Source organism: Maylandia zebra, linkage group LG5 (assembly GCF_041146795.1).
Source record: "Maylandia zebra isolate NMK-2024a linkage group LG5, Mzebra_GT3a, whole genome shotgun sequence".
NCBI lineage: Eukaryota > Metazoa > Chordata > Actinopteri > Cichliformes > Cichlidae > Maylandia > Maylandia zebra.
This window is the reverse complement of record NC_135171.1, coordinates 39,382,263-39,506,845: the sequence shown is the minus strand read 5'-3', so window position 1 is coordinate 39,506,845 and position 124,583 is coordinate 39,382,263. Positions and strand designations below refer to the sequence as shown.

At 40.4% G+C, this 124,583-nt stretch overlaps 3 protein-coding genes and 1 long non-coding RNA gene across 6 annotated transcripts; 3 read left to right on the top strand and 1 right to left on the bottom strand.

Moving 5' to 3' along the window:
* Positions 1-6,669: 6,669 nt before the first annotated feature.
* angpt4 (angiopoietin 4) lies at positions 6,670-75,306 on the bottom strand. Of its 2 annotated transcripts, none has more exons than XM_014411116.4 (10): positions 74,300-75,306; positions 18,987-19,142; positions 18,789-18,910; positions 12,851-12,935; positions 12,323-12,470; positions 12,125-12,234; positions 11,714-11,815; positions 11,455-11,621; positions 10,593-10,726; positions 6,670-7,636 (listed from the first exon to the last, which is right to left on the bottom strand). In XM_014411116.4, the coding sequence occupies exons 1-10, from the start codon at positions 74,672-74,674 to the stop codon at positions 7,476-7,478; spliced, it is 1,560 nt and encodes a 519-aa protein (XP_014266602.1). In that variant the 5' UTR covers positions 74,675-75,306; the 3' UTR covers positions 6,670-7,475. The 2 variants fall into 2 exon arrangements, with proteins under 2 accessions (XP_014266602.1, XP_014266601.1); XM_014411115.4 differs by having other exon boundaries at positions 12,125-12,237; positions 74,300-75,305.
* A 19,334-nt stretch (positions 75,307-94,640) lies between these two features.
* LOC143418767 (polymeric immunoglobulin receptor-like) lies at positions 94,641-100,830 on the top strand. Of its 2 annotated transcripts, none has more exons than XM_076884474.1 (7): positions 94,641-94,743; positions 95,882-96,196; positions 96,615-96,923; positions 97,806-97,889; positions 98,034-98,120; positions 98,339-98,388; positions 100,544-100,830. In XM_076884474.1, the coding sequence occupies exons 1-7, from the start codon at positions 94,707-94,709 to the stop codon at positions 100,676-100,678; spliced, it is 1,017 nt and encodes a 338-aa protein (XP_076740589.1). In that variant the 5' UTR covers positions 94,641-94,706; the 3' UTR covers positions 100,679-100,830. The 2 variants fall into 2 exon arrangements, with proteins under 2 accessions (XP_076740589.1, XP_076740588.1); XM_076884473.1 differs by having other exon boundaries at positions 97,806-97,895.
* Positions 100,831-104,441: 3,611 nt separating this feature from the next.
* LOC101471203 (uncharacterized) lies at positions 104,442-110,728 on the top strand. The gene is made up of 8 exons (XM_076884338.1): positions 104,442-104,538; positions 105,110-105,301; positions 105,640-105,939; positions 107,164-107,454; positions 108,549-108,641; positions 108,785-108,865; positions 109,080-109,135; positions 109,824-110,728. The coding sequence occupies exons 1-8, from the start codon at positions 104,472-104,474 to the stop codon at positions 110,115-110,117; spliced, it is 1,374 nt and encodes a 457-aa protein (XP_076740453.1). The 5' UTR covers positions 104,442-104,471; the 3' UTR covers positions 110,118-110,728.
* Positions 110,729-120,101: 9,373 nt separating this feature from the next.
* Positions 120,102-121,844, top strand: LOC101483305 (uncharacterized). The gene is made up of 3 exons (XR_191383.2): positions 120,102-120,173; positions 120,313-120,344; positions 121,406-121,844. It is a non-coding gene; the product is annotated as an uncharacterized LOC101483305 (long non-coding RNA).
* Positions 121,845-124,583: the final 2,739 nt, after the last annotated feature.

Genomic DNA, 124,583 nt, shown 5'->3' with positions numbered 1-124,583 from the left:
ATACAAAACTAAGTGAGATTTATTAGGTTCAGTTATACCTGTGGATGTATAGAAATTTCTATGAGAGAGGGCAATGGACTTTCCCCACTAGATCTCTTTGGGAATAACTTTGGGGGGTGAGATGCGGCGAAAAAGCTCTACAGATGTGATGTTTGCTTTGAGAGTGTTGATGTAGAAGTTTTAAGATGATCAGAATGTGCTTCACTGAGTCTTTGTGGATCAGAGAAAACAGATGTTAAGAGAGGAGCTGTGGTACTTTATGGGGAAGGTAGGAGTGGCAGAGAAGTGTGTGAGAGGGTGGTGCAGGACATGTATGAGGAGGACAGTGACACAGTGATGATGTGTGCTTTATGAGTGTCAGGTCATGGATTCATGCTGGGGGTTGGGGGTTACACCAGGGATCTGCTCTGAGCCTCTTCTTGTTTGCAGTGACCATCCCATTTCACAGCCTCGCACTTCCAGCCTTCTCGGTCTTCGGAGGAGCCGGCCCACATAGACCGCAAAGCCTGGGTCCTCCGAACGATGCAGCCCCTGAATTGAGACACCGCTAAAGTTAGAGAGGCAGAGATAGTTTGGACATGTGCAAAGGGGGGTTAGTGGATATATTACATAAAGGATGGTGAAAATGGAGCTGCTGGGCAGGAGCAAAAGAGGAGGACCACAGAAAAGATTTAGGGATGTAATGAAGGAGGATATGCAGATCCTTTGACCAAAATTTAGCTGTTGTAGTAACACAGTCTGACCACAAGAGGGAGGCAGAACAACACAGAATGGTTAGAAAACAGAACAGCGACCAAGAAGTGTTCACCTGTGGAGCCTAACAGCTTGTGTAGTATAATACTATATAAATATTAAATGTAATAAATGAATAAAAATAAGAACAGAAAAGCAATTTATAGTATAAGATCAGAATAACATAATACTTACGTTTTATTTAAGAAGGCTGCAAGTTCTTCATTCATTTATTTTATCATTCATTAGTTTATGTAAGTTATTATTATTACTATTATTATTATTATTATTATTATTATTATTATTATTACTAATGAACCATAAGAATGCATTTTAAATTCTCTACTTATTTTCTTTTACTTGTATTTTGTTTGTTCTCACTTGGTGTTTAAACTGTTCACTGAAATTTGAATAATAATATATATTTTTTGATGTGAGATGAGAGATTATTACCCTAACCTGAAAAACACGAATGATGCAAATGATATTTTTCTCAGGCTAATTTTAAATCTATAGAAAAATAGTTGTTATTTAATACAGCGGGGAAAATAAGTATTTGACACATCAGCATTTTTATCAGTAAGGGGATTTCCAAGTGGACCATTGACACAACATTTCCACCAGATGTTGCCATCAAGCCAAATATTGACGTCATACAATCAAATCAGAACATATAAGTATACAAGTTAAACCATAATAAATAAAGTGAAATGACACAGGGAATAAGTATTGAACACACTTTATTCAATACTTTGTAGAAAAGCCTTTGTTGGTGATTACAGCTTCTAGACGCCTCTTGTATGGATAGACCAGTCGTCTGCATTGCTCAGGAGTGATTCTGGCCCATTCTTCCACACAAACGGTCTTTAAATCTTGAAGGTTCCTTGGGCCTCTTTTATGAACTTTAATCTTCAGTTCTCTCCATAGATTTTCTATGGGATTTAGGTCAGGTGATTGACTGGGCCATTCAAGCAACTTGATTTTCTTTCTTTGAAACCACTTCATTGTTTCCTTGGCCTTGTGTTTGGGATCATTGTCTTGCTGAAATGTCCACCCTCTTTTCATTTTTAGCTTCCTGGTAGATGGCAGCAGATTTTTATCCAGAATGTCCCGGTACATCTCTCCATTCATCCTGCCTTCAATAATATGAAGTCTGCCAGTACCCCTTGCTGAAAAGCAGCCCCAAACCATGATGCTTCCACCCCCAAACTTGACTGTTGGTATGGTGTTCTTGGGGTGGTGAGCAGTGCCATTTCTTCTCCAAACATGGTGTGTAGAATGACTGCCAAAAAGTTCAATTTTGCTTTCATCTGACCATACTATAGTCGTCCAATAATCCACAGGCTTCTCCAAATGCTGTTGCGCAAATTTTAACCGAGCCTTGACATGCTTTTTGTTCAGCAATGGAGTCTTGCGTGGTGAGCGTGCATGGATGCCATGGCGGTTCAGTGCATTGCTTATAGTTTTCTTTGAAACAACAGTACCTGCTGATGCAAGGTCTTCCTGAAGTTCTGTCCGAGTGGTTCTTGGCTCTTGGAGAACCCTCCTGATTATTCTTTGGACTCCTCGGACAGGGATCTTGCGTGGAGCACCTGATCGTGGCAGGTTTATGGTGAACTGATGCACTTTCCATTTCCGGATAATGGCCCCCACAGTGCTCACAGGAACATTCAGCATTCTGGAAATGCACCTATAACCATTCCCATCAAAATGCTTTTCAACGATAAGATTACGAAGATCTTGAGAGAGTTCTTTGCTTTTACCCATCATGAAGTCTTTCCTGTGTGCCTTCTGGGTAATGAGGAGCCTTTATAGGCCATCAATTAGGACTAAAGCAGCTGATATCAATTGGTACTGATAGGGGACAGGATTTCTCTATCAATACTGACAGATTTCAGGTGATCTCCTGGCTTTCTATGTCATTTTGCCCCTTGTTATCTCCATGTATTCAATACTTATTCCCTGTGTCATTTCACTTTATTTATTGTGGTTTAACTTGTATACTTATATGTTCTGATTTGTTTGTATGACGTCAATATTTGGCTTGATGGCAACATCTGGTGGAAATGTTGTGTCAATGGTCCACTTGGAAATCCCCTTACTGATAAAAATGCTGATGTGTCAAATACTTATTTTCCCCGCTGTATCTATAAGTTCAGTAAATGCAGGATTGAGATAAAACAACATTATTTCAATTGCAAAGAAAAGTTTCTTAAACTACAGATTCCAATGGTCATAGTACCAAAAGTCTGTACATTCTAAAATGATAAGATGTAAAAGCACATCTTTGTAAGTATTTACTGAAAATATTATTTACTGTCATTGTGCTTTCAGGTCAAAGAGGAACATCACACAGTGAAAGCAGTTTTTAATAACATACTTTATTGTACAGCTGCAGGCTGTTCAGTGTTAAGTGGACAAGCATCACTACATGTGTGCAGTACATAAAAAACAGGTTTAACCCTGGAAAAGTGAAACTTGTTAAACGAGCCTCACTGCAGAACAACATCCTGTACAAAACAGAGACACCAGCCACACACTCCACCCGCCCTCAGCTTCACTCCTGTAAAGTGCATCTTAAGACCATAAAGACCATGACATCAGAAGGATTCATTAAAAGACTTCAAAAAACTGCAAACAAATTAATGGTCTTCACAAATTCCTCAAGAATAATAAGTCGGGATAATTAACTTTTTAATGATAATAATGACAATAAACCTGAAATGCTGTGGTTGCTGGAGACGAGATCAGGTAAGAATTTCATTTGTGATCTTTGGTGTTTGACTGAGAGTGCACTCCTGCCTCAAACCACCACAAATTCGTAGTAACTGAATTTAATGAAGCATTAAACATTCTTGTAGTTTGTGTGATAACATGTTCAAATGTTTTTAAAAAGTAAAATGTGTCATATATGTGTCATAAAAAAGTTAACTGATTAGTTCATATATATATATATATATATATCATAACACCCAGCACGCCCCTGCGGGCGGTTTATCCTTCAAGCTCGGGTCCTCTACCAGAGGCCTGGGAGCTTGAGGGTCCTGCGCAGTATCTTAGCTGTTCCCAGGACTGCGCTCTTCTGGACAGAGATCTCCGATGTTTTTCCCGGGATCTGCTGGAGCCACTCGCCTAGCTTGGGAGTCACCGCACCTAGTGCTCCGATACTGAATACCAAATACCAAAGACACAGGATTGAATTTTCTCACCCACCCACACAACCTAGAACAAATCTAAAACTGATACGAAAGCTGTAATGAAATTCTTGACAGACGCCTCTTTCCAAGCTCTGTTTTAGTTAGTGTCAGTTACTTATGGTTTAATGTAAAACTTGTTACGTGTGTGTGTGTGTGTGTGTGTGTGTGTGTGTGTGTTTGCACGGTCTGACAGATGAGAAGAATGACATCAGTGTTTCTCAGACGTTTTCTGGCGTGCCTCCCCCATCAGAAGCCAAAAATGTTCACGCCCCCACACTCCTACAACATTTTTCCTTTATTTATTAAAAACATGACCCAAGTTGACTTTTAATTACAAAAATGTCAACCTGCTAGCATTAAAACATGTGTTTATTTTCTGAACATAAGTTATATAATTACATTTTAAGCTTGATTTATCATCCTGTGCTGAATCTCTGCTCTCGTGTGTCTGCGTTGCTCTGCTGATGTTGGACTCTGATGAATTTTAAACGGCGTGAAAAGTAGAGAACTTCAGAACTGACTGAGTTTACGCTCGTGTTTAAATGATTATTACACACACGTTTACTTTGGCAGACTGATAGCTGTTGCAATTAGCACATTACCACTGTGAGCCCATTAGATCTCATTCAGCAGAGACATTATCCTTGTGTTAATCAATATGATGTTTTCACTGCATGTTACCACCAAGTGGACCATAGATGCTGCAGTTCACGCAGCTACAATGTATCAACTGCACAATTTTAATGGAGCCTCAGTTTCACTGCATGTTATCTGGTTGCCCGGCTGCAGGGGCCCACAGATTGAAAGCGCCTTCATGAGACAGAAAATGAGAAATTCACAACCAGAAATCATAAAATCATATCTTGTAAATCATTTATTGTTTGTATGAGAGCGATGGGAATTTTGTTTTTTTGTGCAGTAATGAAGAGCAGAGACCAACAAGAGACAAAAAAACAATATTGTTCGTATTAGGAAGATAATTATAGCAACAATACTTTGCTTCAGAATCTGGTAAATCACTGGCGTGTAGTTCACTTTCACTGAATTCTTTTCTTTGCTCATCGTTCAAAACAAAAACAGCTGAAAAAGGTTGATCTGCGTTTTGTTTGCCTCCTTTCTTCCTGTAAAGTTCTTTAAGTGTTGACATATGCAAACATGCGATTACTTATTTATGAAAAAACTCAATCTGCTTGCCATTATTTCTTGACCAATAATGAAAACCAGAGCGTTCAGGGTCTCTCCAGCTGCGTGCCTCTGCATGATTCTCTATTTATGATGCACAAGCTTCAATCAACACTGTGCACGGTAAGTAGAATCTGAGATGTGCTGATTCGGCATCTAAGACGTCCCACAATTACGTCCAGGCTCACACGAGGACCCAGGATGGACTGTCCACCACCGCCCAAAGGAGGTGAGTGGGAAGAAAATCACCTTCTCCTGCTGGACATCATCCGCTGTGGCTCCTGATGTTGTTCCAGCTAATCAGATCAATCCTCAACGTGACTCTCAGGTTTCATCAGTTTGATCTGATTCATGTTCTGGCAGTCACACCAGCTTTAGCGTCCACGTTTATAAAATTGTTGATAAACATGTGGAAACGCTGGCTTCCTTTAAAAACAGTCCAAGTAAAAGTGGGTTGTGAAAGCCAACTCCACTCTTTGCTCAGTCACATATCTCTCAGTATTAAGCTGTCCGTGTAATAAACTCCAATATCCTCACTGCTTGTTTTCTCGCCTTATATTAACGTTTTCTTAAACATAGACGTTTTCTGTAGAAAGACTCGCAGCAACAGAAATCACAGGACAAACTCATAGAGGTCATTCAGTCCTTACAACAAAAACAAGGTTGTAAATATTTTTTGCTAACTCACCTTTTCAGTATTTGGAGGCTTGCAGGCTGCTGTGGCTGCGAGCTGTCATAGAGCTGCTGCTCAGAGTCGCTGCATCATGTTTGCCATCCTGCTCCCTGTTGGAGCAGTTTTGATCTGACAATTATCTGACTAATAGCCTGGCGTGCTGTGTGGTGCAGGCTGTCCAAAAAGTTTGCGCTCCAGTTTTGATGAGTGAAATTCTAGTATTTGAATAGTGTGTTAGCAATTTGCAGGGATCTGTTTGAGAGATGAAGCTCCTCACCAAGATTTCCAGGAATTGGTAACTCAGAACGCCACCCTTTTATCCAAGTATGGCCACTTCTGGCTGCAAGAGCCCAATATGGCAGGGACCAAAACACTAGCGCTGAGGTTTCACAATCACACTACAAAAATGATGGGTTTGTATAATTTGCTGCCCTGTGTACCATCTGGAAAGTACATTTTCAGAAATCTGCAGTCTCTCCAGTCTTTTGATATCTGTTAACAAACAATCACTGTCTGTGAAATATCTGGTTTGTTGATTAACATGTTGCAGTGCTTCCACATGGCACATGTAATGCAATTGCTCACCAAAGACCAAAAACCAGCCAATCACTCAAACCTCTTTTCCATTGTTGTGCTGGTGCAGACTGTCCTCATCTCAACAGATCTGAGAAGCAGACGTTGGGTCCATGGGAAGGTGATATGGCAGCCAGAGGCCGTAGCACCTCCCATAGACACGGACATCAGCTATCTAAATCTTGTCTGTGTTTCGGTGCCGGTCATAGATAGTGGCACTATAAACACACTGATAACATCAAAGAGAATCTCGTATTCCCTCCTAAAAAAGTAGGTGAATACCTTCATGCTAGCCACAGATTTCAATTCAGATTTGTGGATAATATTATTTATTCCTATTTACAGTCTTTATTAGACAGTGACAGTTTAATGGGGGCAGCCCAGGCTACAGTAGCGAACTCATCCTTCAGTAGAAACGATGCCTGTTCTACCAGGTGAGCTATGAGGGTCCACATTCATGCCTTTTACCATTAAACACATTCTCAAATGTCATATAGGAAAGTACCGTGAAGCTGCCAGTATGCTCCAGCTCTGGAAACCCCTCAGTCACCCTTTCTGTACCAGCCGGGGTGGAGTGACTGAGTACCACAGAGTGTACCTTTTCCAACCCAAAAGCAACAATCCAACCCACGTCTCAAGCGACTGGCTGGCTGTGTGGGTGAACACTTTTGGCACTTCTCATGTGTACAAACCAGCACAACCATTTTAATAGCTTCCAGCACAGACTGGCTGAAAATGTGTGTCGTTATCATCATATTTAAAGGACAATCACATTTCAAGCAGACGAGATATGTTCTTACATGATCCATCCCTTATTTTCCTCAATATGATCCTTGGTTATGAAAACAAGTCCAGGAGACATGTAACAAACAAGGTCCTCACGAGTCACATGACTTTAACCATTATTGTTTTAAAGTCACTATTTCCTCAGTTCAGGGCTGTACCATATCATATCCAAGAGGTGTTTTAGGGTTGTACCATGATGGTGGTGAAGGTGGGAGCCATTGTTTTGAAGCTTTGCTATCATTAGGATGGTATTTCGGAGGAGTTGAAGGTCGATACCGCTGTGGTATTTAAGCTCCGTTGGATCAAACCATTGTGGAGGGTGAAAGGTGCCTTTAAAAGTCGTAGGGTCGTACCATCATGGAGGTGGCGCGCAGAGAGTAGCTGGGACCTTTGAAGTGGTGCCACTTGATGCCGTTAAGCTTCCTGATGTTATGGCCGATGGAGTAGTACACACCATTTAGGTTGGAGAAACCGCAGGCATCAAACCACCAACCTGATGGAGGCAAGAGGGAGTGAGAAACAAAAGCCAACTAATAACACGAATGCAGTAATAAAACAAGCAGACTGCAGTGGTACAATTTTACTTTAGGAGCACTTGAAGCATATTTTGAATGGAGGAGTGACAGCTAATGTGAACCTGCCAGATGTTTTTATTTAGGTCCAATTAGAGAAAACAACTCAACATTATTTCAACAATGTTTACTAATATTTTTATAATGAACTGTGGGTCTTTAATCGTTTCAAGTAAAATAAAGTTTGTATTAAAAAAAATAAATTAAATTTTTTTTTTAAAAAGTTGTTTTCAAAAAAGTGCTCAACTTAAAATAATGAAAAAGTGTAGTTTGATTTTCCCTTTTCTTATTTTTCCTTAACTACCTCTCATGTGTGAACCAAGTCACATTTAAATCCCTCGTCTCACGTCTCGTCTCCTCCTTTGAGTTTTCTGAATAAAGCATTTGATTGGCGTAGTGGCATCACGTGGGGTGAGTTTCAAAGCGTCTATCGACTACATGCATTGACTACCATAAAGACAAAGATGAAGGCTGCAAACATTAAAACAACATGAGTATAAAAACAAGAAAAGTTCTGCTTTGAAAAACAGAAATGATCTGTGAAAATCTACTAACAGGTAAAGAACGGCGTCTCATCCACTGTGATTGGGTCCCCGGACCTACGCTCCCAAAGTGCTCATTAATTCTTTATAGCATTACAGAGCACGTTTGTGACGAGTTACCATAAATATGTAAACCATGTTTTCAAATGTCAGTTTCTTTGATTGACAGGTGTGCTGGTTGTCGCAACTCTGCTAGTTTGCTGCTTGTTAGGTTGTGTCTTGTTGTGCAGTTAGCTGCACTAATAGATGGTTAAAGAAGTTTGAGCTTTGTTTGTTTCTTTGTTTTTTAGCACTTATTAATGGAGTGCATTTATACAGCGCTTTTTTAGGCACCCAAAGCGCTTTACACTATTCCACTATTCATTCACTCTCACATTCACACACTGGTGGAGGCAGCTACAGGTGTAGCCACAGCTGCCCTGGGGCAGACTGACAGAAGCGAGGCTGCCATATCGCACCACCGACCCCTCTGGCCAACACCAGTAGGCAGTAGGGTAAAGTGTCTTGCTCAAGGACACAACGACCAGGACAGAGACAGCAGGGGGATCGAACTGGCAACCTTCCGGTTACAGATGAGCTTCCCAATCCCCTGAGCAGATATTAGCAGATATCTGTATTTTTGTGATGCACCCATAAAGTTTTTGAAAGCAGCTTGCTAACTGAGCTTGCCAATAAATATGTTCACACACATAAATGTTCACCACAATACTGAAGTGCCACTTGAGTCAGTGTCACTTGAGTCACGGGCGCCCTCTGCTGCCCTAAAGCCAATTTGCACTTAATTTCTATTGAAAGGGAAGAATAGAAAGTAGAACAGTTCCCTGCATTGATTTTGGTCAAAGTTTTAAAGAGTCTAGAAACCAGTGTGTGATGTCACTGTGGCTGCCGTCTTTGATATACAGCTAGTGCTTTTTGAGTGAGTGGCATGTCCTCTCTGATATTTGTTTAGTACTGAGAATGTCATTCTGAAATAATCACACAAGACTCATATCTGTAGAGTTTCCTCAGTACAGGACACAGAACAGGACACATTTCTGTTTAAGCTCCATTTAGATTTATAATTATGTTTGTTCTAAGCCTGCACACAATTAGAAATGTTTGACAAACATAAAAAGTTTTTAACAGTGACTATAAAAGCAATAAAATGTCAGCAGGGGGACCCACTGGGATCTGTTTCTCAGTTTTGTAAATAAGTGACACGTGTCCGAAAATAATACTTTAATTCCTGATCTCAGGATGTTTTTTTTTCTTTTAGAAAGTTTATATTATTTCCATATTTGGGGGTCATTTTCAAAGTCTGACTGAAATTTCTCCGTGAGAGAAAACTGTAGCTGTACATGTTTCTGTTCTTCGTCTCTCTCCTTACTGTTACTCCCCTCGGTTTCTTATTTCGTCTGTGTCACTGTCTCTCTTTCACTCAGTAAATTGCTGTGATTTTAAATGACTCACTGTCTAATGGTGACCACTGGCGTCTTTTTCTCAAAGGACTTGACGTTTTGCCGAAACGATTAAGTTAATTCACAGCCAATCGAGGGCAGTCTAAAGAGCTGTTTGTCTTGGCGTTGGCATGAGATGAAGGGTGGTGCAGTGAAAGATGATGGGGACAGATGTTTGAAAGAGCAGAACTTTGGGGGGAAACACTGCTAATTTTGATCTGCAAACAGCAAACAATGTATTTGTGAATCATCATGTGTGTTTTATTTGTTATGTCAGTAGTAAACGTTCAATAAATGTATCCAGTTGTTTCATGGTTTTCATGGTTTTAAGTCAAATTGTGTCTTTGCAACACACAGACTACATCCAAGAATGCTGAGGTGATTGTTGCGGTGATTTTGTGCTTTATAAATAAATTTGAACTGGACCTTATTATTTTTTAATTCAGGTGTTTTTAGCCCACGTGCTAAAGGTGTATAAAATCATGTACCTATCTATGCCTTTACAGACATTTGTGAAAGACGGGCTTGTTCTAAAGAGCTCACTGAAACATGCTCCATGGTTTCAAACATGGCTCCACGATCCTCCTAGGTCTTCCATGACCGGCTGTAAGTTGTGTTGTTAAGTGGAAGTGTTTACGAATCACAGGAACTCAGCCATGAAGTGTGAGAGCATGTAAAGTTTCAGAGCGGGGTCACAGAGTGCGTAAAAGGCCCCACGTTTATGGCCAAGCAGCTCCTGTAGGTGGGATGACCCAGAACTTTTGTCCATGTAATGCATGCAGTGTTTCTATTTTCTCAAAAATATCTTAGTATCTCAACTTTATGGAGTATTTCCAATACATAATCTCGTTTATTTCATTTGTTTGCTTTAAACTGCTGACGAACAGAAAAGCTTCTACCTCCAGTGAGCATCATGGCACATTTGCAGTGTTCACAGTTGTCGTTGTCTTTGTCTCGGGTGCTGAAGCCGGACCCGTGGGTGGTCAGGCTGCTCTGCTTCCCTGCTGTGCCACTGTAACCTCTCAGATACAACCTGAGGGAGAGGAGACACACAGGAGGACAAGATCTGATGAAACAAACACTGATTTAATCTTTTCTTGTAGACAGGACGTATTTACAGTACATCTATGAGGCAGTTAATCCAGCGGATCACCATCTGGTGACTCTGTTTTTATGCTGCAGGACCAAGTGTGTTGGTCCTTTATGGAATTCACTGAATTCTGACCACCCATGGGACCGGCTTAATGGAATTCCATAAGGTGTTTTTATAAAGCTGTGTGAAAATCTTTCTGTTGCTCAACACAATCACAGACGAGTGCATCCACTCACTGAAGCATGCCAAAAACAGTTCCCCAAGCTGAGCTGCAGTGTTATCAGTTTTCATCAAATTAACAGCAATTTTCACAACTAATAAATTATAAAGTGTTTTTTTCCCCACAGACACTCTGAATAATGCAGCATCTCATTTCCTCAGCTGACAAGATCAACAATTTCAGGACATCATTTTTGGGGCTTATGAATCTGTGGTCTCACCATGTCATTAACAATTTAATTATAATTAATAGCAGGAAAATAAATCGCAGAGTTACAACACAGCAGTATTTCCAAAACAATCAATATTAGTCTGTTCAAGTTTGAATGTTATACACGCCTTCAGATGTAATCAGCAGCTTTTTATTTTCATTATTATAGTAAAAATAAACTCTAAAAGCATTAAAGTAAAACACTGTCTGTGTGTGTGTGTTTGGACTGCGGTTGTACCTGTACTGCTGTCGCTCACTGGTCAGTGTAAATCGGTCATAGTGGGAGTGGGCGGAGTTTCCCTCCCAGTCCATCATCTCCACCCTCATAGAGTAGACACCTTGATTGGTCAGCAGGTGCAAAACTTCATTACCCATCCAGTACTCGCCCAACACGTCCCCAAAACCCTGCAGGGAGAATCATAAGAGGAGCACTCCTTACACTGATAACTCAAACTTTGGGACTGAGATAAATCCTGGTGACTGTGACACAAACGCACCATTTTGTACTCCCTCCAGCTCCTCTGGAAGTCCACGCTGCCATTAAACCGTCTCTGGAAGACTGTCCAGCCTCCACCACTCGTCTCCATGTCACAGTAAACCTTCAGGGGGAGAAACAGAAATGACTGATCATTAACTACCAATGATGATTTAAATTATATTAACTGTAACTATTAGAATCACATTATTCTAAATACAAAGACACTTGAATATAAAGACAGTTTCTCTTTCTGTTGAACATTTTGAGGTCATTTAAACATAATCGTTGAAGCTGATTATTAAGGGCAGTTGTTAGCTAGCAGGAAACAGATGACAAAAAATGAGTTTGATAAGAAAACTCCTGTTAAAGCCATTTTATAAACATTTTAATGTACAAAAATGTTTGCACATGTTTGCTGTTGAGGCGTTACCTGCACAGGTTCAGTCCTGTTGCCGATGTAGATGTGATACAGGCCGCTCACATAGTGACCGGCCTTGTAAGCATCTGCACAGTCCCTCCACATCTGGCTCCTGGGAGGCGCTGCTACATCAAAACGCCAGAAAATTGTGAGAAATATAAATGTACTGTGTGAAAAATACTACATGTGTACCTGTGTGTGTGTGTGTACCTGTAGTACTAGCCACCATGTTAAGGAGCGTGTGGACAGACTCCATCAGCTGCGTCTGTTGTCTCTGCAGGGCGGTGTTGTTGGTGCTGGCGACTCTCAGCCGCCTCTCTAAAGACTCGATGGCCGCCATCTGAGTCCTGATGACGGACTGAGCCAGAAAAAAGTTTCACTGCTGTTTAAGCATTTTCTGCTTTTTGGTTCTACATCCCCACAGACTTGAAAATGTACTTTTTTGTTCTTTACTTTGACTTTTTACTTTTAATGATTTAACAGTTTTACAGATTTTAACATTTCTTGTAATGTTTGACTTTCCCTCGCCAAGACAGCCCAGATTACAGCAGTGAAATCATCATCTACGTGCTTAAAACTCTATAATTAACATTTATCACTCAAGTTTAGAAGCTTGTGGTTTTTAAACCACTTGGGCTTACAAATATCACGTGAGGCAAAAATCCATGTTGATATTTGATTTCATAAACTTAAAAATGTTTCTGATGGTGATATATAAAATTACAAAGGTTTACTAACTTGAAGTCTATTCTTCTCCTGCCTCATGTCCTCCAGCTCTCCTCGCTGCTTAGACTCCAACATCTGAACTTTGCTCTCCAAATGACTGAAACAAAAGAAAAAAACAACTCAGCTCACAGCAGCACAGTTTTTGTTTCAGAGCTTTTTCCCATAAAGTAAACCAAAGAAACTGCAAAAATGCTTTGATTGCATAATTTACACAAGTCAAAGACAAAGTAGATCTTTGTGTTTTGATGATACAACCAACAAAGTTAATAAAATGCTCTGCTGTGAGTTTTCTGACTCATGTGTGTTATCAGCTCTATGCATGCTGTTTGCTTTTAACCAGGTTAGACGGCCGTGGCCCTAAAGTGCAAAACAAAGCAACAAAAAGAAAAACAGAAGAAAATCTCAGGAAATAAAACGAGACTTCACTTTAGACAAAAGTTTATTTTCTTTATTCTTGAATGAATAACAGTCTCAGTCATCCCGTCAGAGGACGAGAGTAATGGTGACGTTTTAATAGTTTTATCAAGAGTCATGTTGAACTGTGGTGATGGAGGGTTTTGGGTGATGCACAGGCTGAAAATCCTAACTGGGTTTGCATACAGAGTCCATCACTTCATGCTTCTCATTCTGCTCCTCTGCTATATTTTTTCTTATACGTTGCACTTAGATTTAAATTTTTCATATCTGGAAATGTGAATACAAAGGCTTTCTGTTATAAACTCTGCTGTCACACTATTTTTTGTTGTACTAAGGAAAAATGAGACTCAGTAATATCATCACAACAGAAATAAGAAGCTTCGTTAAACATAAGAGATGCTGGTGTCCTTCGCTGCACGCGGTTTCGCAGTTTGCCTCACAGTTCAGATGTGAGTCAGTAATTGTTCTGTGATATTTGCAAGATCGCACAAATTCCACTGTCTGTATGAGTCTTTTAAAACCTGAGGACTAATATTATTTTTTGGGAGATCAAGTTTTTGTGCAGGTTGTTTTTTTCTTTCTTTTTCAGATGCAAAGAGAAAAGCTGCCTTTCTAGTGCTGCAGGCCTGGTGTTACACAAACACGTGTAAAGAAATAATGGAAAGGGCCCAGGAGATTCCACACTTACAAAACCAAAATGTAAACTAGAAGGGTTCTGGAACAGCTCACTTTATCCAGTCACGATTTCTACCCTTGTAATAGCTTTACACGCATGCAAACAAGCAGCATAGGACAGAGGAAGAAATGAAGGCTTTCCTGAGAAATCCAAATTACATCCAAGTGAAGAGCAGGAGCAGCAAAATCTTGATAAAAACATTAAGGTGGTCTGAAAGACTATATTCTATTCTGTTTTTGATGGAGCGGAGTTTTTACCTCCCGAATTACTCCGTCTCATTAGCGAAGCTGCAGCAGCGAAATAAAGATTAATATTGCGACCATCATTTCTGGTGCCAGATCAGACTACAGTTCTCGTTATCTGTGCAGCTGAACCAGCAGTAGAGCTGCTGAAAATAGACTCCAGCCCACAGTTGGGTCAACAAAGTATGAGCCAAATGAATGAAACCCGATGAAGGAGTGGCAGGAGTTTCAGAGGGGAACGTGGGACACTCGAAGTGGCTGAACTTCTAGTTCAAACTCGCTAAGAGTGCGTTGGTCTGCAGGAGTCCAGTGGAAAAATGTTATCTTCTTTTAAATGTTTCTACAAATAAGCTCCATCTAAGTGACTTATGTGGTGAAAATATGCTGAATACACACTAACTGCTGGCAGCCATTATCAGAACACTTCTTTTAAATATAGTATTAAATAGCTGATGAGGAAGACTCAGACTTTGAAGGGTCAAAGTTTCTCCATGTGGATCCAACACCCATGCTCATGGTCTTACACTGTACATTAGTGTTGATCACGGCTGTTGGTTCCACCAAAGCCACCAAACAGCCAGGCAATAAAAATCCAACTGACCACTTCTCACTTCTGTCTTGATAAACACCTTTCTGGTGGCACTATGGGCTCAATCACTGCGTTGCAAGTCTTATTAGATGTAATATGATGTTCATTTTGCAAACGATGGTCCCAGTTAGTGTGGAGAAGGACGGGACACACGTTGTGATTGACAGACTGCATCCATGTGATCATGCAGTGGAGGGGTGGCCAACTCCAGGCCTCGAGTGCTGGTGTCCTCCAGATTTTAGATCTCACCCTGGGTCAACACACCTGAATCAAATGATTAGTTCATTACCAGGCCTCTGGAGAACGTCAAGAGATGTTGAGGTGGTGATTCAGCAATTTGAATTAGCTGTGTTGGATCAAGGATACATCTAAAACCTGCAGGACACCGGCCCTCGAGGCCTGGAGTTGCCCATCCCTGATGTAGTGTCTTTGTCAGATCCACGCCTCACTCATAACATCTGTTTTTTTAACAAAACACTCAGCTAAATGCTCCACAATAAGATTTCGTGTCTTTACCGTCAGAGATTAGCGTGTTAGCATGCTAAGTAGCCAACCATACAGTCTCTTGAGGCTGATTCAAAGGACCATTAATTCTGCAGTTTTTTAGATTTTAAGATTAAAAATTTGACACATAATGTCATTTAACATTGTTAATAATCTCTGTCTCTCTTCCACAGCGTGTCTTTATCCTGTCTTCCTTCTCTCACCCCAACCAATCACAGCAGATGGCCCCGCCCCTCCCTGAGCCTGGTTCTGCCGGAGGTTTCTTCCTGTTAAAAGGGTTTTTCCTTCCCACTGTCGCCAAAGTGGTATTTCATAGGGAGTCATATGATTGTTGGGTTTTTCTCTGTGTATTATTGGAGAGTCGACCTTACAATATAAAGCGCCTTGAGGCGACTGCTGCTGTGATTGGTACTGTATAAATAAAATAGAATAGAATTTAATTTAGTATACAGTAGTATACAGTAAACACTTATTTCTTACACACTTTCTACATAAATAAGTAAACTGATATCAAAAGATTTAGGCTTCAATACTCTGCTGTAGTTCTGTAATACGTGAATATGAATCTTACAACCACACGTCCACTTTCTGAGAGGTGTAGCTGACATAAGTCAGACGTGAACCACCATCATGCTGTATCATGCAGCTCGTTTACAGCGATGACTGATGTTATTCTACATTAGCAGGTGAGACTTTGGTCACATTAGGAGCTGAAACACGCTATCAGCTTCTGCTTCTGATCACTTCAACATGCTGACCCGCACATGAACGGGGAAACGCTAATGTGGTGTGGACTGATGGGGAGCCACTGATCGCTGTGGTTTGTGCAGCATGAGTGAAGTGGTGTTTGTGAATGTGTGTGTTAAAATGTGTGTGCAAAGTTTATGTACTCTTGTAGATTCAGACAGCTGTTTTACTGAGGTCTCAAAAGTATGCGAGCCAAAAATGTATTGTGTGGGTGTTTATGGTTTCAGGATTTCTAGAAGTCTCTACTCCTAGAAATCAGGAGCAATCGGGCACAAAAGACACAAAGACGTCAGTTTTGTTGACACAAACTTAGACACGGTTGCTAATAATGTGTTCAGTGATGCAATCTACTTTGGCTTCAGTTTGAAGATGAAGCTGGATAAAGTCCAACTTGGGACTTTAACAGATTTCAGATCTGTATCATGTCATCTGACATGTTATCAGCTCTTCTTTGATTGCATTGTCAGACTGGTTTGGTTTCCCATTTTCTGTATCTGGACCAAACATGACACCTACATTTGTTTAGAAAGGTCTCATCGCCTTATTTCCTTCATACGTGTCAAAGTAAAATCCACATGAAAGCCAGGACGATGGGCTCCCAGCAGAACATCTCACGATAACGAGATGATCAATGTTACTGATTTGTTATCGACTTCTTTGTGCTTTTGATGTTGTGGCTGATCATCAGCGAATGGTCCCCTTGCACCACAGTCTCACACACCCGCACTCTGTTTGTCTGTTACTGTAAACATGCTCGATAATTGCTCTGCATGTTTTACTGCACAGTGCACGGTCCAAGTTCACCTCACAATGAAAAATGACAAAAATATTGTGTCTCCAAATATTTCTGCGTCTTGCAGTAACAGCTGAGGACATATTTACGTCGCTGCGATGATTTGCTTGTATTTCAGATGTTGTCACTGATAAGCTGCTCGTCTTTTTTCCCTGTCAGACTGCAACAGAATATGTTTTAGATGTTGATCTGTCTCGGGGGAAATCTCAGAAATATGCCACTATTAAAGAGGCTGATCATGGACGCACGCTGTTGAAGAAGCAACATTTTGACATCATGTCTAGAAGCAGATCCAGTATGTAGCAGGAATGCTAAATCTGTCAGCTACCTCGTGTGCACTGCAAAAAATAATGTATATAAGCCTTCTCCAGTCTTTTTTTTTCTCGCTGTCGTGTCCGGCAGTGTAGCAATCAGAACTGTTTTCTGAATGCCAAACAGATTTACTTTCACAAGTGGAGCATTACGGCATTTGTTATAATGGTGCACTTGACAGTCACATTTTATTAGAATTTTATTGGTATTTTTTTTATTTTGGATCATTACAACCATAACGGACAAGACCAGGGGGAGGGAAAAGAAAAAAAGAAAGAAAGACCCAGCAAGCACAGTGCAGGAGCCCACGGGGGGCTGCAGCACCGAGCACACAAAGCCTGATCCAACGACATCATCTGAACATGAAAAAATAAATACTTGACTTCCAAATACATAAAACTGCAAACAGGTGAATATACAGTGCTTATATATACAGTGCTTATTAAATGTATTAGACCACCTGTAATAAATACAAGAACACACAATGTGTTTGACGTCTGTCAAAACCTCTACTAACTATACTAAGAAAATAGCAAAATAAATCCACCTTTTTACCCAAACTTGTCATAAAACAAGTAAAACCTTCAGTCAGAATATTTTTGTTTGTTTGATTTCAGGAACACTTGAAACAAAGATTTACACCCAAAATACTGACTTTTGCTTTTTTTTAAATTTACATTTTTATATGTAATTTATAACAGAAGTAGAATGTAAAATATAAAATTTAATGTAATCTGATAAAATTAAATTTACTTGATTGGTATACATTCAGTTTATAGCAAACCTATTTTTTCTTAATGATCATTTTCATAAATGAACATTTGATTCGATATATTTCAGCTACATTTTCATTAAAAAATGGCTTTATTTTTATGAGGGCAACGAAAAATGTATTAATAGCTACTAGAAAAGCTCATCAGTCATACACATATTATCCAATCAGTTTCATTATGTTTTGATAAAATATAACATTGGGATCCTGATGAGGTCATAGTATATAAAAGATAAACATAGTCTCCAGTTCTGAGAGTAAAGTCAGTGCTGAAGTGCCTCAAACCCAGATTCATTTCTCTGACGCCAAAAGAAGTCTAGTTTTATAAAAGTGCATGGGAAAACTACCCTCAGGCTAACCTGATCTATGACCTCAGTGACTTTATAGGGTCAGCTGCTAGCTGGAGTCTTAATGAATACAATATGATGTTCCTTTTGCAAGCTGTGCTCTTTATTAGTGTTAGAAAGGAGGTTATATGAGGTTCGGCTACTTTGCGACATGTCTCTGTCGTAGAAGCGTATGATGTCAGTCTCACATGATCACTTGGCTGCTTTTAAAGGTTGTGATGTGCTAACTTCACTATTGCCGAGTTGTTCTTCTACAGAAAAAAGAAATCCTGCCTCACTCCAAGAGGCTTCAATCTCTTCCTGTATTATTCTTGTTTCTTAACCAGTTTTGTTAACCGAGGTTTTATTAACTCGATTAACTGACAGCAGATGTTTTTGTTAATCAAATGTCCCCCAAAGGCCAATTCTGAGTCAGAACAAACCGTGTACAAGCATTCGATTGTAGAAAAAGTAGTCCTTTTAGCCGTTGTCTTTACTCAGAGTGATTTTAAATTGGTTTTATGATTAATTTCCACCTACGCAGACGCTGACAGAACAAAACCATTTCCCACCTGTTCTTATCTCGCAGCCGGCTGATCTCTGAAGTTTGCAGTAACAGTTCCTTTTCCAGCTTGTTGGTGGACAGAGAATTCTCCAGAAGCTTTATCTCTATCTGAGATGTGTGGTTTAGGACCTGATGAGACACAAAAACAGAGAATAAACTCACAAAAGTCTGTTTTCAGATGACAGGTTCACTGGCAGCTCCTTACCTTTGCTTCGACCACATGGAGCTTGCGTGTCTGCTCTGCTGTGTGCGTGAGCAGGTTCGTGCCGATTTCCAGCATCGTGGCCGTTTGGTTGTGAACGACATGCGACTGCATGTTGGCAACGTCACGCCTGTTGTTCTTCTGAAGGAAGTTCTCCAACTGCACTCAACGAAAGGGAAACACAAGGTGTCAGAGTCTGTTATATGAGAGGAAGATGAGAAGTAAAACAAGAGACACAAAGAAATCCATCCAGTGCACATCCAGTCATCACAGCGGAGTGATCCACCCAGAATCAAACAGACTGACTTCAAACTAAACGATTTTAATGACAACAGAGATCCCTTCAAGAATGAGGTGTGTTATAGTACAGCTGACCCTAGAGCAGTGGTGTCCAAACCCAGGCCTCGAGAGCCGGTGTCCTGCAGGCTTTAGATGTGTCCTTGATCCATCACAGCTCATTTAAATGGCTAAATGACCTCCTCAACATGTCAAGTTCTCCAGAGGCCTGGGAATGAACTAATCATTTGATTCAGGTGTGTAGGGTGAGATCTAAAACCTGCAGGACACCGGCCCTCGAGGCCTGGAGTTGGCCAAGCCTGCCCTGGAGTAACTTGTAGCATCTAAAATGAGTCTCTCAGAACTAAGACGACACTGAGCATCAAGATGAAAAGCCTCTGCTCTCTAAAAAGATCACTGGTGCCTTTCTGCAGTTTGCTGAAGTCATGTGAACAAGGCTGAACAATGTTTTGTGTTTAAATTAGATTAAAAGTTTCTGATTTGGAATGAGAAGTGTTTGGAGGAAAAACACAGCATTCCAACATAAAACTGCATCCCACCAATAAAACACGGAGCTGTTAGTTGGATGCATTAAAACAAGCTTCTTGGCCAGAAACATGAGATCAGTGAGCCCAAACTCGGGAGCATAAGATAACTCTTTATTGCACAGTCATACTTCGTACAATAGTACAGTGAAATTAGAATATTGTGGATCATACAGCAAGAGAACAACATGTCCTCTATCCTGCACACTCTATAAACCCCTACCCTCCAACCACAAACCCTTCCAGTATTTCAAGTTTGTAGTGGTAATCAGCATGCTAACAGCTTTAAGAAAAACAGCACACAGTATTCAAGCCAGTGACTCAGGACTGAGGCTGAAACCCTGTAGGATGAGCCAACCCAATGAGGAACCAATGTTCAACCCACAGGATCCAGAGCAGCTGAAATATTGCAAATTTCTGCATAAATATGAACGCAGCACCATCAGATTTTAGTCCTAGACGTCCTAGAAAAAGACAAAAGCAACTAATGAAAGGAAATTAAAATATTGGACTTTTTGTTTATTTAAGAAAAGGATCCGATATTATTATTATCTGTGAGGGTAACAGTTTAAGAGCCTTTGTTTTTATTACTTGGCGTGATCCACTTTTAGTCCTTTATAATGCCCAGAAAACATTCACGATGTTGGCGAGTGTCCTCCCATAAACGCTTCACTTTTGTCTTTTCACAACATTTCTGCTGGATTAAAGACTTTAACAGCCTGAACTGGACTAACTTGGACTTAGTCGTGGACGACTTGTTCATTTTTGCTGTTGATTTGCTCTTTGGGGACACTGATGGAGAAACTGCCATTTTTGGTGTTATCCCAGTATAGTATTCAGTATTTGCTGAGTGTCTGTCTCAGCTACAATCACTGGGATTCATCATCTGGAACCCACGAGTGTTCGTACAGGTGCAGGGCAATGCATGGGTAAAAAGACACAGAGCCAATAAAACAGAAAAGACGAGTATGTGATGAAAAGCTAATGAGTAAGTTTGACGTCACAGCTAAAATAAAATGACTTGTGCTGAGTCTTTCCACAGTTCAGCAGTGAGTTGTTTTATTCTGGAAAGCCACCCACTCAGTGTATCAAGTTCACCAAATCAAACATGTTAATAAAACATGTCAGGGGGTCTGGTATATAAAGACGCAGGACTCTCCATCTCTGGGAATATCAACCCGTGCCAGCTCGCACTGCCATGCTGTAATCTTCAACCCCGACAAATAAATAATCTATCCATCCAGCCATCCATTCGTGCCTCAGTCTCCACGTCCTCAGGATGTCAGTGCCACTGAGAAGAAGGAGTTGATAAATATACCGCTGGACCAACAAACAGATTGGTCCCAGTGGGACGGCCAGTAACCAGCGGAGCAAAGTTCAGGCCAGAGTGCCCAGAGCACATTTGGCTCTGGTGTAGATCACTTTTCTTGCAGGGGTCTCGTTGCAAAACCTAATTTGTTATTCCCAATAGTGACATTTTTCAAAGGTTTAACTAGTGTTTAAAGTTAGTTGTGGTTTGGCATCATTGTTTCTTTTGTGTTTCATTATCACATTTTTGCACAGATATTTTTAAAAAACGTGTTTGGAGAGAAAACAGATTTACTTTGCCTAAACTGAAAATCAGCTTGATGCTTCATCTTGAAAAGCACATGAATGTCTGTATTTCCCTAAAAAATCAAGAAATGAATCGCAGGGATAATCTCATGTGCTCAAGTCAATACATCAGCATACATGAGCATCGTGTGCAGGTGATTGGGTCGAGCACATGGACAAAATCTATGAACATGGGTTTAAGCAATGCCAGGATTTCAAGAAATGATTAAAAAAACATGAACCCTGATCAAAATTAGACTTTAGATCAAACTAAATTAACTAGTTTTTGATATAATGATAAACAAATGCCAACAAAAGACAAGTTGGAGACACCAGTTCCATTGGCTAAAGTACTATTAATCTTAAAAAGAGACCAGTATCACCAGGCAGAGCATGGATAGGACTGTAGTGTAAGTGATTACATTTCCTTAAAGACTTTCCTGAAATCAGTTTAATGTAATTTATTTAAGTATTTGTGCTATTTTCTTCATCTGTTCCACAGTATTTCATAAATATTGGGGGCGATCGTGGCTCAAAGAGCCCCGGCTCAGACAGTCTCGGTCGTTGTGTCCTTGGGCAAGACACTTTACCTACCGCCTACTGGTGTTGGCCAGAGGGGCTGATGGCGCGATATGGCAGCCTCGCTTCTGTCAGTCTGCCCCAGGGCAGCTGTGGCTACAACTGTAGCTGCCTCCACCAGTGTGTGAATGTGAGAGTGAATGAATAGTGGAAATGTAAAGCGCTTTGAGGGCCCCGAAAAGTGCTATATAAATGCAATCCATTATTATTATTATTGCACTCCATGCTGTTTATCTTAAAGCTTTAGTTACCTATTATCAGACCTTTCGTATCAACATTTTAATATTTGCATCACCCCTTTTCATTAAAACATGTGTATGCATATATGACAAATCTTATGGTTTCCTATGGATCCCTCCCCACCTTTGATAACCCGGACTATGCCCCTGATTATGTGTCAATAATAAATTTTCTTTCATTTTAAATACTCTCCATAATGGAAAATTGTTCCTTCCTGATGCTGCCAACGAGTTCATGTGTAAAAAGTGCTTCAGACTCTGGCTTTAACTCACTTGTTATGACTGCTAAACACTGACAGGTGATTCATTTTTAATAAGTACCGCCTGATTTTCAGCAATGTTTTCATGCTTTTATTCCCATCAGCTTCCGATGTTATCCTGGTTGATTGACCTTATCGTGTTCATCATTCTTCACGCATGCTGACGCCACTATTACTCATTTTCACTAACCAATTAAAGTGATTCCAGTGCTATTATGTTTAGTCTGCTTCAATTCGGATTCAGATTGAACAAGCATCGCTCTGTTCAATCAGAAAATGATTTTACAAGTGGGGAGATGCCTATCGGAGCGGTCACAAATTCGAATGGCCTTTCTTAGGGACTTTAGTGTGAGAGAGTAAATCGAGCTAACGTGGACTAAAGAGAGAGGGGAAAAATCTGATGCTTTGTCTCAGCGAGAACTTAATCAAATAATCAGCAAAGGAGAAAATAGCTGGAACGAGCCGGTTCATTTCTCCCTCCTGCTCTGCTTCCTGAGATGTCGTGCAGATAAAAGTTTGATGAAAGCCAAAACCTCCACCTGGCTGCTGCGCAGTCCAACCAGCAGAGCCAGAGAGGCCGAAACAGACACAGTATGGACAGAAATATGCGGCTTATGTGTGAGAGCGCGACTAAATACTCTTGAGATTTAAAATTAGTTCTTGGTTTTGTTCAGTCCCCAGAGACAGAGCATGCTGACTTCCTGTGTGAGGATACAACCACACGCAAAATAGTACTTCCTTTTAAGACTCACAAAACCTGGCATATATTTATAAAAAGAGTCACACACACAAACACAATTAGCTCTGCGCTCACAATTGCACACTACACAAGCAGAGCCTGACCAGCGAGCCCTGGGATTACGCACACAACCCCACGTATGGAGGGCTGGTTTCTGAGACGCTAACTCAAACCACATGTTGGCTTTGCTGTGATCTGGCCCTCTGGGTGACTTCACAGGGGACAGAGGGGAGAAGAGTGGGTGGGGGGTGGGGGGGGTGGGGGGGGGTGCTGGGGTGGGGTCGCCAAACAGCCTCGATTACACTGAAGCACAGGCAAGTAGCACCGATAGCGATCTGGGGTAACAAGTGCACCGTGCGTCGCTGGAGTGTGTCGGGGTCTGAGTTGGCAGCTGAGGATGCGAAGGTGCGCTGAGGGACTGAAACATGGCTGCCGCCGCCCCTCTGCTCAAACAGCTAAAATCAGCTCTGTGTTTATCTTTAGTGCCGAGTAAGGAAGCAGTGTGACGTTTGAGTGCAGTGAAATGTGAAGTTTGGAGGTCAGCTCGGCATCAAAAACGAGGGTTTAAGTCCTGTTTCTCAACAGTTCCTTTCCCCATGACCACAATCGTTTTAAGCTTGAGTGATTCACCTAATAACCCCGAAAAAACTTCTGTTAAGCAAATATTTGACATTGAATGATTGCTTGAATGTCCAGTCAAGGCGTTTAGTTGACATCGCCCGCTGGTTTCTGTTTATAAGGAGGAAGATTTTCTTTGCAAAGCAGAATTTTTGTTTGAGGTCACGGATGGAAAGCTGTGCTGACCAGCCTGAAAGCTAAATAAGACTGCAGGTGCCAGTGGGTAGCAAAATGACGATATTACCAAGTGTAAATGTGGAAATATTACCAGCATGTGAGCACAGAAATTCACGAGTACAGGAAAAGATTAAAAGTTTTCTATAGAAGTGACTGTAAACCCTGTGCAAACATAGACACACACACACAAAAAGCAACAGAAGACATTTAGATATTTAACTTTAGTGTTTGTTTGTCATCCACGACTGCAGCGTAGATGGCTCTTCTAATTCAGACCTTCCCAGCTATTAGCCTACATAATGATATATTTTGACTTGGACAAACATGCTGAGTTCGATCCAGCTGAACAGGAGATAAGAAAGGCACACTTGCAGATCGTGTTATATTATTGCAGCGTGCCTGTAAGTATTAGAGCGGCCAGATGTTTTGGCTGAAAATCAGAACTTTATAAACCGGCAGAACGAGCCAACAGCCTCAGGCTTCATTTCTGAGCACTGCTGCACTGTAGGCAAATATATCTGCCTGCGTGGTACCCGACCTTTGCTCTCTCCTCTTTTTGTGCACTCGCCAACTTTTGTTCTTTCCCCTCTGTGCTCTCTGTGCATGCCTCATGCATGAACTTGACTCCAGGGTCTCATGTGCAGAGGATCATAATCAGGATACTTCATCACTTTTTGTTTAGATAACTGCATAACATTTATAAATTTAAATAAACTCTCTTTATTTGTGAAGATCTGTGCAGTGATGAGCTGCTGAGTGAAGTTTTTTCAGTGGTTGTGCCTGAGGTGTGACACCTGCTAATGCTGGTCTTTCTGATACAGACAGGAATCCCTAAAGGTAGTCTGGACAGAATTTCATTTCCTTATGAAGCTCCACAGTGTCGTGACACAACGCAAATAAGCACAAAAAATCAGATTAGGCTTAGTGGGGGCAAAGCAAAGAATTTAAAAATATAGTTACATGACAAAGTTAAAAACCGTAATTGCTGTTAAGAGGAAACCAAGTTTTTCCTGCACGTGCGGCAAAAGTTGACAGTTTAACAGCAATATTCAACCTGAGATTAAAAACACAATTTATGGACCATATTTGCTTTACCTCCAAGCCTTCAGCATGAAAGCCATCAACGCAAAGAGACATTTGGTCAAGATAGCTCTATTCAATGTGTTTCGTTGCCTTTCCAGAACCTCGCACCATCAAACAACTGAATACTATAAAATCTGATAAATATTCTTATTTAGTCACTAAAAGTAAAACAGAACAGCCAGTCAGGATCTTCTGCAGACCTCTGAGGTAGCTGCAATATAAACTATTCAAATACTTCTACTTTGCACTACGACATTGTAGTTTTATTTTTACACAAATGCACATGTGAAAATGATGTGACAGTAATAATAACATACTTTCCAATTTAAGAGGTCACTGTCAGTCCATACTGTGCCTGAGAACATCCGACCCATAAAGACGAACACTTCCAACACGAGCTTCCCAAACAAAGAGCCCGATGCTTCCTTAACAACAGCTGCTTCCCACAAGCTCAACGGAAAATTGCTGCTGTTCAATAATTAATAAATATATAATGTGTATGAGAGGACAGCGAGGAGCACATGAGAGGACACACGCATGTCACTGCTTCCCAAAACAGCCACATTTAAACCAAAAAAACCTTAAAACATCTCATCAAACTCTGCAAGAGGGTTTGTGTGTTTGTGTGAATGTGTGTATGTGTGTGTGTGTGTGTGTGTGTGTGTGTGTGTGTGTGTGTGTGTGTGTGTGTGTGTGTGTGTTTAGACATCGTTGTGAGGACAGAAAATTGGCATGCTACTATACATATACAGTCACTTATTGGGACCATGATCAGGTCCACACGAGTTTGAAGGCATTTTTGAGACTCAAAATGTGGTTTCAGGGTTCAGGCACTCATTTTTGATGGTTGGGGTGTGTGTGTGTGTGTGTGTGTGTGTGTGTGTGTGTGTGTGTGTGTGTGTGTGTGTGTGTGTGTGTGTGTGTGAAGGAAGAGAGTAGCTAAGACGGTCCTTTCATAGAGTGAATGACCAACGGGGAGTCAAAGACACAAACTGAAGTGTACTTTTGACCAATATTGTACAGTAATGAACATGACATAAATAAATCCACACATACCTTCATTTTAAGTTTAAGGTAAAACTCCCTAATATATCACAAAGAAGCTAAAAGTTTCTAAAGTAACTTTCTTCTTGCCCACAGATGTGTGATGTTGTTACTCAGCAGCCTGAACTGGACTAAAATAAGATATGACATAATGTTGAAACAATATAATAATGATTAAATAATTTGATGTTAATTCAATAATATGCATTATCCATATGATATAAAATAATAATATTGATATGAATTTAAATGACAAAAAATGTCAAATATGGATTCCCGTGTCTGCGTGGGATTCGTCCGGGTTCTCCGTTCTGCCTCCCACAGTCCAAAGACACGTGTGTTAGGTTATCTGGAGATTTTACATTGTAAATTGAGTGTAATTGGTCTGTGCTGGTCTTTCTGATGTACTGGTGACCATGATGACCCCACCTCTCACTCTAACAGCCCCTCATAACCCTGAAGTAGATAAGAAAACTGATGAATAGATGGAAATTATTCCAGGAAATAATAAAATAATGCATTCTTTTATTTACTTTATATTTATTCAGTTTGGCATCTTTTAATTTTTTCACATGCACCTCTTTTCCTTTTCTTTCTTGTAGCTCAGTCTGAGGTTGCAGTTATCATGTTTTATTATTCTCTCGCTGTATTTCTCATTTACACCACCCATGTGTCAGTCAGCTCATGTACCCAGACTGGAAACTGCTTTCAGTCAGCTCCTATTACTTTTAAATGTGCGATATAAATAACAGACTTGACTTTACTGTACGTGGACCCGTGGTGATTATTGCTGTCACCCCCTAAAGGCACATTTTGAGTCGTGTTCTTGTAAAAGCGGAGCTGTGAAAGCTACCACACGATGAAACCTTCAGACTCCATACTTGCCTCATTAATGTGTTTTCCATTGAATTCATATGCCCCGTGTGTCCCACTAACCACACGCACTTTAAGGCATTCCCGTCTTCCTGTCAGTTGCTAATCATCTGTAAGTGCTGTCGTGTTTTTTCACCTGTCCGAAGCTGTAAAAACCACAGTGTGCTGTTTTCATTCCCCACGCCTCATATGTTCCATCTTTAGCACATCTCCTGACAGGTGCTTTCAAAAACACCAGAGCAGCAAGAAGATGCTTTGCACATGGTCCTCTAAGGGAATATACAATAACACCCTCACGATTACAGGAGTGGTAGGTTATAAAGTGTTACTTTTACAATTGGACTTAATAATTTGAAGAGCCCCTTAACATGAAGTTGTAACTTCACCACGTCCCTGATACAAATTTAAAAATACATCTGACCCCTGATTTGAATCTTGCAGTTCATCCAGACTTCACAGACCAGTTCATTGCTCCACTTTCATCCCTGCACCTACACTTCCTGATAACAGCTCCTGACCTTTATACGCCAATACTTCACTTCAGGTCTCCACATTCACATTCTACACTGACACGAAAGCAAAATAAAAAAACATAAAAATGTTTTAAAATGTCTGCAAACCTCCACATACTTCATTTAGGACATCTTCTTCATCCCTAAGAGCCTTTTTGGTATTTGTTGTTGGTCCCTGGGAGATAACGGTCCTCTTTTTGAGACTGAAAAGGTCTGTGTTAGGAAGACGGAGGAATGAGGGTGGTTCACAGGTTTTTCAACCAGGCTGCCTTAGTCCTGTTTGCAACAATAACTTTGTATGCTGCAAAAAAAACCACCACCAAAGAACAGCTGAGGATAAAAAGACAACGAGCAAGAACACGCCTCTGATGTGTCACATCTGAGGAACAAATGAGTCTGAGTTTGGAATCATGTAGTTCACCAGCTGAACTCATTTTTAGGTTCAACAGTGTTTTTAGTAGACAAAGGTGAAGGAATTAGACATGAATTGAGCTCCAGTTTGGGAAAAAGCCTCGGATGGGCCTGACACAGCCCCATGTACTAATGAGAAGTGAAGAAGTGAAATGATTGAAAAAGGGGAGGAAGGGTGGGGCATGAAAACAAGAAGCTTGTAGAACTGGGGGAACTGGTGTATGTGAATGTTATGTGTTTGGGGTGCTTATCGTTGTTACTGGGTGCATTCAGGTCTTTATTACTGTATTTCTGACACGTATTGTGCTCACTGGCATTCCAGCTAGAATAATTTAGTTAATGATGATTCCCATGAGTGACGCTCATGCAGGCGCTGGATGGGACAGCTTGGGGGTCCTGTGTGTTTTAGTGCAGAGACAGCCTGCAGAGTGCAGCCACGCTGAACCAAAGTGCTTGTGTTTGTGTATTTGCAGAGCAAATGAACAAGTAAAGAGAAACGATTCCAATCTCATGCACGCCTGGAAGTGTCGTTTCGTCCAAGTGTGCGACATATAAATAAGAACCGGAGGTTTTGAGGCGTGGTCCCGCTCCTGAAATTCAGATACTTTATTGCAAAAAAATGAAATGATCTCTAAAGCACGTCTGAGCACTCCGAGATTTCTGGCCACGTACATATCCAAGGTGGGACTCCTCATGTGCTTTCAGGTCCCAAAATATCAGACTTCAGCTTTATCTCTAGTTAAAGTCAAGATTTGTTGTGTAATCAGGTGGGATGCAAATGATGCTGTCATTTTCAAGTCAGTACTTCTGTTTGCAGACACACCTGGAAACACCAAACTATTCTGTTAATGTCTTTATAGCATCTGTATGAGTGATATCCTCGAGCATCTAAAGTGAACTTTTATCACAGGTAAAAATGAGAGATTAAGTCTAAAGGGACCTGAATACCCTGCTAATCATACTTCATAGTCCAGGCCCAGGTGACTACAGGAGGGGAAAAGGTGGATTTACAGCTAAGTTACTAAGAATGAGAGCGTATATTCATTCCTCTCATCCATCAGGGTCACTGTGGTTTCTTTTAAATCTGGCGTGGACCTCACAGTTGCTTTGGTACCAGGCAAAGAGTGCAATGGAAAAATCTCCAGGGGATGACAATTCACTTGAGCCCTTTTTAACAAACTGTTATGTGTTTGTGTTGACTGTCTGCAAAATTTGTCAGGCCTTCAAAAATCTCATGGAGGGAATGTATGCAAGCCACAAGTGTCTAAATGTGTTTGATGTGATTGTCAGCAGTTTTTAAATCACTCAAACTTTGTCCAACAATGTCTTTAAGCGACTCTTCTGTTGCACTGACATCTTTGTTAGAGCAGACATTTATGGATGTGCTCAACACACAGTTCATGTTCCAGCGCTCAGTTTGTAGAGAAGAAAACTGAATGAAAAACAGATGCATTTTTAACTTTCATTTTCTCTACTCAAGCCTGAGTGTCTTTTAATCCTTTTTATGGGAAGTCTAAAATTATGAAAGAGGTAGGAGTGGGAAAGTGGTGATGTGGGGCCAGATTAGTTATTTTGAATCTTGTTCCCACAGGACAGCAACAGAAAGACTGCACCAGGCATGGGACAAACACAAACAGCACAGATCCTGGTGCAGTGATGCCCAGTAATGGCTTTAGGCTACAGTTGGAACCATTTTCTATGCGAGGATTATTTATGCAAATGTTTTTCTTCAATGTCAAACACCCCAAAAAAGACCACTGTCATCTCATGGACCAATTTCTTACACACATATATGTTTCACCAGAAACAAGTTTACAACTTTCCCCCTTCATGTTCAGCTCTTTGAGCATCTCTGACCTGCTTTCAGCTCGGCTGTGCTTCACCACGGACCTCAAAGTTGCCCAAAAACACATTCTGTGTCACACTGACTCAACATGTTCATGTTGTGAATCATCACAGGTTTAGAGCTCATGTAATTTGCTGGAAGGAACAAACCGGGGATGTGAGAGACTCTCACCACAGGCTTTTACTGCTGCATCCAATCCTGACTGCTCTACTCTACAGGAGTTCGTCCCCATGACTTTGACTTCTACAACTTCTTATACAATTCAAGATAAAGGGTCACCATTTTGGCACGAGTTAGAGGATCCTACATGCACCAAAGATAAGCAAGAGCAAGGTGCTCTGAACAGGAGTGTTCTTAAACTAGCAGCACAGATGTCCAAGCAGATGATGAGCACCATCGTGCAGTCATGCAACAAAACAAGAATAAAGGTGTGTTCAAACCCAAGTTTTCAAAACTGCATGCAAAACTGTAAACCGTCAAATACACATCCATCCGAGCTGAAGACGTTTGCACGATGTGGTAGCGTCTCAGCCGAGACTCTGAACTGTGGGTTCTTCTGAGATCAACGTTTACAAAAACATCCTGTAGTCAGCAGGCTGGTGGACAGCAGGGCTGCATGGCACATAAAGGTATGTGATTCATACAAAAATGATATTTGTCAGAAGCCAGAAATGATGCCATTCACTGCGACTACAACGTTCCCGTCTGTGCTAAATTTCATGGCAGTGTTTTAGTCTGAACGGGCAGATGTCTCAATAGCCACACTTTAAATACAGCAAAAAATTCCAGCATTAGTAACTTTTCTTAGAAACAGACCACCGGTTACTTGGAATTTTTGTCACTGGAGATCAAATCGCAGCCAGGATAACTCACTGATGACTCCAGCTGCAAAACAAACACCCACATGACAGGAATAGATAAGAAAAGATAAGATAATAAAAAAGAAAACAAAAGAAAAGCTTCCTGTTTGACACGCAGTGCATCACAGCTCTCTGTGTCTGTGTAATGAAACCCTCCACTGTGTCACTAACCTAAATATTAGAGTTTAATGACCTTTTAACTGTCTGCTGTGTGTTACATCCACAGCACTGAAAATATGTCTGAATGCTTGCGTGTGCAAAGTGAACGAGCGAGTGGGTGCATGTAAGTAAATCCATCTACAACATATACACACATGACCGTGCGTCTCAGTTAGCCTACCGGGTCACCGCTACACCCCCGCAAACGAGCTACGACAAATATCTCAATCATCTCAACACAATCTGGACCAGATGGGCTAAGTCAACACAGTGATGTGTGTGCGCATGTGTGAGTGTGAAGTTGTGCAGATGTTAGTTTTTAAAGTGCGAGGGGACAGTAGAGCCTCAGCAAGCATGGCTGTGGACTCTGTAGAGGCTTCATGAAGCACAAGAATCTGCCAGGCCCGTCAGAGGGCAAAGACACAGCAGGGGGAGAAACAACGGGTTGGGAAAGAGGATTTTGCTGCTCCGCTTCGAGGCCAGAACCTGTCCTGCTGCGTGACTGTCTGGTTCATATATAAAGACAGCCCACAGGGGTTAATGCTCTGATGTAAAATAGAGGGTTTCAAAAGCAGCAGAAGAATGCAAACATAGAATATAGTTATAGTTGAGCCCAGGCTGTGATGGCTGCAGGTAAGGTGTAGGAAAATAAATGAGCGACAGCAGCTGTTATTTCCGCACTCACCGTGCTGAACATTAGCTAAACTGCACGGACAAGATGGACATCTGAGGCGCTGAAAGGCACGTCTGTAACATTACCTGCATGTCCTAATCTATTTACTATCACAACAAATAAAGTCAGTGTTTAATATTAATGACCAGTGTTGTCACCGTCAGCGTGTATGAACAGATGGTGCTGGATGGGCGCCACTCGATGACGGACTTATTGCTGGATGATAGACGGCGTGGCTGATGTTAGTTTGGTAGAGCAAGAAGAAAAGTGATTGCGGTTGTGGATGTTGCAATCCTCGGTGGAGACGGCAAACAATGGTGGAAAGAGTCAGAGAGCTGATCTGTGGTCGCAGAGGTTTTGTCCTCTCAGGACAAGGGTGTCAAACATGTGGCCCAGGAGCCCCAGCAGGCCCATTGAAGGGTCCAGTTTGGGCCTCTTTAATGGCTGTAAGTCTGAAGTCAGTAACTATTGCAGGGTTTCTATTGAAGTACGCTGATATTCTTGTGTATGTCTGTCCTATAGTGTGGTGATTTACATAATGTCTTGGCAGGCAAATTGTTCGTCATTCGGTTTCAGGCAGAGACACAAACCCTTCCTGTTTGCATCGGGTTAGGCATCCAGTCTTAAAACTCTGAAAATTCAAATATGCCTTGTGACAAGTGAGCAGCTGAACGTCGCTCTGTTCTCGTCAGTAAAACACCACAGTGGAAATATCTGGCAAGTTTAAAGTATTTTTACAGTTGAAACGTAGAAAAACACCAATAATTTTGAGGTTTTCAAAAGTGCTGGCAGCGTTAATCTCGTTAAAGTGACGTTGGCACCACAACCGCAGTAATGCGGCAAATCCCCATTAGCAAGTTAACGCGGATCGCCCCGTGCGTGGGGCTGGACGGCGCTAACGCGTTAACGAGCTAACCGCGCTAATGCATTGACGCCGTGAAGCCCCACCCACGGGGCGATCTGCGTCACGTTCACCTGATTTGTAGGGTTTTCTAAAAAAATCTTGGCCATGGCTGAAGGGCAAAATTGACTCTTCAGAGATCAGATTGTGCTGCATGTAGCTGTAGTTTTATCTTTATTAACTCAAGGAACAGTACAGGAAATACTACAAAAATCTTTAGTTTTTCAACCAGTGACACAAAATCAGGAGAATCTCAGATAAACCTAAAATTAAAATCACAAATAAAACAGAAATAAATTCACAAAACATAGTGTGGTGTTTCTATCCCCTTTTCTATCTATATGATCAGCTCCAAAACAGTAAATATTTTGTAGACAGCAAGTAAACTTTTGGTTCATAAATCACATCTTCATGTGAATAATCAGCGCACACACATTTGAACATGATCTCTTTCTGGACAGAACAATGAACGGAGCTTTTCAACACATCCTTACAGCACATCCTTATCCAACCACAGGCTGAGAGAAGAGTACACCAGTTAACAATTAAGTTAAGTTAACCTAACCACATGCATGTGCTTGGACTGTGCCTCAGAGTGAACCCACACAGACACTGGGAGAACATGCAGACTCCACACAGAAACATGGATTTCAGTCCTGTGAGGCAACAGTGCTAACCACTGCACCACAGCTTTATTCGTACTGCACCGACTGCCACTAACCTTTAGACAAGTTGTTTAATGACCCGATGATAGCGGTGTGCTGCACTTATGACAGTGGGGAGGAAGAACTCCCTTTAACAGGGAGAAACTTCCAGCAGAGCCAAGATGGTCGACACGAGAGAGAAAACAAAAGCTAATGGACTCCAGTATATAAATGCATGCACATAGTAAGATAGAGAAGAAATATGATCTGTCTTTGTGGCCTCTGATTGCAAATCTGTGGGCATGAATTACAAAACCAAAAGCACAGTTTATAAACCAAGAGTCATAAATGCCTCTCTTTTTCTCAGCTGACCCTAGAGGGGCTTCATAGCTCTGGCTCCGGTTAGGAAATGACCGAGGAAATCTGCTGAAGGTTGCGTTAGGGCTCATAAAGGGATCTGGGGGATTTTGGGGATGCAATCAGGAACCAATCCCATGAATGCTTTAAATTAATTACATTTTACTGGATTCTGAAATTGCTGCAAAATTCTGGAGCAGCTGAAGTTTGCATTTGTTGTTTGGCCACAACAGCACGTTACAGTCTACCTGGGACTGTGAACACATGCTGAATAAAAGTTTACAAGTGTGAAATCAAAGTGTGGTTTGCAGAAATGGGAAATGCAGAGAACCTGAGGATGTGGGGCTGAGTTGTTGGCGATAACAGCTGCTGACTTACGAGTTTATAAATGACAGGACTGAATTGCAAATAAGGGCTCAGAATTTGGCCTTCGGGGGTCTGCTGTGCTAATCATGTAACTGAGACGTTGTGGGTTTGAATCTGATCCAAGACTTTTGTCTTTCATGCCCTCTCCCTCACGCTCTCCTATCCTTCCTGTTTGTCCTCGCAGTCTGACTATGAAAGAAGAAAGCCAAATGTACTCCCACACGTCCTAAAAACTTTCATACGTCTGATTACGATCGGGGCTTTGGTTTTGACTACCTGCTGTCCCCTAAGAACCGTGGAAGGAGAGCAGATAAAAATTTGTGTTCACTCATTTGTAGGGCAATAAAAAAGGAATGTTTCAGCCTGTGAGTGGTTGTGATGCTTGGAAACAGGCCAGCTGTGTACTTGATCATCTGTCTTTGGAGGGACCATTTGAGATCTGGGGAGTGTGAACATTTTCAGAGGATTCTGGCTGATCCTCCAAGAACTATATAAGAATGCAGACGTAGTTTTATTGCTCAGGTTTGTGTAGTGTAACAAATGTTTATGGTTACACATGCTAATCCAGTGGATGCGGCCAATGTTTCTAACTGATGGAGCAGCGTTGCCTCATGCGTTTCAGAAACAAAGTAAATAGGAAAGGAATAAGAGAAGAAGACTCCCATTCTGTTCCATCACCCTCCTACTCCATGACTGACCTCTGTGAGTGTAACGCAGTGCAGAGTCACACTTGTGGATAAGCTTTAGGACACTTTCTGCTTTCTCTGTTGGGAACAGGAGCTTTCAGTCATCGTTTGTGAATTTCTGCTGCTCTCAGATGGATTCGGATCATGTTCTGGTCAAATTTCACCGAAGCTTTAGCAACGTTTAATCATCCTGTTTTTCTTTATTATTACCATTTATAACAATGAAATAAAAGAACAAATGTGACACACGTCTCTAACCCTTTAATACGAACTGCAAAATACACAAGAGCCAAATTTTTTCTCCTATTTTTCGGTGCAATACAAGTCACATATGAAACACCTACAAAAACACTAAGCAACACAACGGCTACACTAAACCAAACTGCCTGACATTTGCATGCATTATAGAGAATATGGGTGATATAATTTGTTTCACAAAGCTCCCTTTCCCTCCTCACAAAGCGACAGTGGGAGTGAGCCAAGTTTTTAATGATTTTAGTGAGAAAGAAAATCTGTGGATTTATGCAAAGACAAACAGAGAGAGCAACGTATGAAATGAAACAAACAAGGAACAAGTTCGAAACACCAAAAAAGGATTTTAACAGCCCATCTATAATTTAGTTACCACTGCAGTGAGCAGACGATGGCGATTTCCATCAGCAGTGATTCTTATTTGGTGATGGCTCTCTGTTCTGGGACCTCCCTGCCTTACATGGGAAGCCTGAGGCAAGGAAAGCAGCAGCAGGACCCCCTCTCAGTGCAAGGTATTTGTCGTACTTTAGTGATTTACACCAAAAAAGGTCTACCTGATGTGCTTGATGTGCGCGAGGTCTTCTTTATTGTGCGATGAATTGCATTTCAGTGACGAATCCTTTTGTGTACTTTGGGATGGTTCGACACACACAGCATACGTTCATCCTGAGGTGCAGTTTATCAGCTTTTTAGCTGATTTACAGTATTCATCAGGGAGAGTTAATGACCCCGTTATACAGAGGGACAGAGATCTCCACCATTAAAAATCATGTTTTCAGTAAGTTAGTATAAGCAGCTGGGGATGCAGTATGTTAACAATGGTCCTCACAAAGACAGAAATACAAGTGTGTGTGTGCGTGCGTGTGTGTGTGTGTGTATATGTGTGTGTGTGTGTGTGTGTGTGTGTGTGTGTGTGTGTGTGTGTGTATACGTGTGTGTGTGTGTGTGCGTGTGAGTGCATGTGTGTGTGCAGTTAGTGAGCTTCTGGTTGCTCAGTGAAAATCAGAGAAAGAGAGAGCCAGAGTGAGAGGGAACAAGAAGAGATTTTCCAAGAAGCCCTGCGTGGTTGTGGTCAGCTTGGCGCTCAGCCACGAGTCACTGGGAATCTCTCCCTCTCTTACTCCCCCTCTTTCTACTTCTTCTTTCAGCCCCGTTCAGTCACACTCCCCATCTTTATGCTCTTTCACACATCTACCACCCTGATTCTCTCCATCATTCTGCCCCAAACTTCACAGTAATCGTGCCTGTTTTAATCCTTTTCTTCCTCCTTCTTCATCTCTTCTGTTCGTCTGTCCTCCCTTTGCCCTCGGCTCGCCGACTTCCACGGCAACGCTCACTATGGCAGCTCGCAGCTGTACGGTGACTAATGACTTTTTAAACTGGGATTTGAAAACAAAAGGAACCACCACTCACTCCCAATCTCTTAGTGGGACACACACACAATACTTTATCCCCGTCCAGCTGATAAAAGCCCGTCTGCTGCACTAACAAATTTGGTGGCCTTTTGAACAGACCATAAATCTCACTTACAGTCTTTCTCTCGCTCGCTTTCCTCCTCTTGCCTATTTGTCACATAAAGCACCGGGTCTCAAGTTCTGGCTCTGCGCCACAAAAACGTCTCCTAGAGACGCTGAACAGGGATGTTTAAAGTCAGCAGCTCAAAACTGGAGCTGAGGCAGACACCTGAGCCTGTTTGTTTTGCCCTGTGATGCGCTTCATGTGCTGGAACAGCACTTTGTGGAGATCAAATGCCCGTCACAACCTAATCGCTGGGGCTCTTTGTTCGCATATTGCTTTGCTCATGCTGACTACACAGTCTTGTTTTACCCACAATGCCATTGTCTCCTAAAACACGACTTTCCATGCAGACGATGTTAGCTTTTGAGAAAAGATGCCTTTTTCAAACCTCCTCGGTGAGGTGCGTCAGGTAAGTTCAGCGTTTCAGAATCATGTCGTGTGCTATAACACAACCTAAATATATACCTGATCTTGTCCAAGAAGTTTGGGTTTCTTGGCCTAACTGAACAGCGTACCTGCAACAGTCCCACTTTACCTTTTCCTTGATTTGAGGACATTTCCTTCTACCTGCCAATTTCAAATTCTACTGTAGGAAACTCGCAAAAGCTGTTCTCAAACCTTCGTCTGAATAAATGTTATAAATGCATTTGTAGGTTTTATATACTGGTCTGACTTTGCTCATGTGGCATATTGTAAACGAAATGCAGTGGATATCCAGAAACTCATCTCTGCATACTGTAGGTAGGAAGACCAGCTACATGCTTTATCTCTTAGTTATTGTTGTAATTTTGTCGTTTAACTTCTGTTTATAATAACCACGATCATCACCATGATTGTCCAGCCAGGCTGGAAAACAGCCTTCCCACCTCTGTTCACTTCCAGTCTGATCCCACGTCTCACATGGGGCTCAAGCTTCAGCCTTCTCACGTTTAACCTACGCCAAAGACTTTTTTTTGTTGTCAGAAGATACACTTCCCTTGTAAGATAATTGAAAATGCAGTCTAGTTTTATGGAACGTTTTATGGTGCAAAGTTACAGGTAAAACATCAAGACTGAATGATTTGCTCTCACTGACTTATGGCAAGACAGACCTGTGTGATTTCAGTCATGCGATGCAGGTCATGGTCTCATAACTTCAGAACAACAGACATGTTATTGCAGTGATTTCTCCTGGTGATGTTTAAACTAAAAACATTGTTTTTAGCTCAGTGAAATGAAATGAAATACTTTTTTTTAACACATTGTCATTTTATGCCTTTGATTTTTAAATAATTGAACAAAGCTTCTTGACTAACACTGGAATTTGTATTTAGTTGATTTTCTCTTTAGAAGATGTGAGTACGTCTGCTCAGACCCCACAGAGCTCACTGATGGTTTTGTCATATGTCGGCGTCCTGCTGGGTCAAATTTCCTTCACACAAAGTGGAAAAACAAAAAATAAAACCATCAACTGAAATCAGAATCATGAAACTCTCAGGGATCAATAAAAGAGGAACGCTATTTCAGCTTCACGTGAGAGAAGTTTTCACTCTGTTTTTACAACTTTTTTTTCCTAAATTGAACAAATCTTTTTGACAGCTGCACGTATAATCATGTGAGGTCGGAAGTTTCTAGAGGCAGACCGCAACCCACACAGCCACTCATGTGTGTTCAATATTTCTTCTGTATAAGCTGCTATCTGAGTGTGGCTGATGCTTATAAAGCACTCAAACTCTCTAACAGCAGCAGATTTACGCACAGTTTGGGAGCCTGAAGTGTGCTCTTAAATGCAACACTGGACATATGTTGATCCACTCTGGATGTTAAACAAGACTCGTGTATTTACAATCCACAGCATGAGGAAGGTTTCTCTGCAGGACGCATGAGGTGAGGCTGTGATAAATCAGATTCTGGGGCAGAAAGCATCTTGTGAAAGGAAGAGGAAATGATCCACAGGAGGAAATGTTGCCTCATATCCAGAAGTTCAGAAGTATTGTGTATTACTGTCACAGCCAAAAGGTCGAGGAATTTATATACGAAGAAAACACGGACGCATGTCTGTGCACTGCATTAACCGAACATGAATTTAAAGTGTGAGATAACAGCCCATGCTACAGAAGATAAGAGGCTGTAGAGTCAGTACACGTACGAATGTAACCCCAAAAAGCTCAATGCTAATAAATTGTACTGCACATAACAGCATTTTAAGACAGGAAAAAGCGGGACAGATTATTATTTAGGTAGCAATACATGAAAAAATGCAACCTCAAATGACCACAGCCCTTTATGACTATGAGGGGGCAGTTCTCTTAGTAATCTACAGCTACAGAGGAGGTCATGTGACCAGTTTGGTTTGTCCGTTTGTTGGCTGGATTTGCTTAAAAAATTCCACTAGCAGTGGGGCCCGGCTCGGCTTTGAGATGATTTATTTTTTGGAATTAATCCAAACCAGAATTATTCTTTAACATTTGTAATTTAAAACAAAAATGGTTCCGTTGCACTATGTTTTCACAAATATCAACTATAACAAATTGGTACGAGAAACGATGAAAAACATCATATCGATAATTGAAGAATAATTCAAGAAAAAGTCATTTGATCCGTTTTATGTCCTTGTGCATGGCGTGGAGTGAATTTTAAGGCTGAAGGTGAAGGTTTGCAGTCTCAGACTGTTTACTTCTGTTACCAGAAAGGGCAGTACTTGCACGTCCCCTCGTTTCTATTGAAATAGCAAAACTTAGCAGCCTGAAAAAAAAACCAACTAAAAAAGAAAACTAAGAATTTCACACAGAGCTCATAGAAAAACACCAAAGATGCATTTTATAATATAACAGGTATCCAATAATTCCCTTGATACCATTTCATATGGAGAAGCTTTGCTGACATACAAAGCGAGGATCATTCATCACCACGAGCTGCGTCCCGTTTCCTTTCACCACTCTACAAGTAAAGACTGTTTCTGCAAGGTTCCTGTGTTGATATTGGACTTCAAATCTGTTCAGAGAATAGTTCAAATTAATGCAACTCTTACGGACTACAGATTGGGAATAATGTGCGACCGATTTGATATAAACACAGTATGACTTAAAGTATAATTTTATTAGAAGTAAAATTTATTTTCTTATACTAAACGGATGTGATTTCAAAAATGGTTCAGAAAGAAAAAGTCCTCAGTTAGCCTCCGCTGGCCTATCAGAGCTGAGTTGAAAAAGGATCTCAGTGTATTATAACACTGCAGGAAGTACTGGTGCATCCCTGTGTTCACTGTGCTGACGTCTCATATGCTTGTTTATGCCTAGATATCTTGTTTATTCTTTTTATTCCTAAGATGTTGGTGGTCGTTTGGTCCATGGAAAAGCAACTGTGTTTACTTTATGAAAGGATGACAATCTCAAGTCCTCACCTGCTCGCAGGATCTCGATAACATCAGACAACAAACACACAGTTCATTAAAACTGCAGGAAGGAAATTAAGGTGGAGGAAATACACCTGTACTGCTGACCTGCAGGAACTGAGACGCTGCAGCCTTAGTCCACTAAACGTAACCATCTCAGTTACAAACATCGCTGTGTCCACAGGAAAAATTAACTGAATGTTTGGTTATGTATCCCAAACACCACGAAGCAGCACTGCAGCCAGAAAAAATGAAGCAATTGGTTCTCATCAACCTTATTTTATGTAAAAAGAGAGAAAGTAAACTTCATCATGTTAGAGAGGAGCCATTCTGCTGTTTTCAAGCCTCATACTTTTTTAACCAGAGTCTTGTGCCTGAGACTGCCTCACAGCAAGAAGGTCCTTTCCACCGTCAGGCATGTCCCCTGTGCTTTTTCTCTCTGGACACTCTGGCTTCCTCCCACAGGTTAATTGGTGATGTGAGTGCTCTGTGTGTGAGAGACTGGCGACCTGTCCAGGGTGTACCCCGTCTTTCACTCTAAGACAGCTGGCATAGGCTCCACCCACCCTGCAACCTGGACAGGCGGAATGGATGGATGGAAGATTTTTACGCTTCATGGAGTCATACACTTGCAAAAGTAAGAACAATTTCATCAGTCAGATGGGTATCTGTCTCAACAGGATAAGAATAACAAGAGGTTTAAGCACTTGGCAGCTCTCTTGGAAATTGGCACATATACTGAAGCCCATTTTTAATAAATAAAGAGAATAGTTTCATTTTAGTGATCACCAGGACAGAAAAACTGCTTGTCTGGAATGACAAACCAAGTCTGTGTTAAAACAAACAAAACAAAATTCATTCAGTAGTTCATGGCTTCATAAACCTGTTAATTTTCCACAAGGGAACTTGTTCATCATGATGCTAATATGAAGTCATGAGACCTACACCTGTACTGTGACATCGATTAGAAAGACCTAACACAAACAAGTGAAAATGTTATGAACCTTGACTGTGAGCATGCAACCGAGCAGCAACCGTGATGCTTTGTTCATTCAGGACTCGTTAGCGCTACATCTCACAATGTCTCTGCTTCTACCTGCTCAATGTTAAATACTGAAGCCTGGGATCGAACCATCAACCACCAACCTTCTGATGGTACTCTCATAGTACCCACAGGAACCCATTTTGTAAAACCTGACCTACTGTCACATAAAACAGATAATATTTATAATTCAATTTGATCTTTTTAGACTCTGTCCTCTTTGACTTTAGCATCCGTCTCATAATCCGTGATGGTTTGACATCATAAAAACCTGCATTTGCTATGATTGGACGAACTAATCCTTTAATCCTGCAGTGAGGCTTCCTGACGCTTTGCTGTGGGCTGAATGTCCACTTGATGTCCAGACGCTACCTCCCCAGAGAGCCTCACAAATTGAAACACAGACACAGAACCTCTCTGCAGTATTTGTTTTCCCTCTAGACAAACGCTTTCATTCCAGAAAGTGCCATAAGCAAATCAACAAACCGAGTATCCTGCAGTACGCACAGAGATTCAACACACAAAACGTTCTACCCAGACGTGCTGTAAACACTTCCTCCCAGTTGTTTGTTCATGTGGAGCAACTCTGAGTAAAACAATTTCCCCCCCAGAACACACTTCATATTCTCCATCCTTAGCTTGTAATTACACAGAGGTGCAGGGTTAAGGCCACAGCTGATTGCGCCAGAAGATTCCAGTCGATTAATTATGTGTTATCATAAAGTCAGGACTGAGCCTCAAGTAGATTTGATGTTTTCTTTGCAATTCAGATGGTGCTGGCTTCCCCCAAACTGGGCCTGAGTGCTTTGACCCGGCTGCTCAGAGGGAAAGAGCAGTGGCGGGCCAAAGGCTGAGATTCCTCTCTCAGGCTCACATAAACAAACAGTGACTGGCCAACAGCACAGCAAAAGAGCCAAAGTACTGATAATACAGAAGTAATGCCACCTCAGTCATGTTGTTGCTCATCAAAAACACTTATTAAAAGTCAGTTACCAGCCTTTTCAGTAATATACACGCATATATGTTAATGTACAGGCTGCTGTACTGGATAGGCAGGCCTTCTGTTAGTGTGGCTTATGTAAAGGGAATCACGTTCACATCAATTGCATCAGACCACCTTAACTAAAAAAATGACTCAACGCAAGCTTAAAATATGTGGCCGTTTAGTCCCAAAAGCCCCAACAAGAATCATCGTGACTGTGCAGTTGTGTATGAGAGAGAGTGAGGAGGAAGCTGATTTCAGAATTTGATGTTAATAACAAAAGTTCCTAGTTTTAGTCTGACATTTGATTGATTGGTCAGACAGTGAACTGCTTCACGTAAAGGTCAAATCCAGCCCACTGATGAAACTGTGAAAAAAGTAGAAAAGGAGGAAGTAGCTTGTTTCCCCAAATTCTGCAGCAAGAAGCTTTATATTGCAAAGAATGAATCATTGTGAGTGTTTTTAAAATCTCAGAGGCTGCAACTGCACTTCTGGGCAAATAAGTTATTTAATAATTTATTTAAACAATGTAGCCAAATAGGAAGGTGACAGGTGGAAAAAAGACAAAAAAGGGAATAGAAAGGAGAACACACAGGAGGTGAGCAATGACACTAATGGACACGGGAGGGTGAAAGATTATGGAAGCAGAGACAGGATTAGATCTGTGCTGAGGGCTGCAGGGGAAGGAAGAAGAAGACACAGGTGCAATCAATTAGAGAAGAGCAGCGATGAGAAGACAAAGGTAGGACAACTGAAACAGGAAACGACTACAGAGAAACACGAGAGACGCAAACACAGGGGATGCTGGGAAAAAGGTAAACACCCAGAAACACAACAAAGAATATTAAATGAACTGAAAACAGGAACAAAGACTCAAACTTTACACAAAACCCAGCACCATGACAGAGAGCGGTCTGCACTGTTAATTTCATCTGAGCCAGAGGTCTGAATCATCTCGGTCTTACAGCCTTCCACACCACACCAGAGCACGGCGATGAAAGCACAGAGGAGCTATCATGACATGTTTTATTGATTCACAAAAGGCTGCGTGTGGAAAAACTGAGATGTGTTGTTTGAAGCGCATATTTCTCACTAAATCTGATTTGAAAGCGGACACGTATTTGTACATCTTCATACGGGAAGAAGAAAAGAAATCTGAGGCGTTTGGGTTTTGATTACAGGTTAGTATGCAATGATTTCACTGCTCCGACCACATTTGAAATCAAACTGAGCTGTACATGACACATGAACCGAAATATTCTTCATCCCCCGGATTTGTTGGATGTCGGTTTGAGCTGGTTTGTGTCTCACTAATAAAGAAACATCACAGTCCGTGCAGTCTGCGACTAACAGTTTACATAAAAGCCTTTATACACCCTCACAATCACGGATTATAACTTATTTAAATATGGTTTAAGCATTCAAATGCCCTGCATGCTAAATGTCATTCATACAGCATGTTTCATTGTGAATCAGCTGTGTGGTCAAATGTTTCACTCAGCGTGGATCCCGAGTCCTGCTCGGTCATTGGGTGCCACATTGCTTGTTTGTGATGCTATAATGGTCTCTGTGAGTTAAACTGTAAAAATAAACACTCTAGCTGACAATGTGCAGTCTCTGGGTTTCACTGGAACAAATGTCTTTGTAATTACAGCTGATTTCATTTCTCTGTTTGCCATTAAGTAGGAAATGTGACTCTTTTTAACCTTCTGAATATTATAACGAAGACATCTGTATAAAACGTTTAATATCTCAACAATAAAGCTCTACTATGTGTGCACAGCTTGCACTACAACATTAATAACAGAAAAACTGGCCTTTGAGGCCAAAAACCTGATAAACCAGTGATCACTGCAGGCCTGTTGGATCCCTGTTATATTCAGCCAAGTCAGGCAGGACACAGCCAAACACAGATGCGTAGGAGGACATCTGAGAGCCAAAGGGACCATTTGGCTTGTTTGACCAGAGTAATCAAGTATTTAAGAAGCTTTACATCAACTCCCGGTCGAGTTTAGGAATACAGCAGAGGGCTTTTTGGACTCGGTCAAGCATAGGGCAACGAGTCCAGCTTGACCCTGCGAGACCGAACCAGGTTACAGGTCTGCTACAGTAATCTGGCTTCTACCAGGAACAGCATCTAACTGGGTTTATGAAACACTTACAATCATATCCATGTAATTTACAGGCTGCATATAAAAAATGGAGGTAGCCACCATGATATCATCCATTAGTTTTCAGGGCTGGATCAGGTGACCCTGAACCATTCCTTAGTTGTGCTGCTATAGGCTCAGATTGCTGCAGGTCTTATCGTGATACGCTGCGAGAAATTCTTCTCCACTCACCTCTTTTCACTCCACACATGTTTCTATACCTGCACCATGCCATTGCATTTTTGTCCTCTTGCTCCCTCAGTTTGTGTTTTGTACTCTCTTCCTGTGCTCTCCATTCCCCGCCTCTTGCTGTATGGTAGCTGGGATAGACTCCCACCTAGACACAACCCTGACAAGGATAAGCAGGAGAGGATGGATGGATGGATGGATGGATGGATGGATGGATGCATGGATGGATGGATGGATGGATGGATGGACTTAACTGAACTGGTTTTAGACCCCAGTTTGGAAGCTTTGAGGTTTTGTGTTTTGGACACCACCATGTCTTGTAGGGAGAAGTACTCTTCTTAGTCTCCCACTGCAGAATCAACTTTTTGGGAGAATCTTATGATTGTGGTCTATGCAGGGTGGAGTGCTAAGTTATCAATGAATGATAGCAACCTTGGTTATCAAGTTGCATTCACAGCCTATGTACAGAAGGAGATGTCTGCTAAAAAGTACTAAATACCAGACGGACACACTAGAATTTCACTGCCTAAAACCAAAATAAAAACATTTTAGTTCCAAACTCAAACATCATATTAGCATTAACAATGCTCCAAAACACACCAAGACCCCAAATACTTCTTACCTACTGATGCAGTTCTGGTGTACTCCATTGTAAACATTTACTTCTATGCGTCTCTATGCTGAGTCAGTTTTGCCTTGGTGCCTTTTGAGAACCAACTACAACCATTTCAACCGATTTAAGAACCAAATATTCTTTAGTTTTATCTAATACAAGTCAGGGCAATATTAATTAGAAGAAAGTCATGCTGGTAAATCTGTAGGCCACATCTGCCTGTAACTCCCACAACCACAATTTTGGGTCAGCAGTTTTGGAGTTTTACATATTGATGTAAATGTGTGAAAACATCTCAGTGGAAAAGGGTTAACACACAGTCTAGAGCTCCAGTTTACCAGTTCAGTCCACTTACTACAGCAAACAATTCCTGTGCTTCCTGTGCTGGCACACAGCAAACAATGGCATCCACACACCTAACTTGACAAAATCCAAACAAATAGACTAAAAACAGTCTGTGCAGCTGTCATAGAGCAGCAAATTAGCAGGAGTAAATCATCAAAATCATTTTATGTACCACAATATAAACGTGTTTATCATGGGAATCTATGAGATTTGAGGTTTTTTTTTAGCTAGCCTCAAGTGGCCACATGAAGAACTGCAGTTTTTAGTCACTTCCATAATGGTGAAGTTTCAACCAAAGCTTTAGCTTGATGGGAACCTGCTGAGTGCAATTAAACTGCCCATCTGTGGCAGCAGATTATGTCGTGAATCCAAATGAGCCTTTGAAATGGAAACCTGTGTGATTTACCCTCATATAAATATTATGTACAGTATTAGCCTACGTCTGGGGCAGTGGAGGGAATCAGCACTAAAGTCGTTGGACCATGCAACACTGAACCTTCCCCTAAAACAACATGAATGAGTTAAGTGAACATGGTGGGGTGGGGTCACATCAAAGTCAAGGACAGTAAATCTCAGCCTAAAGTGTGTGTGTAGTGTTTGTGCTGGAATAAACACACGCCCCGTCTAACTGTGTTTGATTAAACTCTGATTAGAGTCGGTTAGATGTACAGTCGAAATAACGCCTGTTCCTGGAAGTGTTACGCCACATGATGTCAACACTGTTTGATCCACTTTAACATTAAATCATCTAATTATATATACTCCCCCATGATAAACTGAACTAACTATGTTATACATTATACACTCGCAGTCTTGAAAATCTCACAAATATTTATTTGCACGTGATTAAATGTGTGGTGCACTTTGCGCTCTGTCTCTTCTCAACTCAACAGAACATTTTCTTTGGATCAGGGAGGTGAAGACATTTTGAAAGCAGTGAATGTTTATGAAAAGACCCCCTGAGAAAACCAGAGTAATGGCAAATTAATGGTTTTTCAGTCCCACCACAGTGTCCTTGGATGTCTGTGTGATTATGAGAGCGCAGTTGGCGTGAACATGCACATCTTTCTAAGTATGTGCATGTTCACTCATTATTTTCTGATGAGATGTTTTAAAGTGCGAGGAACATGCAGAAGGACCGATGGAACAGCTGCTGAGATGTGATCCAGTGTTCATTACCAGTATGCATCAAATATTAGATCAGGGGATTGAATATTTAACATATAGTTCATTAGATTCAACAGTAACACAAATGTTCAACTGAGGTTTATTTGCTCTACCTGCTCTACCTCTAGAGCTCTAGAGCAGGTCATCTACTGATCCCTGGCTCCCCCCAGTCTGCATGCTAAATATCCTTGGGCAAAATATTAACCCCAAGTTGCTCTCTGATGCATCCATTGGAGCATGAATGTGTGTGAATGGTAGTTAGAAAGCACTTTAAAGCATAGACACAGTGCTTGTGTGAATGGGTGAATGTGGCTTTGAGTACTCCAGGAGAGTAGAAAACTGCTATATAAGAATCAGTCCATTCACCATATTCATATATCAGCCTCAAGTCCTTCACAGAGTAAGAAAAATGATGCAAATATTGTAAAACTGTTCTGCAAAAATCAAATCAAAGTAAATAATTAAACAGAAAAATAATTTTTTTTTAAATTAATCAATAAACATTTTTAAAATTGGTTTGGCAAATTTTTAAAACTTGAACAATGTTAAAGAATAAATAACACAAGAAATATTATTTTTGATGACCATGATGACTGACAAACATCGGACCTCCTAAATCGCCTCCTATGCAACACCCCGATGTGAGCCTTTTTCACTCCACGTTGGTGCGTCGAGGCATCAGGACCATGTCTGACAGTATCTGACGCCCTGTTATGAGAACAGGTGGAGACCCCCTGAGCCAATAATTTATTATAGTTCAAAATTTAATCCCACGATTTTTCACTAATTTAACAAAAGCTGTGCTTATTTTTTTTCAGCGGATTTCCATAAACTTTAAATACAACTCAAATAAAAATCAAACAAACATCTGAGCAGCACTTGGAGGTTTCAGGGGGAGCTGGAGTAATCTTCTAAGGAGTCAGAGTGTTTTTAAAAACAACGTCTGTCTCCTAAAGACGGCTGACAAGGTCTGACCTGCCGCAGGAACGAAGAGTCATCCAAGCAGTGGAGAGTGAATGGTGGCAGCCAGCTAGACTTGGGTAACCCGCTGCCTAAAGACTCAGAGGGAAACTGTTGATCCTTCCAAAGTTCAGCTATGCAGCCTTTTGACTTCCCATCATCTTGGCCCGAGCTGAGCTTCGCACTACTGAGTGTTTTTGCTTTTGTCTGATATGTACGTGGGACAAAAAATGGAGTCCTGCAGACAGAATCTGTGCAGACGCCCTGGAGCTGCATGGAAGAGTTTTATGCTCCCAGCAGAACTTAATCAGCTATTCCCTCCTAAGTTTACTAAGAAAATAATGTCTTATAGAATTACGTTACTTGTCAGTGATTGCCAAACCACCTGTTTGCATTTAATTTAAAGCCTTTAGTAAGTTTTTCTCATTGTTCACCAGCCTCCACCTCTACTTCAATCTCCCCAGGTCGCCTTTGGGAACCTGTAAAATTAGTCTTATCTTTTCGATATCATTATCTACGATTTAGATAATTGGACTTAATGAAAGACGAATAAAGAGCTCGCTGCTGCTGCAGCTGGCACTGTCACACAGCACGTAGCTCTAAGTGGACTGAATTAATTGCAGTAGCTTAAGTGCTCAGTGACAGGTTGAATAATCATTACAAACACAAATGGCACGTACTGTATTACTCCAACAACACAAACACTCCAAAAGACGTCAGCGATGAAATATCGGTGTCCATCTCGAGAGCTGGCAGGCTGTGTGTGTTTGATAGCGTTTTGTTTGTGCATTATTACACAGAGTGACTGATATTCACTCATTTAAACACATATTTGGCCGGCGGCTTCAAATAAAATCACTTTCACCCACAGCACTGCTCTAAATCTTGATTAAATACAGCATCGTTTTCTTGTTTAACTTGGCCACCTGTCTGAGCCGCAGAGAGAGAGTTTGTGCCAATTTGAAATTAAACTGAAAGATTTAACTGTGACTTTAAATGTCAGCATTTCGGCTTCAAATGCCGCAAATAAACGAACAGAAAATAAAACAAACATTATTTTATCCTGTAACATCAGCGAGTCCTGTGCACAGATGAAAAAGGCCTCTAAGAAAGTGCAAACAAATTTACATTAGAGAGACAGTTGACACCTAATCAAACAATCTCACTTCACATTGTTCATATAACACAAACGAAACTTTTCTGTGACTTTTAAAACAGTCCATCATGTCAGTATTATAATTAGCAGAGTAACAGAACATTTCCACAGTCTTTATGTTCAGTAGCAAAAACAACTAAAGTTGTAATCATGAAAATATTCTGAAATAAAGATGTGGTGAACCGCTCACTGCAACTGCACCGATCGATTTAGATTAAATGTCCGTTAAGACAAATGGACCATGTGAATGACCCATTACAGTTAGCGGTACAATTTCATGTTTCAAAATTTAAAAATTGCACAGAGTAGCTCTACCTTTTCCTCTTTTTGTTAAGCCCAAGTGCACCAAGCAGGCATCTCTCTGACACTCGTACATGGACCCCCTGTCATCACATTTACACGCACTGGTCAACGGTCATTATGTAGCATTCAGCGTTGTGAAGCCACAAATTTCAACACAAACCACGATGTTTGGTTAAATTTAGCCAAGTACTCTTGAGGTCTAAACTTAACTGCTGAGTGAAAGAGAAACCTAAAAGTCAATACGAAGAAAAAACTCTGTGAGTAAATATAAAGGAAATTACAACACTCAGTGAACTGAACAGTAGATGATCTGCAGCCTTTTCCAGCCTCCAAACCTCCAACTTCTAAACCTACTTTTTTAAGTCCTTTTAAGAGGACCTCTCCAAAAAGTGGATTCTGTTCATCTGGACGTAGCGTTTTGTGGGAGAAACGTTTCGTTACTCAACCAAGTGACTTCTTCAGTCTCAGCTGACTGCAGGTTTCCCCAATCTTATAAACAGTACATTTGCATTATGACTGAAACCAGCCCACTGAAGGAACAATGGGCTGGGAGGTCTTTTAAGAGGACCAATAACTCAGATCATTGCTGTTGTGGGCACATAAGGAGCCAATGTCACAAGATACAACATGCAAAAGTCTATGAGAGGTATGAGAGGCGCCTGGTCAACATGTTAAATGTGACTGGAGTCTCTCAGTATTTACCTCCATAGTGAATGAATGCTGACATGGATGAACAGTCAGACAGCAGCTGTTTGTCTCACAGAGCGAACTGAAGGATTGTCACATGGCTAGGGATGGGTATCGTTTAGGTTTTATCCGATACCAGTACCAAACCAGTACTTTTGAAACGGTGATGGTGCTTAAACGGTGCTCAAACCGGTGCTTAAAGAATGGAGAACACAAAATTGGTCCAAAAACCTCTCATGTTTAGCTGTTTTTTTGTAAAAAGATAACAATGTTAGCCTTTTCTGCAGCTATAGGTGATTTATGGCATCACTCTTGACTGGAAGCAGTGCTTAAACAATGGAAAAAACACAAACTTTGTCCAAAAACCTCTCATGTTTAACTGTTTTCCACTTTTTCTTTGGTCATTTTAGCCTTTTTGGCCAGGGTGAAGGGAGTACCTGCCATCAAACAAGAAGACAGCCGCATGTAGCTATGATGATGTTTGCTAGTTCACCTTACATGCATTAATGTAATAACGTGGTTAGCCTACTCAATGTAAATTACACACAAACAACCTTAAGCTACTCACGCAGAGAAGAACGGCTGCTGCTGCATCATCATCCTCATCATTTCTGCTACACTGGCAGGGCTAGGGGCCAGGACTCTGCTCTTCGGGTTATTGGGGGATCAAAGGAGCTTGCAAAGAAAAGCGTCTGGACTTCTTTAAGTTGCTTGAAGACGTTTCACCTCTCATCCGAGAAGCTTCTTCAGTTCTAAGGTCAAATGGTGGAGAGTCCCAGATATAAACCTAGTGGGAGTGACCCCCCACAGAGGGACAAAAGGAAGGGACAAAAGGACCCCCTGATGATCCAACTTAAAGAAGTCCAGACGCTTTTCTTTGCAAGCTCCTTTGACTACGATGACCTGGATGACTGAGAACCTTCACAGACGTTATTGGGGGATGGTGCTAACTCCGGGTCTGATAACAGGCAACCCACGCGCAGTAGACGTGCACGGTGTGAGGTCTCGCAGCAAGCTATCAAATACGGCGCATTTCTCGGCTTTTAACAAAATGCTATACATCGCCAGGTGTTTCATCAGATTCGAGGTGTTAACTCCTTTGCACAGTATCATAGTATCGCCTTAAAGCACTTGTTGCAGGCTGCTGAGTTTGCATCTTTTGCTGTGAAGTACAGCCAGACTTTGACCGCTTCGCCTTGGGCATTCTGTAGCTCTGCTCTGAAAGATCGTACGTACCTGGCCCTGCCTACTATCCTCGGAAACGTAAAATGATTGGCTAGAATCCAAAGTGTGTGACATCTCAGGAAGAAAAAGCACCGAAATAAAGCACCGAAATGTGCGCTGCTTTTCGGTCTGCCATAATGGCACCGGATACCGGTACCCATCCCTACACATGGCCCACTCACTGTTACAGCACCGTCTTACTACATGAAATTATTGTCGCTTAATTAAACCACCCTGCTGCCGTCACTCACCACCTCTTTTTTACATCCTCCACAGAGGTTGAGTTTCTTTCTTTCTTTGTTAGTAGAATTCCACAAAAAGTTATGGATGATTTGCATGGAAATCCTACAGGAGGTATGGCTTGGCCCAACCTCCTCCAGACATGATTAACTTTTGAGGTCAATCCAGATCTGGATCCAGGAATTTTTGGAAAAATTGTTTTGTTTTTTTTACCATAATGAAGCAGAGCAAAATTGGACATTTTGAGTCATACCTTAACAAATTCTAATAAAATTAAAAAGACATCATCTTGAGCTTCTCAAGAAAATATCAAAGACTAATGGGATCCAGACATCCTTCCTGATCCAAGTACTCAATTCATGTCTGGTATAGAGAGATTGTTTGGCCGCAGATGATCCACGCAAGTGCCAACAATGTACATTCAATTTTCAACACTATCAGCACAACAGGTGCCAACTAGAAATGCAACTGTAAATAAAAGTGTGTAGAGTAAGTAAATAAATCACACAAATGTAACACTTGCATAAAGTTCAGGATGGACCGGTGCACTACAAACACAGCCAGTATGTTAACACTGTTTAACTTACAGGACATGGTACATGGCCTGTATTCGTATAGCGCTTTACATATCCCGTCATCCACACATTCACACACTGGTGATGGCAGCTACATTGTAGCCACAGCCACCCTGGGGCGCACTGACAGAGGCGAGGCTGCCGGACACTGGTGCCACCGGGCCCTCTGACCACCACCAGTAGGCAAAGGGTGAAGTGTCTTGCCCAAGGACACAACGACCGAGACTGTCCGAGCCGGGCTCAAACTGGCAACCTTCCGATTACAAGGGAACTCCCAACTCTTGAGCCACGATCGCCCCATAAATAATTTAGGACAAATGCCACACATAAACACTGTATGGATCAGATTAAATGTTTTTTAATGATACCCCTGTTCATCTAACACACACACACACACACACACACACACACACACACACACACACACACACACACACACACACACACACGGACACGGACAGGCACACAGATCTAATGGGAAGCAGTAATGGGAAAGTTGCTGACTGTTGGTTTGTTTGTTTTCCAGCTGTTGTGCTGGCAGCAGCTTTTCTCTGGGAAAAGCCAACTGACAAATAACGTCAGAAAAAAGGACATCCAAAGGGAATCACAGCAGCTGATGAGAGCTGTGTGTGTCCATGCGTGTGATCCGTGCAGCATTTTTGTGTAACCTTTTCCGTTCTTATTCTTTTATATTACTGTTTGTGTATGTTTCTTATGAACCTGCTTCATCTGTCAACACATTTGCATGTCTGTGTGAGAGACTGAGACCGTACATTGGTGCATTTTCACTTTGTTTTCATACATGCACGTAATCAGAGTACTTCATTGTGCAACAGATCAGCTGATTAGAAGAAAAGTGTGTGTGTTTTTGCAACTTATCTTGGTATCTGGGTTTACTTAAGTGCTATTAAAAAGTCTCAGAGCTTTTGTAAAAATCAGTGAAACGAAAAGCAGCTGCGGATCATAACACGGAGAAATTATCTAGAATTATGCTATGGATTTGCTTGTGAACTCACTGTGTTACAACAACAACACACACTCACAAAGTTGTGTTCCCCTCAATTCAGAGTACATTATATTGACTTTACAGTAGAGTAATTTCTTGGAAACTATCCATAATTACCAAGTAATCACTAACCCCGATCCTAAATCTAGCTGCCACCCTAAAATGTAACGATTTGTGCAAAGCATGCTTTTTGTCCCCAAAAGAAAGTCCTCCGTGTTGCCTGTATGATTAAACATCCATACTGCACGTGCCCCGCAGCTACTATAAGCTAAGTCAGTGGCAACATTTTTTATGCAGGATTTATGGTCATTCATAAACCAGAAGTAATGGGGATGCACAGAAAAAGAAAAACACAAGTGAGAAAGGCAGAATGGCGACAGTGGAAAGTCTTCATAGTTTATAGTTTCAAGCACGAACAAGAACAGCTCCCATTTTTGCTCGAGAAATGAAACTGGTGACCATCCAGCAGATCTACTCCTACTGTTGCAGGTCAGTCTGACTGTGACCTGATAAGAATGACAGTTTCATTTATAGGTTTTGTGTTTGTGATGCTGACTCTGTGGTGGTTAGGCTGCCCTAGTTATTGGTTATATTTCACAATAACGCTCCAGTTATTTGGCTGAAAGCATTGGAGTCATTATTATTAAATACCGTAACGAAGATTATTCTCTGCAGATACTTTGAACTGTCTGTTTGTTCTGCCCTGAAGAGAACCAACGCTACATCTGGTGCAGGTTCTGGATTAGCCCACCAGGAACAGGGACTGCTGCCACCATCTGCAGACCAAGCGTGTAGAGCTAGAGTCACAATAATCACATTAATTACTTGGATACTTTTTAGCGAAAACACAAGAGAAGAAGAGCCATGTTTAACTGGATAGCACTCTACAAAAGAGAAGAGAAGATTCACTCTTAGATGGCGTTTGTCTCTGAGATGATAACAAAATTATAATAAAATATAACTGATAAAATAGATCCAAGTAAATTGTAAGTGTAACACTTGAGATTATTGACAGAAGTACTGTTAGATAAAAAAACACTTCTAAGGAGATCTTGTATTGAAATATTAATATTAGGGATGCTCCTGGCCACTAATTTCTTAGTCAATGAAACCCCCAAAAAAGTTACCATCAAACCAACAAGTCTACAACCAAGAAACACTCAGATATGATATGAAAACATTACTACTAAAGTCCCCTTATTATTATATTATGACAAATTAATATTTAAAACATTTTTATTTTATTTTTTCCTGCTTATCTGAAGTCAGGTTGGGTCTTAAGTCAGGGAAGCGCAGACCTCCTTGAGCTCATCCAGGGAAACCTTGAGGCGTTCCCAGTCCAGCCAATAGATTTGATCTCTACTCTGGGCCATCCTCTTGGTGGGATACCCCAGAAGACCTTATCCTGGAGGTGCATGCCTCAACTGGCTCCTTTCGATATGGAGCAGCAGTGGGTTTTCTCAGTCAGTCCTCCTGATTGACTGAACTCATCAAACTGTCTTTTAGGGAAATTTATGGCTTTGCGTTGACAGCAGTAAATTAGAAGGTAATGCGAGCTGTCTGTCTGCATAGCAGCGACATCGAGTTTGATCTGAAGCAGAGAAAGATGGTTTTAAAAAAAGGTGTTGTGGATACTTGTAGTTTGAGATTGACTTCCAGGGAAATAAAAGCTCCGTCTCGGCTCTGAGCTGAGACGTGAAGCAGCTGGTGTGCAGCAGACGAAGAGGCTGCGGCTGAAGTGATGCTCTGCAGTAAAGTGCTGCTATCACTGCCTGTCTGAAAAACTGATAGAGAAGAAACCCTGTATATTCTCATCGCAACATAGACATTTTTTTTATTGGATTTTCTGATTTATTTATTGATATATAGTTAATACATCTTATGGCACAACACCCTTTCCAAGATTTGATAGGGAGAATTACATATTAAATATTAAATATTTTTCCTTTTACATGAATTAGATTATAACGTAAAACTCACATTTATGTTTAATCTTCAAAAGGTATTCTTCACTCTGATACACATGTTAGTGATGATACACAAGAAGTTTTAAATGAGAATAAATCGTTTTGATTTTCTGCCATCACTCCTTTTCAGATAACTTGTGAAGTATTAGATCAGGCAGGAATGTTTATCCTGCCCTAACAGAAATGAATGATGAGCTTCTAAAGCTCATCAGTCTATTTAAAACAAAACTGTTCACAAATCTCAATGATCCAAACATGACATGTGAAAAAAGGGTGTCAAAACTAAACAGAGAAGTGAGATTTTGGAGTTGGAGAGGAAAACGTTTTCTGGTTCTTTAAACAAAACACAGAATGCAGTGAAAGTCCATCTACACCCAGGCATGACACCAATCGGCCATCTTGACTTTGCCTCCAACAAGACCAAACCTCTATCGGAAGGATTGTGGAAAAGTTTCAAGTCTTTCACCTCAATTCTTGGAAACAGGTGTAGGGATTTACTGAAACATACAAACAGAAATACAGTAAACTTTGTTATATTACAACGAGCTTGAAAGTCATTTGGTTTGACCACCTTTAATCTTAACTCTCTGAGCCAGTCTTCAGTAATAGTTCTCCAAGCTTCTTGAAGGACATTCAAAGCTGTTTTTTCTTTCAATGTTTCTGCCTTTTGGTCCGTTCTGTGTCAGGACGGTCCCACACTGCTTCAATAAAGCTGCGATCTGGGCTCCAATCTAAGACTGATAATCAATCAGAGGTTTTCCAGATGGTATATGCCAGAGCCTCTGCAATGTTTTACAGATGGCTTTATACGCTCTCTGTTCTACTTCTCTTCTGGCTTCATCTGTACATATTGACAATGACTTGAACCACTGATTTTCTGTCCATTTCTTGTGTACCTCAGTCTTCACTGACAATGGCCTTTCAAGGAAGGCCATTGTCAGATGAATCTGTCAGCCTTTGCTTGAACTTTTCCCTATTTTTTAAGGACATGACTTCAGTTTCTGTTCATCTTCTTCTTGATTTGTCTCCACTTGTATTAATTTTTTAAGCACACACTGCATACCATCTTGAGATTAGTTTTCAGCTAATAGCTCTTTGGGATCACGTTACTACTAAAAAAATAAAATTTTAGGCTGTCAAACTGTGTTGTCTTTGGCATTTTTCATCGATTCAACTAAGGAAATGGGAACAAATGGGGTGTTTTTGCAATTGGAGGCTAGTAACCTCTCCTCTGGAGAGGAGAGTTCGTCCGTTAGTTGAACCTCGGATACAGGAGGAACAATGCGGTTTCCATCCTGGTCGTGGAACACTGGACCAGCTCTTTATCCTCTCGAGGAAGCTTGAGGGTGCATGGGAGTTTGCTCAACCAGTCTACGTGTGTTTTGTGGACTCGGAGAAGGTATTCGACCGGGATGCTCCAGGAGTACGGAGTGTCTGGCCCATTGCTACGGGCCATTCAGTCCTTATACGACCATTGCAAGAGCATAGCCGACAATAAGTCAGACTCGTTCCCGGTGGGTGATGGGCTCCGCCAGGGCTGCCCTTTGTCACGATTCTGTTCATAATTTTTATGGACAGAATTTCTAGGCATAGCCAAGTTGCGGAAGGCTTTCACTTTGGTGGTCTCAGAATCTCATTTGCTTTTCGCAGATGATGTGGGCCTGTTGGCTTCATCAGGTGATGGCCTCCAACTTGCCTTGGAACTGTTCGCAGTTGAGTGTGAAGCGGTGGGAATCAGCACCTCCAAATCTGAGGCCATGGTCCTCAGCCGGAAAAGGGTAGAGTTCCCACTTGGTCTTGTCAGGGACAAGACCAAGTGGAGGAGTTCAAGTATCTCGGGGTCTTGTTTGCGAGTGATGGGAGAAGGGAGCAGGAGATCGACAGACGGATTGGTGCTGCGGCTGCAGTAATGCGGATGCTTCCCTTGTGGTGAAGAGAGAGATGAGCGTAAAAGTGAAGCTCTCAATTTTTTTACGTCCCTACCCTCACCTATGGTCATGAGCTGTGGGTAGTGACCGAAAGAACGAGATCGCGGATACAAGCAGCAGAAAATGGGTTTCCTCCGAAGGGTGGCTGGCCTCTCCCTTAGAGATAGGGTGAGAAGTTCGGCCATCCGGGAGGGGCTCAGAGTAGAGCAGCTGCTGCTCCACATCGAAAGGAGCCAGCTGAGGTGGTTCAGGCATCTGACAAGGATGCCTCCTGGGTGAGGTGTTCCAGGCATGTCCCACTGGGAGGAGGCCCCGGGGCAGACCCAGAACATGCTGGAGAGATTATATCTCGCAGGTGGCCTGGGAATGCCTTGGTCTTCCCCCGGATAAGCTGGAGGAGGTGGCTGGGGAGAGGGAGGTCTGGGCTTCTCTGCTTGGGCTGCTGCCCCCGCGACCCGGCCCCGGATAAAGCGGAAGAAGATGGATGGATGGATGGATGCTAGTAACAAAGTTCCTAAAGACACAATAATGACATAATTGCATTCCTTAGCCTCTTACCCCCAAATTTTAACCTTCAAAACTAAGTTCCTAAAACTTGCCTTAACCTAACTCTAATTTTATCCCTAAAATCAAGTCTAAAGCAGGCCTTTAAAGAATATGCAAAACGCCATCTAGTTTACAAGTCATGCTAGTCCAGACATCCAGTCCAGTATCTCTTAAAGATACTGAGCTGCATTTGAGTTTGGTGTCAGCAAAGTTTCCAGAAACTGAAGCTTTGAGTTTAAATTTTGCAATTTGCTCTCTGCATTGAATCATATCTGGTATTAATCTCTGTCTCTCTTCCACAGCATGTCTTTATCCTGTCTTCCTTCTCTCACCCCAACCGGTCGCAGCAGATGGCCCCGCCCCTCGCTGAGCCTGGTTCTGTCAGAGGTTTCTTCCCGTTAAAAGGAAGTTTTTCCTTCCCACTGTCGCCAAAGTGCTTGCTCATAGGGGGTCATATGATTGTTGGGTTTTTCTCTGCATCTATTATTGTACGATCTACTGTACAATATAAAGCGCCTTGAGGCGACTGCTGTTGTGATTTGGTGCTGTGTAAATAAAACTGAATTGAATCGATTTAAAAAATGTGTTTTTTTTTCCCAAAAAGAAAACATTTTGCCACTATTACTATAATTCTTTAAATAAATGATTTTCCTCTCTTCCTCTTCTTCAGTCTGTATCTCTGCAGGTTTGTTAGAAGTGTGTCTCCAGCAGCCAACACTTCTTTGCGCCGACAGTTTCAAAGAAGAAATTAATTCTTATAGGTTTCCTGTTTTGTGTAGAAAGAAGGTCGAATTCTTTGGGGGAAAAGTATAAAGAAGTCATGAGTGCCTCAAAACACTTTATTCTAATTTAAAAAACACTTATCACAAATCCAATGCATGAGAAGCCATAGACTGTATATAAAAGATAGAATGAACTGCAACCGCGATGTTTCCCAGTCATCTCTGGATTCTGAGAATCCTCCACTTTAGGACCCCCACCTATATTTTCTGGAGTTAGACGTGGCCATAATTAGAGCAAATGGTGGAGTAGTTACCGTGCTGTAAACTGTCTGGGTGAAATCCACAGACACAGACACTTGATACTAAATGGTTACCTTTATTTATTGACCCTGACTGAAGACTGAGAACTCTTTCTCTCTAGACTTTATTGTATTCTTGAGAACTATCAATAAAACATTACCTAAGGCCCTGAAATCATAAGCATCTAATCTTTAAATATAGAACAACTACATCTTTTATGCCACATTCTCAGAAAAATATTGACCTAAAATTGGTTTTGCAACTCTGTATTAATGTATTTGCATTTTTCCTCCCTCTCGCTGTTTCTGTCTCACAGTTCTTCTCACCTCCCTCCCCCTCCTTACATTTATCTCTGCTGACTGTATCTTCGTCACCCCCCCCCCCCCCCCCCCCCCCCCCCAGCGTGCTTGCTTGGCTTCACTGTTGTGATTCATGAGTTAATAGGCGACATGTCTGAAAGTGCTGAACTATGTCCTCCTCTTCAGTTCCCCCTCCCTTGTTTCCTCGCTGTCTCTGTTTCTTTTAAGCACTTACCCTCCTTTTAATCCACTTTGTCTCTTCCAACTTTTAAACTGTAGTGTTTTATCATGACAACGAGCTGAATCAAGACGCCATTAAGTCAAACCCGAATTCCACAGCGAGCAAAGGCCTGTGTTGGACATTATAACAGCACGGACTTCCTCCTTTAGCTCATCTATTAATGTCATCATCTCAGTCTCATTAGGAAGTAGCTGCTTTCTGCCTTTCAGTCTGGTTTCTATATGAACTGTTATTACTCATGACAGCATGTGTACGTGAAACACATGACGAGAAGAGCTGCTGTTATGAAGAACGAATAAGAACAGCATTATGTAGGAGGTCAGGGAAATATTGAATGCATATTTTACTAATAATTCAAGAAATCATGTCCATCTGTTCTGTCTCGAGAACCACAGAACCACAGTGCTGCTGGGGCACGAGCAAGTGGGGTGTTGATTTGGATGAGTAGTACTTATATTTTGATTAAAATACATCCTTCATGATCAGTATTTCAGAGGCGCAAACATATTCTCATGATTGCTTTGCCATCTTTGTGATGACATCCACTGACAAATGCATCCTCACTCTGATAACTCTAAAACCGATTTTATTTCTAAAAGTCTGAAGGGGGGCAAAATGTCACCTGCTCAAAAACTCAAAGTAGACATGACAAAGACAGATGGATGTATTTTATTTATTTTTATCTTTGGTTTCCGGTGACAAATGATTTCAGTTCCTCCCACAGTTTTCCAGCTGAGGTACGCATTCATGCTTCGCTCAAAACAGCAAAGTAACGATTATCCATGAAAATATGGTCTTTGAACTGTGCACAAATTATTTAAAAGCTCAAAAAAGCGAAATCTTGTAAAAATAATTTAACAGCATTTTGATGACATCTTGCTTTTGTGGTTTCTTTGTTGAAACAGGATGAGGTTTACTAATATTTTTGAAAGGGAAGTATTACTTTGTAAACTTTGTAAACTCTTAAAGATGGTAAAATGTTCAGGAACTAATCAGCTGCGAGTTTTCATTCTGTGATTAAAAAAATGTGTTTTTTCTTCTGAAGAGAACAAACAAACTTGCCACTGTTACTCGAATCCTTTGAATGAACGATTTTCTTTTTCTTCCCTTCCCTCTGCATCTCTGCCAGCTTGTTTGAAGTGTGTCTCCGGCAGCCAGTAAGATTCACTGTGTCGATAACAGTACGACAATCAGTGGGAGTGATACAGATGTCCGAATTGGCTCCCACTAAAAAGAAACCCCAGAGTGAGTCTGTTTCATCCTTTCCTTCTTCACGGGGCGGTTAAAGTCGTCAGTAACCAGGTCTGAAAATGGGCCACATGTGGTCACAAAGCAGCTGCGATTATTTTGACCTGCTGCCGTTGAAAACATGACAACAGATATGTGCAGTAGCAGCCACATGTTGCATGTAATGACTTACTTTAGATTTTATAATCATGTCAATGCAAAAATTGGTAAAACACAACACAAGGGCCTGCTTCTGAGCCACAATAGCTGTAGCAACCATTGTTGCACTCTACTAGTTAAATTTAATGTCATATTGCAGACAGTAACTTCAACAGTGGATGGAAGCCAGTGCATGCTTTACATAAGCATGGTTCCATTTGTTTGTGTATTTCTCTACAGAGAATCAATGCAGATCGTTTAACAGTGAAATTTACCAGGAATAGGTATGAAAAGGTTTTGTTTTCTGTTTGCGTCACTCATTCCACAGTGTCACTACCTGTCTGACTTCAGACAGACAGGTTGATGTCTCGCATGCAAATTAGCAGTGACTGTGACCAAATCAGTCATATGGGGGATTTAGGTGAAGCGCTGCTTTGCAACCAAATTCATTCTAGTGAGGCCTATGCAGGAATTACAGACATTAACCCAGAAAACTGCACTGTGGGTCACCTGCGATTCAACATGTGAAGTTTGAATTTATGCTTCTCATATACTCATAGATGCACAAATTGTAATACACAGTAAAGGTATCAGACAACAACAGCAAGATGTACCAGAGAGCGTTCAAGAGAAAGTCCCTGGAGGCTAACTACAGAATGCTGAGCAACATTTAAAAGGATTGCACAATTTCCAACATAATATCAGCACCAAAATATTCAGAAATTCTCTCCAGGTACATTTGTGTAATGAAATCAAACAATTTCTGACAGAGGCTCAGACGGTATATTCACAGGTGTCAGACTTGCAGACATTTTCAAGAAGTACCAAACAATATTATGTTATTAATAACATGCTCAAGGTTTATTTTTCCCTCTCCTGCTGCCGTACTAAGTAACTGCTGATGGCATTCAGCTGCAGAATAGTTTCTATAGGAAACACATCACTGGGGTTTTAACAGACTGAGTCATCCTCTTATTTAAAGCTGCAGTGGGCAACGTGGATATGCGTCAGTGCACGGAAACAACATAATTTCAGCATATTGTTTTTAAACTGTCTGACAGGAAAGAACGTCTGCACCTTACCTGGGCTCTGCAGTAAACTGGCCAATGACTGTTGTGTTTTCACAAAAGTATTTTAGTCCACATTTCATCCTGTGTGCTTTTTTTTCTCTTCCTTCTAATTTGCTGCTTTAAGTTATTGTTATCAGATGATCGATATTAAATAACCGGCTTTAACGTTAACAGTGCAGGTGTGGAAAGTCTGAAATTACATCAAGTTTGAAATTGTGGACGATCATGTGTAGGGTGGAAAGAATGGCATTCGTTGCTCCAGAAGAGTTTGGACATCTGCAGAATTTAGTTCTGAAGTTGTTCGTGTTGAACAGCACAGCCCCCTGCCTTCTGTTCAACTTTTCCTCTTTCATTTAACCGTAGGCATGTAACAAATACTGTGCAAAGTACCAGGCGATGCAACAAAAATGATTCAATTTTGACAAACTGACGAACTCCAAACTGCCAATTTTGTGTTCCAGTGAAAACCCATACCCTTGTTTACCTGCCTTTGTGATTCATGTCACTATATATGACAAGTAGTAAGAACAAGCAGTATGTTGCAAAATTCAGGAGGGACCATGTATCACTATGTCATAGTTTTTAAGCTCAGTGTAGCAGTCACTCTGAATGATGCCTCTCTTGATGTCAGACTCTCATGCCAATAAACAATCCACACACCCACAAGTAGAAACACACACTCTCCCACTCATGACCACAGCCTCATCCCCTGTGAGTGCATTTCCTGCACTGTTACCACTTTTTATGTTTCTAATTTCTACTTTAATAGCTATTCTGGCCCTTGTTTTACTACATTGTGCAACTCTGTCTCTTTTCATTTGATTTACATCCCATAAACTCAATAAGATGAAACTTTAGAAAGAAAAAAAAAAGTAACGATATATTTTGTTCTTAGGTTTGGTGATTGCTGTTATTAAACTGTCGAGATCCTGGTGTCGATGTCACAAACACAGAAGTGTATAACAGAGGCCCTTTGCTCTGAGACTCTGGCCTTTACACTATCAGATCATGAACCACGAGCGCTTCAGCCAGCGCACAGCAGTCAGATCTTTTTATTAACTGGTTTAGAAAGACCCAAACACAATCCCGCCTCCCTGCTGCAGATCTCCATAAAGCATAATCAAATACATCATTGTGGTAAAAGCATTCCCAAAGATTCCCATCACTGCAGCCAATTCTACAAAAATCATTTCCCAATTATTCTCAACAGGGGAGCAAAGTCGGAAACAAGAACCCAAAGTTGTTAATCTGAGGCCTTCGCACAGATGTGAAGACAGACGGCAGAACACCACGGCAAGATTTCAAATAGTCACTAATTGGGCTCAGGCCACACTCACCGCTCCATCCTCCTGATGTTAGTGCTGCTCTCTAAAACGGTTATTATCACTGAGACACCAAAACGCAACTGAAACAACAAGACCAGAGGAAACCCTGTGCATAATCATGAGACACAGAAGTGATCTGACAAAATAACATCGTATTCTGCAAACTCAAGGTCCCAGATGTCATCCTTAGAGATTTCTTTTTCCTCCTGAAGGAAAGGTGTATGTCATTTAGTCAGTTTGTTTTGTGTGATGGTCGACACCAACAACAGAGCATTTTAGTCGATAAAGGGCTTGGACATGAATTGAGCTGCGGTTTGGGGAAAGCCTGGAGGGGGGTTGGCGGTGGTTCCCAGGCCTGGTAGATCCACATGTATTAAATAAGTGAAGTGAAGAAGTTAAAGAATTGAAAAGGGGAGGGAGGGTGGAGCACATAAACCTGAACAAACAGCTTGTAGAACTGGCGGGACGTATAGATAAAAACCAAAAGGAGCGTGTTTGGAGGCGTGATCCCGCTCCTGAAATTCAGATACTTTGTCTCCAAATACTAGGCCACGGGAGACACCAGTACCTAGGTTGGATAAACATTTGACCTTCACTGTTACCACCCAAGGAGAAAGTTGACCTTAAATGATACATTTCAAGAAACCATATAGATTAACATATCATATGGAAGAGCATGGATAGAGCTGTACAACCTGCGTTTTACTTTTTCAATACATCACTCTATGATGTCACAATGACACCATAAAGTTTCCCCAAAAACACAACACGTGTCATGACCCTGTGCCTTCTCGGCTGACTCTGTATGGCTACAAGTGTTTCTGTTGTGTTGCGTCTCTCGCTCTACCGGGGCGTAGTCATGACGACTCCAGCCCCTGGCTCAGACACCTGCAAGCAATCGTCTCATCACCACGCTCACTTCTTAAGGCGGCTGCCGAGAACGCTTCTTCGCTGGATTATTGTGTAACACTCGTCAGTGTCATTGCAAGTCTGAGCTTTTCCACGAGTTTCTTTCGTGCCGCAGCTTACCTGTTCTTCCTCCCTGTGCCAGATTTCTCGTCAGCCTGAGGACCGCCGTTTGGTGAGCTAAAGCCGGAGTCCGAGCTAACCTGAGCATCAGCGAAGGATTGTGTACATAGCCCCGTGTGTCCCCTTCCCGTGCCAGTGTTCCCCGGAGACCCTCTTCCCGTACCCCCTCACCTGTATATATCTGCACTTAGTGTCTGTGTGTAAATAAATTGTGAAACTTTAAGACGGTCTGCCTCCGAGTCTCTCCTGAGCCTGACAACACGTGTCCATGTCTTAAAATGACAATGACAATGACACAAAAATATGAATATACCACATTAGATATCCATGTAACATTGCTGACATCAGCAGTAATGGTCTAGGAAAATAACGCACATTATCGGGGATTTTAATATTGACATCTTTTCTGCTGACGACAGCATAAAACAGTTTGAGTATAGCCTTCACCCTTCAGGGGAAGTTATTCTCTCTGAGCGCTCTTGTTTTCATAGCACACATGATAATATCATAAATAATCGAGACATTGTTGTTTCTGTAAACATCTGAACAGTTTTAGTTAAAGGGTTTCCCTCCACTCCCTTCCACTCGCATTTCAAGAATTATTCATTTGCCAGAAAAGACAAACCACAAGACTTTGCGGTAGTGCAGTGGTCAGCGTCATCACCTCACAGCAAGAGGGTCGTGGGTTTGAGTCCACTGGTCAGCTGTGGTCTTTCTGCTTGGAGTTGGCATGTTCTCCCCATGTGTGAGCTCAGAGTCATACATGTAAAGTTAATTATTATATAATATAATTAATTAATTAATATATAATTAATTGTAACTTCGGTCGTTGCTGTGCTTTTTGGAAGTCGAATTTCCCAGAGGAACCCACCCGAGGGATTAATAAAGTTCTATCTTATCTTATCTTATCTTATCTTATTACTGATTCTAAGCTGGCTGTAGGTGTGTGGTTGTCTGTCTTGCTGTGATCAGTTAGCATCCTTGTCCTATGGCAACTGTGACAGGCTCCAGCTGAGCGTAACCCTGAATTGGACAACACAAAGAAAATGGACTGATGGACAAAACAAGCAACGGTCAAATTGTTAATATGATTCACATTTTGTATAGAAATCTTTAAAGTATTCATGTTCTTAGTTCTATCAGCTACAATACAATGAAGTGAAAATTTGATACTCTTGCAGCCCTCGTACAAATATGCTATATTGGTCATACAAATCCAATAATAGTGAGGTCATAAAAAAACTCCATTGCTGCTGAATATTCTAACTTAACCTTCCTGCCTTCTTGGGACCTTTTTGTGCCACTGCTATGTGTTAAATGGCTGCCATTTCCACTGTGTTCAGTGGAATATGACCAAACTTGCCACAGGATAGTTTTTACCTGTCAATGTTAATATTCCAGTGTGAATTCCTTAAATCAGCCTAAAATGGCTGAGCAGCAGAAATCCCCACACCCATCACCCTGGGGACCATTTTCTGCCCATTGACTTCCATTATAAACGCTATTTTTCAACCCCAAATTATCATCATATGATTTTATTTTTTCTTCTTTTCTTGGATGTCAATGAAGACTCGGGGCCTTGAAGTTTTAATTTTTAAATTGCAAAAAAAATGCAAAAAAAATAATGGCAGGTCAAAATGTATGTTGGTGCCAATCTTTGGTCCATCTAAAGGCCTACTTATAATGACAATCACATATTACTTCAACTGGTTTTTTGTGGAAATATTTAGTTTCGTTTTTTGGTTTTTGGGGCTTATAACACAGGGCGCTCATGTAATAACACTGGGATTTGAAGGGTTAAAACAACGAAAATATAATTAAAACTTTACATGAATATTTCAGGGAGAAGTAGTTTTACAAGGTTGGCTAATTTAAAGTGGAATAAAATATGGATATATGGTCTTTTTATGGCGTGGCTGAGAATGGTCCCTAGGGTGATGGGTGTGAGTTTTTTAAAGGATGGCAGGAGGGTTAATCTCCTCACAAAGTCTTTGATGTCTCATCTATAAAACCACAAACTGAAACTATGACGTTAAAGCACAGAATCATCGATCGATTATCAGCAACGTTTACTTCCTCTGAGATATTTGTTATTGCGTCCTCTTAAAGATCAGATAAGAGTCTTTCAACATCGCTGCAATGTTAACGATGTATTTAGGAACAAGTAGCAGCTCAATAAGAGCCGAATTGTCAGCAGTTGTGTTTAGACTGAAGGAGGCTGACTGGGAGATAATGGGGGTCATTACGCTGTTATTATTGCTGTCAGTGGGGTCTGCTCAGAGCTGTTTGATGTGTGGCTGTGAAGGATGATGGAGCACAGGGCAGTAGCTCAAAGACCAGGTGTTTCTCTGAGCGAAGATCAAAAAGTACTCGTGAAAGCTCCTCAGTGTAGTTTGTTATTACCCCGCTGGCTGTGCGTCCAGGACATGTTTTGAGTTCAGAAAACACTTTAAACTGTACAGACATGTTGTTCAATGAAGCACGACAAAGAGTCACTGAGTGTGGCGCGTTTCTTCCCGTGGCGTCAGATAACCATCAGATTCTGCCTGTGTGGGTCTAGTCACACACCAGGTCTCCTTTGGTCACTGATAGATAGCGTCACTGTGCTCGGGGCCAAAAAGTCCATACTGGGACAAAAGTGGGTGGGTGTGTCAGGTTTATCAGACTGGTTGGGTTTAATCTGGCCTTCCACAGCAGCACTGTCAGGTATAATGTCTCCCAAAGTAACACATTACTGTACATGTTTCAGTAGTAATGTAACTATACTGGCTTGAGTAATGACATCACAATAACAATAATGTTATTACTTGTATTAGGTTCTTAATAGTGTCATTATCTGACAGTGCGTTTCAGGCTATTTTATTGAGTAATGCCATAAAAAGTAAAGTAAGTTACAGAGTAGTGTAACAAACTACTTTCTTTGGATAGTAATTAGGTAACGCACTGCAGTACAGAAAAGTAATGCGGAATGTGTAATATGTTACTGTTTTTGAGTAACAGTGCCCACACTGCACACTTCACACTGAGAATGTCGGATTTGGGCTGGAAACCCATCTCACTGGTACCATAGCTCAGGGTGCCACGTGCTACATGATCAATGATCTGATCATGTATCAGCTCACAGTTCCAGGTTGGATTTTCTCTTTGGATTTTTACTTGTGAGTCAAATCTTGACTTATTGTTAAAGTAATTCAAAAGCTGTGATTTTATTTTATTTTTATGAATAAAGTCTAAATATTTACCAACAAACATAAACAACTATGCAGATATTCTTTTAAAGGTGTTCATGACGGGATAAAATATCTGGAAACTAATTGACACAACTTTTTGTTTTTGTCTTTATTTGCACATTTACATACTTATACGCATATAAAGAGTTTGTTTTCCCAACTTTGAAGTATTTGAGCACTCTGCAAAGATGCGTGCTGCTGTTGATAAAATGTTTCTAATAATTTATTTAAATTTAATGGAAACATTCACTAGCTACGTGCTCCAGACATGTATCATAAACTGGCCTGTAAAACAGCTCATAATGGAGGCCATATGAAGTATTTTAATTTGAGCCAATTTCTCAATAAAAAATTCATATTTTCCATAAATGCAGAGTATTTTGAAATAACATTTGATGTCATGCTGACTTAATAAACATAATTTTATGCTCCAGGACAATCCTCAGGCTCATATAGTGAAGCATGACTAATAAAATATTTATCCTTTGCTATAAAATCAAACTTTCTCCGTCTTATCCCACCACATTTTTCATAGCTGCTGCTGCTCTGGCTTAGTCTCTCTGCAGAGGGTTATCATCAGCAGAACCTTTGACCACATCAAAGCATGGCATGGTAGTGGCAGCAGTTGATAACCGTGCTGTGATCTAACCACAGTGGCTTTCCTGTTTCGTTCTCTTCGTCTCTCAGGCACGGCTTCATTTGAAGTCAGTCATTTGGCAGAAAACTAAACAAGCCCCCTGTTAACTACCTCACTTACTTCTGTTTACAGACCAGATTTTGAGAAAACCACCAAACGGCTGCAGAGGCCAAACAGTGTCTGAGTGAGTGGTAACACTTGAGATAAACACATTTGCAGTTTACTGTTGCCGGTAAAGAAAAGTGTGCATTATTTTATTCATATAGAAAAGATTAAAGAATAAATAAAAGCCATAAGAAGAATTTTTAGGTACAATACCTGATTCAAGAAATATTTTATTGTTCTTTATTGTTTCACAGAAATATAAAACAGTAATAAAATATAAAAGTTAACTTTTCATAAGCAACCTGCAGAAGCAACCTGAATTTGCTTTTCGAGACCACGTTAGTAAACTTCAAACCAGAGCTGTTGTGTCAGAGTCTGCTCTGTCTGGGTCAGTTTGCTCATTCAAACTGATTATAATTAGTGCTGTTGATAGCTTAAGTTGAAGGTCCTACATTAATATTTCTTCAGGATTGATCCATAATTTCTGCCAGGACGGAAACAGAAAACAGAGCCAGGTCCAGAGCGAAGGTGCCAGAGCTCTGTGCAGCATTTCCAACACAATCACTAGTGAGTGCCCTGAGTTTACTAGTCCCTACGGACCCCAAAGCGCTTTACACATCCAGTCATCCACACATTCACACACATTCACACACTGGTGATGGCAGCTACATTGTAGCCACAGCCACCCTGGGGCGCACTGACAGAGGCGAGGCTGCCGGACACTGGCGCCACCGGGCCCTCTGACCACCACCAGTAGGCAACGGGTGAAGTGTCTTGCCCAAGGACACAACGACCGAGACTGTCCAAGCCGGGGCTCGAACCAGCAACCTTCCGATTACAAGCCGAACTCCCAACTCTTGAGCCACGATTGTCCCAGTCTAGTCCGAGACTACAGAGTTGGAGTCAGTCTGGCTACAGGATGAGACATCTAAAAGATATAGAGGACCAAAACAGCAAGACTATTTATCTCTATTCTTCATTTATACCATTAAAGCTAGCCAGTGGAAATGCTAATGATAATGGTCACAACTACGTTTACCAGTTAGTTGCCGTTTGGTCGAGAAATTGTAATTAAATCAGTTTCTGTTTGTGGTGTGGCTGTTATAACAGAACAGTAGACTACCTAACAGATTCAATGACCCACTGCTGTGGCATGGTGAAGTCAGGTTTGTTGGCTCACAGCTGTTCACTGATGCCATTTCATCTTCTTGCAACACTGCATGAGCAGCTGCCTCTTCTGCAGTCTGGATCTAACCAACGTTACAGACCACAGCTTTAAGGTTTTGATTTGTGACTTCCTGAGCCCCGAGAGAGGAGTTTTGAATACACAAATACTGAGAAGGAGTTGAACAAATAGAGTGAGTCCACTGTGCGTCAGTTAAGAGGGTTGGGGGAATTAGATACTTCTCTGTGCTTCGACCGAGCTCTGTGATTTAGAAGCAACACAGCTGTGGTTCAGTAGAAACCTCGGCTGTATGCAACTTAACACTGATGTTATTACAGGAAGGTGACAAATTAAAAGAAAAATATCAGCATTTGGATGGATGCACTTCACAGCAGCAATGGCCATCATTTATATTCAGCTGTTAGTCCAAAGCAGAGTGACCATCACTGGACTCAGTGAGCAGCCATCACCACCATCATTCAAAAATAAAATTATATAGTTTGGAAGTCAGCAATAAGGTCCATGTGGCCCAGAACATCAACGCCGAGGAGGACGGACGCTGCTCCTGTGCAGGGCTAAGACACTTTAGGTTGTGTTTTAGCTAATGTGCCTCCTTTTCTACTCATGACAGTGTTTTGTTTTTGTTTTTTTTGCCTGTACTTTCTGTAGATAAAAACTTAAACGTTATTGCTGTGCACTTAATTATCTGTTCTCTTGAAACCTGATTTAGTGTTTTCTTCTGCAGGAGACTTTAAATACTTTTGAATGGGTATTGGTTTCTAATTAACACCAACTTCAAAGTCTTGGTTTCAATGCACAACATAAAAATCTGTTTGTTCAAAGGATTAATTTATGATTAGGAAATTTACTTTAACTCTGAACCTTTGACTCGTTGATGCTTTGATGGTTTATCTTTCTGAAGGGAGGACAAGAAACGGAGACAAAGTCAGCAAAGAAGAAAGAAAGTGGAGACATTATCTTTTAACTGAACTGAATTAAAGCTCAGATGAGGTGAAGGTGACAGCTTGCACCGATGTTCTTAAGTGAGACACCGATTAGATCCCAACAGCTGACCCTAACTCCACCCCTAAGGTTAAAGGTCACTGTTGATCTCCTGTCGGGGTGCTGCAGACCTCAGCTGTGGACTTGACCCGAGTCTCCTCCGGGCTTTAACATTGTGGGTGGCAAACACACACATGCTCACACACAAGCCTCGTTGAAGACGTTGGAAAACTCTCAGAGGGTTAATCCAACGAAACACTGAATTTACAGTCAGATTAACAGCCTTCCAGAAAGCAATTCCATCCCTCCAACAGCTACCACGAAAACAAAAAAGAAACACTCAACTATGGTGGGCAGCAGAAACGATAAAACTCTTAGTCGCTCCATTTACACCGGAATGTATCTAAAGCCACAATTTAATGTATCCACTGTAATCGCAGCAGATCTGCTTTAAACTGTTACAATGAGGAAATCTGATTCAAAGACCCCTTGGTATTCCAGCAGGTTGCAAAGGTGCAAATTTTGATCACGTGACCACCATTAAAGACACGTAAAGAGTGCACAACACAGGTGACCCCCCCCCACCAAAAAAACCCCAAACAATTTATGAAAAAACTGACAGAGAAATGATCTTTCCACATCCCTGCTTCTAAAAAGAGGCATTTTCTTCAGCACAGGCACTTTTACTCATTTTCTTCCAATTATTTCTTTTTGTTCAGCTGGCTTTGAAAAATGGATTTAACCGTTTTTAAAAGAATAACACTAATATTAATAATAAAGCGCCAATAAAAAAAGCCCAACCATGCAACTGTAAAATACACTGGCACTAGTACATTTTACATTTGTTCACTAAAAACAGGTGCAGCAAACGTTCTGAAAACATTAAACAGTTTGTAATACCACTGCTAAAGTGTACGCAGCGATCAGCTGGCAGCTACAAAGCAGCGTCTCCCGTTAAGTCTTAATAGCACATGCACGGGACTTTAGTCTGTTTCAGAGGCTCGGCTAGTTTTGGCAGTCAGGGCTCTGATATTGGGAAATGATCTACTGAGGAAAGATCAGTGGAGTCACTGACATGATTTAAGCAGATTTAGTGGAGATAAAGTCATTGAGAGTTCAGCCATGTGCTCTGTTTGAACGGGAAAAACCTGCTAACATGTGCGTGGGCTTGATAAACCTTTTCCAGTAATATTTAGGGGTTTTCCTCTGAAATGAGTTTCTTTGCATCCCTAAAAATGTTTGAAGCATAAATTAAAATAGATAAAATTACTCTGAAATGATTAGAAATAACATGATAAAGCACCGGCTTCTGTCAAATAAGGAAATAACCAATGCTGTCAGTGTACACGGAGCAACCATTGTCAAAGCCACGAGTACTTACTCCACCAAAGTTAAATTCTTAGCCAAGGTGATGGTAAGGCATCTGATCATTGCTACGTATCAAAGACTGAAATCTGACAGTCTAGTTATAAATCAACAACTGACGTCAGTAATTTGGTGCTAAATAACATTTTTGCTTAACTTTCTCACATCAATAAATAGTAATAAAGGTGAAATTATGACATATGTTAAAGTGCAGAATATTAAGGATTACTCTGGAAGTACAGCAGGATGGTGGTTCTGGTAAAAGACTGGAACTCAAAGACCTGCTACTGGGAACCAGACAGTCTACCTTTGTTTGAGTTTTCCAAACAAAAATCCTCTTTTCACTAAACTACTTACCTCAATTTCACCTCCATTTCTCTGCGGCTCTTTCCTCGAGACCATTTGCACCACCTCACTTTGGTTTTGCGTCTGACACATCAGCATGCTAGCTAAACGGCCAGCTGAAACAACTTTTTTTAAGCAGGCCAAAGTTTAAGGCTCTTTAGTCACTTCCTAAATTTATTAGGATACCAGCCTGTTTGAAAATTATGTGAATTGTGATACATTAAGGAAGTCGCAGATTTTTCTTCTCTCCACAGAATTAGCAGCACATTTCATCTTTGCGGTGGCCGTGACGGATGCAGCCAACGTCTTCAGAAAGTTAAATAAATCTGCCAAGACAGCAGCGTTATTCATGCAGCTGCTGTCATTCTACGAAAGCTTTAAATGATTCTAATGATGATGAATGGGAACTCCCTGCACGCAGATCCCTTTAGAAATGTTTTCTTTAGCTAATCTTATTTAATGGATCAACATCTCCTGCTGCAGCCAAATCACTTCAATCTGCACATCAGCAGGCGACTGACTGGAGGTTTAACTGTGGGGAGGTGATGGAGGAGAGAGGTAAACCCAGGAAGATGCTGTGTGGTCTGTCTTTAAAGGGATCCAGTTCATATTTGGGTAGAAGATTGATGAAAAAATTTACAGCTCAGATTTAAATACAAACTGTGTAAGTACATGAAATTGATTTGATTGGTATATTTGAATAAGGGAACCAAAGGAAACTTCTTCAGTCATCCATTCTCCGTATCAGTTCATCAGTGTTGTGCAACCAAGAGTTTGCAGTTCATTTCCAGTTTGAGAGCTTTGTGTTGTTTCACTTTTACTTTTGATTTCTTTATTACATTTTATCTGAAAGAGATGATGCATTTAACATAGTTTCAGTATAGAGCATAAAACCTACACAAACGGGGACGCAACCGATTCTAAAATGCTTAAATGCAGTCGCCCCAAAAACCCAACACCATGCAGCTCGACCTGGGTGTGTCGGATAAAAGCTGATTGGTTGAAAAGAGGGGCAGAACAGGAAAGAGAGGAACAGCAGAGTTTACAAATTGGGGGAAGTATGGGGAAAAAACAAAGCTAAAAATAAGTGTCAGCAGTAAACACGTTTCACGGTTTTTAAACACTCAGTTTCACTTCAGTGTGAAGTTCACTGTACTCTGCAGCAGGCTGAAGGAACAACAACACCACGATAAAAAAGCACACTGCAGCGAGTACACGGCTACAACACGCAACCTGCAAAGTAATCGTATGACGACCGCAGAACCCGTTCAAGATACTAGAAACAAGACTTTTCTCACTATGACATCACAGCTTCAACGCCAAAAAGCACCTTGTGAGTATCGCAGGGCGTCAAATCTGCGAGTAATAATAATAATGGATTGGATTTATATAGCGCTTTTCAAGGCACCCAAAGCGCTTTACAATACCACTATTCATTCACTCTCACATTCACACACTGGTGGAGGTAAGCTACAGTTGTAGCCACAGCTGCCCTGGGGCAGACTGACAGAAGCGAGGCTGCCATATCGCGCCATCGGCCCCTCTGGCCAACACCAGTAGGCGGTAGGGTAAAGTGTCTTGCCCAGGGACACAACGACCAGGACAGAGAGCCCAGGGATCGAACCGGCGACCTTCCGGTTACAGATGCGATTCCCAACCCCCTGAGCCACGGTCGCCCAAGTGAGAACAGACTGACCTTCCACTGAGCACAGTTGGTCTTAATCCTCTTTTCCACCAAAGTGGTGCTGTGACGGCAACTGTAGAAAACCAATCCACACGTTAAGGTCTGAGAATCAGCAGCATGCAGAGGTGGATTTCTTGTGGTCCGCCCTCCTGTGGCTACCAGTGTTGATGCTTCCAACAGTTTTGGCACAAACACTGATCTGAATGTTGTTGGCTGCAGATTAGGAACCAACACCAAAGTAAGAAGCATATTAAATTAAAGAGTGAGAAGACAGAGACTCTTCTTGTTGTAACTAAAAGTCTTTTTGTAAACGATTGGTTGGGTAATTCTCTTTGTATCATCAGTTCTCTGATCTCTCCTTCATCCCAGGTTAAGATGTCAGTCGAGTTTTCGATACCACCTTAAATTTTGAAACACATATCAATAATCACAGCCTGGATATTTCTGCTTATGTAATATCAGTCGGTTGTGTCCGTCCCTCACAGCTAGCAGTACTGCTATTCTTGTACATGTGCTGGTTACATCTTAGATTGATTATTGTAATTCTGTCCTCTCTGCTTTACTGCACAAAAGTCTCCATAGACTTCAAATTGTTCGAAACTGTTTATGCCATTTCTTGAACATATAACTGCTGTGCTCCAGCAGTTTGATTGGAAGCCTGCAAAATATTGCTTCATTTTAAGATTCTGCTTCTGATTTTGAAGCCTCTTCATTACCTCTGATGTGCACATCAGTATTCCCTCCTGTAGATCCTCCTATGTTACCCTCACTTTACCACGGGATTTAAAGATTTCACTTTTTTCTCTCTCTTGATTTGTATTGTTGACTTTGTAATTTTATGATGTATTGATGTAAAGTTACTTTTTGCGTCCTATGATTCAGAATGATGATTCAGTCAGCAGCCCGTACTTTGAAAAAGACCAAAGCTATGATCTGTGATGAAAGAAAAACTGGGAAAGTGGTAACATGATAAGAAATGTAATGGATGAATGCTTAATTTCATCATACAGCAAGGATTTCTGCATCAATCCTGCAGCACAAACGTGAGGTAATGGAGGAACAATGGCATTACAAGTGCTCAATTACAGCTCAATTACAGCGCTGACTGCGCAACCAAAGCTCAGCTGAAAGTAGATTAGATTAGACAGAATTGTAGTTTGTAAGGACAACAGAAGGGAACACGCTCATTGTTTTTCTCCTGATTGGAAGCAGACACCACATGTCCCAGAGTGATTACCTGGAACTTTGATCTCTGGCCCACAGATCACCACACACCAAAACCTAAACGGTTTCTGCTGAAAATCACACAGCTGCTGGAGCTCGAGCGGTGTGTGTCGGAGGAATCCCGAGTTGCTCTGACATTACCACTCACTGGATGGTTTTCATGCTTTTCTTCCTATCAAAGAGTTCAGTGCTCCATGATAACACACCCATCATCATATGTGGTAACACAAATACACACACACATTCTCTTGATACTTGCAGTCTCTAATCACCGTGTTATTTTGATTCCACTGTTATGAATGTACCCATTGGTATTATGTTGTGGTATTTGTGGGAAAACACAAGAAAAGAAAGTTCCTGTATAGTTTTACAGATGTTTTCTGGTGAATACTTTCATTTCTCCCGAGTTAATCAGGATCGTAAACACAGTTTTCTTTTCCCTTTCTCAACATCTGTTATAAATCTGTAACTTTATGTTGACGTGACCTTTAATGGAAAGATAAGAAGCCAGTTTGTGTCTTACCTTCTGCAGCCACTGTGTGTTGTTCTCCATCGTGCTCTCCAGGTGTTGCAGTTTCTGAGCCGACCATTCGCTGTCAGCAGGCGGCGAGTCTCTCTGAACGACACCCGGCCCGCCCTGAAAGCCACCATAGTGTTGCGTCTGTGATGGCGACCCTCCACCGGGGCATCCGTCCAGCTCTGGCAGGATGAAGGTGTAGCTGCACTGGCCGTGCTGGATGCGGTGCAACTTCCTCCTTTTCTCGCCGGCGCCGCCACCACTTCCTCCTCTCCTTCTTCCAGATACTCCTCGTTCTGCGCTGCCTGCATCAATGACAGCTGACAAAGTCCAAAGGAGCAGAAGGACCAGCAACCCCCGGCTGAGACTTAAGCCTTTCATGACACTCTCTTTAATTATATGAAATTGTTTATTTCTCAGTGCAGAAGAGGGTCAAAGGAAGCTCATTCACACTCTGACCCCGATTAAGTTTAGGAAAACGTCTGTGTGCAGGATATGAACAAGAGTGTCAGCACAGTCTGTCGTTAGTTTGATCTCCTCTGTTTCAATCACAGTTTTTGGAAAAGAAAGCCGAAAGCATCTCTGGCCTCACACTGAATGGTCTCCTTCATTTGTGGTGACGATGTCCAAGGATTCCTCCCTCCTCTGTCTTCGTTGTTTGGTCGTAATCGTGTTTTCTGAGGCCGGGTTCTTCAAGGTAATAAAGACTTTTTAGGGCTCATATATTAGCTCAACTGATCAGCTGTTGCATGTTTTTTCCTTAAGGTATCAGGTGCAGATCCAGATCCACTCTGCAAAAAAAATGGAAGAACCCAAAGCTACAAATTTAAAAGCAGAAGTAATGTGAAGATGATGAGCAGTTGTGTCCAAACAGTCTGTGAAGCTGAAGAGCTAAATATCTTTGTACTCCCACTCTCCTCTGGTGGCTCCAGTTTTAGAAGTGGCTGAAGGGAATTGCCTCTGCCCCCTTCTTATCTGCGCTGGCTGAGAAGAGGAGGAATGAGAGAGAGAAGAGGGGAGAGAGGAGGGGGGAGAGAGAGAAAGGACGGAGGAGGAGAGGGAGGAGTGGACGGACAGGAGACCTGAGGGAGGTCTGTTAGAGTACCCTCTCTCTGTTAGTGGGCTGAGACGAAATGAAAGGAGGAAGGGAGGAAAGAGTGAGAAGTAGCCAGAAAAGAAGAAGAAATGTGAAGATTAAGGGAGTGAAAAAGAGTCAGATAAGGAATACAAATGCTGAGAAAGACAAAGTTTGAAAAGAAACTTAACTGCTGACAGACAGAGAAAAGACACTGAGAAAGAACGTGATAGAAGAAGAAAGAGAGATCTAAAAGAGGCTCCTGTAATCTTCTTTCCTGACTGATCTCTCAGTTCTGAAGAAAATCCTGATGCCTTGTATGGTCATTCAAACGGAGCTGGCAGCCAGAGACATTTCACTTTGTCCACTAAACACAACCATGCTCAGGGGCATCGTGGGACATCAGGAGGCCAAGGAAACCCACGCAGTCTACGTACTTAAAGCTGAAACGCTCTCTCAGTTGCAGGATGTACCTCCTCAACGCCTCTCATCTGTCCACATGGAACCACATACAAAGATTAGTTCCAGACTGATGGCTTTGTCCCCGGATGATGAAACACAAGCTCTACATGTGGCGGGACAATGTGCGCTGTCAGTTACAGAGTTTATTTGCACAGTGACAAACTGTTTTGCAGAACGCAGATAAAATTCTTTGATACGAGCCACGAGACAAACAGATTTCTACGAGAGAATGAAGCCTCCAAAACAGGTTTAGAATGGCAGCTCAGCGTTAGACTATCAAAGATTGAATGATTCTGTTTTTTGAAGACTGTGTTTCTGCAAAGATAAAGAGCTGCTCCCAACATCTTACCACCGACAAGTTATTTATTTTGACATAAAGCAGTCCTATTTTCAGCCCGGCCTGACCCTGAGCCTGGTGCACAGAGCTGCACAACATAGAAGAGTCCTCTAATTGCATCATTTCTGTTTATGTTTTAAGAGGAAAATGTTTTTTATTGTGGGATTGTTTCAGTCTCACTTATTCTCATTCTTTTATTTCATCTGCTTTTCTGTCTGCTCATGTATGGTACAGGTTTTTGTTACGTTCTCATTTATTCATGGACAGATTATTTGTGATGAACTCTGACCCAAACAAAGCTGTAAAAAATGCTAATGGTTGATGAATACCCCTGAAAAGCATGATGTTTCATATAATCCTTATATTATCCTCAATATGTGGTGTGATCGCAGTCAGTGAAAAATAATAGAGATACATACTGTCCTGCCCCTAAATTGCTCTTGCTTTCAGTTTAATATTAAATAATAAACTAAGTTATTAGAGAGGAAGTACTGTGGCGGTTTATTCAGAACATGCAAATCTGAGAATTAGCACATCTGCACAACCCTGATTGTTTTTTTCTTTCGTGTCACTTGTATTGATCAGAGTTTGGTGCTACACTTGCTAACTGATTTTCTGTCTCACTATCTGCTCCAAACAGTACGTCTTATCACATACTGATTAGATCTTTTAATCAATGTAAACACTGTGGACACTGATCTTTACTTAACCCTCATCCTATGTGAGACCGAATGAATAGTGGCATTGTAAAGCGCTTTGGGTGCCTTGAAAAGCGCTATATAAATCCAATCCATTATTATTATTATTATTGACATATTTTACATACATACTGGACCACAGACTGGGTTTACTCAGGACCCCAAGAATAATTGACTGTGAGACACAATCATAATAGAAAAATAAAAATGATAGCACATCTCATTTTTTCTTAAAGTTATGTAATGCCATCTTTCATTATTATTATTATTATTACAAAGTTACTATTCATTTGCATATGTCATAAAAGTATAATCTAAACTTTTCTATAATACAATTTGCAGCTTCTATCCCATCTACAGTCCATTTTATTACTTAAACTTTGACTCTTAGTTTGCAGAAATTTCAAGTAAACATTATTTGTTGGAGTTATTTGATGAAACCTGTTCACGGGTCATTTTAACCACAGTATAAAATAACTGAAACAAACACACAACCAGACAGCCCAGAGATCTAATCTCTCCCGCATGTCCTGGGTCTGCCCTGGGGCCTCCCCACCTCCTTACCTCCTCCCACTGCCCCTGTCCAAAACGTTTCACCCTGAAGGCTTTCTCGTCCCCTCGGCTGGCTTCTTTGGCTTCGTCCCTCCCAAATGACCAAACTCCTCACCTTATCTCTTTCTTTTCTTTTTTTTTTTTTGCCTGTCCCATTTGGCTCTTTAGCCGTCAGAATTGTTGTCTGAAGACCAACAAGGATACCCAATGGATTTACTTTGCCAAATGGATCATCACGGCCATGCCGTATTAGTCCATTTGATCGACCTTTGTTGTTATTATTTATTTTATTTTATTTTATTTTCAGTTGTTACAGACGGGACAGACATGACTGAGGGATAGGAAAGGGAGAAAGAAAGATGAAGGAAAAGAAAAACAGAAGGGGAGAGGGACAGTGAGAGAGGGCACTATTTTTTCAATCACTACCTGGAGATCATAAAATCTTTGTGATCAGCTCTGTCTTCACCAGCACACCGGTACAGTGTTCATGTTACTGTAGATGCTACACCAATCCATCTGTCAATCTCTCACTCCACTCTCCCTTCACTTGGGTGCAAGACCTTAAACAGGCACTTAAGCAAGTACTTAAACTCAGAAACTTGGGGAAACGACTCATCCCTGAACAGAAGTGGGCACTCCATCCTTTTCCAGCTGAGGACCATTTCTCATCCCAGCCATTTGATACTCAGTTGCAAACCACCCCACTGCAAGTTGGAGGTCGTCTTTTGATGAAGCCAACACAACCATCATTTGCAAAAAAAGCAGAGATAAGACCCTGAGACCACTGAACCCTCCAAACCTTGGCTGAGCCTAGAAACTCTGCCCATAAATATTGTGACTAGAGTCGGTGACAGAGGGCAGCCCCGTCTGCCCAGACTGACTTATTACCGGCGGTGCAAACTAAGCTCTCACTGTGGCCGTACACGGAACAGAACTGACTGAAAACAACTGAGATAATCAGACACAACAGTCAATTATAGCATCCAGTTTACCTCATGCAATACTCGGTGACATGGTGGCATGTTACATGCAGAGCAGCCAGGCTTCATGTTTATGATTCAGATGCAAAGGTAAAATCTCTCCAGCTCTCCTTTTTGTGTGTGGCATGACCAGGGCATGCCCCAGCTCCCTCAGGTACAGTAAATCCAGTCATATGCCCAACGTTCTAATAACCTCCAGTTTGAGAAGTTCCATATTCAGATGGTGAAGGCAGCAATGGCAGCTTTTCTTCTTTAAAATGACAGTGTCCCAATCCACCCTGACTGTGTCGTTATGTCTTTATGTTTAGGAGCCATTGTAAATATAAGATCTCCAGTGTGGTTTTGTTTCCTCCTTTGCTTCAAATCACGGTGGAAGAGCCTTAGAACCAGAGAAATCAGTCTGTACATGGTCTTTTATTTTGAAAATTCACCAGCGTGTTTGAGCTAATACTCTGCTAAACTTCCTCCCCTGATCTCTTCAGCTTCACGCTGAACAATAGGCTTGGGCATTTTTACTGATTCAGAAAGCCAAGCAGCTTTTCTGAGCCTTCCAAAATCAGCAGCTTATTCTGTGAGCAGGGGAAAACTTCCAAGGGGAAGTGTCTACAAAGCTTACCCTGTAGGAATTAGAAAAAAGTTGAGAAGAAGTAAAACTAAACAGGAAACTTGAGAACCAAAGATTACAAAATAAAACAGGAAATGAAAGGACAGCAGCCAATACAAAATTTTCGGATAAAACAAAGGTTACTTTATGCATCTTTTGTTCTGGAAAAACTGTTTCTCATTATTTTAACAACGTTAAAGAAGTAGACATGGATGTCATGACGCAACTACAAAGCCTCCCTCGGTGAATAAGTAAACTAAATTTGATGAGTCAGCTTGGAAGGTTGTTCCTCACTGTCAGTGGAAAATTTGTCAAGTTACTGAAATCAGATCATATCTCATACAGGCAACTTTTGTGGAGCCAGTAAATCTTGGGGAGAAGATTGGAACAACATGCTATAAGATACTCCTGTCCTGTCCAACTCTGGGTCGTGCTGGTACTCGTCTGGACTTTTTTCAGGCTGATATCAGAGGCAGCAGAGGGCACATGACTCATGAACCAGCCCTTTCACCTTCTCTCTGTGGGGACGGATGGAGAAATGAGATCTTTCCAGTCTCCTTTTTGTCCCTTTTATAAACTTCATGTTTATCTTTATTTGTTGGTCTGGCTTCTTTGGATGCATGAAGTTTGGTAGTTTAGTCATGTTGTCGCAGCTTTCATGACTGAGTGTTTCCGACTCTCTGATGATGTTTGTCAGAGACCGATTGGGCCAAAAATGAAGACTTTGTGTATCTAATCTATATTGGGACAAAACCATAATGCTGTTTCCATTACATGTTTGAGAAGAAACAGCGATAATCTTTATTTTTGTCTAATGTAGTTTGACTTCTTCACCATGAACTCAGTCGCATCACACGTTTAATGCTTTGTTTTGATTTTACTTGATGTACTTTTAAATATCTCACATCATTTAGTTATGTTATTTCCCATCCATTTATCGAGCCAGAAAAGATTACTAGAGATAAAGCGACAGAGGGGCAAATGAAAACTGGACAAAATAAGGAGAGCCGTGGAGACAAAAAGATTCATTGAAACACAGATTCAGGCAAACAGAGACAGAAAAGAAGGAGAGCGGAGGATTTCCTGTCTCGAGGTTTCAGACGATGAGTCTGTGAGAGAATAGGCATCCTGCCGCTTGTGAAGTTTTACTACGATCTGGAGGATCATTCACTGCCCAACAGAGAAGAGAACAGACAAATATGACGTGCATTTCACATTTGCACTGAATGATTAAATATTCTGTGTATTTCTGCATGTTTAACAGCCAAAGAATTCAAAGATGAGGCACAAAGTTAACTTCCAATTAATACAGTTAGACTCCAAGTCTCTGACATCAGGAGCTCCGTCTGGTTATAACCTGATTCACTTGTGCCTTGAACTGTTGTTGTGTTTTGGTGCTATATAAATACAATTGAATTGAATTGAACTTGTTGATGATTGTTTTTGTAGTTGACCACTGGTCACTAGAGTGGTCATTCAATGTGACTCAGTGATACTCGTACATGTTTGAGATATAATTCTTTGCTTTTTTACACACCGTGCATTGCTATACTTTACTTTAATTTGCTTTGCTCTTTGGACTACTTTTGGAGGTTGATCTGATATATCAACGATCAACGGACCCTGACCCTAACCCTAACCGTAACCCTTTAATAAACAGTAAGCAGAATTGATATTGTCCTTGCAACATTGGAATTTCATAAATGCACGAATGGCTTGGCGCGCAAAGGAATAACGTCACAACAATGTGATTGGTCACTTGCAATGTTGAACCTGGAACAACATTTTCATGATGGTCTGGGAACAACACCAACACGAGGATATCAGATCATCCACTTTTGGATTATTCAACAAATACACAACAACACCAACAAGCATTTGAACCCCAGATGCATTCATCTGTATGTGTGTGTGATTTAAATGTTTATTCAAAAATAAAATGCTGCGACTGCTCAGTCAGAGTAGAAAATAAAGTGAATTTGAGCCTCTCTGTCACCTGTTTATAGACAAGCTTCAATTGGAGTTGGCACACGCGCCACCTCACTGCTAGCTTTCTATTAGCATCATAGATTGTAGAGTTGTTTGCATTCGTAGGTGTCTCTCGAGCTTTAATGTCATATTTACAGGTGTAGATTGTTCTTTCAGGATTGAGTACAGTTTGTTCTTTGCATCACGTTGTTTTCACTTCTCAAAAGTCATAGATCTCTCTGCACATCACACGATTTAAGCTCAAATGATTATTACTGAAGGCATGTTTAAAGATCCTTCTTTTCTATCCAACTGTCAAAGGAATAATTGTTTATTCATTGATTAGTACCGTAATATAACAGCTAAATTTATTACAGTAATGTGTTATAGTACTGTATCCTTGGTTAAAGTTAACTATCCAGATACATTTTAAGATATTTTATTTAAAAAAACAAGTAGAAAATTTTTAACTTGCACTGAATTCATGTGAAATTAAACACCTTCATCTTCTATGTGTTTCTACAGAATTCATCGTTTTAGCTGACAATAAGGGATAAAATCCATAAAAATCCAACATGATGTTTCACACTGTAGGTGAACTTTGTAAAGTATCAAGTATAAATATAAAAAAAATAGACAAGCATTATAGACAGGATATATAAATGTTTAAAGTCTACATCAGGTTCATAAGTGTACATTTCAAAATGTAAAACATATATCTGATTATTTTTGACACAAACATTAGCACACAAAATCCAGCCCTTTGTTGTGTCCTGTCTATTTATTCAGTGCCAATCTTTGCTGTTTCTACTGTGTGAGAAAAAAACACACTTGTAATCACTGCAGATGAACAAACACATGGCTTTTCTCACATTGCTTGGAAAGGTTGAATCTAAACAGAACTCAATTAAAGCTGTCGCTACCAGCTGTGACAACACTGCATTTAAGTTTACTGTAGCAGCTCCACCTGCTGCTGTCTAATAACCAGGTGATGGACATTCAGACGTTTCTGCCAGCACCACATTTAACGGGGTTTGGTCCTTTGTGCTACATGGCACGATGAACTGGAGGGAGGCCAAGGTCTCAAAGGCACAAAACAACAAGTCCAGATGATGTTGGTTGTTAAGGCAAACATGGCACACAGTGTAATGGTACCAGAGACAGCACACAGCCAAAGATTTTATGTTCGAGCCAGGAAAGCTGAACACAAACCTAAACAACAGCAGGGCACTTTTACCACATCCAGCACTCAATGCCAAATAACAACAGACCGCACCAGAGGATGGAGACGTGTTCGCTTACACCAAAAACACGAAGAAAAGTTTAAATGGAAGAAAAAGCTGCACTTCAGAGTGTTTGTTTGAATCAAAGACTAAGTCCTTACTTAGATGAAGTGAAATTGTTTGAAGAGAATGCATTATATCTTTGCTTATTTTCTGTTATATAGCCATACAGTTAGAGGATGATCATATTAAACATGTAACAAGTAATCCATGTAATCCTCAGGCTTTTCTTCTCTTGTAGAACCAGTTCACCCCCGAAAAGGTGCTAGAAAGAGGGAGGTAAAGTGACAACATTAAAAGTAAGCAAATAAATATCAAATGTCCATGCCATCGGAGATGTGAGCGGAGGAGGTGAGGAAAGGATGTGATGTGAAAGGAGATGAGGTAAAGGGGACAAAACACAAAACATGACACATGATTCCTTGCATCTTCATTTTAAAGTGATGCCAATTAAAAAGCTGCACCACAAAAGGTTTTTGTTACAGCCCAACACTTGATGTCAAATGTAACAAATGTAGCAAATCTAACAAATGTAACATCTGTAACAATCTAACAAAGATCACAATATTCTTATCTTTAAGGTCAGTTTTAATTAAAGCAACTTTTGGATTACAAGGAGGAGTTGTTCAAAGAGTAATGCCCACTGATTTTCTATTAAAGCTTTGTCCCATGACTGTTTTTTATATTCTGAAGGTAAAAGGATACACCTGCATACACAACAAGATGCAGGACACAAATAGTCTTGTAGTAAAACAGGAAATAACCAAAAACATAACTGATACTGAAACACAAGACTAATCCTAAAGTAAGGACAGGGGAACGGTGCATATAAAAAGAGTAACAGTATGTCTGGAGCTCTATCACTGTGCACTGCAGCATGTGTAATACCGTGTGTCCACACAGTGACTGGCGGGCACAGTCAGCAGGGTGTGGAATAATGTCTGAACCTGCTGGTACTATGATGCTGTGATGGACGAGGTGATGATCCTCTGCACACTTTCTAACAGTCAGCACCTGCAAAAACAGTGACAGGCTGCAACCTGAGAAGCTTTGACTCATTAAAGGAAATAACAGAGGGAAGGTTTTACACATGCAAACTGGATGGAAGAATGGATTGATGACAGGATGAATGGATAGTTTGTGTCTACTTTGCTACGATAAATTCATTACAAAAAAATCTTTCGATCCAATTCAGTTTTATTTAGATCGCACTAGTGGCACGGTCTTGGGTTTAGGGCCCACTATTTTGAGTTTTTAAAATTTCACTGCTTTTGTTTCTAGTCTATTATTATTATGTTTTGGTTTCCTTGGCGTTTATGAGTTTTTCCTGATTGCTTTTAGTTTCCTGTTGTATTAGTTTATGTCTCTAATTTAATAATAAATGACTTGAGGTTTATTAGCTCCCTTCCTGTTCCGTTTGTCATCTCCCCGTGTTTTGTTCGTTTGTGTCTCTTTGAAGTCGTGTCTCCATGTTTGTTAGTCTTTGTCTCATCTCTCTGTGTCCTCTCTAATGTCCCATGTATGTAGTCGGTCTGGTCTCTGTGTCTTAGTCAGGTTTGCATCTCTGTGTTTAGACCTTCCTGTCTTATTTTGTCACTCTCTTGTCTTGTGTTTAGTTCTACTTGTCTCATCATCTGTGATGTTCCAGGTTTTATCCTCACTGTGTCTTTTCTGCTTGTTACCTGCTAAGTGTGCATATTGTGTCCATCTCCTGCTGTTTGTTGTTGCATGAGGAAGGATGCGCATCCCTTAGGGTTGTGCGATGTGACCAAAATCTCATATCCCGATATAAGACATTTATTGTCCGATAATGATATAAATCACAAAAATTTAACATTTTCTGTAAATTCTGTGAATCTCGGGCAGCTCGACTTGCGTGAAGAAAAAATATTGCCGTAAACAGTTTATTTTGTGACACCACGAAACAAACGATAGATGTTTTTATATCATCATCCGATACATATTGTTATATCGAACAGCCCTAGCGTCCCTCATGCTATGATTCTGATTCATATAGTTTAGTCTTCCTATTCTGGTGATTTATGAGTTTCAGCAATAAACCTATTTATTATTTTCACTCTTTGCTTCCGGAGCCCCTCTTCTGGGTAACTCGCCACACAGCGTTACCCATAACAGCCAAATCACAGCAGCCGCCTCATGATGTTTTATGGACCCTAGCTCATTTTTATGCCATCCATCCATCTTCTTCCACTTTATCCGAGGCCGGCGCAGGGGCAGCAGCCTAAGCAGAGAAGCCCAGACCTCCCTCTCCCCAGCCACCTCCTCTTGCTTATCTGGGGGAACACCAAGACGTTCCCAGGCCAGCCAAGAGATATAATCTCTCCAGCGTGTCTTGGGTCTGTCCCGGGGCCTCCTCCTTCTGGGACATGCCCAGAACACCTCACCCAGGAGGCGCCCAGGAGGCATCCTTGTCAGATGCCCGAAACTCCCCAACTGGCTCCTTTCGATGTGGAGGAGCAGCGGCTCCACTCTGAGCCCCTCCCAATCGACTGAACTTCTCACCCTATCTCTAAGGAAGAGGCCAGCCACCCTTCGGAGGAAGCTCATTTCCGCCGCTTGTATCTCGTTCTTTTGGTGACTACCCACAGCTCATGACCATAGGCAAGGGTAGGGACGTAGATCAATCGGTAAATTGAGAGCTTCGCTTTTATGCTCAGCTCTCTCCTTCATCACGACGGACCGGTGCAGCATCCACATCACTGCGGCTGCAGCACCAATCCGTCTGTCGATCTGTGTGTGACACTGCAGTAAAATGTATATGCTTTAAGCTGCTGTATTGTTGTGTCTTATATTTGTTTACATGTAAGCATTATGAACTGTTTCTGTCATGGTCCAGGGTCTTTGACCTGTTTCAGTTGTTTCTCAGCCTCCACCACTCTCAGCACTGGAGCCCCCCAGGGGTGTGTTCTGAGCCCCCTGCTGTACTCTCTGTACACATATGACTGCGTGGCCACTACCAGCTCCACCACCATCATCAAGTTTGCTGACGACACCGTCGTGGTGGGCCTGATCTCTGATAACAACGAGACGGCCTACCTGAAGGAGATTAGGAATCTGGAGAACTGGTGCCAGAGGAACAACCTCCTTCTAAACGTCAGTAAGACAAAGGAGCTGATAGTGGACTTCAGCACTAAGCAGGAGAGGAACTACCAGACCCCCGTCATCAACGAGTGCCCAGTGGAGAGAGTGGACAGCTTCAAATACCTCGGAGTTCACATCACGCAGGACCTGTCGTGGTCCTGTCACATCAACACCGTGGTGAAAAAGGCCCGACAGCGTCTCTACCACCTCAGACGCTTGAGAGACTTCCAACTGCCCTCCAAGGTGCTCAGGAACTTTTACTCGTGCACCATAGAGAGCATCCTGGCGGGAAACATCTTAACCTGGTTCGGGAACAGCACCATGCAGGACAGACGAGCTCTACAGAGGGTTGTGCGGTCAGCTGAGTGCACCATCCGCTCCGAGCTCCCTGACCTGCACTCAATCTACAGCAGGCGGTGCTGGACCAAGGCCAGGAAGATCGTGAAGGACCTCAGCCATCCCAACAACAGACTGTTCTCTCTGTTGAGGTCAGGAAAGCGATTCCGCTCCCTGAAGACCAACACAGAGAGACTGAGGAGGAGCTTCTTCCCGCAGGCGATACGGTCTCTCAATCACACCACCACACAGTACTGACCCACACATATGGTTCTTACACACACACTGGACTTTCTGGACTTTGGTTTTGCACAACACTGGTCACTATATTCTTCATTTCCGGTTAATACTTGTACAGTTGCTGTTATTGTGTATATATTTATTTATATTTAGATTTCTTCATACATTCTTATATAGTTCTATATTGTGTATTTTGTTGTACAGTTATTTTATTTTCAACTTTAATTTATATATTTTATCTTATTCTTCCCAGTTAAATTTACCCTTCATTCTAATTTGTGTTGTACAGTTATTTCATTTTTAACCTTAATTTATATTTTATTCCTTCCTAGTTAAATTTACCCTTTTTAATTTTTCATATTTATTTCCTATCTTATTCATAGCCTTTTCCTTTTTTGTTCTCTTTAGGTCACGAGCAGTTGTCCAAGCATTTCACTACATATCGTACTGTGTATGACTGTGTACGTGACAAATAAAAATTTGAATTTGAATTTGAATTCATTTGTTGTTTGCTTCTTTGAAAGTATGAGTTAATCATCTTCTAGTTTCTGAACACGTCATTTTCCAGTGACTCTGAGTTTGTATTTATAGTTGTGGATTTCTGGTCTGTCCTAGTCTCTTCTCTGTGTTTTGTTATTCCTTCAGTCTCCCCGGTCATGTCTCCATGTTTGTTTCTCCTTGGTCTCAGTGTCAAGCTTGTGTGTCTTAGTTTGTTTTTTCAAGTGTGTGTTACTTCTTGTTTTACTCGATGGTCTCCTGTGTATTCTGTTGCTTTTGCTTCCCATGTCTAATTTCTCTGGATTAGTGTCAGCTGTGATCCCACCCTTGGCCTGTTCCCTCGTTATCCTCCTTGTGTATAAATTGTCTGCATTGTCCTCTGTTTTCTGTTATATTCTTCCCATATTTTTTCCTTCTTGTCTTAAAGGTTTGATTCTTCCTAGTTTTTTTTTTTGTTATTTTGTTCTTTAGTTTAATAAAACTACATATTCGTTTACTCCCTCTCTTCCAAGTCCTGCGTATAGGTCCTACCTCTGCCAGCCACACAGCCGCCATGACAGTTTGATTTTCTGTCATAGAGCAAAGAGGTGAGAAATAGGAGCCGTCTTTGAATATGTAGCAGAAGAACATTCTCACATATCACTAATTATATTTGCCTATGGGAACTGTTCTTCGTCAGTTAATTCAGTTTATTATTGATTGAATTAAGTTATTGTAAATAAAGGGTAGGAGAAATATATAATCATTAAAATAGGGATTATGCTTTTCATATCCACAAGTCCGCTTGAGTCCCAGTGATTTAAATTTCATCATTAGAAGGTTAGCATGATAGTTAGCATGATGATACACAGTGTATTTAATCCATATCCAGACATATCTGATGTTTGCACCGTTTAATCAAGAAAATCAAACAGATTATGTGAATATTCAGTTTTAGCTGGTTGACACATTTTACTCAATCACACAATAACTGCTCACTAATTAAGTACTTTACATTATAATACACCAACTACAAGGACGTCAAGCTAACTTCAAAGGAACGACGACTTGACTGTGTGAGTCTATAACAGAAAATAGCCAAGAACTAACAACAGATTTACATTTGCCGCTGTGATACGCTTTAACTGCAACTTTTAAAATCCCAAACTGTAACTTGCGCCGTAAGCTGACGTGTACCTCGCTTGAATCAACTACATGTTGCATCAGCACAGCCCACATTGACCGCGGCTTTCCTGTTCATTGCTCTTGTTTTATCTTGTATATTTCCAAAGGACTTTTTTTTTTCTTCAACCAATTTTTGAATCAATTGGAGGAGAACTGATTAGCTTGAAGAGAGAAACTCCACTGACAACTAGTGTTTTGGCCTTGAAGTTGCAGAGAAAACTGAGGTCTACATTCAAGGAAGTGCCAAAGTTAAAATCAAGCTTAAAGAGATTGATAAGATGCAATTTCAATATGAAGATCAACAGGAGACCGAAAATCTGTTTCATCTTCAATGAAAAAATGATCCAACCTACAAATTTGGTCCACTTCGGCCCAGAGTTAACCAAACATCAGTATGATTCTCAAAAAACATTCTGTTGTTACCAACTGAACACCACTGACCATGAGCAGGTATCATTTCAATGGTCTGTTTTTTTTTAAGTTATGTGGTACAGAAAATTCAAAATGTAAAATAAAACTGCCCTGGGGTGTTTTCTGTTTAGCTTTAAAGAGATAATAATGTGATATTTTATGAAGCAGTCTCATTGTTAACGTACAGTAGCATGTAAATTATGATATCTCCTACCGTCAGTGTTTCTGACAGGAATGCTTTCAGTGAGGGAGTAAAAGCATATCTTTCCTTTAAAAAGTGGAATTTACTGCAGTTACATCCTCAGAAAAACCTTTTAGAGTCTAAAAACTTGTCATAAACTGAGGAAGATTTCCCACCACTGGGATAATCATGTTTATACAGCATTATCTGCTTCATTCTAACTGTATCATAGAAGTTATTTAATGTGTGATAACAGCGGCTATGAAGATTAACGAGGTCACTTAGCGAATTAATTATTCAGGAAAATGTTTTAAAAAGGAGTTTTAAAGCGACTGGTGGTAATTCACTAATTAAATCTCTATAATTGGAAAGATGTTGGTGGATTATTAATAAAGAATTTAACACATCCTCGTTTTCAGAGTGTCTGGCTCTGTGGCCAGTCAGTGGCTGGGCTTAGACATGTGGGCAGGGTAAATGTATGTTTGACAGTTATAGAGAGGAATTTGTAGGAGGTCAACCTGCAGCCGGTGGTTCCTGACAGGCTTTTAAATCCTTGTGTAAACACACTACAGCTCCCCAAACTGCAGGGTAACATTAACCCTCATCAATCAAACTTCACCACACACTCTCAACACATCGCAGTGCTTCATGCTACAATCTTAGCACATAGACATTTGCTCTTCAATCATAAAGAAACCTAAAGGTTAATGCTGTTGTAAATCATTCTTCTGCACATTTTCTTTCACAATTAGTGTTGAAAAAAGCCTGAAGATGTATAGTAACTGTACTATAGTGGAAAAGCCTGAACTGTTTGATGAACTGGTTTTATTATTTTCTCATGCTTTTTATCCGTTTAATAGTTGTCTTAATTTGCCGATCTTAATTTTGTTGTTACTTTTTGGATGTTGTTAATTCTGTCAACCTTCAAAATTACAAAATTAACTGTTTTCATTTTCATTTTTCACTGGTTGATTAGCTTCAGGAACCAAATGTACTTGTTTATGGCTCAGTCACAACAGAGTAAAACTAGGATGTCAGTCTCTTTGAGAAAAAATATTTTTCTGCTTTGTGATCAATTAGTTCGGATGAACAAGGTGTGTTAATTGCCGAACACGTTGCAATCAATCTGAATCAGTCTGCAGTAATCAAGGCTTTTTGTCTGTGGCGTGTCTCGTTGTAGTAGGGGACGGGACTCAGCTGTTTATATTCTGGTTGTATTCTGGTTATATTCCTATATAAAAGAAGACAGCTGAGCACATAGTGAGTGGTATTTTCAGTTAAATTGCAGTTCTGCAGCAACTTTGTATTTGCAACTTTGATTTATCAAAGTTAAACACTGTATTATCATAAACGGTTTAGTCGCCATTAGTATGGCGTTATTTTTGTGCCACTATTCTGAGCGCACGTAAAAAAGGTTTGCAGGTGCAAGTGTTGCATTTTGAGGAGAAATTTATTTTGAGTGAAGAAAAGCTGAATTTGAGTGAATTTCCTGTGTGCAAAAAATGTATTTCAGTGTTTGCTATTATCCACACACACAACAGCAGCCCCTCTCGCTCAGTTTTTGCATTTGCTCTCACTCGCAATGTGTTGCTCACGCTCTCAACATTTCTGCCCGTGCGCGCTCAATACTTTCTGTACACCATTATATTTGTGCCACAAAACCAGCCAATCACAGACTTGGATGCAAAAATATCTGATTGGCTGTTTTGGTCTCCAATCAGCTCGAAATGCAATATCGCAGAATCCATTTTGTCCAAAACTCAAACGAGGCAGTGGTGGAGGAACACAGAGTGGCGGAGTTTGAAATATTACTTTTTCTGGGTCACAAAATAAACTTTTAAGATATTTTCATGCGAGAATGGTGCTGTGTAAACTTCTAATACCTGCTCGATTCATCAAGACATCACATATTTCCATAATTGCTCTAACGTTTTCGGAGATGCCTGTTACCCACCAGTTGACCGCATAGCTGGACTGGCCATTGGGCATACCGGGCATTTGCCTGGTGGACTGATGGTGATTTTTCATTTTTATGTTTGTTTGTCTTTGTAATGGTATTAACAATGAAAGGTGGTGGATTAGCCAATTGGTCATGATCAACTCTGGGCTGGACCAATTAAAATACATCTGTATTGAGAGGAAAAGGAACGCGATTCGTCCTGTAGTTCAGCTAGAATGAAAAAAAGACAAAGCTGGAGTTATTCTGTCCTTACGTTGCTCAGCTGCCTCTTCTCCCCTCATTCTCTCCCCTCCCTCTCCTGTTGCTACTTCAATCATGAAACTGATCAATGATCAGCTGATCGTCTCTCTTGTTTGTTTATCTCCCACTTTGCGCCAGAAACAGGAAACCAGCGGACGTCGCGCTAAACAACAGCAGCACGTTCAAGTTTGATCAGCTGTTGTTAGAATTTATTTAAAATTAATTTCTAGTATCAGCTGATGTTTGCTGGAGCCACAGAAAGCTGCTGCTCATGATATCGGTTTGGAAACATGAAGGTGATACAAATCATACATATATACCAACAAGACAGTGTACATCACTGTTGCAACAGCGTTTGTTTTAGTTCAAAGGCTTTATGGTTTTTCCTGTAATACCTGGTGGTGTAGTCGGTGATTTTTCTGTCAGTTCAGCCTTTTATATTATGTTTAACCCGAGTGACCACCCGGTCAACTGGTGGGTAACAGGCATCTCCGAAAACGTTAGAGCACTTATGTGATGTCTTGATAAATCGAGCAGATATTAGAAGTTTACACAGCACCATTCTCGCATGAAAATATCTTAAAAGTTTATTTTGTAACCCAGAAAGAGTAATATTTCAAACTCCGCCACTCTGTGTTCCTCCACCACTGCCTCGTTTGAGTTTTGGACGAAATGGATTCTGGGATATTGCATTTCGTCATTTCGAGCTGATTGGAGACCAAAACAGCCAATCAGATTTTTTTGCATCCAAGTCTGTGATTGGCTGGTTTTGTGGCACAACTATAACGGCGTACACAAAGAGTTGAGCGCGCACGGGCAGAAATGTTGAGAGCGCGAGCAACACATTGTGAGCGAGCGCAAATGCAAAAACTGAGCGAGAGGGGCTGCTGTTGTGTGTGTGGATAATAGCAAACACTGAAATACATTTTTTGCACACAGGAATGAATTTTGTTCACTCAAATTCAGCTTTTCTTCACTCAAAATAAATTTCTCCTCAAAATGCAACACTTGCACCTGCAAACCTTTTTTTTATATGTGCGCTCAGAATAGTGGCGCAAAAATAACGCCATACATTAGAGCCCGCTCTCCCTCCCAATGAATAATATACCGATGATTTGTCACGTCCCGAGACATTCCATGGGAACGCGAAGGTGACCGTCCTCGTTCCTATGCTACACGCCATATTGTGCATGAAATTGAAAAAAATAACGCTTGTATTCCAGCCCTAACCCTAATCTTATCCCTAACGTTAACCACCACCTTAGATAGTTAGAAAGTGTTTTCCACAGCGATTTAAGTGAAATAAACATACATGTGTAGGTTCATTACAAACGGTTATCATGTTTCCTCATTTTTCCAAACTCGTAGGGACGTGTTGGGTGGCCGAAAGCGTAATATACTGACGATTTGTCATCGTAGCATTGTTGCATGTTAAGATGGTGACTGACTGTGAGTGGTCACAGACCTGATCCCTGTCTTTGAAGCAGCAAAACTTTTAAATGCAACAAGAGTCCCTGTTCGCTGCATGCTGTCTTAATAATGTTATTGTTGTAGTCTCCAACCACAGTTTACTTTATTGAGACTGTTGCTTTAGGTTTAGACCTTAGAAATACTTAATTAGCTTTCATGGTATGAAACAGCTGCAACAAACAGGACAAAACACAAACAAGAGGAGAGAGTAAAGAAAAGTTAATGAATAGCAAGAGAATAGAGGAGAGGTGCTCAGTGCATCATGAAAAGTCCCACAGCAGTGTCGACCTATAGCAGCAAAGGTTTAGAGTCACCTGAGCCACACCTAACTGTAAGCTGTAAAGATTTAGGCCAAAAGTACTGCACTAGGTTTTGACAAAAAAGTACAGGGTTAGGAAAAAGTAGGCTTTGATTATATGGATGGATATATGGATTATAACAATCTGCAAGAAGGTTGTCAGTCCCATACGAGTTAACAGGAGTGCCCACTGGTAATTTGTATGAGAGTGATAACCACTGATAACAGCCATTCAGTCTGGTGATGTTTCAAGTGTGTAGAAGATCCCAGCTTAATGACAGACCTACTTTCCAGGTACTTATTATTCTCAAAAAGGAGGCCGTTACCATGATTCCACAGAAAGGAATTAGTTTAGGGACTATCAAAGACCGATGTGCATGGCCTGAAAATACTCATGTACATTTACACTTTGCAAATTTTAGGACATGCTGACAGCACCTAAAGGTTAATAAAACAAGTGTTTGAATGTTGATTTATTAATGTCAGGACTGGCTTTAGCACATAATAAACTCAGAAACTTTACTGCCAAATAGTAACAGGAACAAAAAATAGAAACAAAACAAACATATCATCATGCATGCACTTGCTTGCCTCTTTATAGCCTGTTGTTCATCACTCTAACAGACATCCCTTGTAATTGTTCTTCTCACCAGCAGATCATAAATAACCAATAAATCACAGCCAGAGTCTTTATAAACCAATCAGCTCTGCATGTGTGTGTAGTACAGCACTTGGCTCTGAGGACCCCAAACCATATAAAATCTCTTATCTTATCTATGTTTTCTTTCCAGATTGGCTGGCAGTCACACAGGTTGCAAACACACTCGTAAACCATAAATACACACTCAGCCATTGTTCCATGTTTCCCTTGGAGCAGATGATGTATGTTATCAGACTCCAAAACCATGACATGGGCCAAAAGCCATTAGTGCTGCATGAAAAAAGGGGGTGTCCCTCCTAGTCCACACAGCCAAGATACCCGCTGAGGATTGTCAGGAAAAATTATGCGTAGTATTAGTTATGACAGATGGGTTTAAATTGTAGGTTTCAACACAATCTACACGATCTGCTGGTGATTGTGGAGTTCGTATGAGGACTGTTTGGTCCGCGCATCCCTGTAGGATGCTTCTTTAATGGTGTCTTGTGCAACAGATGCTATTCACTCATTAAACTCCAGTAATGCCCAGTTTCAAACATTCACACACGCTAGTAACATATTGTTACAGTCCATTTCTAGTCTGATCAAACTTTCTCCCTCTTCACTCAATCGTTGTTCATTTATCTCCATTTCTGTGTCAGTACAATTTTCTGTTGGTTCCCAGGCTGGTGCAGCAGGTGGAAGTAAACGCATCATTCAAGTTTAAGGATTTACTGCAAAAGTTAAAAAGCCACTTAAATGGTGGAGGTTGAGTTATGGAGTGGGTAGATCAGGCTGGTGAGTTTTCTTTGCAGAGATGAATCTCAGGAAGTATTTGATGATGCTGTTGACAGAGCGCTCGTCCATAAGTGCACAACAGGAAGATAAACTGATGGATCACAGGTGTGTCAGCCAGAGATCCAACAGCAGGAGGTCCTGCCACTGTCACATCTCAGACACACACACACATGCTACAAATTGAAGTCAGCTAATTGTACCTTAACTACACAGGAAGAAGAAAGCACGACTGATGTCTTTCTTCTTCCTTTTTATCTGCCCATGTGGAGCTAATTGAAGTACCCTGTAATAGAAGTAGCAAAATAATTGTAATTGTAGTGTATTACTGATTTAGTAAGCTGTTAAATTACTGCATTCTCCAAAAAAGTAATAATAGTAACATACTAGACCCAGCATCGTTTTTTTAAATTATTATTATTATTTAATTGAATGAGCTTAGTATGAGTAAACAAACCCTTTACATGTATTCTTGGGAGGTCTTCTAAACTTAGCACTTACTTTCATAGCCTGGCCCTGTGATATAGTGTAAAGTGTTTTGTGGATCATCTTTTGTGAGTTGTGCTGCTGCGATAACAGTAATCATGATTTAACAATGACTAATGACGAGTTTAGAGAACTGGGTCAAGTAGTAGGTCAACTTTTTCATTTTCTAAAAAGTATTGTCACAAAAACAGAAGGTCGAAACGATGCTTTGCTATGTTTGTATGCAGTTGTTGTTATTATTGTTATTATCCATAAAGCGGGTTCTTTAGCTCAGTTTGTGTGTGGACACGTAATCAAAGTGAGACTGCACTCAGCTGCGACTCGTACCACACTTTTGAAAATAACAGCTGATGAAACAAGCTGTGGTTTTGTGTTTTTGTGCAATGGGCAGTGAGTTAAAGTGAGTCACATCCTGTTTTCTTTCTATAGTCTAACTTTAAACTAGATTATGTAATTCTGTAAAAACCATATAGACACTGAGGAAGAACTACATATTTCATATCCTTTTTTAGATAATCATGACGTTAGCAGTTTCCTCTTTTTTCTGGAAACAAAGTGGCACTGTAAAGTTTTAGACGACATCGCGGAGACGCTTGAACAAGCGCACTGTTTGGACTCAAAGAGACGACCAAAATAATGAAGCTCCTGCTGCTCATCCTCACGCTGATGACAGGTAAGACTACTGATTAGTAATTTTACACATTCATTATTATAATAATTTCATGTATATGATGACCAGAAATTGTTGCCATTTACAGTCATGATAAAAACAAAGTAAGCTTTAAATTTTAGATTCTGTAAATCCTAAGGGTTAACATGTCACAACATAATGAAAGGTCTTAATATTAGGTATAAACAGCCTTAGATGAACAACGACACATGATTTATTACATGACGTCATTTCAGAGAAGACATCAGCAGTGATCTTAGAGAAGCAACTACTGCTGCCCATCAATTTGTGAAGGGTTTGTAAGACTATTTCAAGTCATACAATTTGAAGTCCATCATTCAAAATTTAGAGTGATTATTCATGAGTGGAAAACACCCAAGAGAGCTGCCAATCTTCTCAGAGGTGAATATCCCAACACCTTTATACCAAGGTCATCTGCAAAAACTGGACATTAATTTAAATGTTTTCTTCTTCATTTGTTGATTCATTTTTTCAAACATTTCTCTGACTTGGAGGTTTAGAAGTCTTATAATCAGAAAAATGAGCAAATTGGAAAAAAGTTGAACTGTGCTGTGAGAGTAGTGGTGCCACTCTTAACGACCTTGAGCATCTACATGAAATGAAAGCCATCCTGATAGACCAAAAATACGAAAAGATCAGACTAATGATTGAATCAGGTTCTTCCATCAGGGCAGAGGTTTGGTCTCTAATATGTACAGGGGGGGTGGGGGACTCCGGGCCTCAAGGGCCGCTGTCCTGTAGGTTTTACATATCACCTTGGTTTAACACACCTGAATCAAATGATTGGTCCATCACCAGACCTCTGGAGAACTTCAAGACATGTTAAGGAGGTATTTTTTGCCATTTAAATCAGCTGTGTTGGATCAATGACACAACTAAAACCTGCAGGACACCGGCCCTTAAGGCCTGGAGTTCGCCCACCTCTGATGTAGAGACCGTCCCATCTTCTATTGTTTTGAGAGAAGAGATTTTGACCAATTTTCAAAAAGCAAAAATCACAAACCTGTTGGAAAAGTTCAACATGCAGTTTACTCATAGTGACGACTGTGTAGCAACATCATCTCTCTCAAATCAGAAATACTAAAAATATTCAAAACAACTTTTTGTCTTTGATCTGCAGGTTGTGGTGCCGATGGTGATGATGAAGATGAAGTGGAGGCATGCAAACAAGGATGGGTTCAATTCATCTGCAAATATCCTGGAGCAAATAAAAAATATGACCACGTCAATGTAGTTTTTCCCAATAGAAAAAGCTTACGAAGCTCTCTGAAGGATGTTTGGGAAGATAAAGGCAGATTTTCTCTGTACCATGATACAAAACATAAAACTCTGATGGTGGGCATCAGAGATCTTAAACAAGCAGACTTTGGGAAGTACAGATGTGAATTTGATCAAGGCTCAAACAGATCTCCTGTCAAAAAGAAATTGGAATCTGGTAAGAAATGTGATTATTATTGTTGTTGTTGATGTTATTAGTACAACACAAGAAATTAATAACTAAAATCAGATTTCCTCACCTGTATTTTGGTATTATATAGTTTGTTTCTATCACACAACATAAATCATAGTTTGGAAATGTAAAGATTTATTACAGATTACAGGTTAAACGCATGTTTACATTACTTTGTTTGTTTTTTAATTTCAGAAGTTACTTTACATCTCAGACTTTTGAAAGGAAATTTCACAGTTTGCTCGTGTCTTCATCTGTTTCACACCTTTGTCAGCACACGAGGAAGTTAAAAATGTTAAAGTAGTGTGTGACAAAGTACAAGTTACATGTTGTGATATAATGAAGCACATTCAAATACTTTATCGTCCTGCTTTGGGGGGGTTTTGTCTTTATTTTTATACAGAAAACTGCCAGCAGCCATTTACTCAAACTGTGACCAGAGCAGCTAACATCAAGTGTGATTATCCAGATGATGATTTCAAGTACGGGGTCCAGTTTTTCTGCAGAGGGGAGAATTTCACCTGTAACGATATTTTGTCAACAAAAGGTCAGAGGTTAAACGGGAAATTCAGACTCACAAACACCAACAGAGGCTTCAACGTGTCCATCAGTGGTGTTTCCTCACAGGACGCTGGTGTCTACTGGTGTGGAGTGGGATCAAAGGATGGAAGCTACAGAGTTTCAGTCAAACAAATAAAACTGGAGGTTGAAGGTGAGAAAAATAATCTAGTATGTGTGTTTCTATTTATGTGCTCCACATGTTTTCATGTCTTGCTCATGTATTAAAATGCACATCAGTCATAGTAGAAACTCCTACAGTACGAGGTAGAGGGTTGGGTTTTTTTGGGGTTTTTTTGCATAATCTGGTCAAAGGGTTTGACTAGTTTCTAATTATTTGCAGGGAATGATTTAGTCTTTTATTTACATTTTTAACATTTATTTGTTTCATTTCTTTGCCTTCTCTTTTTGATAGCACATCTCTTTTTACACACACACACACACACACACACACACACACACACACAGTGTGTGCAATGAGTGCATTGGTTCTCTTTTGTTGACGTTCTTGACAATCTAACAGTTTTGTGTACAAATGTTGAAGAAAGAGGAACATATAGTATATTTGATAGAAGAATACAAATTAAATGTTATTTAGAATCTTTAAACAAAGAGTGAAACAGGACATTTCAGACACACAACCTTTGTTTTCGGACTATTCTTTGCTATTGAAAGCTCATTATAAATGGCCAAATGTGAACAAATAATCCATGTGAGACAAAAATTCGTGCTTCAAAATCCTCTACTTTTTTCTAATGTTTGATCTATAAGTAATGAGAGTAACTCAGAGATGATATCCCTATTATGGTCATCTAATACATTTGAAATAAATACAGGCAGTAAAAAAATGGTACAATCATTTCATTGTATTTTATATATTATGTCTCATGAAAAAAGAAACTAAACTTGGCAGCGATGTTTCCAAATAATGAACTTTTTTTAAATTCACTAAATATTGTTAATTTATCTGTAATAATGGCAGCTTGTTAATTTACTATTGTTTCAATGCACAACTTACATACTTTTGTGTACCCAGACCCCTCCACTACATCCTCCACTACATCACTGAATCCTTCATCTCCAGCCACCAATTCTACAACCCAGACACCTCCTGTGACAGGTCCCTGTGAGAAAGTGCTCTTATTGATAGATTAAAAGAGTCTGTCAGCATATTTATGTGAATTCTATTAAACTGACAGTTCTAGCAGACATGTCTGTGTTTACAGCTCTATTGTGATATTTCTTTCTGATTTTTGTCTTACAGCTGGTTCTCCTTTAACTGTGGTCATCACTGCGGCTGTCCTCGTTGCTCTCCTGCTACTTGTGGTTATTGCGGTTTTCACCTACAAATGTAGGTAAAATATAAATTTAAAATGCCCATTCTAACATAGTCATGTATAAAGTATCTAAAATATATTTACTTTTCAGTAGTCAGACACATTTAGCGGTTCATATATTAGTCAATTAAATTAAAAGAAACAAATGTAAGTCTGTCAGTTTGGACAGTTTTTTGTTAGGTAAAGAAAAATGTTTTTCACTTCTTTATGCTTTCTTATTTTTCTCTGTCAGGTTTTTCATGGTCAAAACACAGAAAGAATGGAGAGGCACAGAACAAAGAAGTATGTATACATGTCTGTGTGTGTGTGCGCGCGCATATATATATATATATATATATATATATATATATATATATATATATATATATATATATATATATATATATATATATATCTTAGGGGTGCAACGATACACAAAATTCACGGTTCGGTTCGGTTCGATACTTTGGTGTCACTGTTCGATATTTTTTCGATACAAAAAAGGTTCATGCCTTTTTAATTTGTAATATATATATTACAATATTATTACATATATTGTAATAATATTGTAATATATATATTACAATATTATTACAATAAATATATATATATTACTTTATTATTACATATATTGTTTTCCCGTGTAAAAACTGTTTTTCAGTAAAATTTCATAACCAGTCTAAATCAGGTTTACACATACGGCATTTAACAGAACAGTGTGTGCACTTTAGTGAAAACCTGTTTGCAAGAAACTCAAATATAAAATCAAGTTTACATACATGTTGTTGTCTCTGGCTGCTGCTGGTTATGTTTTTTGTTTTTTTGGCCTGTCCCGTTTGGCTCTTTTGCATCAGAATTGTTGTCTAAAGGCAAAGAAAGATGCCCAACGGATTTACTTTACCAAATTGACCATCCCAGCCTTCGCCGTAATGGTCCATTTGATTCACCTTTTATTGTTTATTTTATTTTCACTTACTGAATACGGGACAGACTTGACTGGGGGAAAGAAGGGGAGAAAGAAAGAGGGAAAGAGAAACAGCTGAGAAGAGGGACGGGGGAGAAGGGCAAAAGACAAAAACCAACAGAACGGGCAGAGAAAAAAAAAAGCATATATCAATCACCTGGATCACCTGCTGAGAAAGAAAAAAGAAAACAAGCAGAAGAGAACAAGAGTAATAGAATAAACAGCATCACAATGATATATGGGAATATGACAGTAAATACTAAATATTAAACATTATTGTGCGGCACATAAGATCAACAGAACACAGTGTGCTTTGAGGTAGGAGCCAAAAAGGGTGTAGTTTGTGGGTGTGATCACCCGTGTGTACACCTGTGAGCATGGACGCGCTTGTTTTTTGTTTTTTTAAAAGGTTCCTCCATGTAATGATCTGCTAGAGGGTGTGGGGGGGCCACAGCCCCGTCCTCCAGGGCATGAAGCAGGTATGGAGGAGATCAAAACTCCAGACATCCAGAGGCCCCCAGAACACAAGAGACCAAGGAAGACCAACAGAGGGGCAGCCGCGCCACTGTCCCAGAAAGAGCTGAGGAGAGTCCCAGATGAGGGCTCACTCAGCAGCCGCGGAGCAGAAGCCAGGGGGGGTTGCAGTGACGCACTCGTGAGCTCCGCCGGCAGCCAGCTGCGCCTGAGTGACCGAGCCCCAGGCCGAGAGGCCGGGGGCACCCCACCTCCGAAGTGGCCCGAGCGAGCCCCAGGCTCCAGGCCCCGATAAGCAGTCGCCAAGGAGTGAGCCGGTGTGTACCTGGACGCCCATCCCCGGACACAAAGAACCACCAACGCACCGATGTCTGAGGGAGTCCGCCACTGGCAGGGGAAGTGGTGGTAGGGGGAGATAGACCTCCAAACCTTGGAGGGCCTGAGATGTCCCCAGAGAGGTGGCGCCTGACACCCAACCTGACATATAGACACAGACATACAGGCACACACAGACACAAACATCCATTCCCCCCTCATGCTCTCATATGCACTTACTCCACACTCAACCAACGTGGAGACAGACATAAAGAGACGCTGTACACACGATCACACTCCCCAAGCGTACTCTATGAACCGGGTCTAGGTACCCTTGCCCCTGGAGGGGGGAATTGCACCCAGACCCAGGTGGTGTTACCCTTTTCCCTGCGGTGGGGGGAGGCAGACCGCCCCGACTCTGCAGCAGCAGGAAGGCCCCACACTCCAGACCGCAGTCGGACGGCCAACTCCTCCTCCTAGCCCCCCCGCTCCAGCAGGTCGCAGAGAATGGGGTGCTGGTTATGTTTACAGTGATGCCGGTTTCAACTGCAGTGCTCCTGAAAGCCCCTGAGCTGGATTTGCACCTGGGCAGTAATTAGCAGGTTTTAGTGATAGAGAGCAATTCCATTTTTTAAGGTCTTTAGTACATGTAATGCTTACTATTAAGATTGGATATAAACCTTTTTTGTGTTTGTCATTTTTTAGGATAATATCCAAGAGGCAATACACGAGTCTTCCCAGAAGTCCGTCACAAGACCTGCAATGAAAACAGTTTATGCCACTACCAACTTCCCCACAAACCCAGCTTTCTTCATGCATGAATCCAAAGTCAAGGTTTAAAACATCTCTGGTGAGGCTGACTCTGATACAGATTGTAGTCAGTGGAAACCAGGCCAGCATGATACGAAGTCTACAGCAAATCATCCATCCAGAGTTTCAATTGACAATTTCTTTTTTTTTCTTTTTTTTCTTTTTTTTCTTATTGGGGGGGGGTGTGTAGAGGAAGAACATTATATATATATATATATATATATATATATATATATATATATATATATATATATATATATATATATATATATATATAATATATATATATATATATATTTATATATATATATATATATATAAATATATATATATATATATATATATATATATATATATATATATATATATATATTTTTTTTTTTTTTTTTTTTTTTATTTATTTATTTTTTTTTTATTATTATTATTATTTTTTTTTCAATTGACAATTTCTACTCCCTGTCGTTGCAATGCCACTGCGGCACTGAGAAGGGTTAAGTCCTGACTGCTCCTCTATTTACTGCTTGCTTTCTAGCTATTAAAATTTGATGATCTGGGAAATTTCAAACCTTTTCTTGATGCATCCAAAATCTATAAGAACTTTTCAGCTGTACAGATCTAGGGCAGTGAGCTGGGTGGGAATGAATGTGATTATTTTGCCAGATCCTATGTTATTTACGTTTATATTTTTTTTCCTTTATTTCACTTTTGTAATCCTTCTCTTCTCTATTTGTTTATATGTATGAAGGAAATATTCTTAATAAAAAAGCCATTGTTTAAAATGATGATCTGAAAAATGTAAGATGTAAAAAATATGCAAAAAAACATTAAAAGAATAGAAAAAAAATCAGAAAGATGGCAGAATACTTGTTCACAGCACTATATTAAAAAAAATGCAAGCCTATTATAGGCCAAAAAAGGGAAGACATGGTGTGTTTGCCACCCACAGTTACCTGGACAAGCAAGGACAGAGCAGGAATCTGCCCCCCACTGTTGATCCAAACCAGCAAATCTACTTAAAGATAATAGGCTACGTTCACACTGTCTTAATGCTCAATTCCGATTTTTTGATCAAATCCGATTTTTTTGTCTGCTCGTTCACACTACAAATAAAATGCGACAGCAAACGTGCTCTAGTGTGAACGCTCAAAGCGGCCGCATGCGCAAAAGAAGACGTCACACACAACGCGCTCTGGTTAGACCCAGAGCAAACAATATTGTTTGACTGATGGCCTTAATATAAAGACTTCGGACTTTACGTTTCCCAATTTTTACTTTAAGTTATTTTGTTATTTACATAATAATGTAAATAACCTAATAATGATCCTTATTCCTGTTTTAGAGGAGCGCTGCTTCAAAGGATAGCTGCAGATTTCTGTCAGAATCTGCAGATTATACAGTACAAAGAAAATGTTCACGTTGTCTTCCCAACAGTTTCACTGACATCTACACTGGATGTCCAGGAAGCGTTCGCGGTGTCTTCTCCGGGGCTGATAATTAGCGTCTGTCTTGTGTCAGTGACGTAAAAGACGGATTTAATGCGACATGACCGTCAAACAGCAGTCGCTTCCTAAAACATCGGATATGTATCGTGATGCGCTTTCGCCTGCAGTGTGAACGTAGCCTTAGTGTCATGGTTGGCTGTGTGGCAGGCAGGCAGGAAAAAAGGACCCAAACTTGACACTGAGAGAGACATGAAGAATATGACACAAAACAGAGAAGACAGTGACTTAAACTGAAGGCCAGAACACCAAATAAAGTAGAGAACAAAACTAAGAATAACCCTTAATACCAAATCAAACCAGCACAACTCAAAAACCCAAACAAATCATATATTTAGAAAAACAGAAAAAGCTGGGTCACAATGACCCAGAACCGTGACAATTAGAGCTGCACCAGGAACCTTTTTATGCTATTTTTAAAATTATTATTCATTTGTTACTTCCCAAATGTGCACTTTTACTTGCCTGTTCGCAGCTTTTTTTTTTTTTTACCTTTGTTTCTGTTTTTTGTGTATGGTCGCCATGACGTCAGGTTCAGTCGATGCTACTTTCAGCTGCTCCTTTGTTACAAAGGGTTTCCAAAGTACATTGCCATTTTTTTTATCCCCATCCTGACACAACCCCCATGGGATGTGTTTCCTCCCAGGATGAAACCATTCATGTTTTTAAGCAATTCTTCTTCATCATCATATTAATGATTGTACCTTTTTATTTTGTTCTTTTCTTTCTCAGTTACAGTTTGTATTGTAGTTGATTTGGAAAATTTAAAAAAGCTTCTGATGATGCTATTAAAAAAGTTTTGCATTTGCATCTCGTGTGGTCTTCTCGGTTTATTACAAACTGTATGTGTTTAAAGACTAAAAAACAATATTTAGTGCTTGCACCAATGCATCTGAATACATCAAGACTTAACATACAATACAACATATTTACAGAGGATGGTGCTGTCAGACTGAAATCTATAAACAACAATTTTAGTTTAATTGTTGTTTAAGATTTATAAATACAGTAGGACACCATGACCCTGCTTGTCCTGAAAAACACATTTTTTGTAATAAAAACTCTCTCCACGTCTGCTGTCGTCCCTGGTTTTTAGTTCTTTGGAGCTTTGCATTCTTGCTTATTATTAGATGTTTTCTCTTTGTTTACTTTGGGCTTTATTTTCTTATTTATTTAATTAAATTCATGTTTCATGTTTTCCAATGTCATTAATGGTTATTTGTTAAAACTTCTTCACATTCTGCGTTTGGCTTCTTACCCTGTCTCACTGTCTGAACGTGCCCACCTGTGTCTCCTTCCCCCAGCTGCTGTAAAACCTGTGACGCTTAATCAGACTGCATCAGCCTTATCAAATATGCCAATCCTGCACTTGGTTCCTTAATTTTATAAACAATGAACGTATAGTATAGTTATGATGGAATGGTGCAAGGACCCATACAGAAGTCTGCTGGTTTTGGCGTAGCACCTGCCAGAGCAGAGGAGTTGGACAGAACCTGGTGTGAGGGCTCTGCGATGATTTTGCCTGCCTGTTTCCTGACTGGATTTGAATTGAGGGCAAGTCTGCTTCAATAATTTCTTTCTATAGAGCTCACTGTCCTGTTTTATGGCTGATCCAAATTATGCAGTGATGGACGAGCAGACTGGATTATTGCAGTATATTTTACTAGGACACTGTGGATCCCAGAAACCTGAAGGTTTCCACAGCAGACAGTGCTGTTAAGTAACTTCATGGGGGACAACGGCTCCTCCTGTCATCTCTCTTCGAGTTCTGAGCATAATCATCTCTAACTGCACCACAAGGCCAGCTGTTCAACCCACGACTGTATGCAAACTCATTGCTAATGAGTCAGATAACTGTCATGTCACGGCTGCAAACTGAACTGCAGTCGTTTGTGTAGAGGGAGAAGAGCAGACGAGAGGTCACACCCCTGAAAGGGGAAGTGCTGATTAACACCAGCCACACCTGCTGCTTCCTGTCTGTTAGAATAATGTGCGTTGTCTTCATGTCTTCACATTTTTAACTTTTTTGTGATCTCGCTCTAGCTGTGTGTGTCTTTGCCTGCCACACACAGCGTATCATGACATAAAACTACAGCACTCAAGCAGTTTGTCTTTCATGCAGTCTGGTCAACAGTAGCAGGTGAGGAGTAATCAGGAGTTCGTGGAGAGTGTTAGGTTGAGGCAGAAACACGGCAAGGAAGAGGAAGATGGGGGCAGGGTTACTTTTAGTTTGCCCAAAATATAAACTGAGGAAACACGGCTGTGCACACAACCACATCACCCCAGACATGAAAAGAAGAACTCAGAGTTTCAATTTCTTAAAGATGACTTCAGCATTCAGGACCAACAACATGAAAAGCAGTTTCCTGCTCATTATGTTCCTGCTGACAGGTAAAAACTATAACTATGGCTTTATTACTGATATTAGAGACAGAGAGATCTGTTACTGCATCTTAAGCAAGTAGCTTGGATCAGTACATCCTGTCAGCTCGTATGGCTACAGCTCTCTTTGAATATCTTGAACATGAGCTTAACAGACTCACTGCTCCACTTTTTTAACCACGGCACATTTTTCAACTTAACAAACATAAGCTATAACCAGATAATACGTTATGATTTTCTGCACTTTATTGTAATGCAGGAGTGAAAGTAAAATTAAAAGTGAGTGACGCTCCTGGAGGTTTGAATTATCCAGCTAATTAAAAATATGCAATAAAAGTCACAGCAGACATGTTTTGGCCTCATCACAATTATAGAAAAAGATGGAATAAGTCCAAATACAGTTGCCAAAGTTCAGATTTATTGTTTTTATTATTGATATATGATAATATCAAATAATATGGTATTAATTAATCTTATTGATGTACTAATGCAGACAGACTGTGTTAGAACGTTTCTTTAGAGTTTTGTTTGAACCTGATTTATTTTAAGTGACTGAGGTGAAGTAAATATTTGTCCTCAGCCTGTGAGATGTCACAACAGAATGAATGCAGAACATGGGTTGAAGTCACCTGCAAGACACTAAAAACTAATGAAACACATTATGTAAAGTATGAAAGCAACCAAATCCCAAAGGTGGTCTTCAGGGAACTTAAAAGTGAGGAATCCTGTAAGAAAATGTGCAAAAATTCATCTGGCAAAGAGAAACCATCTGGTAAGAATTTCATTTTTGAAAATCCAGTCATCTTATATCTAAAGTTTTGCTTATTTTAATTTAAAAATGTCAAATGTAAGAAACACACAAAATTAGTTTAGTTTTACTTTTTTTCTCCAGCCTGAAAGCAAAAGTCTGACAAGTCTAATTACTAAATGATTTTCTCCTCCAAGTCTTCATTTTTAATAAGATAAAGTTGCATTTAACAGTAAAAGGCAAATTTAATGAAAATTAAATAATTTACAACTTCAAATACAATAATTTGGATAATTCATATGACATACACCTTAATGTATTTCATTTGATTATTTGCTCAATCTACCTTTTTTCCTTTGTAGTGAAAAGCGTATGCCTGAAGCAATTTAATCAAATTGCATACAGAACAACTAAAACCACGATCAAATGTGATTATGAAGGAGACAACAAACCATTTTTTTTCTGCAAAGAGAAGAACTCTGTCTGTGAGAACATGGTAGAATCTCCTCAACAGTCAAACAGCAGATTCACTTTCACAAAGACAAACAGAAACTTCAGCCTGTCCATCAGTAACGTGTCCTCACAGGATGAAGGTGTCTACTGGTGTGGAGTGAAATTTAAAAAAGAGGTCGCGCTCCAAAAAATACAACTGAATGTGGAACGTGAGTAACTCTCATAATGTCTTCCAGTTGTTCAAGGTTCAAGGTTCTTTATTTGTCACATGCATAGTTATACAAGTATAACACAGTGAAATGCAGCCTGACACGCTCCTCGACATGTGCAAAAATGTGTGTGGGGGGGGGAAGAACATTATATATATATATATATATACATACATATAGTATATACACTGGGTGAATGTGCAGTAGTAGCAGCAAGCAGGTGAATTCTGTACATTAATATGAATAGACATCTGACTATTTTACAGGATAGACAATAAACATATTTAAAATTAAAGGAATTGAAATGTACATTGTGCCTTGGTTTAGTGTCTGGAAGAGTCCTGTCTCAGTCAATTATAGAAGATGTGAGAGGGCGGGTGTGTGTGTTTAGGGCACGGATGGCTTGGGGATAGAAGCTCCTCTTGAGTCTCTCTGTCCTTGCCCGGAAGATGCGGAACCTTCTACCAGATTGCAGAAGTTGGAACAGTTTGTTGCCAGGATGGGACGGGTCCTTCAGTATCTGCGCTGCTCTAGTCCGGCATCTCCTGGTGTAGGTGTCCTGAAGCGGGGGGAGAGCAATCCTGCAGCAGCGTTCTGCTGTACGGATCACTCTCTGGAGAGCTTTTTGGTCCTTCACACAGCTGTTCCCGAACCACGATGTCATGTTCTGTGTGAGGATGCTCTCCACAGCGCCTGTATAGAAAATCCTGAGGATCTTTGGAGAGACCCTGAACTTCCTCAGTTGTCGTACGTGATACAGGCGCTGCCTAGCCTTTTTGGTCTGGACCTGAATGTGGGCAGCCCATGTCAGGTCTGAGGAGATGTGGACACCGAGATACTTGAAGGACTGCACCCTCTCCACTGGAGCTCCATTGATGATAATGGGCTTGTAGTCTCTGTGCTGACTCCTTCTGAAGTCCACCACCAGCTCCTTGGTCTTGCCGACGTTCAGCTGGAGGTGGTTGTCCTGGCAACATGATGCCAGATTCTTCACTTCATCCATGTAGGCCGCCTCATCGTTGTTGGAGATGGCACCCAACACCACTGTGTCGTCAGCAAACTTCACAATGGTGTTGGAGCCATGGGTGGCCACACAGTCTGAAGTGTAGAGGGAGTAGAGCAGTGGCGAGAGGACACATCCCTCTCAGTTGCAGTTTCTATTTTATATTAAGGCATGCCTAAATACAGTGTTTTCAAGTACTTGCTTTCTTCTGTTTTCTACAGATATTACTAATTTCACAAGATCACCAACTGCTGGTCAGAACTTCACATACTGGTGTAAATGCAAAGAGAAGGTCTCAAAATCAATCTGTAAGGGAGACGATCCATCTATATGTCAAACTCTAGTAACGACCAATGAGCCTGATAAGAACAAGAAGATTTCCATAAATGATAAAGACAAGACAAATATTACTGTTACAATAAGAAATGTAACAGCAGATGACAGCGGGACATACTGGTGTCGAGCGAAAAACGACAACCAACAAATCTGCAACAGACTGATCCTGACTGTAGGTGAGTCACGCTGTTTTATTCTGTGGGTGTTATCTGACATGTTCACAATGTACAGGATATTACAGAGCAGTAATAATTCACATAAACTTTATCTATAATAACAACATACGTTTGTCCTGTTAAATTTCAGCCAATAAAAAGTCTTCGAAAGTGAAGACTTCTGATATCTGATAATAAAAACTCAATAAACCCTTTAATTTTATGTAAAGAAGCAAACCAGGAAAACGTTACATGAGAGGAAGTGGTTTGATACAGAAAGAGCTTTAAGACAGTAACGTGGGCGTGTTCAGCTGATAACCTTTTGTGTCATTAAGGACTGAGATTGTACAACTAAAATGATTTAACATTAACTTTAAAATAACTACACAGAATCTTAAATCTGTGTGCTTCCACAACTTTCAGTCTGCTCTGATTGCAGACCTGTGAGACCTGCAGTGAGTCCTGTATATGCTGCGAAAGAATCAGTTTAACTGGCTCTGTATGGTTTCATCAGCCACTTTTAGAAGTCAGTCCCATTACTCTAAAACAGACTACCAAGCATACAGAGTACCTACAGCAATGCTGCTGCATTTGTTTTCATTTCCTGCTCCTCCCTTTGAGTTGTGATGTCTGAAAATTATCAACCAAAGCTAAAAATCTGCGGTTCCAGCTTCGAGATCAGGGCTTAAAGGAAAGATAGACATTTACACAAGTGTGAAGAATCATTATCAACGGTTCTAAGTGTCCCAATGAGCTATGAAAGTGTGATGTCAAGCTATGAACATTAGCAGGATCCTAAATTCAAATAAATGCAGCATTAATCGGGTTTTTTCATGCAGTTAATTTCTGCTGCATTAATTGTGTGTTTTTGTCTCTGTGACAATAAACCATAGGTAAAAGTTGGATCAGGTCAATTTTAGAAACTACTGACACAAATTTGGGATTAAAATGTATTATTAAGGTCCTTGTTTTAACAGAAGGATCAAAAAAGAAGAAAATAAACTTTTTAAACTGACACATTTTGTCTTATTTATCAAATTAATTAAAATAAAAATCAATAAAAATTTCAAACATTTTCATAATTACAACTTCCTTGACCTTCATTTTTCTTTCAGGATCACCAACAACATCCACGTCTACCATTTCATCAACTACAGCGACGACTACAGCAATGACTACAGCTGCAGCTGCAGCTGCTGGGAGACGTGGTGAGAGAGGACTTTTAGTTTGTTTTAGTTTTTACTTTTTCATTTAAGTAAAATTCACTTTAAATTCCTCAGCATAGAAATGTGTGCGTCACAAACGTTTTCTTTTTAACTGATGCTGAATATGTTTCCGTTTTATTTGTGAGGCGTCTCTGAGGCCATCATTTCTGTGATCGTCTGTGTGGCTGTGCTGCTTTTTGTGATACTGATGATCCTAATCTATAAACGTAAGTTACTGTTTGTTTGCACATTACTAGATATGCTAATTTGTACCCACAAACCACATTCATGTACTTCCTTATCTCACACCGTCTAAAAACACAGCAGCAAAAGTATCCTGACATTACTTCATTAAAGCTGATAATCTTTGTAAATGTCCACTTAAATCCAAAACATAAACTGCTCATTTATGTTTTGCTGTCTTTGTTTTCTGTTTAACAGGATTTTCACGTTCAAAAAACACAGGAAATGGTGCAGCAGCATGCCGTACCAAAGAGGTTTGTGTGGAAATGTTGTTTTTTTTTACTGTGCAACACTTCTGCAGCAAACAGGATCAAAACCTCGTTTTCTTCCCAGTGTGTTCATCCGAAGTTCACCGTGCACAGGATCTCTTTTCTTTATCTGGCTTCACTTTCCCAGTCTAGGTGTCAGCATGTTCACATGAAGGAGGCGCTGTTGGCAGCATGTCACTGATCAGGAACAGTTTTAATCTCGTTCATTCATCTGCAATCACAGCTCATGGTCATTAGTTTTTAGTTTGCTGTCTTACCTTAGACATAACCAACTCAGCATAGCCAGTGTTGGGAAGGTTACTTTTAAAATGTATTCCACTACAGATTACAGAATACATGTCCCGAAATCTACAGTGGGATGCAAAAGTTTGGGCAACCTTGTTAATAGTCATTGTTTTCCTGTATAAATCGATGGTTGTTACAATAACAAATGTCAGTTAATTATATCATATAGGAGACACACAACGTGATATTTGAGAAGTGAAATGAAGTTTATGGATTTAAAGAAAGCAAAGACTTCACCATAAACAGACATGTAAATGTTATTTCCACACACAACAGTTGTGTAGTCAGAGTTCTCTCACATGACCAAAAATAATGATCATATTACTTCAGTAAAGAAATCAAATACACTGCTTTAAAAAAATAATAATTTCTCATTCTTCCCGTGAAGGACTGTACCTATGAGGAGATACAGGAGCGCCTCCAGCTGCCAGACTCAGAATATGCAACAAACACAATTTATGCCACCGTCAGCTCTCCAAACCCTGTGCCCTCAACACATTATGCTACCATTAACTTTCAAAACTCCGATAAAGCTGCTGCTGAGACAGTCAGACTCGGCTACTCTGCCTGTGAATATTCTACTGTGAAGTTTCCCAAATGTCGAACTGACTCGAGTGACACCCAACTGTACCCGCCGACCGAGGAGCCGCTCTACTCAACAGTCAACAAGCTAAGAAAATGAGATCATTTATTTAAAGAATATAACAGATTTATGAATAAAAATAATGTATTTAGTGTTTGAGTCACAGTGATTTTGTGATGGTGTTTTGGTGCTGATCTGTTCTGAGATCTTAGATTTTATTTCCCTGTGAAGATAATTATTAAAGCCTATCAGGAAGATACGGACCTGCCTCTTTCACAGGAGGAGAAGCCAACAAAGAGGTCAAGTGCTTTTGTACCACACTGTGGTACGATACACAACATCCACACTTAGAGCCACTGACTTTAACCACAAGGAATGTGAAAGTATCCTAAGCATCTGGATTGAATAATAATATATCAAAAGAATTAGCTGTTATTTATAACTTAACTCTCTACAGCACAGCATTGCTGCTGGGCAACAACATGCCCAGTACATGTGAAATGAACTGAGCCAACCAATCAGAGTGTTGGAAAAAGTATCAAATTTCAGTCCTATAAGATGTTCGAGTCACTGTCGAGCAGTATTAGTACGGTGGGGCATCCTGTTCTGACACATGGTCACAGGACCAGATGATGTGTGAAGCTGCCATTGTAAGTGTAATTAAAATGACAAACTGTAAATAAAAGAGTACATGTGAGTGTAAGAAGATATAGAGGGTTTTTTTCAGGTTTCATGCTGTGTTTTCATTTTGAATGTTAAAAAAAATGTTTTTTCCTTCTTTCCGTTGCCCTTGTGTGATAAAGGGAACTTTTTAAGGGAGCCATATGTAATACACACACACACACACACAGATATATATATATGCATGTATGTATATACCACTCCTATGTTCTTTGTCCCACTTCAGTCTAAGATCGTCTGTAACCATGTAACCAAAACTATGAATTGTAATTTTAAATGGTTTAAAAGTATAGAATAGCATATGTAGGCAAGTATATTTCTCCTTTTGTTATCAAGAAGCAAAGACAGAAAGGGGAAAAAAAGAACAAACAGGGCAGGGTTTGGTGGTTGAATCATCCGTCCCCACCAATGCCAAAACCAAATCTACGCCCTTGGACTATAAAAGTCAAAGTGAATTGAATCAAGAGTAAAGATGAGGATTCCTGTGTGCACAGAAACAAAAAAGTGATGTGTCTGAAGTGCAATGTGCACCTCTGTTTTACAGCACAGAACTCTCTCTTCAACACTTTCTATTGTTTTTATTGCTTTCAGTTGCGTTATGATCTATGAGTTATGTTATATATAGTTATATATACTGTTGTTGCACAATGTTTCCTCTAAGCAATGAAAAATATCTTGAAGAGGTTGTCTGGAATACATTTTTTGTATCAGTCAGTAAATGATGTTAAATCATTTCCAGCATGTACCACGAAAATGTGTGCAGTAGTAGTTAAACAGTTTGCTTGACTTCAATATTTTCATGCTTAAATATATCCACGGTGCTGTGTGTATCGGACATATTGTTTACATCAGTGTTTTTGCTTTGTAAGAGATAATTTACCCCTGCTGTACATAGAAACCGCCTGGAAGCTGTCCGTCTGTCTACGGTGCAGTTTTATGAGTTATAATGTGACCAGTTTTAATCGGGGGGATAATTTATCATGTTTATTCAACAACTGTTTGTCAGTTTTATATTTGTCATACATTTCATTAAGAAAACACGAACTGCACGAGTATTCTGTCTGTGATATTAGAATCAATTTGTCAGTTTGTTACTATTCTCCTTTTAATGAGGTTTTTAATGAGCAGCAGATACAGTAGATGGCAGCATTGAGCTCTTGGTTGCCTCAGAAAACACAACCTAAAAATCTGTGGCAAAACAGAAAAACAAGCAATTCCATAAAGCAGGTTTTAGAGATCCCAGCAATGAAATCAACATTAGAGTCTAACAGGAGGTCAAAGGGGAGACAAGACTATATACACTTCAAAAAAAAAAGAGATTGCTTGGAAGAACTGAACATTGTTTATTGAGACAAAATAATTAATGTATTTGGTGATTTGACTTATTTCAGACACAACAGAATGCAGAAGGGCAAAACTACTGGTTCATAACTAAACAAGGCAGAGGACACCAAGAGGGGGAAACACTGAGTAGCGAAAGACCGCGTGGGGCCTGAAAACGATGTGCAGGGAGTTCGCTGTTCCCTACAGCTCTAGTGACCCTCGAGCTCCCGGCTAGCTATCAATGAGCACTTCGGAGCACTTTTGCAAATATGTGATATCTTGATAAACCGAGAAGATATTTGAAGTTTACACAGCTGCATTCTTGCCTGAAAATATCTTAAAAGTTTATTTTGTGACACAAAAAGAGTAATAAGAGTAATATTAAAACTTAGTAGCTGCTGCCATAAAAAATCAGAGTAGAAACTTATATTTTTTACTGTAACAACCACAAACATGTTTAATGAATCACATTTCATAACTTTAAATGCAAATATAAATGGTCAATTTTAAAATCATATGCACAAGTTTTGCAAACCACAAAGTTATTTGCAGCCATTTACCTTTTACCCTTTTTTTATAACCATTTCAAACTATTTACATAACAATCAGCTGTTCTACATTCAATAAGATGCCACACAAATTATTTGTGCCACTCCAAAAATTTATGTCCACTAAAGGAGAACATCACAGCCTGATACCTGCAGATCTATCATTCCTGTTTCTACCTGGAGACAGCAGTCGCCTCATTGTTCGGACACACAACACAAAACTATCCACAACACTACACACTAACTACACAAGACAACACATGAACTACACTGACTACTTTATTCTTCCTCAGCCAAGCAGCAGCACTCATGCGATTGTTTTGCCCTCTTAGCTCCAGGTGTTGTGCCAAAAAGAGATCCCTGCCAGAAATTGATTGCCATCCGGAGCGCGCACAGCTGCTTAAAGCTGTAGCGCCCAGATTACTTACAGCTACATCTGATATAAGGTGCCGTAAACTGATCACAATAGTAACGCGACCGCATTTTCTTGTTAGTAACGGTAACGGCGTTGTAATGATAGGAATAGTAATTAGTTAGATTACTCATTACTGAAAAAAGTAACGGCGTTATTCCCAACACGTATGCTGTGTGTGTTTTCTCAATGCTAGTTCAGAGTCTGTTCCTAGTTTTTGGTTATGCTTTCTGATTTTTTTAGTGTTGAAATACCTACAGCAGTAAAGTTGCCTCTCTCAGTTTTCCCCTCTTGTGTTTGGGTCCTATCCTGCCTGCTGAACATGAAAAGATGTGATGCAACACAGGTTTTAAACAGCTGTGAAAATCACTGAATTCTGTTTTTAAAAGCATATTTACAACACAAATATTTCAGAGTCATTCTAGTATAGACTGTACTGCAAAATCATGTGAGTCATATCCTGTTATTTTAAATTGATGATGCAACACTATTAAAAATATATAAAGACAGCGAAGCATGAGTCAGCTTCTTTTCCTAATTTCTATTTAGTCATCACCACCACTGTCTCCATTTCTCCCACGCCCCAGTAAAAACTGTATCAGTTAAAAACTAAATAAAGATTTCAACTAAAAAAACCCCCCAAAACAAACAAAAAAAGCCTTTACTTCATGTTACAACTCATAAAGTCATTTTCTGAACTGCTATTCCTGTTTTGTGGACTTCCTGTTAATTTAAACTCAAACCACATCTAGTTTACTGACGCAAAGTAATGAGATATGAAGGTGGGAGGAGTTCTTTTTAAAAGTAAAACAGGGTGAGGACAGACAGAAATTCACTAACATCAGTCGAGCTCAGGAGACAATCAAGATTTGAAGATGAGCATCCAAAAACAACAGATGAAGTTGCTGCTATTCATCCTCTCACTGATGGCAGGTAAAAGGTTTCTACCACATCATATCTGGTATTACATGCTAGTCGCTGCTATACTGTTATGACATCATGTTATGGAAACATTTATTACAACATACATTTTTGCCTCCAGTACAGTTTTCTATATAGTCAGTACAGTTTCAGTGATGTGCTTCTGTACTGTGTTTATAACTGATAACTATATGAGTTTACAGAAGCATGCGTTCATGCAGACAGATTAAAATACTGAGAGAATAAAATCCCTCTCAGTAAAGAGACAGTTCAGTTGTTTTTATGTGTTAGACAATAAAACTTTTATTATTGTGCTTTTTTTCGGAAATATAAAACAGTAACTGTGAATCTTCAAAGCAAATTTTCAGTATCATAAATTAATTTATTAAATCATTTTGCAGAGAATAGTCTAAGAAGCTTAGAAAGAAAAGCGTCTGGAGTTTGACCCACACTCATTTTCACACCTTGGCTCACGTGATTAGGTAGAGGATCAATAAGGTGTCCATGACCTTCTTGCGGACACTCCCATAGGGCTTAAAATCTGGGACTCCACCATTTGCTCTTAGAACTCAATTCAATTCAATTCAAATTTATTTATACCAAATCACAACAACAATCGCCTCAAATATATATTTATATTGTACAGTATATCCTATAATAATAGATACAGAGAAAAACCCAACAATCATATGACCCCCTATGAGCAAGCACTTTGGCGACAGTGGGAAGGAAAAACTTCCTTTTAACAGGAAGAAACCTCCGGCAGAACCAGGCTCAGGGAGGGGCGGGGCCATCTGCTGTGACCGGCTGGAGTGAGAGAAGGAAGACAGGATAAAGACATTCTGTGGAAGAGAGACAGAGGTTAATAACAGATATGATTCAATGCAGAGAGGTCTGTTAACACACAGTGAGTGAGAAAGGTGACTGGAAAGGAAAAACTCAATGCATCATGGGAATCCCCCAGCAGCCTATGTCTATTGCAGCATAACTAAGGGAGGATTCAGGGTCACCTGGTCCAGCCCTAACTATATGCTTTAGCAAAAAGGAAAGTTTGAAGCCTAATCTTAAAAGTAGAGATAGTGTCTGTCTCCAGAATCCAAACTGGAAGCTGGTTCCACAGAAGAGGGGCCTGAAAACTGAAGGCTCTGCCTCCCATTCTACTTTTAAATACTCTAGGAACAACAAGTAGGCCTGCAGAGCGAGAGCGAAGTGCTCTAATAGGGTGATATGGTACTACAAGGTCATTAAGATAAGATGGGGTCTGATTATTTAAGACCTTGTATGTGAGGAGCAGGATTTTGAATTAAATTCTGGATTTAACAGGAAGCCAATGAAGAGAAACCAAATGTTGCCATGTTGAGGCTGTCATTTTTTGCATCTACATGGATGTTGAAATCACCCACAATAATTATTTTATCTGAGCTCAGAACTAAATCAGATAAAAAGTCTGAGAAATCAGACAGAAACTCTGTGTTAGGCCCAGGTGGACGATAGATGATAACAAGTAAGACTGGTTTCTGAGTTTTACAGCTGGGGTGGACGAGGCTAAGCATCAGGCTTTCAAATGAAGCTTGGCTTAGAACTGAAGAAGCTTCTCGGATGAAACATCTTCAAGAAAAGTCCAGACGCTTTTCTTTCCAAACTCCTTATACTACAATGACCTGGATGACTGAGAACCTTGACAGACATTTTGCAATTCATTTGTTATATATCGAGCTAAAAGGCACGGCTACAACACAAAAACACAACATTTCAAAATTGTTCAGAAAGAATGAAACTGAACAAGAAGAAATAAAACACTTGTATGTTTTGTCATACACCATAATTATGCATTCATATTAATCTAACTAATTTAGATCAAACTGGCCATTTAAAACAAATGTAATAAGAGACATTAAAATAAATAACTGTGTGTGACTTTTGACATCTGACATGATGTGAATATTTGTCTTTAGGTTGTGAGCGGATGTCAGAAGCAGCACCCTGCGAAGGAGAGTGGGTTAAATTCATCTTCAATCAAAAAACAAATGGAAGATTTCAAATGGAAAAAGTTGTTAATCTTCCTCAAAAAAACCAAATAAACCCTGGCAAGTTGATCGTCAAGGAGCTTAATAATGCCGACAGCAACGGAAAACAATCCAAAGACACAGAATTTGAAGTTGGTACGAAGTTGTGGGTTTTTTGGTCCCATAAAAGAAACTTTATTTGCAATGTTAAATAAGATAAATGTAATGAAGAGTAAAATATCTGATACACACTTTACTGTGTTTTATCTTGGTTTTCTTTTTTCCCTTTAGATAAAGATGGGTGCCCCAAACCATTTAATCAAACTGCATACAGAAATAATAACACCACCATCACCTGTGATTCTCCTGATGGAAAATACAAGCCCGCTTTTTTCTGCAAAGAGGATAACTCCACTTGTCAGAACGTTTTACCAAAAAGCCCTTCTCCGCAGCCAAACTGGAGAATCATGTCAACAAACACCAGCAGCAGCATTTCCATCAGTCATGTGTCCTCACAGGATGCTGGAGTCTACTGGTGTGGAGTGAAATCAGGTGACAAAGAGTTTTCTCTTCAACAAATACATCTAGAGGTTAAAGGTGAGTAATTCACATCTTCACCCTCTTATGTTTCAATTTTATATCAGGGCATGACTAAAATACTACATGTTATAGTGCAGATGTAAATGAAGAAGTTCCATGTTACTGAAGAGCTTTACGATAAGAACACAGAAGGCAGGGACTTTACTCCCGATACTGCAAAAATGAACTTGAATTTGAATTTATTTATTTAAAAGGGACAGTGCAGTTTAACATAGTCCAAGTACAAACATGAAGCTGATGTAACGCACATAAGTTTATAGCTATTGCTAATTGTCAACAATTGTCCCTCGTTGGGCTTACAATCAAAATAGATACATTTTACAATAAAGCATACACTTTCATAAAACCAAATGACATCATAAATACAATTACAGTTAATAGACAATAAATTAAAATAATATTAAAATTAGTTAAAATGGCTACATCTCTGATTTCCTTTTAACCAAACTTTAACCTTCAATGTAAAGGATCTGATGTCTGTAATCAATTTGATTTTGGTTGGAAGTGTGTTCCACAGATGGCAACGCCTTTATGGAAAAAGCTGACTGACCAAATAGATCTTATATTAGTCCATGTTTTATCCTTTGAATCCCCTCTTGCATTTGCCATTCAATTGGGAAGGGAGACACAACAGTGTCAGAATGAGGCTCTCTGTGTTGTACGCAATGTCAATCAGTCTATTTCACTTGCTGGTTTTATCTGTAAATATATTGCAATATAATAGCTTGCAGTTGCCGTTCACCTTGCGATTACTATCTTGTCTCTGGATGTATCCATCCTATTTATACATTTAAAGACTAATTTAAGAAAACATAAATGATTAAAACTCTTAAAACTAAGTAGATTATATTTCTTTAAAATGTGACAGTGATGCCACCGAACAGAGTTTTTATCCATTATTTTTAAAGATTGGTTATATAAGGACACCACAGGCTGAATTATAGATGGTGTTGCCTGGGTCCAAACTGTCATACAATATGAAAAATGAGAGAATATCATAGAATGCATAAATAACTGAGCCTCTGAACTAGGTATATAGTGCCGAATCAACTTAAAACAATTCAGATTAGCGTTGACCGTCTTAGAAATCTTCTTTACATGCTTGTCAAATTTAAGATGTGAATCTAAAATTATTCCCAGAAACTTAAAATCTTTGACCTTTTTTATTTCTTTGTTCCTTAACTTGATTTTAAAATCATCAGATGAACTTAGTTTCCTAATAGAAAAACACATAGAAACTGTTTTTTTCTTTATTCAATACAAGATGATTATGTTCCAGCCATTGTTGGACATCATTTAGATGTGCCGATAAGGTGTCTGCTGCTTCACCAGGTGACTTAGCTGGTACGTGTATAACTGCATCATCTGCATAAAGTTGGCAGCTAGCTTTTGGACAACTGGCAGGCAAATCATTTATAAACAAACTTTCTCGTTTGGCTCTCAGCGAAGGCGGTCGCACTTTTCTCCTCTCCTCTCCCTTATCTTCCCTGCTTATGTCCTTGTCTTGTCTCGTGTTTTTTACTACTTTTCCCTGGAACATTCTCTCACAGTCTGTTCTCTAAAACCTAAAAGAGGAATTATGGATTGGATCAACTGCTCCCTAAATGCAATTGACACCCCTTTCTCAACGAGAAGTTTGGGCTCGGGTGAGCCTGAGTGCTGAAGATATCTACCTATTCGGAACCATGATAACAGGGTTCTTGCTGATCAGAGCTGGCTTGGCCCTGACTTATCGAAGAATTAAGAAAGCGGAACCGGCTGTTCAAACCCCCACAGGGCTGCCCGCTGGGATTGGAACGATGGGAAGAGGCATGAGTTTCTCAAAATGGGCTCATTGAGTGCAGCACGGATAAGATCTTGGAGAGGCTACGGCTGCTGTGAATACTCAGAATAAGATCTCTGACTGCAGACTGGATACATCTCGAAAGGGCTAGCCCAGAATAACATCTCTGGGCGCAAATTGGATGACATCTCGGGGAGGCACACTGCCGTGAGTTCTCAGAAATCGGCTCCTTGAGCACAAGAAATGACAACATCACAGAACGCAAGTATGGCGAAGCTCGCGGCTCTCCAAGGCTGCCATATCGCGCCATCGGCCCCTCTGGCCAACACCAGTAGGAGGTAGGGTAAAGTGTCTTGCCCAAGGACACAACGACCAGGACAGAGAGCCCAGGGATCGAACCAGCGCCCTTCCGGTTACAGATGCGCTTCCCAACCCCCTGAGCCACGGTCGGCCCCGTGTTTAGTTTGTTCCTTCCCATTCCATGCAGGCCACCTGGGTTGGCTGGTAGACTGTTTACTTAGCCTGGCAGGGCGAAGGACACTGTCTCAGCTGAACTATGGACACGCACACGTACACTTACACTGATAAGCACACACTCATCCCCCTCCCTTTCCAAACGCCTTTGATGCTTGATTCCTGCGGGGGAACACGGCGGGGCTGTGTGCCGCGCTGGAATGGTAGCGCTGTGCAGGGCGGCTGCTGTGTTCGCTTCGGATTACTCCTCACCCCCCACCCACCCCTGTGGCTTGTCATGTCTTTCACAATGTTGTGCTGTGGACAATTATGTGCTTTTTGTGCAGAGGAGTTTTTTTGTTTCCTGTTCTCGTGCTGTCCTACCATGGAAGCACAGCATGAGTAGAGGTCTCTTTTTTTCCCTCTTGTACTTTCCCATTGTAGTGTACATTTCAGTGTTTTTCTGTAATGCTACCGATCTCCGACTTGTATCCCCATGTGATGTCTGTGTTGTGTAAGGTCGTACAGATCATTGGGATCACAATACCCATTCTGTTTTCCAACATGGATGACTTTTCTTTATCAACCCTCACACACTGCTCTCTTTTGTGAAGATAGGACTCAAACCAATCAACTGCTTGCTTTGCAAAGTCAAATTTTATCAACTTGGAAAGAAGTATGTCGTGGCTGACAGTGTCAAAAGCCTATTTTTGGTCAAGGAACACTGCACCCACAACTTTACCATTATCCAGATTACACTTAATATTTTCAACAAAATAGCAATTTGCCATTTCTGTGGAAAATTTTGGTCTAAAACCAAACTGCATTGGATGAAGCAGTTGATTAGTCTCTAAGTAATCAATTAACTGTGCTGCCACAGCCTTCTCAAGCACATTTGAAAGAACAGAGTATGGAAACTGGACGATAATTACATATCAAGTCACGCTCCCCTCCTTTAAAGACTGGAGTAACTACAGCCCCTTTCCACTCATGCTAGAATGCTAGAAATTATAAATATGTTTGCAACAAAACATTTTTCTTTTAATAGAAACATTTGAAGATCATTTTAAAATAACTTTATTGTGACGTTAAAGGATAAAGTAAGACATGTTTTAAGTATTTTGTCGAGGTCCAGTTTATAAAAAGCTGTGAAAAAATGTTGTTTTTTTAATGTATCACTCTGAAATGTTTTCAGTGTTTTCAATATTTTTTTTTAGAGTATTTTACATTATTAATATTTTCAAACTTTATTTTTGTAAAATTCCTCAACAGAGACCTTCTGGATGGTTAAAAAACAAACCTGTGGGTTAATATTTTCTCTTTGGTCTTTCTTTTATTTTACAGATGGCTTAGAGGTTATCATCAGTGTTACTGTGTCTGTAGCTGTGCTCCTGCTGTTTCTGATAGCACTGATCCTCATCTACAAACGTAAGAATGTTCGCAGTTTCAAGATATCTTTTTTATTTCATTAAATTAATGGTCTTTGGCAATTCGTAGTTAAACCAGATTTACATTAAAACCAAACTATGAACTACTAATAAATAATTCTGCTTGGTTGCTATTTTAGGAAATGGTGCAGCAGGACGTCATGTCAAAGAGGTTCGTGATGAAATTATTTCTTTTTTTACTTTTATTTATCAAAACTGAGTTGAATTGAAAATCACAACAGCAGTCACCACAGGGCACTTTATATTAAAATAAAGCCCTACAGTAATGGAGAGAAAACCCCAACAATGAGATGGCCCCTTATAAGCAAGCGCTTTGGCGACAGTAGGAAAGACAAACTCCCTTTTAACAGGAAGAAACTTCCAGTAGAACCATGGTCAGGGAGAGGAGATCATCTGCTACAGCTGGTTGGGGGTGAGGGGAGGGAGACAGGACAAAAGACATGCTGTGGAAGAGAACTACAATGAGTAGTAATAATAAGTAATGATTCAGTGCAAAGAAGTGTATAAACACATAGTGAGTGAGAAAGCTGACTGAAGGAGAAACACTCAATGCATGATGGGAATCACCCCCACAGCCTACACCTACTGCAGCATAACTGGGAGAGGATTGAGGGTCACCTAATCCAGCCCTCATCTGGTTTCACAGAAGAGGGGCCTGACAGCTAAAGGCTCTGTCGTCTTCCTTATGAAGCAAGAACTACACAGTCGACAGACGGATGTTAAAGTTGTTTCTTAATGTTTGTGACATTTCTGCAGGTTTATTGTAAATTCTTATTTATTACATGGTGAACTTTGCTTACTTGGACTTTCCAAGTCATCATGTTACACTATAATCCTATAATTGCTGTGCTGTTAGGTCAGTGGAATAGGTTGTAGTGGAAAAAGGTTGTGAGATTCAGTCTCCCCAGTGATTTAGCTTTCAATAATCTCTCACTCTTCTTGTAACTGTTTGTTTTATTTTTTCATTATAAACATAATATAAAGACGTGAGTCTAGACAACAATGTAAACTCTCCAATGTCTGCAAAACGTCAATTTTGGAATCATTTCAGACTTCACGACAAGACAAAAAAATGTCAGCTGATGGTTATTCAAGGCTGAATAGTAGAAAAAAATTGTAAAAAAAAAAGCATATTTTTTGTTTCTGGCAACATAGGAACAATTTTTATGGATAGTGTTTAGACATAAACTCATTTTCTGCTTATTGTTGAAGGACTGTATCTGTGACGAGAGACAGGAGAACCTCCAGAACCCAGAAAATGCAGTGAACTCGATTTCCATCAGTGCCAATAATCCCATAAACCACACTGCCTCGCCACATTACGCTGCCATCAACTTTCAAGTGAGGTCTGAAAAAGCTGGCAGTGTGATACTCCAACCCAGCTCCTCTGCCTGTGAGTATTCTGCTGTGAAGTTCAGCAAGTGTCCAGACGACCTGACCGTGACCGAACCACACAGACTGGTGAAGTAGATCCTCCACTTATCAGGCAAAATGAAAATGAAAAAAAGATCAGCTCTGTGAGGAACATGTTTGTTGTAAAATTGTTAAAAATTAGCAAGGAATCATGTGATTACTTTTGGGTTTCGGGATTTAAACCAAGCTATTTAGATGAAAGTCTCACATTTTTGTGACAGTATTCGTCTGTTCGGGGGTCTTAGACTTCTGCCAGATTATCTACCGGTTCACATCAGCAGTGAAATGCATTGTGTCTCAATGGACCTGAGATAATGTGTTATACCATGCTGTGGTATCATGCACAGAGTTGAACACAGTTCATTCAGCCCAATGCAGAGTTTAAACCAGTTCAGAGCACAGTTAGTGGAGGTGAATTTAAGCTGATACTAAAATGGAAATGAGGCACACGGGGAAATTTCGTCAAATTAAAGTCTGCTCTTCAATCACATCTTAATTGTTGTTATATTTACAGTTGAATGTGATGGTTTACAGAGACAAAAGTACAAAAAACGTGATGCACAAATACTTACGAAGCTAACTGTGTCACCACATGGACAGGTCGATCCACCGTTCTCTACCAGTCAGAATAGTGGGCGGTTACTCAGGGAGTGAACTGGTCAGCAGTCCCACATAACATGAAAACAATCAAAAGTGATGTTGTGAGTTTGACACACAAACCAGCTTTTCACGATTGAGATCATCAGCAGTTGCACCAGTTTGTTTTTACAGTGCTGTTAATGATGTAAAGTTGGGAAATAAATACAGACTGTGGGGGATGTGTCATTATTATCTTTTTGTCATCAATTGCATCATGTCTCTGTGGAAGTCAGAGTTTCAGGCTGCATGTGAGAACGGTGTAGACTCAACTGATTCTCCTCGCAATAAAAGAATTTTCTATGAAAGTACTAAACGTCTATTTCTGTCACACTGTGCCACACACTTCCTGTTATTTATACTTAAACCACTTATTTCCTCTGTATCAACAAGAAGCAATAAGGTTGGTGAAAATAAACTTAAAAGGGAAGGACAGAGAGAGATGAGGGAACAAAGTTTTAGGTCAGAGAAGAGAAACAATCAAGAAACAACACTGGACGCCAAACACCCGAGAGACAAACAGCCAAAGGCAAACTAGTCTGACCGACCATTCTAAGTACTAAGACACATTTTAACCATAAATGTAGACAACAATTAGTTTCGTATACTTGATGATATATAGTTTGTTGTGAGGAGGCAGTGCTAACCACTGTGACCACACTCTGACACACACTTGTACATCCACACTCAAGATGAAATCTCAAACCAAATAAGGGAAACGATCAAACCTGGTGATGGTTTTTAGTCTTTACTTTCAAATTTTCTCCCCTGGTGCAGAAATATTGGAGAAAACTGTTAATGTGCTTGATTTGTCTGTAAGAGTTAATATGCGAGATTAGTGTCATCCTGGTTTGACAAACAGCAGATCGAGTTGTGTTTATTTCTTCCAGCTGTTTGTGTGTATTAAATGTGATTCATAATTCAGTTCTTGAATTTTAATGAATTGGCTTTGATAATGAACACAAAGAGAGGGTCAGACAGATGGTACAACATGAATACTTTTGTGAGACAAGTGAGCTGTTCCGCACAAAGTCACTAAACAAAGATTGTAAACAGATATAAACGCACACTTTCTATCATTTTTGTGTCTTGAAAGTGTACAAATGTTCTGTCTTTACTTTCAAAGGTTGTGTGTTTGGTCATGGGACTGCTTATATGTGCTTCTTTTAAAACCACAGCTATTTTAATCACCACCACCATCTTTTTCTACTCCATCACTTCCTCATTCTCAAATCACACCCTCAAATATTTGAGTTATGAGTTAACCACAGCAAACATTTCTGGCACAACTTCACCTACTTTCAAGGTTTGAACCAGCTGACATATACCGGGTTAGTATTGGTTAATTGGTTAAGTCACGCCCAAGTAAATACTGGACTAAGTCATTAATGATGAAGACGGGGTGAGGAGACATAATCCACACCTGTCTTAAAATACATGCATGAAATACATAAAAGGAATATTACAAATATACAAAAAATGATAACAAAGAAAAACATTTAATTCAAAAAAGAAGTCAGTGCAGCAGTTAGATTTAAAAACAAGAGGACATCATCACATGGATAAACATTTGTGGAAAGGTCCTCATTTATGTCTCTCAAATTCAGACTTAAAACGAGACATCTAGAATGTTACTCCCTCTTTTACTGAAAAAATAAATAGAAATAGATAAATAGACAAACATTACCCGTGTGAGAATGATTGACAGAGCAAAGTAACTGGTAAAAAAGAATATAAAAAGGGTACAGTTCACAAAAACTCATTGATAGAAAAATTCTCATTCATACCTCTAGGGTGCAGACTCGTAAAACTGAATATCCAAAATGATTCTCTATTAAAATTAATATTACCACCTCATTGGTTTAGTTTAATGGCTAGATCATTAGATCATTCGTCTTTGAGGAAGTTGAGTCATGATTTAACCTCATATAACTCTGAACGAGGTGGGACTATTTCGACCAAATGATATTATCTCATGTTAGTTTACAGTGACAGGATATTTGTAGAATGTGACAATCAAATATGTGATTGAAAAGAGCTACAAGTGATTGCATAAGGGAATGTTTTCATTGAGCATGCAGACATTACTCCCTCTGTGATTACATTTGACTAATGACATCAGCACTGCTTGATGTGCTGGAGGATATTAATGAGCTTTAGTTGACAAAATGACAACAAGGAACACTGAGCCGCCATCTTAAATAGCGGCTCGGGCAATCAGACAGATCAACGGCAGGTGGTTGATGAGGCCAGGTGCCTGGGCCACGGGCGGGAGGTGAGAACTGCCAAGATGAGCTCGGGCCAGGCAGACAGAAGAGAGGGAGAGACAGCAACACAAACA

What these genes read in the sequence shown, in the direction of transcription:
- LOC143418767 (XM_076884473.1), top strand. Translation starts at nt 94,707, where the DNA reads ATGAAGCTCCTGCTGCTCATCCTCACGCTGATGACAG. An exon ending in CATCCTCACGCTGATGACAG is followed by an intron (nt 94,744 to 95,881) that starts GTAAGACTACTG and finishes TTTGATCTGCAG; the next exon opens with GTTGTGGTGCCGATGGTGAT. An exon ending in AATAAAACTGGAGGTTGAAG is followed by an intron (nt 96,924 to 97,805) that starts GTGAGAAAAATA and finishes TTGTGTACCCAG; the next exon opens with ACCCCTCCACTACATCCTCC.
- angpt4 (XM_014411115.4), bottom strand. Translation starts at nt 74,674, where the DNA reads ATGAAAGGCTTAAGTCTCAGCCGGGGGTTGCTGGTCCTTCTGCTCCTT. An exon ending in TCCATGTGGTCGAAGCAAAG is followed by an intron (nt 18,911 to 18,986) that starts GTAAGGAGCTGC and finishes GTGTCTCATCAG; the next exon opens with GTCCTAAACCACACATCTCA. An exon ending in AGGAGAAGAATAGACTTCAA is followed by an intron (nt 12,471 to 12,850) that starts GTTAGTAAACCT and finishes TTTCTGGCTCAG; the next exon opens with TCCGTCATCAGGACTCAGAT.
- LOC101471203 (XM_076884338.1), top strand. Translation starts at nt 104,472, where the DNA reads ATGACTTCAGCATTCAGGACCAACAACATGAAAAGCAGTTTCCTGCTC. An exon ending in CATTATGTTCCTGCTGACAG is followed by an intron (nt 104,539 to 105,109) that starts GTAAAAACTATA and finishes ATTTGTCCTCAG; the next exon opens with CCTGTGAGATGTCACAACAG. An exon ending in TGCAGCTGCTGGGAGACGTG is followed by an intron (nt 108,642 to 108,784) that starts GTGAGAGAGGAC and finishes TTTATTTGTGAG; the next exon opens with GCGTCTCTGAGGCCATCATT.